The 117,027-nt window shown below is 38.2% G+C and overlaps 3 protein-coding genes across 3 annotated transcripts; 2 read left to right on the top strand and 1 right to left on the bottom strand.

Moving 5' to 3' along the window:
* Positions 1 to 6,838: 6,838 nt before the first annotated feature.
* Positions 6,839 to 7,329, top strand: SMIM15 (small integral membrane protein 15). The gene has a single exon (XM_071425368.1). It carries the CDS (start codon positions 6,839 to 6,841, stop codon positions 7,061 to 7,063), a length of 225 nt encoding a protein of 74 aa, XP_071281469.1. The 3' UTR covers positions 7,064 to 7,329.
* Positions 7,330 to 9,352: 2,023 nt separating this feature from the next.
* NDUFAF2 (NADH:ubiquinone oxidoreductase complex assembly factor 2) lies at positions 9,353 to 66,392 on the bottom strand. Its single transcript, XM_071425367.1, has 4 exons — positions 66,156 to 66,392; positions 32,165 to 32,254; positions 23,029 to 23,069; positions 9,353 to 9,705 (listed from the first exon to the last, which is right to left on the bottom strand). Exons 1-4 carry the CDS (start codon positions 66,280 to 66,282, stop codon positions 9,448 to 9,450), a joined length of 516 nt encoding a protein of 171 aa, XP_071281468.1. The 5' UTR covers positions 66,283 to 66,392; the 3' UTR covers positions 9,353 to 9,447.
* Positions 66,393 to 66,474: 82 nt separating this feature from the next.
* ERCC8 (ERCC excision repair 8, CSA ubiquitin ligase complex subunit) lies at positions 66,475 to 96,182 on the top strand. Its single transcript, XM_071425365.1, has 12 exons — positions 66,475 to 66,628; positions 68,570 to 68,665; positions 68,816 to 68,917; positions 77,441 to 77,564; positions 79,128 to 79,209; positions 79,872 to 79,940; positions 82,362 to 82,428; positions 83,768 to 83,871; positions 84,910 to 85,034; positions 87,480 to 87,677; positions 94,065 to 94,151; positions 95,820 to 96,182. The coding sequence occupies exons 1-12, from the start codon at positions 66,552 to 66,554 to the stop codon at positions 95,886 to 95,888; spliced, it is 1,200 nt and encodes a 399-aa protein (XP_071281466.1). The 5' UTR covers positions 66,475 to 66,551; the 3' UTR covers positions 95,889 to 96,182.
* The last annotated feature ends 20,845 nt before the right edge of the window (positions 96,183 to 117,027 follow it).

Consider the following 117,027-nt stretch of genomic DNA (forward strand, 5'->3'; position numbering starts at 1 on the left):
CTGACAACAGCTTCTTGCCATCTAAGATAGAGCAGGAAGCAGCCAGCAATGCTGGCTGCCTTTCAGATCTGTGATTCATGCATACACTACTCTTCCAAAGTAAATTAATTTTGAAATGGGCCCTCATTATCAATACTGAAGATTTATACAGTGTCTTTCAGCAGCAGAGAGATCACAATACTTTATAAAAAGTTCAAACTTTATAAACACACATAAGCAAAAAAAAAAAAAAAAAAAAGAAAAGATTCTGCCATGTTCAGATGGAAAATGACAGCTGTAAAACATACAGGAAAAAAAAATTACCATAAGGTCTATTTGCCCAAAAAGGAATAAAGAATTAGCGTGCCTTACTATTACAGAAGTCCTGACTAATTTAAAGTATGTCCTATGATAGAGTCTCCAAATTCACTTTTACACTGGAATACCTGGTGCCCTGAAAAAAGGAAATCAAAACCACTGGAGGTGTGAAAAGGAATTTTGTTGAGGAAAATGTATTATTTGAAGTTGAATTTAACAAAGCCACGAGAAGAGCTGTGAGATGTACTCTATGTAATGAACACTTCAAAGTACTGAAACAATAAACAGTACAATTATTATTACTGAAGTATCAGGAACTCATTCTTAGGAAATACACAGATCATGATGATTCAAGAAAAGAGGTTGTTGCAGACACTACCCTGGGACATTTTTTCAACCCTAGTTAGGGACAGTGTGACCTGCAGAAAGCAGCTGTAACACTCAGTGAATCAATATTGTTACTTCTTACTGCTCTTGGAAAGAAACGATGAAAACAGTAACTGTGTTCGGCTTTCCCGTGATGAAATGTGGTGGTTACACGGAAGTGTGGCCTCTTGTTCTCAGTTCTCAGAACCTCCTTCTCTAGTTCTCAGAACATACAAAGGACTTATGTACACTCCAGGTGTTTTACCTTAGAGTGTACATCAATCAAGTTAAAACAGGATGTCATTTAAGACTTAAATGTCAATTTCTCTTCTCAATTTTGTCTTGTCTGCTGAAGAAGCCACAAAAATTAACTCAGTTGTACACAGTTTTGAGATGTCTAGCTGCACACTAGAAATACCAACATCTATAAACAGGAATAGGGTAAAAACACAAATATAAGAAGTTTTAGAAGTGAAACCCTACTCCCTGAACTTGAAAAAATTGTATTTAAAACCCTTACTTGCACATAGCTTTATAACAGACATAAATTGCTTGTTAAACTCACGCTTCTACAAAATGAAGGAAAACCTGAATCCTAGAAGTTCAACTAATAATCATGCTAACACTGCTTCTTTTATTCTAGAGCCTCAAAGTATTTTAAGAAGGTGAATAAATATTAGTACCTACTATACGTGGAGTTGATTCACTGGAAGATACACTGTTTGGTTTGTGTTTCCTGCACTTCAGTTTGGCATTTCACTGAGGTGTTTAATCCTTAGTCCTTAGGGCCCTCCATTGTCTGTGAGCATAAGCAGGCAGCTTCAGAGAATGACTTGCATTGTGGAGGGCCTGAATTACTGTTCAGACCTACCAATCTTTCTCCAGCGCTTTTCAACTTTGCTGAAATGGAGATGAGACTTTTGTAGAAGTGGCTAAAATTTTCCAAATCAGCCCAGACCTAATGTCACAGCTGCTGTATTTTCCTGTATTCCCATTTCTTATCCTCCCTGCTACACTAAACTACCTCTAGGAAAAGATCCAAGGATTTATAAAGCTGTATCGATAATGATTTTTTTCCCTCTTCTTCCCTTTAATATAAACCACAATTCAAGAAATCAGTTAATACCTGCATCAGTCATGACCATAACAGAACACAGAAATGATCCAGGAGATGAAAAGGTCCCTACCATTTGAACAGCTCCTTTTTCTATCTTGGATAATTCTTTTTCCATTTTGAACTACAGTAACACCTACAACAGGAACAAATGAAGGCTAAAGTAAGGCATGATACACTTGAGTTCTTCAGTTATATTTTTCATTACAACAGTAGTAAAAACAATGCCATTACATAAATAAGCCCACCTAGAGCACAGAAGCATTTGATCATTCTTTAATCAAATATTAGGGAAATGTACTTCTATGTTCTGTTACCCTCTTAAGATAAAAAAGCATGCAGCATATTAATCTTTGGGTCATGCATCGTCCCAACATGTCCTGTCCTTGAATATATATAGAACAATTTATAAGGGTTGTTTGAAGTTAATTTAGTACAGCAGCAGTATTAATCATGATTTTCACCATTTTCATCTTGGATACTCAGACCTAACTGTTGGGAATGATAGCCAAACTACAAATATTTGGGGTTGATCATGCAATTTACAGAATAAAGATAGACTGCAAACCCACTTCAACGTGAAACACCAAAGTTCTTAAAGATTTATAGCAGAAAAAGAAACCTTAATCCCCAGTGCTGCAAAGGAGTTTTGTTGGCTTAAGTACAATTGTAAAAAACAGAATGTTTATTGGCTGGCACATACTGTGAATATCATACATGGTCAAAAAACTGCCAATAAAGCTTTCACAGCTTCGCTATTCAACAGGCTGGAGGAAAAAATAAACAGTCTTTTTACTTTACAAAACTCCTAAAAAACCCTACCATTGTGCAGTGGTACAAGAATTCCAATTAGCTCTTCTAGAAACAGATATCAGCAAGTGGACTAAGCCATTCCCAGCACATTAGTAAGTACACATAAGGATTACTGGAGAATTCATGCTCTGTGTAGGAAAAAAACTAGCTTTAAGGAACTAGTTTATCCTCAGACTGTACAAGTGAAAGAAGAGTACAAATGAGAGAAGGGTAGCTAGAGGTTACATTGAGGGAAATTTTTAGCAGCTTCCTTATACAGAAAGATTCTGGACTACTGATACATGTCAACACATCTGAGTGAAATGAATACATTTACTCAAAGCTTGTACTTGAAGCTTGTACATGAAGTGTATGGGTACTTCACCACATATAACTAAATACTTCACAGACCCTTCACTCGCTGCTGGTGTGAGAAAGGCTTTGCTTTCATGTAAGTAACTCTCCCATTTTCTATGCCTGTACTGCATTCCCAGCATTGTATCTTATTTTATTATTTCTGGATTTTTGGAGCGCTGTTTCCGTTTCCCTGCCCACTCCCTCATTGTGATCTTTGATCAGTGGATCCTTCCCCAAGAGATACAGAATTAATGACTGTCTTAAAATACACACAGGCACATACATACCTATAAATAACAGAACAGGGTCCTGTAAAGGAATTCTAGATTAGATGTAAAAGAAAGTGCAGATTTGCAAAGTAGCAATTCAGTGGCAAAACTACGGTTAACATGAAACATGCTTAATGTGGTCTTCAAAAGTTCCCTAATGGTGTACTAAGGGTTGTGAAGTTTTGTGCCAGTTGTACTTAATTCTGAAATTTCTGTTCTCTCTTTGACTACCTAAGGTACAACAGCTGATGAATTCACAAAACCAAAATAAGTATCCTGATCTACCACGGCCTCATGGTTGAATTATTCTGAATTTGGTAAAGTGCAAGCCACAAATGAAGCCTCCTCATCTGATAGTATTCCCATAGTACCTCCTCATTCCTATTAAAGATGCACTGCAGCTTTCAGTCAAGGTGGTAGTCTGGGCTGGTTTTCACAGATCTTAAAAGAAGCAAAATTTTTATGTACAAGACTTCTACTACTTTGCCCATATAACCGGTGAATAGCTTCACAAACTGTTAGGAGAAGAAGGACAGCAGGAAAAGTAATTAAGTAAGATCTGTTTTCTAGGAAAAGTGAATTAAGAATACCTGCCTTTCTTTTCTTCCCTGCCACAATAAATCAGGTACTTCTCCTTTTTAAGGCAATAAGGAACAGAAAATATTGAAAGGCAGACAGATCAGGCAATTTTTATTATGCAAAAGACTGGAACGAGAAATTAATTTTGCAGTGGTTATATTAAAAAGCTTGTATATAGCTGCTGACTAAGTCAGTGCTTATTTTGGAAGATATATCTAAATTTGACATTCAGACATCAGAAATGTAACTGTGTCCCCTCTAGCCAAATACGCAGTTTTACCAGAAATAGGATACACTTACGTAATACCCACCTACTTTTAACTTAGCTATACAGCCTGCAAAACTTTCTTCTTATGATACCATTAGATACAACATCTCAGAAACAGAACCAAAGATCCAATAAATTTATATTGTTATATTCTGCCAAGATTTACAAACTACAGACCAAACAGGGACCCATAACTTTTCTAGGAGTTTTAATGCTCACATAAATGGCTGAGTAACCCAAGTACAGAGATACATGCACAGATAGCTCCCAAAGATCTTGGTGTCCTTGGGAGTCCTGGACTGAAAGTAAGCAAACATTATTTCAATTTACAAAAAGGGCATGAGGGAAGATCCAGGAAGACCTGTTGGTACAATCTCATTACCTGGGAAAAATATGGAGAAGATCACACTGGCTGCAGTTGAAAGGCACTTGAAGAATAATGCAATCATCAGGCAGAGTCAACAAAGTTTCACAGAAGGAGAAGGTTACTGTTTGACAAGGTTACTGGCCTAGTGGTTGAAGGGAAGGACACGGATGCAGTTTTCCTAGATTTAGGAAGGATTAAGAATTCTTAAGTTTGGATTAAGCCCTTCTGATGCTGTCCCTGACAGCATCCTCCTGAACATGCTGTCCAGCACTGGGTTCATGATGTGCTGGGTGAAGCCCTGGCTGAAGTGCAGAGCTCAGCAGGGTGCAGTCACTGGGGCTGTATCTGGCAGGTAACCAGCCACCAGCAGTGTTCCTCAGGGTGCAGTTCTTAACAGCGTGCTGCTGCTTTTGGTCAGCCCTGAAGCTGCCAGGCAGTTGTACAGATAATAGTTGTACCTTTCAAAAGAACTATCCTATCCTATCCTATCCTATCCTATCCTATCCTATCCTATCCTATCCTATCCTATCCTATCCTATCCTATCTTGTCCCGTCCCGTCCCGTCCTCAAAAGATACTACAAGAGGCTGAACACAACAGACATATTTTTAATAAAAACACACAAATAATGCAATTTTCTGCATAGCAAAAAATTGCATTTGACATACTGAAACTGAAGCAATCTAGATTATTAGTCAGGTGTCTTGTCAATAACTCTTTAGCAAAACATGTTTTTATTTGGCTGTTTTCTTCCCTTGAAATAATATAAATATTCATGTAAAGAAAAGATATATAGAAGCAGATTGCTGTGGTGGCATTTGCTGGTATTGTACAGATAACTGATCCTGAATTGCTCGATATAATTAGAGATTTTGCAAGATCCTCTCATGTATTAATGTAATATCCTAACCTACACTTTTCCTTGCACTGGAAATATAATGAAGATGTTATTCACATGTGCGTGTCTGTGCAAGGGGAGAAGGCTTGGTGCAACATACAAAGGCAAAACATGATTTTTTTTTAAATTTATTTTTCAGTATGAGCATATGGAAGGTTCAGAATACACGGCGATCAGCTGACTATTCTGGCTGAGGTCAGTCCAGTGGGGAGCAGCGCAATAGCCAGCGGCTCCTGCACGGCCATGTGTCCCCGAACAGGGCCACGCTGCGCCCACCCGAGCGGCTCAGCAGTCCCAAAAGGCCCGGGACACACAGCTGGCATCGTGCCGAGGCACCGGCCAGGCACCCGCGGGCTGCTCCCGATCGCTCCCCGCGCCGAGCGGCCCCAGCACGGGCGAGCGCACGGAGACACCCCGGGGCTCCCGGCTCCGGTGCGAGCCGCGTCCCCGCTTCCAGAGGCCATCCCACCACGCGAACGGCCCATCCGGGTACCTCGGGAACTCCTTGTCCCGGCTCACAGCTTTCGCTGCCGTTCCCGGCGCGGTCCCCGGCGGGCGGGGCCGCTCCAGCCCCGCGGCGGGCGGGCTCTGCTGGGGCGGGGCGGGCGCCTCCTTCCTGTTTCCGCTCGGGATCCCGGAGCGCGGCAGGGCCGCGGTACCGCGGGGCAGCGGCGGGCGGCCCCGGCAGCGCGGCTTGGGCGGGCGGCGGGACATCGCCGTCCCCTCACGGCGCCGTGTGTTCTCTCCGCAGGGAGCTCGGCTCGCCCTTCGCCGCTCGGCAGGCCCGGAGGTGCCCGGGGCCGCAGGTGAGGCGGTGCCGGCCGCGGCGGGGCGGGAGGCTCACAGAGGCGGTCGGGGCCGGGGCCGGCAGCGCTGCGGGGGTTTTGGGTGCCCCACGGCCGCCAGTTCAGTACCCAAAGCACTGCCGGGGCTCCCCCGCCTCCCTGGTGAAACCTGCAGAGAGAAACCAACCGGGCTGGCTTTCCTTCACTTCCAGGAAGGAAGGTTCACAAACCGCACTCTTTCTCTATTTAGCAATACATTCTTGGTAGCGTTTGCAGCTCTGTTGGATTAAATACTAATTATTCTATAAACGCTGAACTTTAACATAGGGTCAGTGCTTTGTATTACACTTTCACATAGTATGCACTGCTTTAACTTCTAGCAAAAATGATCTTGCTCTTTAATAGTGAACAAGGACAACTTATGGTACTTAGTATCGTAGAATCGGTAGGGTTGGAGGGGACCTCTGGGATCATCCAGTCCAACCCCATTGTGAAGGCAGGGTCGCCTAGAGCAGGTGACGCAGGAACCTGTCGACCTCAGCTTTGCGTATCTCCAGAAGGAGACCTCATGACTTCCCTGGGTTGCCTATTTCCGTGATCAGCCACCCTCAATGTAAAGTTGTTCTTTCCCATGTGAAGGTGGAACTTCTTGTGTTTTGTTCTTTTGTATGTGTGCTTTTATTTTGCTGAGTACTAAGATTTTTTTTTTATATTCTACAGGGTTTCCTCAGTAGGAGAACAGAAAAGATGTTCGATATTAAGGCTTGGGCCGAGTACATTGTGGAGTGGGCTGCCAAGGACCCCTACGGCTTTCTCACCACCGTGATCTTGGCTCTGACGCCGCTGTTTGTCATCAGCGCAGCGCTGTCATGGAAGCTTGCAAAAATGATTGAGGCCCGGGAACGAGAGGTGAAGAAGAAACAGAAACGCCAGGAGAACATTGCAAAGGCCAAACGAACAAAGAAGGATTAAATGGGCAAAAATGGCCTTCCTTGTGCAAATAATCCACTTTTAAAATGAAATACTTGTACATTTTGTGTTGCAACTGTCCTTTGATACTTGATCCTGTTATTTCTTGAAGTATGAAATTTAATACTTCCAGTGTAATTTTTTCCTGCTGATTTGTGTTAAAATTTGCCCAAGTGACACTTGTTAGAGTAATTAAATTTACTACTTGTATTCTAGTGCAGGTTGCTTTTCTAAATTTGCATGTTAAATTAAAAAAATAACTTCTTGGATGGCTTTGGAGGTAATTTTTTTTCCTCTTAGCTGAGCTATGACTTAACAAGTGTCTTAAAATTATCAAGTTTAGGGGAAAATTGAATAATAAACTGGATTACAGAAATGCAATTTTTGGCATACCTTGAGCAGGGCTGTAGAGACAAGCTACCTGTAGCATTAGATAGCAGACATGACTGATTTCATTTAAGGTCACTGCATATGGCTGCGTGTGCCCATAGTGGCTGCTGCTGTGTCTTTGATGGTGCTGCTTGTCTGCAGAAATAATCTACCTTAGCTTTTCCTTTTTCCTGAACTACAAGCCATCAACAGACTTTAACTTCAGCCCAAGTTCTAGGAAACTGATTGCTTGTTCTTAGTAGCTTCATTTCTCTTAAGGCACTCATGTTCTATAAAATACAGTACTGTTGTTTGATCTTCCCTAACAATCACCTGAATGCTCCACCTGTAACTAATTTGGTTTTGCCTTCATGAATTCTTTTTGCCTCAAAGAATAGCCATAAGTTGGGTGAGACCAAAGACCCAGGTGGCCTAGTGTTCTGCTATAGCAGATGGCTGCGCAAGGGTGTTGCATGAGCTGGTGACAGTAACCACCTATCTGGCTACCTTTCATCTAAGACTTGAGTTTAGGTAGGATTTTTGTTCTCACGGCCCTTGAAAAACTCTGCTGCCTTACAGGTTGCAAGATGCTGACATAATCAAAAAAGTCAGATTTGTGTTGTAAATACATCAAAATGATTTAACCTTATTTCCAATTAATCTCTTCTTAATAGACTTGATCAATTTTTCAAAGCCTAATTTTTTAATAATAGTCTGTGGTGGCCTCTACATAGTCTAGTTCAGAAGAGCTTGTAGCAGTCATTAAGATTTTGCATTTTGCATCAGCACAGAGTTGTGCATTCTAGCAGCTACTCTTTGATCAGTTTTAAAAATAAAACCTTAAAATAATACCATTGTTCAAATGAAGAGACCTATAGAGCTGGCTGACACCAAGGGGGATCAGAAGTGGGGAGTCTAACTGAAATTACTTTTAAGTAAATTTGAAGTTGATCCCCTTTCAATTTTGTTGGTGAAAGCAAGCATTATTAAAATATGACATTTGGGCATTTTTTAAGTATGTGAGATTAAGTCTCCATGTTTTGTATGAAGTGTTGTCAAATATGTATGTCTTCTACCTTTGATACCTACATAGCTTGAAACACAGGGAGGAAAACTGATGAGGGATACACTCCATAAATAAATTTGATACTTTTTGAAAAAAAATTGTGTGGTCTTCATTTTTATTTTAAGTTCTCAAACATCATCTCTAAGCAAATAATCTGCACATTTTATGTATCTAAACTATGGCCAAAATGATCTCATCATCTAGGGAAGTCCATGGATAGACAAGGAATAAAAACTATTTTTTTTTTTTTAATATTTATGACAGTCCCTTGTCTCAGACCTAGTGTTATTTTCCAGCAGCTTTATCAAGTACTTCTAGCTTCTATTATAGCAGTTATATTTATTTTAACTGGTTTTACCCTGCACAAATTGCTGTCTGCAAATCAAACACTCAAATATGTTGACTGTTTTAAAATCAAACATTCAAATATGCTGATTGTTTTAAGTTACAAGAAAGTCTCTACAATGAGTACAGTGCATAATCAGTGTAGTGTCATAGTGATTCCTATTAATGAAATCAACTTTTCCGTCTGCTTGCCAGCAGAAAGCATGCTGGCACTGCCAAGGGATTTATTCTGAAGAGATGTCTTGGCCAAGGCTTGGGAAAATGTAGGTGTACAGACAACAATTCTTACATCAAGAACAGTTTTAAAACTAAATTAGTCTTCAAAGAAAAAAGCAATTTAGACTTAAAGAAAATTTAGATAGTCTTTTAAGAATGAATTCAAGAGTAACTGATGAGCAGCAACTGTCAAAACCAAACTTAGTAACACACCGTTTTTCACAAAACCTAAACACCTCAACAACACTTTGTCATGATCAAGCCTATTTGAATAGTTCTGCAAAAGTAACTCAAACTGGTTTAATACTACTTTATTGTACTCTTGTATATAACAGCTGTGTATGTCGTCTCTTAAAATAATAATCCATTAACAGTACCTGTCCATTAAAGCTTATTTATTTTGACTGCTACCACTGCCTGGTGGCATCCAGGCACCTGGCTGGAAGGTATTTGCAGTGCTCGTGGGGTCTTGTGAGGGCTCCTTCTTTCCATAGTAAGGGGCAGATGCGTGGCCTTTAACCTGAGTATGACTTGGTTCAGCAACAAGTCCTTCCTCATACTCCTTGGCCTGAAGCAGCTTATCCTTTTCAGATACATCCTTGACTTTCTGCTTCATTTCTTCTCTATAACTTTCATTCCTAAGAATCTCCTGAAAACACAGTAGAAAGACAATTAGGTCAAAAGCAAATGCAATATACAGTGTTTCAATAAAGCATTTTAAACAGTCGTTTATTTTCTTAATTTTATAACCCACATTTGCAAGTATTAAAGTAAAATAAAATGTGTCAAAATTGTTGGTTTTCCACAACTGCAAATTCAACCCTAACTGTATTGTGTCCACTTTACCATTCTGTTGGAGCAAAAAGAAGAAATTAAGAAATTAAATACATCAACAAATGTGAAAGCACATTAAAACTAATTGCATTTTTTTCTGTGTAGGAGTTGATACTTACAGATATTTGTCATTTGCATCTGTTCCTGTAATTTACTATGCCTGTGGTGTTAGGTTCCTGTGCCTCAGGGCATAGTTTTGGGAGAAACAGATGTGCAACCATTGGGGTCTTGCTTCTGCAAGACTACAAAAGAAATAACTAAAATCACAAAATCACGGATTGGTCAGGTTGGAAGATAGCACAGTGGGTCATTTGGTCCAAGTTCATTAAACCTCCATGCTCCAGCAGGGTCATCCCAGAGCATATGGCACAGGATTGTGTCCAGGTGCTGCTTGATTATTTCCAGTGAGGGAGACTCCTCAACCCCTCTAAGTTAATCTGTTCCAGTGCTCAGTCAACCCCACAGTAACATATTCATATAAAGGTGGAACTTCCTGGGCATAGGTGTCTGCCCATTGCCTCTTGTTCTATTGCTTGGCACCACTGAGCAGAGCCTGAATCCATCCTCCTGACACCCTCCCATCAGACACTGATAGACATTGATCATGTCCTCTCTCAGTTCTCTCTCCTCAGCTTTCCAGGTAGGAGGTGTGCTCCAGTCCCCCAATCAAGTTCATTGCCCTCTGCTAGATCTGCTCCAGCAGTTCCATGTCTCTGTTGTCCTGAGGAGCCCAGAACTGGACACAGCACTCCAAGTGAGGCCTCACCAGGGCTGAGCACAGGGGCAGGATCACCTCCCTCCACCTGCTGGCAATGCTCTTCCCAATGCCCCCCAGGATACCATTGGCCTTCTTGGCCACCAGGACACACTCTGGCTCATGGAAGCTTCTTGGCCACCAGGACCCCCAGGTCCTTCTCCACAGAGCTGCTCCCCAGCAGAGCAGCCCCAGCCTGTGCTGGTGCCTGGGGCTGTTCCCATGTGCAGGACCCTGCACTTGCCCTTACTGAATTTCACAAGGTTCCTCTCTGCCCATCTCTCCAAACTGTCAAGGTCCTCTGAAGGGCTGCACGGCCCTCTGGGGCATCAGCCATTGCTCCCAGCTCAGCAAACTTGCTCAGGAGGCATCTGTCCCTTCACCTGAGTCACTGGTGAGTAACTTAAACAGTCCTGGGGCTGTACTGAACCCTGGGGAACAGCAGCAGTGACTGCATCCAGCCAGAGCCTGGGCCAGTGACTGCATCCAGCCAGGCCAGAGCCTGGGCCAGTGATTACAACCCTCTGGGTTTGGCCATTCAGGCAGTTCTCAATCCACCTCACTGTCCACTCATCCAGTCCACAACTCTTGAGTTTTCCTACAAGGATGCTGTGAGAGACAGTATCAAGAGGTTCCACTGCTCTCCCTTCCACCATCCAGGTAGTTGTTTCATCATAAAAGTCAATCAGGTTGGTCAAGCATGATTTATCTGCAGTGAATCCATGGTGACTGACTATTCCTGATCATCTTCCAGCCATCCATGTGGATAGAGATGGCCTCCAGAATTAAGAAAAGGGCTGAATTCTTTTCTCTATACCAGTACACTCCTCTGTGAAAAAGAGACCATTATATTATTTTAAGAATTTAGGTGCTAAAATACATGGGGTACTGCCAAGAGTGTAAATAGCAACTATGAACACCTAAGAATGCTTAAAAGAAAGTAATGAAAGAAAACTTTATGTAGGGGGTTGACCATGGCTGAATGCCAGATGCCCACCAGAGCTTGTCACTTCCCTCCACAGCTGGATGCGGGGAGAAAATATAGTGAAGAGTTCACAAGTTAAGGACTATAAGATATCATGCACCGAATGCCATCACAAGCATAACAGACTCAATCCTCTTGCAGGATGATGATAAATAAAATTAAATCTTAAAATCACCTCCCCCCTACCCCTCCCTCCTTTCCAGCTTTGTCTCCTCCCCGTAGCAAGTGCAGGGAGACAGGGAATGGGAGTTATGGTCAGCTGGGACCTCCATGGCTGCTGGGCCACAGCTGCCTCACCATGGTCTGCACCAGGGGCTGCAGGGGGACCTCAGCTCTGGTGCCTGGAGCACCTCCTGTCCCTCCTTCTCCCCTGACCTGGGTGTCTGCAGGGCTGTTCCTCACACATATTCTCAGCCTGCACAAAAACTCTACAAAAATGTTTTAAGTCTCTTAAATATGTAATCAGAGAGGCATTACCACCATTTCTGACGGGCCCAGCCTTGACCAGAGGCATGTCCATCCTGCAGCTGGCTGGGACTGTCTCTTCCAGACATGGAGGAAACTTCTGGCAGCTTCTCACAGAAGCCATCCCTGTAGCTGCCCTGCTACCAAAACCTGGCCTATACACCTTATCTTAGAGGTACCATGGAAAGCAACCCCTTTTCTTAGTTCTTAGTTGCTTCTGTATTTAAATTCACAGATACAGAGAGCAGAGGCAGAACCCTTTGCATACAAATAGAAATTGAATGGAAATACACAAGTAATACACAAATGACACAAACTGAGGAGGGATGAAAAATCTGACATGCTCAAATAGAAATATTGCCAAACATTACAAGATCAAATTTTTAACAGTCAGTATAGCAAAACTTCTTTGTGGCATCTCTCAATTCTATTCTTGTTTACCACATGCCTATGTAAATCCACCACAACCTTACTGATTTCCACGGGATTACTCCTATGGTGCTTGTGATATACCCCTACTAAGAAACAAGTAAAGCAAACACCTTTATGATAACTGAAGGCTCCATCATTGTCTCTGGTAAAACCATAGGAAGTGATTTATTAAAATACAAACACAACCTACTTATTATGAACAGCTATTAATTTAAAATCTCTTCAAATGATTACTTCAACATAAAGTTATCTTAATCAGGTAAGAGCAGTGGTAACTAAACACCAAATGCTCCAAGTCCATTTTAAATGTTGATATATAATTTTTCTCTGGTTTTCAGACTCAAATAAGGCTCTTTTAATCAGCTTTCTGTGGACAAAGTATAATTGTGATAGAGTAAAATGAAAAACTGGATCTCAAAAAAACCCATGAGAAATGATTCTTATTACCAATTGCAAAAAAATCCCCAACCTGAGGTGACTTATTCAGAATTTTCTATACAATTTACCAGGATAAATTTTTTCTACTACAAAATGTACATATCCAGTTTTGGCATTAAACTCATGCCACTAACACATACACTGAAATCACTGGGTTCCTGTGCTCAAGGTAAAGAAAATATGAATTAAAAATATTGGGTCAATTGGCAGGTTAGAAAAACTGGGTCAAATACATTCTCACTGAGATTCCACTGCTAACCAATCCTTTACTGTCTGATTTGCTATAAAAAGTAACTGAGAGCTAAAAGTTAGTTTATTTGTGGGTTTTTCTTTTTTTGTTTAAGTTACATTGTCAAGTTCAGAACACTTATATTCTCTCCTTCAAGATAAATCACAGTATTTTATAAGATGGCTATCTTTACTAAAAACTGCCCCCCAGTAAGTTTTCTGCTAAAATATAAGTACACAAACACATAATGTGCTCTGACCATTAAGCAAAGTACAAAATCTTTCTATCCAACCCAGAGAACACATAATCTATCAGATAGCTGCAGTTTTTAAAGGATTAGCTTGTTCTTCCAACACGGTCTTTTTGTACAAATAAATTATATAAGCTCTTTGAACCAGCAATTCTCAGGAAATACATGGCATCTCAAGACTACCAGAAATGTCCTTCACCAGTTTTACTAAAAGAAAATTCTAAGAACTGGGACTATGCTGCAAAACAAAAAACAAAAAGTGCCTTAAGATATCAAGCCACATTTTAAAGCAGTTGAACTCCCTACGTGCAAATGTTCACTTTGAAATGTATCAGCTCCCAGCATACAGAACAGGATACACATGATATGCCAAGAGCTACGTTCAACTACATGTTCCGCAGCTTATTTTTAGGTGGAAAGTAAAACAAGACATTTTATCACTGCAGGTTGTCCAGCTTTGGTGATTATTTTAAGTTGTATGAAGTTTTTAACACTTCTAACGTTTGGAGCTGCACTTTCTCCTTAGGTGGACAGAGTTTTTCTCCTTAGGTGGACAGAGTTTAAGAAAGTGCTGTCTAAGGTTTCCTTGAAGAACATTATTATTAAGGAAATACCAAAGTGGCCCTTTGTGGAGTTTGAGGCAGCTGTTTTTCATCCACAAAACTGCTGACTTCTGCATAATCTGACATCTTAGTATTGGTAACAGCTGCATGATCAAAGAATGAAAGATAGCATGCTCCTAGGAGCAACACAAGCTCAAGACATGTTGCTGTCTTCCAAGGGTGTTTCTGCAAAATGCATTGGGCTGTATTTCCTGCCACCAGCATGAAATTTTCACTTCTGTTGCAAACTATATTTTTTGAAGCTCTGACATAACTCCAGCAACTGAGTTGTATCACAAAGTATCCTCTGTGGTGTGGAAACTGTATTCACCTCCACTCCATACAAGGAGAAAAATCTAGACAAAGAATTTTGGATGCATACCTTACTGTACTGGAAGAGCTGCTTTGTAGGGTAAATATTTGCAATGCAGTGGTTTTTTGCTCTTAAAGACTCCCATATTGTCACTTCTTTCCCCTTCCTGAATAAACAAGTAGCTTTACAGAATGAATAAAATGAGTTGCTTGGAAGGAAGATGTCATGAATACAAAAGAGGGTTCTCTAGACACACTCACTCTTTCAAGTGGAGTCTGGCTCAGTAGTGACCAGTCTTTGCTGAACACTTCTTGCTATTCTTCTCCACAGGCAGATGGTGGTACTGAACCCTTTCTGTCCTGCAGCACCTGCTGAACCCCAAACCCTGAGGAACCAGTTCTCCCCCCTCTCTGTGTGTCCCTCAGCCCTTAAGCTAGTCATAGTCGCATCAGCACCTGCCTCCCACAAAACATATTCCAACTCCTGGGCACAAAGTCTGAACAGAGCTCTAAGGATGCAGGTAAATGCAGATAGGCAGTACCAATGTACAGTCTCTAAGGGCCAGGGTTTAAGGGGTATTTTAACAGCTTGTCACTTTCCAGAAGTTTTTTTAAACACCTAACCCTTTAATTACAAGGGTTTTATTTATTATTAATTTTGAGAAAAATGTTACTTCTTTATTCAGATGCGTTTGTATTTTAATTATATTAGAAATAAATAGTTTCTTTATGTTGTCTTAGAAACTATTTCTACTTCCCAAGTTACCATGAGTTGAAATACTCCTGATTTCTCTTGATTTGCATCTTGTTGGCTAGTTACTATTTGATGCCAGAACTGAGAAACAGCTGGACAGATTTTCTAAACTGTAGACAGTATTCATAGAATACTCACATTTTGTGCCTAGTTTGAATATTTTATGTTTAATCATGAATTAACTTGAACTCAGAACTCTGCCTGTTAAAAATTCATACCTGTAGGTTGACAAAAATTTAAAAAATAACAAATGGGATGAAAAAATTGTTTTGGCAGAGTATTAAAGAAATTGATGTAAGACAATTTAACATGTCAGAATTTTTCTTCTTTATCAAATTAACTGAAACTCAGGCAAAATCCTAGAAGTTAAGCTGAATCACTATTTTTTAGAATATCACCAAACAATTAAACTAAACTACATTTTCCAGTTTGACAAGTTAAGTGGCAAGATGAGATAATTGGCTATTACATCATATTTCAAGAGTACGAGGCAGAGAGACGACCTCATCTTTGGGAAGCACTGAATGTTCTGATCCAGGGCAGGTCTTGATATCTCAGCAACTGAACATGAGCTCAGCTGTACCAGCTTGGGAATGAGAAATAATGTGGTAAATGAAAAGCTGTCACTACATGGCAAAAACAGAGGAGCAGTTTGAAATAGAAAAGCTTATCTGGATTAGCCAAAATAGTTATTTAAATCAAACAGTGACTCAACTGACTGCTAATTTTGTAAAGAACATATACTAAATATCCTTGATCCATCAACAAACAACATTATTCAAATCAATTTAAGATTTGTTTTATGCAGGTTCAGTTTTTGAGCAAATCTCTGATCAGTTACAATATTTAGTTTTACATGCAGAGCTAATACCACATTTACTACCATGCTAAGTCAGTTAAATATTAATCATAACTAGAGAATCTCTGGCATGAACTGACAGTTTGTAGGGCACCACAGTATAACACACTTGTGTTTGGCAAGAACAATTGGCAAGAGGCAAAAGGAAGAGACACCGGACTGTAAAGCATATCACCAACACATGGAGACAGTAGGGGTTTGTGCCTGAATTATTTTTACAGTTCTGCAAAAGTATTTGTCCAGAACTACACATATATTCAAGGTTACAGATGAGAGTTTGTAGAAGCAGCAAAAAACACAAATTAGCCTGGCACCACTGCATTCTAGCCTGAATAAAGGACAACACATAGCTCTGATCTCCACAGAGCAAACAAGGAACTGTAGCTGTGACTCAGTCACAGTTTGGTCCTTGCTTTCCCTAGTCTACAAATGATGTAATTTGTACCAGCCCTTTTCCTGGTACGCTTCCCTTTGCCCTGCACCCCCACTCAGCTGTGCTGTCACTGAATCAGGACACAGAGCCAGTGCTCCATGCACTCCTTCCCACATGGACAGGAGCAGAAAAGCAGCAGCAGCTCTTTCCTCTGCCACATTGGAATCCGCAGCATGGGCAATCTAGAAGCAATGGGACAAACTGGTGCTCCAATACTCCTCTGTGGAGGTTGGGCAAGCAGTTATATTTCAAACTTGAAGAGAAAGTAAAAATGAACAAGAGGTAAAAATCCAAAAGATGATGGCTTCTGCAAATGCTCAATTTTTTTTAATTGACTTCTAAGACTACTCCCTTCTATTTAAGGTCTTCGTAGCTCATTCTTTATATTGTCAAGTTTTATTGCCTGTGGGAACGCAGAACATCACTCCGGGTGTCCAGAGTTACTGAGAGAACCCTTGGGGGTCTTGGAAATCCTGGAATGTTGCCAGGAGCGTCTGGTGGCTTGACTTCAATCCCTCTAGGGATGTGCCACTGTTTGAGGTCATGAGAGTCACTTGGGAGTGAATGGTGCAGGAATGATGTATTTACAGGGCGAAATATAGATTTTAGGGTTTTGGTACAGGGGGGTTATGGAGAAAAGATGGAGGGATCAGGGTGTGTCTTGTCCTTCTTCTTTCTTCTTCTTGTCATCCATTTTCTGTGGTGATGTTGGCACTTGGGGATTGGTCCATGGTGAAGGTGCACTTGCTGATAAGGGTGAAAGGTATTGGGAAATAAAGCTAAATCTGTATGTAGTTTTTAGTATAAAATGTAAAATGTAATATAAGATGTACGTAGTTTTTAGTATAAAAAGACACGACCGCCCCGTGGGTGGTGAGAGTGCCCTTGGCTGCCTTGCAGGTCAGACCTCTGCTGGGCAGAAAGAAAATTCTGTAGATAAGAAATAATAAACAATCTGAAGACTGAAAAACTGAAGAGTCCAGACTCGTCCTTTGAAGCGCGGGCAGCCCCAGAACCACCCTATGCGTGTCTGGGCAGAGACAGACAGCCGACTGGACAATTGCCCTTTTACACCAAATAATAATCCTCTCTGGAATCATGCATAATTTACTATGCAAAACACTATTTAGTGCAACCTAAGTTACTGAATATGGCCCAAATCCTGGTTGTGATTCTGGACAACAATGGTGGGAAATATTTTGCTCAGAGACATGTTTATCCCTGTGCTTTTAAAATATTTTTTCCTTGAACCTGTTAATCATACTACAGCTTTTGGTGGCTTCAGAAGTAAATTATTCATGTGCTAAGCCCTAATCTCTATGTAAGAATGTACAATCTCCATATCAGTGTTCTCATTTTACAACTTCTCAACTGAAGCATCTGAAAGCAGACAGAGGTAAAACTATAACATGCAATCCCAACAGTGTCAAACAAAGCATTTTTTTAAACTGCATTCCATTCTCCTTAAAGAAATGTAAATTCTGTGTGAACTACTCTACATGAATGAACCTGCTTTTGATCTTACCATCTCTCAAATAAGTAATACTTAATATCAAACAAATGGGAAGAGCGGATATATTGTGGGAACTAAATAGAATTTAATTTCAATATAATTATTTGGGTGTTGAGAGGAAGAAACCTTATGCTTATTACAACTCACTGGAGTATGTTTTTTCTGCACTTGACAAGGAGTTTGCCAAAATGGATAATTATGGATACCCTAGAAATAGTTTGAAAGAATACAGTCATCATCACATTAGGTTTTTGTAGCATTTCACCTTCTATCCAACTGTGCAATTCAGAACTCACTGCATTTTATTACTGTGTAACGAGTACATACTGCATGAGAAAAGCTGCTGTTCATTGTGGTTTTCAATTTCAACCTATTTTCAGGATCTTGATGCTAACTGAAGGAACATGCAATTCTACTTTACTTCCCATTAAAAACTAATGTAACACACACATACAGAGCAACAGAGAGGTCTCAGTTCAAACTGAGATTTGTGGCTGTGCAGCCCTGTGTGTGCTACAGAGGAAGCAGCTTCTATATCAACAGGGAAGTGTTATCCAGTACAAAGACCTGTGTACACAAAGATGTGTTACTATGGGTTCACACCTACCACTTTCAGGATACCATGCTGATGGGTTCAGAGATAAACCACATTTCCCTCCAGACCACTTTCTCTTGGCATTGCCATAATTGCAAGTTTCCTCATTAGTTTTCTGACACTGCAATGAAGTCTGTAACTTTATTTCTGTCTCCATTCTAGAGATATGGCCTTAAATAATGCCAGATTTCTCAGATATCCTTGAACTTCAGGACATTGTCAGAAGTAGTGTGTAACTAGAAGATCTGTTATGGGAAAAAATAAAGGTTAGATTTCTAAATATATATCTATATATATATCTAAATATATCTTGTGTAATAGATGGCAGAATTCTTTAAAAGCCTCTGATGCCCTCTGAAATAAGAAAAAAAATCAAATAGAAGTTAGGCACAGAAAGGTCTGAAGAGACGTTTCCTCCTTGTCTTCATGAGCATCTTTTCATGCCTTTCCAAACAAGATGTGAAAAATCCAAAATATAAAGATGCCAGGTTTAAATTTCTGTAGCTGGAAGGAAAAGTGGGGGGTAGGGGAATATGCAAGACAGCACATTTACATTTAATTTGGAAATTTTTGGATGAGCTATACAGAAGGTGGACTATGGCTCAAAGAGTGGAAGGGAATAGCCTCTTAAAGAAATAATTTCTATGGATGGAACATCCTTTCTATAAAACAACTGCTATATTTCAAAATGACTTTTGTTAATAAATTCTAACAACATTAAAGCTGAGCAGGTGAACTAATACACATGTAAAGTGATAAATTATTAAATCTGCTTCCACAAAATAGCATTTGATTAAAATTATTTTAATATTAGTAGCCTTTAAAACATTCTCATTAATTTAAAACTTTAAGGTCCTTAGACAGTGACATATTTCCTATTTGCCAAAACACTTACTACATACATCTAGTTTCCTATAAACATAATAAAGAAATGTATTAGTCAACTTAGTTATTAATAAATATTAATTATTTAATGATAAATAATTATAATTAAATTCTATTTTAACCAGTTTAACTTAGTTAAACTAGTTAAAATATAATATAGAGCTGCACAGGAATCAAGGTAATAATTTTCCTCAGCCAACCATATATGATCATACTCAATACACATATAACAGGACAGATGACAGGATGCTACAGTACTGCAAAAATATTTGTATTCAAGCTCAAATTCTCACTGTTATTAAGAAGTATATATACACATACTGTACACATGCTCAAACAGGACAAAGGTGTAATCCAGAATTCTATATCAAGACAGATTCCCTGATTACCATAGGAACAGAGTATGTTTAAGCAGAACATCACAAACAATATGATCTGCCATAATTCATCAAGTTATCACCCTTATCATAACTAAGCTGAGACTTGGCATATTTCAAGCTGTAAAAAAATCAAAAGGCAACCAACTGTTAACCAGTATCCCAGAAAATTATTTTAAAACCCAAGGCTTCCAGCATTAACGCTCCTTATGTAAGTGGCCAGGTTAGAAATAATGAAGGTGATGAGCAGCATTCATGAATTATGTCTAGCCAGACACAGAAGGCCAAGTAACTTCCTTCAAAAATGGGGAAAAAGGGCTGGGCACAAAGGAGGAAAGAAACCATTAGGGATGTGGTATATTTAACACTGCACAAGATGACTTGGAGTATTCGTCCATAAAAAAAAAAAAAAAAAAACACAAACCAGGAGAGAGAAACTAAAGAGAGAGGTAAAGCAACTTCTTCTGAGCAAAAGTGAAAACTATAATGGAAACAGGCAAACAAACAAAAAAAATCAGGTGTTTGTGGAAAAAAGAACGGCTTGATTACAAAACATTATCAAGTCTCAAGAAAATCACCAGCAGACTTATCTTGATGTCATGACCCAATTATTCTGACCACTGTCGGGGAGGAAAAACTCACATATGTTCTCACTTAAATGACTGGCATGTCCTGATGATTATGAATGACATTTTGTTAGCCTACAGTATTTACCAAACCACTGGTTCCCAACATGGGGTCATCAGTGTGATCAGTAAGATCCAACTGCTTTGTGAAGCTGTAACTCTGCAATATTTTCAATTAAAAATTCATCATGAAACCTGGTAACCTGAGCCAAGAGCTAATAAAAGATAAGACAAATAAAAGAACCCCCATATATATGATTCAAAAGGGGGATGATAGGCTAACAGAAGTGGAACAGAAATTGTAATAAGTTTAACATATGTCATTTGATGTTAGAAAGAAAAAAAATGAAAGGCAAAGGACAGGAAAGAGAGGAAAACCATTCAAAAAAGTATTTTTACAGACTGCAAAGGTAGGAACATAGGCACAGCTCCAGAAACTTACGCTTTAGGATCTTTAGGGCTGTTACAATAAGATGATGACAGCAAAATGTCAATAAAGCAAAAACATAAAATTTGTGGCCTTTACATCCTTTTTCAGAAATAGTCTGGCCTCATGAGAAATACACAAAAGAACAAAGATTTGTTATACAGGATTTCAACATGGAATATGCCACAAATATTCCCTTGCTTCATAGCTGTCAAACAGCAGTTTATCATATCACCTTTACTGTCAAAAGGGGAATATAATGTGGAATAGCAGCCAGTAAGGTTTATGTAGCTAAAACACTAAATCAAATCAGCCCTACAAATAGGGACCAAACAATATGCTATGTGTACTTCTTTCACTATTATAATTATATTAAGATGTAAGGATTTGGAGAAAAGTAGATCATATATAGCACCTCAAACTATACTCCATAATAGAGAAAAACTTAGGCTTTACTATCACATATTAAAAGTATGACTGGACTACTCTTTTCAAAATATTAGGAAGAATTTTTAACATATGTATATTTGAACTACTTTTTCTTACACAGGAAAAAAAACGTTTAGAGATTACTTGAAAAGTTAACTATTTTCAAATTCCTAGTTTATAATTTCTGCTCTGTGATATGGTCAATGCACAGCCCTGCAGGTGAAGTACCTAGCTGCTAAATTATTTCTCAGATCTATTACCCCATGAAACTAAAAATATAAGAAGTCCTGTAACTCTGAACGCACCATTAGTCACAGCAATCTTTCATTCTCCATAAATTGCTTTTTCTGGAAGGTAAAATATTTAGAACACTATTGTTCCACAATTCTCTCACCTGTGGAGACTTCTTGCTCCCTATTTCAAAAATGAACCAACATCTCTAGCACCAGAAGGAGTTTTATTGCAACAAGTCCAGACCCAAGGCTGCCTGTCTTGGAGAAGATTTACCTCAGAGCAACTATCAGAGCAGCCTGGCTCACAGAAATGATAGAACAAAAGACACACAACACTTCCCATCTTCAAACATCACATTAAGTGGTAATTTCAACAATAAAAGTTGTTTGCATACAGTTAGTATAAGCCAGAAGTAATTAAAATTAGGTCTGTCCAAACTTAGATGGAGCAACTGTTGTAGTATCAGTTCCATGGCTCTACATAAGTAACTAGATTGGGGAGGAAAGGGAAAAAAAATTAAAATTAAAAAAAAAAAAACAAAACACATTTACTACTTCCCTGAATAGGTTTAAGGAGAAATTTAACTTAAACTTCTTTCATTCATGGATGTATTATAGTCCTTTCTGTCTCTATAGCCTCAGCAGCAAGTGTGAAAGAGGGGCAGAGAGAATTAGTTGAAAAGCTGTATGTTGTGTAGGAGCTTGTTTCAATGACAAGCTTCCCCAGGTCATCTTAACTCACAGGCAGTCAGGACAACTTTTCACAGGCCAGGATGGTCCAGAAGATCTCAGTGACCAAATGACTGGATATGCCAACATATCTTCAGGGATCTGAACTTGACACAGTTACTCCTGATGCAAGTCAAGTATCTGCCTCCTTGGGTGTAATTTTGAATTTTCTGCAGCAAACTGTGTCTCCTCTCTCATTATTAGCTGGTGCTTAACAACTAATAACAGAAATGCTGGGCAAGTCATGTACCTGTGAGCATGCATCTGCATACACAGATCAGCAGTCAAACTTGTTTCTGAACTCCTTACAAACTCATCAGCATAAAAGACACTAGGGAACATTTCTCTGCTTTCTTTTATGGAAAAAGACATAGCCCCTTGTAGCATTAACACTGTAAAATGCTAGTGGAATTGTTTTTCCTGTTTTGATGACTCCACTGCCAGCTGGGATTGAAACCCACATTTTAGTATCAACTACCATGAAAAATACCTTACATTAATTAAAAAGCCATAGCAGTAATTTAAGAATTTTTTTAATTGAAGAGACTCTTTAATGGTTATGATCATCTTAAAGAGCCTATGTATATCATCTTAAAAGAATTCATACAGAGAATGACTAAAGAATAATGGAGTTTACTTTACTTTTTGCTAAGTGTTAGATATCTAGTCAGTGTGCATTTTCATCAATTAGGCAAGGAACATACTAAATTCTCCCCTGTAAGTGGCAGATTACTGCACAGATGAGTCCACTATAAATTAATTCTGGTAGTTTCATTTCACCAATTGAAAATTGAAAGACATTTCATCTCACCTCAATTGTGGGTGGATCTTCTCTCTTTTTTCTTATCCATGCTGAAAAAAACAATAAAAATCAAATGGATTACTTTAAAGATCATAAACAGTATTAAAACTCAAAATTATTATTAATTTGTAACAGAAAGCAAGTATTTATGAAAAAATTACAATAGAATTCACCACAACCTGGCAAACCTGTAATTTCCCAAAATGTAGGCACAAGATGTTATTTCCTGTTTCAATGCTTGGTCTTCAGAGAAGGGAGAGGTGGGGGATGGTGTCACCGTTATGTGGAGACATTGGGCACAGTTTACATACCACCTTGGCTGTCAAAACAGGGCTTAAAAAGCAGGGCTTATGGCACAGGCTTATTGTTGAGCTTGCAATACAGAGTTGAGGTACACCCTAAGAAAATGACAATCTGATTGATGGAAAGAACAGCCTTAGACCACTTTGGTGAAAAAGGAGTCCTGTACATGCTTCAGATATTCTTTAAGCTGAAAAATTTTTATGTTACTACCAGGTAGAATTCCTTTACAGGAGTGAAAGGTATAGCCCCAGACCTGACTGAGGGACTGCAGAGCCTGGACTGAACACAACATGTGGCTCTGTGGGATTGCTCACTGCCAGGAGGGGCAGGTACTGTGACTGGGGGAAAAATCCACTGGAAAAGACAGCAGAGGAATTGAGGAATGAAAGCAGTGGTGATGAAAGCTGTCCTGTGGCTCAGGTTTTCTGAATGAGATTCATGGATATTTGCCTACACCCATCACTATCACTGCTGTTAGCTGGGACTGTCAGGAGGCAACAATCCAGACACCAAATCACAGACGCTGACAGGTCTCACTTTGTCAATGAATTAAGAGAGAGAGCTCCAACTATTACAGACATTATTTAGAGGAATGACCTGACACCACTTTTTAGAAATACCACTACTGTAGCATTTTTTCATGGCTTTTTAATCTACACATTTGTCTTTTCTGCACATATTTTTCAAATTAATTAGTAGCAGAATGCAAGTAGCCAGTAATGAACAGAATTACAAACATAAGGAAAGCCACTTCCAAGTGCTAAGATGCAGAAAAATGTTATTTCATATGTTTGTTTAGGTAATTAAGATTTTTGTTACTATGCTTAAAATTAGAGCAAAAATAACATTTTGCTATAACACACTCAAGTTCCTGGCCTCACCTGTTACCATCTATAAAATACAGAAATGCTTTAAGAAGTAAATATTCCATATTTTAATTTTCTAATACCATCTGTGCTGTATTTTGAAGGGAACCAGGGAATGATTTAGACAAGCCTAAAACACTAAAACCTGCACAGTCATAACATCATCTCATTTCTGAAAATGCAATTACATAGAAGGTGAAACACTAACACCAGCAGCAGTATGCAACTGGTTTTAGGGAGAATAGGTTCCAATTAACATAAGAACAAAGGGAGATGAAATGGTAGAACAGCTTGGAATTTATCCAGGATGGCAAGGCCAACAGCCTTGGTTAATGGTAAAGTTTAATGGTACAACACCTGCAATACTTTTGTTCTTGTCTATCAGATGCCACTTCCTGAAGATATGTACTTTTAAATGTCTTTCTCAGACCACTTTTCTTAAAAGCAGTCCCTGTCATCTCTTCTCAGCATTCCTAACAAAAAATAGATCCAAATCTATTGTCATTGTGGAGAAGTGACAGAGCTATGAAGAGTTAGCATCACACTTCCTGCAAGTTTTATGTCAGTGGAAAGAAAAACAGCCCAATAATGTAATTCAAAATACAACTAAGTGACTGTCTATTAAAACTATAGAACTATAGAACTTTTTGCATGTACCTGTAGTAGCACTTACAAACATTTAAATTCTACTAGGATTTCAAACTGCAAAATCTGGTAAGATGAAAGACTAAACTGAGACTGTCACTTCTCAGCTGGCAGCCTTGCATACACTCTGTAGCAAAACCAACTATGCTATTGAAGAAAATCTTATCACATAAGCGTTTCCTCCTGAAGGAAGTTACCTTTGTCCATACTCAGCAACAGTTTCAGATTACTGAAATACTTGGCAACATCATTCAGAAAAAAAGTAAAAAGCAGTAGAGATTTCAGATACAGCAAAGTGTGTATACTAGACACTAATCAATAAAAGATACAGCTGGAGAAAGGCAAAAATACTAGTTCAAAATGTCTCATAAAAAGTAAACCATCAAAGCATAAAAGCATAAACCATCAAAGCTTAACAGATTACTTTCAGTGAAATATCATCTTCTACCTTGCCATGCCTTGCTTCTGACCTGTGGAAGGATAGTACCACTGTTTTCAATCCCACAGCTCTCAATATGTAACAATTGCTTTACTTTATTTGAAATTGCCAGTATTTTCTTAAAACACCAGCTGCATTTTAATTTCAGATCATTATGATAACTGATCACTAAAGAAAAAATTTGAAATAAAAATTAAGCTGCAGCCAAAAAGTACTGCTGAAATATAAACAGTACAATAGATTTTCTTTCAAGACCACTTGTGACTTTTAGCAGTTTTTTGACTAATGATTTTCAGATGAACGGAATACTTCTAGCAAATGATTTTATAATTTAATTGTCTACCTCATTTTAAAAGCTGCAAACAAAACAGTGAAGGGTAACACAACCACATATGTCCTGTCAACAAAGTCTGTGAAATAAGGACCACTCTACAATACATTATCATTCATTAACTGAACTCAGTACCAACACTCAAAAGCAAAGAAGCAAACGTTAATTTAGGAAGAGTTTTTGTATCAGACATTCCATAATACAACTGCATCTATTTAAATACATAAATAATGCACACAGTTTTAACACTGTGCTCTTTTTCTTTCCAGATATAACAACACTTGAATACTTGGCTTTATTTGAGCTATTAACCTTTCTGTTTTCTAATAAATGTCAGGGGTACTAATCTTTTTCAGCTTAACGGTACAAAAAACTTGGCACAAATATTGATACTATTTTCTGAATTACTACAAGTAAATTAATTTTAATATCTCTCGTGAACTGCACAAGAAAGTCATTATCAAATGAAAGATTTCTTCACTGCCATGTAGCTGAGGGAGGAATATAGTATGAAAACTTACTAAAATCTTTGTAAATCCATAAGATGAAGTTAGTTAGACTTAACATTATCATACTCCTCTGTGCAAATCCACTTCTCAATTATTCTTCATAAAGCTCAAGAAGAAATATGAGCTTAAAAGCAAAGAAAACATCATCTGATTTCAGTATATTTTAGCACAATGCAGTTTAGCATACACTAGTTTTATCAGTCTTTCAAAAGAAACACATTTTACTAATATTTCACCTGACCACTTAATCTTTGGGGATAAGAATGGGAGGACACTTAATTCTCACCAGTTTTTATGTAGTTGTCTTTGAGACAGGAGAATTTTTAAAAGCCTTTCAAATCCTTGACTTTTAAGTTATCAATAAAATTTTGAGCACCCAACACACGGTTCAAAAAAAGCACCAACACCTCATAACTCAGGTGTAAGAGAAATTCATGGTAGCAAAGGGAGAATGAAGGTGTACAAAAATATAACCAATTTCCTACTGAGTTAGCACTATGTTTAACAAAATTCAAGTAAATAATATGTTGAAGTTTATATATTTTGCATTCTCTTTATATATCTGCATATATCCAGATACAAAATACATATATCTGTGTATACAGTTGAGTAAAGAAAAAGTTCTTGTACTTTTCTTTATGATCTGCATTAAACCTCAGTGAATGCACTTTTAAGTTACTCAACAGCTTTATACTATAATCAAATATTTGTTCATGGAAACAAAGTAGGTAGGTAGGTGCTATATTACATTATATTTGAACAACATATGCACACATACATATACTTAATTAAAAGTTGAGAGTTATAGCTGGGAAAAAGTTTTTCATTACATTCCCATTCCCCAAGCTAACAAAACAAAATGCCTTCGCCATTGTCAGCCAAGATATTTTAAACCTGGCAGAGAAGATAACATGTATGTAACTGAGTGCAACCAAAACATCCCCCCTGCATACCAAAGCTTTGGCAAAATGAATCATTGCCCCCATTTAAAACTGCTGCTTCTAATTTTCTTTGGATGTACTCATGTTAACTCCACCTTTGTCTAAAAGGAATTTTGCAAGTAAGCTGGACATTTCCTACCTTGAGACATTTGCATTCTTTCATCAGCACTCATTTGCATTCTTATTAGTATGCATGAAATTTTCATTGAACTTTAAGTCTCCTACTGGCAGATAACACACTGCAATGGCCATAAAAGTGAACATGCAAATTAAGACTCCCATTAATCACTAAAGGTTACCAAGAAAAAGAAAAGAGAGATTAGGAGTAGATGGCAATAAAATGCTGTATGAAGCACACCTTCTCCTGAATCTCTGTGGTATGTAAAATTTCAGATGTCCCCTCATGAGCACTACTGACATGTCTTGAGGAGGTAAATTACACATACTTAAGTAGGTGAATATTCAGAACTAAAATACAGAAATGTTATCTGTTGTGTGCATCCATACTGCCTAAGGAAAAGTAGGCACTCACACTCTGAAGTAAAATATAAGAGACTTCACTGAAACAAAACCAGGCAATATTTGTATTATTATTGTATACAAATACAATATACATATTCGTATATGGATTGCATTCTAAATTTAAAACTACAGCACAAGAGGAAATACACTTTTGGATTTTTAAAATTAAAATTCAAGGTGTACAAAGAGCAATCACTGAGGATAACACAAGGGATTCTGTTTTAGCTTTACAGAAGCCTTAATAGACACTTCAGAACTTTTAATATTCAGAGGTCTGAGAATGTAGATAATTCAATCCTCCAGAGCACTGAAAACTAACATCTTTCGGATAAAATTTCCAGATGAGTCCTTCAGGAGTAAACCCTTGGCCTTGTATTCACTAAACTCCCAGGATCAGTACACAAACAACCTCTCCAGAGTCAAAGAAACAGCTTGCACAGGTTGAGTCTGTGATCTAGATGATGCTTTATAGCTTTCTACTTGGTCTCCTTTACTTTATTATACATTTAAAACTTGATAAACACAGTACCAGAATCAGTTCCTTATGTTACCAGTCCAAGTTGAATGTCTTAGGTACAGAATGAAATTTAACTTGTCCCCTCTTCCAATTTCTCTACAGCCTGTTCCCACTCCTTACACTAGCCTTTGTCCCTGGTTTCATGTAAGTTCTCCTCAGACAAGTGATGCCTGTAAGTATTTCCAAAGATGGTACTTTCATTAATTTTGGTCATAAGAGGTTTCTTTTTCTAGTCATACAGTCAGCCATACAGTTGTGCAGGGTAACAAAGAAAGGGAAAGGGTGCTGGGATGACTGCTTTTAAATGAGGTGGCCATTTAGAACTGTCTACAAATAAAAAACCCTGAGTCCTGGCAGAACAAAGACAGTACAGGTAAAAGCAGCTCTCTACAGGTCCTAAGAAAAGGAGATAAGGCAACAGACTCTTCAGCACAGTCCTAAAAGTGAAAAGCCTGAGAGGAATAGGAAGGAGAGCCAGCCAAAACTTAAGCAGAGGCCAGGGATGTCAAAGTACATACACAGGGTTTGGAGAGGAGGCACCTGGAGATGTAAGCATGTGCCCAGCAGAGTCCAAGAGCAAAGAGAAAACAAAATAGGAAATATTAAATAAGATTCTAACCTTATATTTATCTTTTACTGTTCAGAGGAAACAGCAAGTATTTTAGAACTCCTTCAGCAAAGTCTCAGGCTATTTGCTGGAATGATCAGCATCCATAATAGCACGAATTATAATGTGAACACCCACAGAAAGAATGTACTGAGATATTTTCAAGCATCTGCACAGAAGTATACACAGTGAAAGTTCAGCCCAGGTCCTGTGGGCCTGGGAAACTTCTTGACCAATGTTAAAGAAGAAAAAATTGGGACAGAAATGTAATGAGCATTTCAGCAAAGTGTCTAAAAATCTTGAATTAAACTTTTCTTACTAGATAACTGGATTCTATAGTTTGAACTACTTTATATAATTCTATAATTTGAACTACTACTACACTTTCCATTCCTTCTCATTTTCAACTAATTCATAATTTCTTTTTTACAGCAGGCAAAAAAGAAATAGTGATAAATGGAAATTCAGAGCATCCTATCCCTTACACCCCACAATATGTAGCCAAGACATAATAGGTCTTTCAACAGCTTCTCTACCCACAGCAGAAGTACCAGTTTTGGCTTGTTAAATTTCTACATCCATAAAACCGTTTGCAAAAGTTAGACTAGATTGGACAAAAAAGTACAGGCTAGCCTTTTTTCCAGAATTCCCATCTTTATCTCTCAGAAGCATACACTACACACCCTTATGGTTAATAAACGCACTGGGGAAAAAAGCATGCATGTATCTCTTCTTTGTAGAGAAATTCAGTAGTGTTGTGGTTGAGGAATGGGACTCCCCAGCTTACTCCTCCCAAAAAAGTTCCCCAAACCACACTGCCAACTGCTTGCTCCCTCTCCCCTCCTCTTCCACCCTTCCCCACTGAGGGTGGCCAGGGAGGAAGATGGGAGGCACAAAAGGGAAAGATCATGGGGTGAGATAACCATTTACTGGAAGCAGCAGTGAGATAAGAAAACAAACATAAATTAATACTCATAATAAAAGCATACAAAAGAGAGGGTAATTTACATGCAAAATGCTCACCAAGGATGATCTCAGATGACCACAGCCATGTTTTTTCCCAATCAGAAGCCACACCTTTTTTCTCAGAAGCCAGAGTCCCCTTCCCCTACTCCCAGCAATGACCTAAAAGTAGTATTGTATAACATCTGGATTCTGGCCACAACCTGTTAGCCACACCCTCTCCTGGTGATTGCAAAAATTAACTCCATCCTTGGCCAAAATCAGGACAAGTACTTAAGAGGAAAAGAGTATTACTCAATCTGCAAACTGCAAATTTTCCTTTCCTCTGTGAATTCCTTGCTGACAAGTGTATTTGTATTTGCTGACAGTATCACAAAGAGAAAACCCCACAGTTACAAAGATGAGGAAGTTAAGCAATAAAATCGTAAACATAGCTCATAACAACAGGACTGGCCAGGTAATAGCTTCTTCTCTAAAACAAATCTGAACAGGATGCCTTGATTTGAAAAGTGTGTCTCAGGTCTGCCAGCTGCAGCTTTTTAGACAAGGCCCATATACCCTTGAGGGCACATGGTATTTGACTTTAAGGTCTTGTCACACACAACATCCCAAAAATCTGCAATTTTCAAGACACCACACTGTCAAATCCCATGGATTTGTGCTAAATTTCTGAAGAGAGATATAGCAGAGGATTTTTAGTGCTACACTGATCCCAATAGCATGAAGCAATGGGTTTGTATAGCAATTTGTTTGAACACTGTAGTCTAACCCCATTTGGGAAAGGATGATTAGCCCACACCCGTCTGAGACAGTCTGACTGTCCGCGTTGTGTTCTTGAATTCCAGACAAGTGCAGACAGAGACTACCAAATTGTCCTGGATGAGAATTCCTTCACAGGAGAGCAGAGTTACCTGAAGCTTCAGATATGCTTCTTGGTGTCTGTGGGGCAGTGTTTGCATGACAGTCACAGAGAACTAAGATGAGCTCTAACTGATAGCTAGAGAACTTCTGGATGAGGAAAACGATCTTCAGAAAGCTGGATGAATAGCATTCATCCATTCAAGCACCAGATGATTTAGTTAGGACAAGCCTATCAGGTTGCTGCTCTCCTTCAGCAGATGGCTCTCTTGGACTGACAAAGAAGCAGAAACAGCTAGAGAAAGACTTGTGGTACTGCAAGACTGTGGGTACTGCAGCAGTAGAAGACAGAAACTGTTGATACCATGGTTTCACCATAGCTGGCAAACACTGCCAATAGCGTTGAAACACTTTCAGAAGCTTTCTGCTCTTAATACTAGCCTCAGTTGATCACAACAAAAATCCTAGGAATTAGTGCAGTGACAATGATAAAAAACAAGGTAAGAATGTTTTCTATTTCTCTCCTAACTCCATTAAGGAATATAATGGGCCTGAAGTTTTCTTTTTGTTCAGTATCATCTCCCTCAGAGAAGAGCATCAAGCACAAAAGAAAGAGAATGAGGTAAAGCAAGTATAATAAGACATTTCCCAAATGTTGTAGACTCAATTCATTTGCAGCTCATTGACAAATTAAACCACAGTAATATCTGTGTATAAGAACAGTTTTTCTTCCACCAATACTTTTAACCTCTTACTAACTCATGCAAACTTCCAGCAAGTAGAATAGTCCATGACAAGGAATTCCAGAGCTAAATTACATACTGCTTAAAATCTGTTTGCTTTAAACCTAACAATTTCACGGAGATGTCTAGGTATTTTACTCTCCCAAAAGCATGTTGAGTAATGGGTAGCCTCTACATAGTATTTCAGGGATTCCTTGCTTATACTATTTCAGGGATTCCTTGCTTATACTGCAGAGTCCTAGATTTTAAGTCACATTTAACCCCACACTTGGCTCAAGTACCTAACAACTTCAAAGACCAACATACACTCCTCTTGTTTTTCTCTAAGAGCTGATCAGCTAATCCTAAGGAAATGCACTAACTTCCTTGAAATGTTCATTACATCCCAAATTTTCAGACAAGAATTTAATCAGTAGCACTTGGACAAGACGGTTACTTATTAACAGGTTCTCCAACTCTCTACTAGACTGCGCAAGGGAGAGTATAGGAAACCAAATACACCATAAAAAAAGCAGCCCCATCAATGGTGACACCAATACGTACATCAACTGACTTACATATTAACACTGCAGTGAAGGAATAATAAGGAAGTTTTGTTTAATGCACTTCATGCTGGTTATTCAATCAGATCCTCCACAGGCATAAATATTTTCACATTTAATAGGAGTAAGTCATCTCCACATAGGCTTTACTTTCATTAAGTACTGACTTCTCAAACAAAATTTATCCTATTTTTAAAGAGGCTTCTTTAAGAATTTATATTGTTATGCAGTTAAATAAAAGCCTGCCTTTCCAAAAATTAAAAAAACAAATGACTTGTTCACATATCAGGCTTTCCATTAAAAATACAGAGCCTACATTCAATGGCAAAATTTTCTTGAAATAAAACCAAAGTATTTACCTTCCCATTCTGCTGGAAAGTCACCAATTTGATACTGATATGCTTCACGATTTACTGCTTCTACAAATCTTCTTTCTGGTATAATCTGCCCTAAAGCAGAAAAAAAAGAATGAAAAATACATACATTTTTATTAAATATTTTCTATATCATCTTATATAGTTATATATAAATATATTATATAAAATATTTAAATATACTTACATATTTTTATACAATAGGTATTTTGTATTATATATTTCTATATAAATTTATAATTGCTGATCACCTTATCATCTTGAAAGAATGTATTTATTCATGTGAGTGCAATGACATACAGGATGAAAATGAAAGATTAAAATACTGAGAAAATTATTACCATCTAGACGTCAATTTGAAATATTATATTTCAGTAACTTCAAGAAAAGCTTCCATGTTCTATTTTGAAGTTACTTGTATTATTGATTATGAAAAACAGGACTCAAAGATCACTGGTTAGGTTTGCAAAGCTATCAGGCCACATCATCTCCAACCACTGGCATCTGCCTTGTGCTTGTGAGACTTTTCACAACTGCCTATAAACTAAATATTTTCTTTGTTAAAAACCAAAAACCAGAAGGTGGGAATCCGACAGGGAACACTCAGTACATTGAAAGGGGAGACAGTGTGGGGAACCTGAGTCTACGTCCCACATTCTGATTCTATTACTGCCAAAGAAGAATTAAAAACTTTGAACTGTAAGGTGATTGAACAGTCAGCAGATTGACTGTCAGATATTATGCTACTTTATGGAGAAAGAGTATTTAAAATTGCTTTTTAAATTAGCAGGTACTGGAAATATATGCAAGGTTCCCATCCCTCATAGGGGAAAAACCCAACAGTACTCCCTAGACTCTTTCTACCAGCTTCTTCTCCTCCTGGGGTGCTGATATGCTGAAATTTGACATTTTGAGGAAATATTAAGTATATCTGCATGAAGTATTTTATTTCATAATGAAGTGATTAATGCAGTTCATTCCTTCAGTATGCTTTCAACAAGTATTTCAACTGAAGTTATTTTAAAACTGATACCAGTTGGGACTTGGAACCATTAGTAGCTAAACTTCACACTATTATTCATAATTAAGTATTTAATAGAATAAAATAAGAACTTTTATATAATGTGAAATTCCTTTTTCAAGATTTTTCTTTAGCTTTATATTTTTTTTAAGCAATGCAACATTTTTATTTTTTCAAGATATGCAATCAGGCAAAGAATATTGTGTAGAATGCCTTCGTCTTCAAAATTAGATATTTTTAATCAATGTTGGAAGTTTTACAATTGATACTTATTTGTTTTATAAGTATACAATTCCTATAAGTTTATGAAATTATAGTTCATACCTAGCTGTAACACAATTTTTTTTCAACAACGCCATGGATAATTTAATTTCTTACACTGTTCATCTACAACAGTGATGAACTGTTGTTCATCAACAAAAAAACAAAAACAAAAACTACAGAATTACTTTCTTCCCATGCAGAAGATTTCCAGAAAAGCTGAAGAGGTATCTAATTAGGGCTGATCCTATACAAGTTTCAGAAAAAAACACTCTTCTCCAATCTTGTAAAGTTACTAGACTTTATTGTAAGAACAGCACCTTTAAAAAAACTGTTCTTAATTTGAGTATTACACTATCTGAATAAAGCACCATCAGAAAGAGTAGTGAAGAACTGTTTTTTTCTAACTGCCACCACAACTTGTGACTGATATTCTTAAACAAAATATTCCAGTTCTTATTCTGTTGCAAGCTTTCATAAAACTCACATAAAAACTCATCCTCCAGATCCCACAGTCAAATCACGCTGTAGAGCCAAACTCAGAAATTATTTCCCAAATGTCTTATTTTGAGTACTGCTGGTGGCTTTTAAGCCTCTCTGCATTTGTGATGCACACACATGACACTAATTAACTTCAACAGTCTGATTTGCCTTATCCCCTAGGATTTTTTTGGCAGACCACCACTGACAAATAATTTACATAGGCTTTTGTAGGCAAGATCACACTGAGGCCTCTTTAGATGTAATTAAAACATTTTACAGTTTACTAAAGTGTTTTTCATACTAAAGATTGACTTTATTGAATGTTCTGCTTCCTATTAATTCATCCCTGTATTGTCAAACAAATACTTGGGTCTTTGCTACACCAATGCAAGAAACTTCACTTGTAAGAGCATACATATGAAACAATTAAAAATAGCACTATCAGAACAGTTTTAACTTTAAAATTAACATCATTTTCACGTGACCACTGGATGTCAGAAACACTGAAGAACCATAAATGCATCAAGTTGGGATTACATACATAACACAATATATACAATTGCATCTTAAAAAAAATAGCAGGTCACTTCAGAAAGAATTTAGCAGATATACAGAACAGTAACAGAATATCAGATACAACATCATTTTACACTGAACGCCAAAGTAGCCAAGATTTGCAGGAGTTTTCAAGCCTGCAAAAGGGCCAAGAAGACTACGTAATTGACAGATGTTTCAGCAAGTGATACAGTATTTACATATGTTACATTTATATATTTTCTCACTTCTCATATTTTCTCAAAACCTTTCAGTCCCAAACTATTGAAAAACCAATGCTTCATGACTGAAGTGAATTTGTATAAAAGTCCCAAAACAAAAGTGTTTAGCAGAAGTTTGTGGCCTGCTGGCATAAGAAGGCGATAGTCAAATCCAGCAAAGGAAATACTCAGTGAAACATAAAGGGGTAGCCAATGTATAATGAAGCAGTTTCTAAATTTCTACAGCCTTCTCTATACATTAAGGAGACCAGAAACCAGGTTATATTTTCACAAAAAATCCCATGGTTAACAGCAGATAAGCACAGATGTTTTAAAATTAATATTTTAATTTTTCAGTAACTTCTAAGGAAGAGTCTTTCTATGGCAAAATATCCCAGTTAATCCATGGCAGTCATTAAATATTATATATGTGTATTTACATTTAGAAAAAGCCTTGAAGAAAATTGAAGAACCTTTCAAATGAAAATAATGAATCCCAAAATTGTGGTGTTCTATGAACAAATTATTACTATTCTGACATCAATTTTGGGGGAAAAAATGTATACACACTAAAGATCTTCAGGAGTCCTAGCTTGATTTTCGCTGTTTACAAAAACATTATTTGAAAAAGATTTCCTGTTAACCCTCAAACAAGTCTGTACAATGTGTACAGCTAAACAAACTATGGCACACATAATGAGTGAGAGCAGAAATGGGACCAGGAACAGGGAACTGGATGTTTCTGGTACCTGAACTGAGCTACCTGAACAAGAGCCCCTGCCAGATATAAAATATTGGCATGTTTTGCAGTCTGCAAATTGAAATAGGATCTCCCTCTCACACACTACTATGTGATAGTAACAATTCACATTCAAAATGAATGAACATCAGATGTTCATGAGAACTCAGAACCAGGACTCTTTTGGCTTGCTGATTTCAACAACTGCATGCTAAGAGTCCATGGAAGAAACACTCCACTAAGATGTTGGGGTTTTTTTAATGCACGGACTGAACTTGCAGCATTTGTGAGTTTAAGGCAAATGATTTTGCACAGCATCACTCTAAACTTCATGAAACATGCATTTCATGTTTATTACAATTTAATTTCATTACATTACAATTTAATCTCTTCAAATTACAGAGCACTTCAGTAAAAAGCATACCTTTTTACTGAAGTGCTCTGCAATTTGAAGAGATTAAATTGTACTTCATTCACTAACAGCCTACTATTGTCAGCAGCCCAACATAAACTTCACTTACTCAAAACAAAGGTTTCTAAATTTTTTTCAGCAGTATCCTACAACACTCAAGTAACAGGTCACCCATTTATTTTCTGTTTGGTGACCACCAAATAAACTGTAGTTTTTGCTAAATGTGAAGTAGTACTTAAATTACCAAAGCACCTGAACTATGAGCAGTTCTTAATACCAAGCAAAGGAAGAACTACTTCTCTGAAAGTAACAAATGCATCTATAGGCTGCAGGCGCAGCCCATCAGTATGAGAACAGGATCAAGAGTTTTCATCTCCACTGAAGAACGGAAAAAAATTTGTTATAAAAGACAACCCTTTTAAAGGTGAGTATTAGTTTGTGAAAGCCACTATCTTTTCTTTGCATAGATTTTTATCTGAGAGAGTCTGTTCACTGATGACTGTGTTTGTGTTACCTCATAATCATATTTCCAGTGTTTCTGCAATAATTATCTTTACTTTAGGAGAGATATAATTATTTTAAAATAATACCTTTTTCCCAAAGAATTATGGGGTTTTCCAAATTTAGACTGCTGTGAGGTTAATTAACTTTTGCTTAGTGACAAATTAATAACTTCCAACAGTTCATTATATTAATTCATACAATAAATACAGTATCCTGAAATACAAAAAAATGAAGTATTTGAATTTAACATCTATCACTTACAGATGTAGTTACATTTTCCCCAATAAATAACACACTTGAAATCATATAAAATGCTTTATGCTTTATAAAATCATAACAGAAATACATTTGAACTTTTAAAAGCCAGCAAGGCCACAGATGTTCAATGGTTCCGATTTCCATTAACATGAAATGAACCAGATCAGCGAATTCCAGTTTTACAGCAATGCAGGATCAAGCAACTCAGCAAGTCCACAAGAGCTGTAAACACCAGACACTCACAGTCAAGAATTGTGTTTCAATTTTGCTACTTATATTTACATTTTAACAGCAATACATTTGGCTTTCCAGAGTTGCCTGCAAGTACTAATTTCTTTCCAAAATAAGACACATTTCCTCAGACTTCTGAAAATTTGAAGCCAGGGAAATTTGGGAGCATGTACTGTCAAAGAAAAAGGCTGACATACACTACAAAAATCACACTCCCTTTTCACTTCCCAAGAGGATTGCCAGCTGACAAAGTCAGTAACTTCCTCTGGGATCAGTGCCCATGGAGTTCATGTATGTTCACACAAATCTTGTGTTTTGAAAACCTGCTGTATCTTAGACTGTGGCATTTAAAATAAGTAATATTTGTTCGAGAAACAATTTCCTTCAAGGGACAGAAAAATCCTTCTGCTAAATATCCACTGCCATTGTAGCCCCTGGGCTCTCTTAATCTGGGTGGAGGATGCAGCACCACCAGAGCTGCTCCCTGCTCACTGGAAAGCCTTGTCTTCCTCATCTGTGAAGCCCATGTCTTTAAAAAGAAGCACTGTGTTGTAAATGAGACTACAATAAGCCTACTAGAATTACACAACATTACATTCTTTTGGGAACACAAGTGCAAATGATACTAATACAAATGACAGTTCCTTGGAAAGCTGATGGGAAGCTCAGTGCTCTGTCACAGAGAAGCTTTCTTCCAACCGTTCTTTTGGTTTCTTTTGGTCCATCAGATTCAAGAAATGCTTTTCTACCAATTACTGTCAAAATGTGAATAAATCCAAGAATGAGGTGGTTAATTTATTCTATAAATGTATGGAAAATGGCTTAAAATGGGAACTTAGCATGTATAAAGGGAATTTAGCAGGTAGATAGAAAGTGCACAATAACTTGTACTTGTATAAATAAAAACATAAGGCAGGGAGATAAAAAGGCAGTGATACAGGGGAGAGAAACGGGTAAATGACAGGAAGAGTATGAATTGTAAATAAAATTAAAAGGAACTCACAGCTGTGAAGAACATCCATTCTGCAATATGACCCAACACAGCAGTGTTACGGACTGGTTTGGATGATTCATTACATTTCCATTAGAAATGAATTTTCAATGAATCTTTTGCAAAAACTCATTTACCATCTCCAGAATACTTTTTTACTTTTTCCAGAATAAACAGAACTATTACAACTAGCTGCACATACATTCTCAGGGTACTAATGCTACTTTTGGGGGTCAATATATTTTAATGAATTTTACAAAAGGATTACAAGTGTGAGATATGCAAAGAAAATTCAGTCTTATACAAGGTCTGAACACAATTACAGCTAATATTGTACTGCACTTGAAGGATTAAAGAATATTGGTACTTCTGTTTTACTGTGTTTGCTTTTCATTGTGGAGGTTAGGGAAGAATACACCTGTTTCAGCCACAGATGTTCAATGGTTCCAATTTCCATTCTGATTTCCATTCTGATTTCCAGTCAACCCAATAGTGAAACTTCTGAAGAAAAGTTAGCTAATGTCCTTGAGATGTATTACCCACTTCATGTATATGCATATCCTACAAACATTTAAAGAGCCTTAAACGTTATTCTTTTTTCTACAAAATGGCATTTTTAATTTACATAGAAATAAAAAATGTTTAGTTTATTTGGTTAGGGTTCTAAATTAAACAAGTATTTCAAAGGTTTTAAAACTTTTTAAAACAATGTTAAACAGCACATACTAGTAAGCAATATTTTAGTTGATTAATAGCAATATAAAATCATTTACCATTCAACAGGTTGTTGTTTTGGTGGTTTTTTATTACCCTCTAGCTTTACATTGTTAGGTTACTTTAAAAGCTCTCTTCAAAAGTTTGTTTCTTTAAGCTGGCCTTTGTGCACGAACCCATTAGTTAAGGTACTTTCCTGCAACACTGATCTGGAGGAAAAAAACCACATAGTTTAGCTGATTTTGGTGAGCTCAGAGTGGCGTAGGTGGTGAAGAAATAAAAAAAGCCTTCACATACTCAGGAATTGCAGCAATACTTGATCTGCTTTCAAACCTAATCTGAGCAGAAAAAAAAACTTAAAGTGCAACAGCTGACAACAAGGACTAACCATAAGTTGAAGCTTTTTACAACTGAGTCAACCCATTATTTTATTTTATTCTTCTACTCAACTCTCAGACTTTGTGTGGTCTCTTCTCAAGTTAGAATGAGCAAATGCATACACAAAAAGCAACACAGAGTTGAGAGTTCTAATTCCACAGTCCCAGCTTAACTAAATTGTAGACTAAACAGAAAAAACTGTGGTTTATGTGCTTTTACAGAGTGTAAGTAGGTACCTAATCATCAAGTACTTCAATACCTATTTGAACACTCATTGATTTACGAGTATTGCACCAGGGGCAACTATTGTAATAGCTGTCTATAAGTTGTGAAAGCCTGATGCCAGAGAAAGAAAAAAATGACCACTTTTGGATGGTGACCTTTAGAATTGTATAGCTTGTAATAACTGTAATACAAATGTTTGACTCGCAGAGTTTACAGCCACCAAAACCACAAACTGTGATACTTATAAACTCTATAACCAAATTTCATTTCTTTATACATTAAAGACTAGAAGATACCTAGTAGTACGACCTACTACTGGAAGTAAAATTAAAAACAGTTACTCTATTATGCTTTATCAATTTAATCTCTAAAATGCAAACTCTTAGAAAAAAAGATACTTACAGAGATTTTCATTATTGCAAAGTTGCCAAATTAACCTAATTAGCATTCTAACTCATTTTTTGGTGTGAGCAGCTAAGATATGTGATCCCTATGTGTTTGTATTAAGATGTCACACAAGCACTTTAATTCTTAAGTATCAAAAACACATGACTTGCATCTCACCCTACTAAACTCTGCATTGTCCAGCTGTGGAGAATTCCCTTTTTATATTCTGCAACAATTGAGTGCCTCCTTTGCAGTTAAGGAAGACCTTTTGATCTTCCTTAACTGCAAAGGATGGCACCAATGCAGACTACAAACTATGAGGAAAAGGCTTCTGGACACAGCTTGGTGTGTGTAGCTGCGTTAACAGCTACAGGCAGAAATCTCTAACATCAAGATTTTAGTAATCAACTCAACACTGAACTTCTCCACAGTTTCAAGATGCACAGATATTCAGAAACAAAGTTGTCAATGGATTGACAACAATGATCGTTTTACTGCTTTACTGCTTCTATTAAAAAAGAAGATACTTCAGAAATATTTGACCTTTTCCTTCTCCTGCCCTCTTTATTCCATAAAAAACAGAAAGGGATAGAAATATACAAAATACTGTAACCAAAGAAGCTAACATTTGTTATATTCTATCATAGTATTTGTCTCAATAGCATTTCTTACTAATTGTTTTGATAACATGAATTTGGTTTTTGTAACTGGATTTTTTTTTTTGTAAATGATGAACATAATGAGACTTGTTACACAGACAAATAAACCCAAATCTTACACATTCTCTCCTATCTGTGTATGTGTATGAATGAGAGGGAACATGCCACAGATAAAATGAGATTTTTCACCCCTAAAAAGATAATCTATTTTAGTATATTTCAATACTGTTCATTTTCTATCCTGGCAATTTATTATACAATCAAATCACATGTGTGATAAGTCTTCTGCAATTATCAGTAAGAGTCTTTCAGTTTAAGGACACTTCTGATTTATATGCATTTTACATACTGTACAGATGACTGCATGTATATTTAAAGATCAAAATTCAAATATCTTTAGTTCAAATCAGTTAAACTGAAAAATCTTTCCTGGCTCCCTGTATTTCTCTTTAATGGTATAGGACCTTATTACAAGCAATTTGTTACTATAGGACTGAGGAAAAAATGCTAGCCTCACAAGTTTTGTCATTTTCCCCCCACTTCCCCTGCAGGCTGCTATTGTTGATGGCCTTTATGGAAATATAAATTCAATCAGCAGCTGCAAATTTCATGAGACGTCCATCTTCATGCTGAATTTCTAACTGAGTGTCAAAACAATCTGTGGATTTCTCCCTGATGAAACACACTTTGAATTGTAAATTTCCGCAATTTTCCCATGTTAGAATTTGAGCTGCACTAAAATAGAGCCAGCCCAGATATAGTGCCTGCCAGATTGAGACAAGTAATTTTCCCCTTCATTATCTCAACTCTGACATTGAAAGGGTTAAAAATAACCCATAAAAAATTATCTGTTTTTTATTTTACATAAAAAATTAATTCCATTATTCTTTTTAGAAGAAAAATAGAAAGGCCTTCAAAACACTCCAAATATTCTCAAATCAGTTCTTTGAACTTGCTATGCATTTTACAGTATTTTGAAGAGATAAACTGCCAGCAAGTAGCTGCAATAGAACCTAAAGAATTTCCTGTGGTGCCAAAATAGTTCATAGAGATAGTTTGTTTCTTCTAAGTCCCAGTTTACATTAAATGTTGATGGAAAACAGAAAATAGATGCATAAATTACAAAAATCAAAACTTTAGTGGAGTTTTGTACTGTTTACTGTATTCTGAACACAATAAAACAAAATAGTTTCTCATTCAATTACTGTTTCTTGTAGTAGCTTAGGAGGCACATGTAGCTTCCCAAGTATATTATAGCAGTTCAAATATTTTGCTTTAGATAAAGATTTGTTTCTCTCTTCTGTAGGCATTGACATGAAATCTATAAAACAGTACCGCTTAACCAATTTGCAAGCAAACTAATTAGTCTGTTTATTATATAGAAAGGAATTAAGAAATATTCACAGAGAGAAATTCACTATTAATGATGATTCATCTATTCATGTAGTTGAGAACTAACTGACTTTCTGTTTATTTTCTTCTCTCTGGGATAAATATTGTGGTGGGATGGGTGAAGGGCTTACTGAACTGCACTTCACCATCACTGAAAAGAATGACACTGTATTGGATGTTTCTGTACAAATACACATTCTAAAACACAAGACTGTCTTTCAGTATAGAGAAAATTCAAATGGGTATCTTCTTCTGTATATACCAAACTTTCAGTTCACTATCAGAATGAGGAAAAAACCTAAAAGTGAGCTACAGAGTAATTCCATTGCAAAAGACTTTCAATGTACTACAGTTTTATCACTTTATCATTTCTACTTCTTTTATCACAACATCATTTCTTCAGCTGAGTCATTCCTCATTCCCTGCCCCCTCCTTCAGTTACCTGCCCTGCATTCTGGTTTATGTGAACTGGAATGGCAAGAGAGTTGATCACAATTCTAAACCCTCAAAACTGATCTACACACTTTCCCTGACTGGTTTCTTAAACTTGAGTATAATTCACTGATTTAAAAACCAGTAAGTATGCAAGAGCCCTAGTCCAAGTCAAAAATAAGGTTAGTCTCCAAAAAATACCCAAGGAAAGAATGCTGGTATGCAGCGGGAGAAGGACTTGCACTAGTTAGGTGAAATCTTATGCTCTGGCAAACAGGTAGGTCAGAGGGACATGCTGCTCAGAGGAAAATTACTGGGCTTCCTACACTTACTAAACTGACCCTTATAAACCTGCTATTCTTAGAATGTTTCCTACTCAGCATGACAAAAACACCCCTCAACTTTGCTGAAAATGTTATTTTGACAGAACTCTGATTTGGTTTCATTGAGTTAAAACATCCAGATCAAATAATCTTGATACTTTCACATTTAGCTGTCATACACTTACTAGCTTTAACAGCAAAACAAGGACACACACCAATCTCTCCTCTAATACAAGTAATTTTATATAGTGATGCAGGTGTTCTGTCCCACATGGTTTCCAGTCACAAGTTTTAGCTATAAATTCTGCTTATAAACCAAACAATAAATAGTTTCCAAAGCAGGCACATGCAGTGGTTAAAACTGAATTATTTGGAGGATAGCCAGTTGATTCACCATAGGCATAAAATACACACCCTTTCTGAGAACATGAACTCTCATATGTTCTACGTGGCCTTCACAGTTTATGGCACTTTGACAAGGAAGCAGGGATGTGACACAGTGCACTGCAACAGTGGCCAGCTGTTCAGTGCCATTAACTTGTACCTAAATGCTCTCAGAAAAAGCCTGTGGAAAAGCATTTGGACACCAGCAAGAAGAGAAAAAAGAAATATTACAGTTGTTCCCATTGAGAGAGAAGGAAACACAATCACAGTACTTCCATCAGCTGATGAATCCCTAGTGAAAAATTGTCATATTAACCCAGTAAAGTCCCAGAGAAATGAAAAAGTGAATGGAAATGTCATCTTATCCCTCAGGCAAAACCTGATTCATTTCTAGAATTCTATAAGCATTGCTTAGATAATGGCATCTATAATAACACTGCATCATCCCTAATATACACAATGTTTATCTTTTAAAAGAAAAAATCGCTAATATCCAGCCTCCCAAAAAAAATTCTCAGTATAATAGAAATCTGTATGCAGGTTTCCAGAAATGCTTGTGTTCCAGACCTTTGAACCATTAGCAAAACTGTAAGAATAATCATGTTGCTCAGTGATCTCTAGTATCACTATTTATGATAGCCTCAAAAGCCTCATCTGGAGTGATGCCATGCTAATTAATGCGTAATCAAGCAAACGTTATCCTTTTTCTGTTATTCTATACATTAAGTGTAATTTTCAAATGTTTTCCATCAATGAGATGATCAACAAAAAGAATTTTGAATCATCAGAAGATCCTAAAGAGGCTGTGCACACAATATAAGACTTCTCTAAAGCTTGATGTAAAAGGAAAAATATAATCACTAAACAATTTCTAGGTATCTGCCATCAAATCCTAGCCTTCTATGTTCATTAATATTTACAGCTGCATTCCTAGTCCCCACTAAAACTAGCACAAGTTTTTATATTTTTCTTTCACTTATAGAAAAATTTGCTCAAACTGCTTTGTTATTTGCTTATTTTCTCTTGACAAGGGGAAAAAACCCAACTAACCAACTACCATCAAAAAACTGTTTCACAGTTGTTTCCTATGATATTGCATCTCCTCTATGAAAACTTCCCTCCCACAAAGGCATGAGTCTTACAGAACTTAGCAGTCAACAATGCAGACAGAGACGCTAAAGTCTCTCTAAGTTTAATTCCTCTTGTAATGTGCATCACAAATAGCAGGTTCATAGTACTGTCCTACACAGAAAGTATCAAAAGGAGGGCACTGCAAAGGAAAACAGAAGTGTGGACTTCTTTATATGGATTCTCCCATCCAGGGCTTTCTACACCTTTGAAATAAAAAGGAGGCAAGCATAGGGGATCCACCTTTTTTTCTGAAGGCAAACAGTGGAAGTCCTGTCTATGATACAGGATATTATCCACCAGACTAATCCCTATACATCCATCAGGCAAGTTGTCGTCTAACAATTTTTTTCACCATTTTATTTTCTTTAGCACCTATGAAGAATCTATTAGTTACACTATCTAAACACTTATTATACTGAAGAAACGACCAATCACTTTCCTTTTAGTCCACTATTTTGTTGTTTTTTCAGATGCAGACATGTTAGGTCTTTATTATACTTTAAAAAATATTCTAATGAATAATAGTTCTGTTGTCCACGTTAAATATATTTTGCACTCTGTCGTCCATTTGACGACAAGCTGCAGGTTCTTTTTCTCTACATAGAATTAAGTACTGTGTTTCAGTCTTCATTCATCTTCAGTAATTTTTTACTCATCACATTTACACAGATCTTCAGATGCATCCAATAGCATCTTTTCTTTTGAGCCAGCTCTGTCACTTTTTATACCTTTTGGCCAACTTCCTTATGCTGTATGTTTTCCTAATTAGGAATTTCATAATTTTTTTAGTCAGCTCAATCTTCCTTCTAGTCTTCTCTTTTCTCTCAAGTTTAGATGATCTAATTGAAATAATTTCATTTAGTCCAACTAGATAAAGTGGGTAGACATATATACTTACAGATCCAAATCCAGAGTCAATGCATTCTTGAACTTCATTGCACAGAAATAGCTCAGTAGTTTACAGAAACACCTTAGAACCTCTGCATCTGTGCCTGTTCACTTAAAAATGCATCAGAACCCCATCATCCCAATGTCAGTCCAAGAGTTTGCCATCTTATTCATGCAGACTATCCACTCTTGCCCAGAAATTACCTCCTATAAACTGTTTCAATTTCACAACCAGTTATGAGGTCTTCTATTACATATGATTTCATATGTAATAGAATGATGAAAACATCATTATTTTAAAACACTAAATAGATGATGAAAACATCATTATTTTAAAACACTAATACTTTAAAGTATTAAATAGTGATGATGTTACCTCCTGTGTGAACATCACAGTAACATAAAAGTTTCAGTCTGCCAATAACTCTTAAAAAATAAATCTGAATGCCTTTTGAAAAGACTCAAAATAAAGCAATACTGAGTAAATTACAAATTGCCATCTGAGAACACAAAAATTTCCAAATTCACAGAAATATTACCTTCATCATCTGCAAGGTCTTTCAGCATGACAGAAGGCAAACTACAGAACACGCCTTGGGAAACAACCCTGAGAAAAAGAGGCATGTGCAGATATGCCAGAGATATGCCAGCTACAGAGGAGCTAGGTAGTCAAAAGGGGTAAAATGTTATTGCTACTTGTGAATTGTAACTAAAATTATGCACAGTGGTTGCTATACTTTTCACAGCTTGAGGGTGTGAGGGGGTGTGGAGAGCTCTGTGGACAGTTGGCTAGCTGAGAAAGGTCACATCGACATAATACCATTGGTTAAGTTAGAAGGAGACAAGTCTAGGATTCAGCAGTCAGTGTCCAACCACTAACAAGGACATTGCACCCTTGGTGCAACAACTGGATAGAGGAGAGGATCTTCTGCCAAAAATATGAGGATAGTTTCAGCAGAATAACCATAAGAATGTAGGAGTAGTAACAAAATAACCATAAGAATATAGAAGTAGGCGTGGTTGGCTGATAAGTAATTGACCAATAATGAGCTCAGCTTTGCAATATGTATAAGCTTCATTAACACCAATATAAATATGTGTCAACTATCAATAAAGTTTGAGACTTGCTGATCACTCATATTGAGTGCCGCATTTCTTCCGCCAATTTCCCACAAGGGGGAGGTAGGTGAAAAAGAGAGAATGAATATTAGTGAATACTGTGTACATATCATAATTTGTGTGGCCCCTGTAGGGCCATAGAACTGACAGAAAAAAACCTCGCAATTTGAGATAGGTCAGTTTTAAATATAAAATCACTTCTTTCTGAATCAAAACTGTACCAAGAGTTACCTTAGTATAAATAAAACTTTAAAAGCCCAAAAAATGGATTATGCTGTCAGTTTTAGAAATTATAATGTGCTTCAGAGATTAAACGTTCTCCACAATTGAACAGACAGAATTTCTTATTGTTTGTTAACTGGACCAGTACTTAAAATATAGTTCAAATTAAACTGAAAGACACTGCCTTCTAAGAAGAGGTGCATAATCCCAAAAATAACGAGTGCTGCAGAGATTGAGCTGACATCATATCACATTTTACGTTTATGCAATACTTAAACTAAATGTTAAAAACTAATAAACAGTGGTTTAATTTGAGGGAAAACACCCATATGTCATAGTGGTAGTTGTCATCAATAAACGGTATTTTGTGTCTGTGTTTAGGAGGAGTCTGTAAGATTTAGCAATTTTGTATCTGGTAGTTATTTGATGTTATTTCTTGACTGTTGCTGCTCTGCTTGTTAGTAACTTTTTCATTTGTATGTATTCATATTCTTTCCTTATTGGTGGAATTGGTTGAACCAATTGGATTGGAAAAGGAGGGATTGGTTGAACCTATAAATGGAGGCAACATATTCTGGAGGGTTCACCTTTAGTGTCAAACCAAGACAGCAGAGGAAAAAAAAGAACAAAACACTGCAGCATGATACTCCTCTAACTCTCAAATGCTGATACATTTCTGCTCACTTTCCCCCTCTGAACTGTTTTACTTCCAAAATCAGTTATAAATGGACCGAATCACAAATATCAATCGCCATCCAACATTAATAAAGCTCCCACCAACGAGTGCTTTTAAAACTTTTCAGTCCTTTTAATTCCATTTGTTTTTTAACTATATTCATTATGAAGAAAATTTCTGATTTGATCCAACCCTTTTCCGCCTCTCACCTTATTGTCAATGCTTATTTACTTGGCCTTTCACGACATTTCCTCTATAAAGTCTGTCAACAATACTGCTTTCAAAAAAAAAAAAAAAAACCCCAAAAAAACCAGCACCACACCCTTTCTCACTATAGCTGCATTTTCTCTCTATGCTACTTCATTGGCTTCCTGCTTTTTCTGTTTCATCACCAAGATGAGCTAGAAAAGCTCCAATGTACTACTGCATTTACAGCAATTGTTCTAACAGTTACTCTCAGAAATACATAACTAATAATTATCCTGCAGTACTTACAGAGCAAGTGAAATGCCTCATGGCACTGCCTTCCTTCATCCCTGCTTGCCTTCCTGTATTTCACCTCTGGAGACACTGCAATCTTTGCAACACTAACACCCTTCAGACAAGTATTTGTTGTACAGATACCACAACATAAATCAAATCACTTTTACTATTTCTTTCTGATTCAAATTACTGTTAAGCACCCTCCACAGTTCTGCTGAAAATTCCTATCAATGTTCACCCATCTTATACACAGAAACAAATTCTTCTCCACTAAGAGTTTAGTCCTGCCTCCTTCTGTCTCGTCTCTCTCACTGGCTTCTCCAAATACATGTATAACTTTCCTGTAAAAAATTGCATTTCTAAACCAGGTCTTATTATTCTCCCCTTCCACATATTCATGATGAATGCCATCATTCTCCTCCTTCCTTTCTGGTACTCAGGATTTCTCTCTAATGTATAGGTTCTTTCTGCATAGGGTATTTTCTGTGTGATCTTCCTGATTTTCCATGCTGCTAAATCTGCCATTCAGACAACAACTACAAGATAACTTTCCCATGTCAAGGCATATGCATCCCACTCTACTCAGGAATTTGTACACTGCTACAAAGATTGGTTATCTAGTCAGGAACTGTGGGAACTCAGTTGTGTCTTTAGACCCTCTACAAGGTTTCTATTTTTCACTTGGACTACAGAGTACTTTGTTTTCAAACTCCTTTGCAAGGAGGAGTCTCCTTTGTACCTTTCTCCTCTTTCTATTGCCTGAGACATGCAGACTCCAATCACACATGGGTCTGTATCAATCAAGCAAAATTTATTTTCTGTTTCTATCTACTAAATGGAAGAACTCCATGAATATCCACAAAGTAATTTCAAAGTTTTCTTTTACCTTCTATTTGACGTGAAGGATAAAATTTCTGCCATGAGGGGGTTGTAGTTTTGCTAAGAAGGATAGCTATTACTATCCATATTTACCTACAGTATCTCTTAGGCATCAACTTTAAATACCTTGAATAAAGGCTATCCTTCCATCTCAATGACCAAGCAGGTAATAGAGATGCAAGACATTGCTGTGGCTCACATGCAAAATAAAAATCTGAAAATAAATTTAAACAACACAGATGGGAAAAACAGTGCTGCAATATACAGGAAGATAAAAGAAAAGCAGATATGGCTCTTGTTCTTTTCTCAGCAGCACAGAAAATTTTGAAGTAGTTCTACAGCAGATCTTTTCCTGCTATAAGATCAAAAATTTGAAATAACTGTATATAAACAAATACATTTCACCAGCAGCAACTGAACTTCATTATTCTTCCAATTTATTTCTTTTTATTCTAGTTCCAGAAGAAGGTGCTAAGGTGCTTCTTTTCAAGGCTTTTGGATTTTTTTTCTGTTTGGTAGAATATGGAAGATAGAAAACAGGCACCTACAGGTAATGAATTTGCAGTAAGGAGGAAGTTAAATATTTGAGATTTTCTAACTTACTTTTTTGTTTGATTTTTTTTTAAAACACCTGAAGGGAGAAAGAGACAGTAAGGGAGGCTGACAGAAAAATGAAAATGAATCATTACTGCTATTGCATTACATTGAGCAATGTCAGTGTATGAGTCAAGATGCCTATAATCCACTTAGTAGCCTTGTGCTGGTTTTGGCTGGAGTAAAGGCAATTTTCTTCACAGTGACTGGCATGGGGCTGTGTTTCAGATCTGTGCTGAATACAGGGTTGATAATACAGAGATGTTTTTGTTATTGCTGAGCAGAGCTCACACAGAGCCAAGGCCTTTTCTGCTTCTTGTACTGCCGTTGTGGTGAGGGGACTGGGGATGCATGGGAGGCTGGGAGGAGACACAGCCAGGACAGGTGACCCCAGCTGAGCAAAGGGATATTCCAGACAAGGTGACATCACACTCATTATAGAAAGCAGGGGCAAAAAGGAGTAAGGGGGGGGGGGGCATTTGGAGTGACAGCACTTATCTTCCTCAGTACCCATCACACTGCTATCCTGAGATGGCTGATTTTCTTCTATATATGGCTTTCGCTTTCCCTGTTGAACAGTCTTTATCTCACCCCTCAAGTTTTCCAGCTTTTACCCTTTCAACTCTTACCACGATCCTGCTGGTGAGGGAGGAAGCAAGCGCTGCATGGGACTTGGTGCCTAGCTGGGGTTAAACCACAAGCATCTATAAATTCACACTTGCAGAACACATGATCTAGCATCAGTGATTTTATCATTAAGTAGTGCCTATTTTATCTAATATATCTATTACACCTGAAGAGCCAAAAAAGCTAGATGCTGAAGTCAGACCTGATCTCAGGACATGTTTGCCAACAGAAGAAAAAGAACCAAAACCAATTTTACAGAACAGCAGGTAAAATTTATTTCCTTCCCTCACCCATCTATAAAGAAGTCCCACATTTGCACTTTCCACATTTGAACAGGACACAGCACCACACCAAGTCTGTCTTTGGTTTCCACTGTGCTACTATAACAGATTATCAATTTCTTCTCTTCTAGCTCATGCGGTTTATTTCCACTTAATTGCCCATTTACATTTAGGTCGTTGTAGTCCTCCCTCATGTTATGCCACACCTTGGTACTAGAGAATGATTTCCTTCATGTGCTCTACATCAGGATAATACAGCTATAGGGACTCAAGAACACTTGAGAAGGAACACAGTCCCTTCCAGCTAAAAAGAGGGACAGAGTCTGCAAGATAATGTATTTTAATCCCCAGTTCCTTTGTTTTGATTAACAGAAGTAATGTAACTTTGTACTGGCATGTCCATTACAACCCATTTTAAAGAGTACCAGCCATTCTGTAAACAGGCACCACAAACCAGATTACTGTATGCATTCAGTTTGCATGCTAAGTATATGGATGTTGGTAAACAGTCTGAAACTAAGTTTATATCTAAACTTCTTGCTGTTTTAGACCTTTGAGGACAATTCAAATGAACTTTTTCAAGATGCAGAAGTCTTTGGAAACATTTCAAAGCACAAAAAGCATTCAACATAACAGTTTTTCCAGCACAACAGATTCATAAATTTTAGCAAGGAATGGCTAATACACAAATGCTTGAAAGCCAGTTTCCATCTTCACCCATCACCTCATTCCTTCTTCTTATCCAAAAGAATGGCAAGGTGGGAACTACAGAAAGTGCACCTCTACTTTCCTACAGTTCTTCATGGTAAAGTCCAGGAACAATAGCAGTAAGATTTTCATAGCAGTAGCACCTCCCCCCCCCATCCCCCATGAAAACTTATACCATCTTTTAGATTGGACAGCCAGCAGAACAGAATCTGAGATATCTCCACTTTCCCTTGGGTAGAACAAGATGAGTGTTTGCCCCTACTTTGTCACTCCCCCAGAACCACACTGGTTGTGATAAGGTGACTGACTCCCTCTCATGGCCAACTAAACAATACTTATACCCTAATCAATCCAGTGGTAAAATTCAACACAGTCTTTTTTGGGTCGTGAGATAGTAAATCATACTAAAAGACCTGATGTCTTATGTACTTCAATAACTTACAAATGTATTTCTACAAGATAGTTTGATGACTACCCTTCATGCTAAAGGTACAAGTTCAGAGATACAGTCATAATTTGTAAAAAACAGATAGTAAGAGACAGTGCCAAGCTGTCACTCAGGAGACAGGTTAGGATGTGTAACTAGCTGAAGCCCTCTTTCCTTTTTAGACGCAACTGTAAATGGCTGCAAGGTGCTTGGGTGCCACAAACCTATTTCTTTACTTCAACAGTCTGCTCACCAGCTGCTTCAATATTATTAAAGCAAATCTAATATACAACAACTAACTTGTGACTTATAGAACAAGCATATTTTTTGCTGGTTTTCTGGTACATTGAAACTGTTTTGGTAGGCAGGTATACTTAAGCATTCAAGGCCTCTAACTCTTGATTTGGATCAGCCAACTTTCTTTTACTGAGGGGAAGATGTGAACAACCAAAGGACATGGAAGAATCAGGCTTATGGACTGTACTGAACTGTCTTGTTGCACAGAAGCAAGAGTGCAGCAGAAATCAGTTAACTGATTAATTACTCCAGAAACCAATTAATTACACCTCTTTGAGAATACCTATAGTCTGTTTCAGAGGATAGAGTTAGTCACATTTGGAAATACCATGCCTGTTGAAATAGTCTAAAATCTAACATGCCCTGCAGGAGACTGTGCTTTCCTAACTCCTCCCTGCTCTCAGAGGAAAGTCCTGGTGTGGAATGGACAAGGATCTCCTCAGAAGCATTACCTTACTATTGTACAGGATCTGCTCAGACCACACAAACCTTTTAGTAGACATTCCATTGGCAAAAAGTTTCTATAAAGCTTGTTAAAATACTCAATTTTATTTCTTCTCTTACAACAGGGTAAAATGGCTTCTTCCAAAACTGAAAAACAGTTTAGTATACCTGCCAAAACCTTCTGATCATAGCAACAAATCACAGTAACCTTCCTATTTCAGCAAAAGTTACCTTCTTTCTCATACAAGAGATTTGTTTTAATCTAAGACAAAACAAAACTCAAAATCTCATTAGTAATCCAATAGAAACACTATGGAGCAAGCTACATAAGGAGGCATGTGTTCCCCTGGCAGTCTTCTAGGTTCCTCCACCCAGAGTCACCAGTCTCCCACCCCACTTTAGCTCAAAGGTTACACCCTCTTTCTTTGTCCCATCTTCTTTACTCAGGGAACCACAAGCTCAACTTTTTCAACTGAATTAAACTAGCTCAGCAACAGTTCTCATGAATGCTACTTTCAGCTTGAAGAAAAGAAGATAAAGGATGAATGAGATCGCTCCCTTTCATCAATGACAAACTCATGTTAATCAACAGAGTCAACCTCATTTCACCTTCAGGTTCACAACAGACTCTGGCTCCAGTTCTTTGGACTTTTTCCCACGCTATTACATATCTGGGTCAGACACAAATCCAGAGCAGCCCATTTTCCAGCTCTGGCTCAGAAACTGCTTACACAGCATGTTTTTTCAATCTGAGATGATGAAAATGTCACAAAACCAGATGATTTCATAAACTACCTGTCATCTCCCACTTAATCATTTCAAGAACAACCTGGGAAGTTTTGGTACATTATGCGGAACCAATGTCATTGCTTATGGATACTGATTCTTGGTTCTTAAATCAGGGATAGACTAAGCAAAATTTCTCCCTGAAATTAGAAAATATCCAGATAGAAATATCACGTGCATTTTAATAGCATAGAAAAATGTCTCCTTTTTGATCTGAAGAAACTCTTACAGAGGTACAGTTATTACACTGAGTAGTAAAAGAAAAATCCCAAACAGATAATAATCACAATTTATTTCTAAAACTACACTTTTGATTATTTTATAATCATTACATAGGTTTAATTTAGATTTTTGTTTTGTATAAGACAACAGTGGCAAAGTTCTATTGCTATTACGAATGGGAACTAAGGAAAACAATACCAGTATTTGCAAATCTCCACAGATAGGTAAAAATGTAGCCTTTGACTCTTTAGAATTACTAGAATCACCTGGATTAGTAGTTCAACTAGCATTTCAAACTAGAGGAACCACAGAAAGTATCCAACTGGGATTGATCTCATTTCTGGATTCGTTTTAGCTCTTTACACAGCTTGTGCCATGAACCAGACAAAGTAACTCCTCTTGCTGAAAAAAAATCAGCACACTAGGTTAGACAGTCAACAGACTTAGCACAAGGCTGCACAAACACTTGTAATGAATATTACAAAGCAGACATGAGCAGCCAGAGGGAGGAACAGGACCACTGTTTTTTGTCAAAAATACTAGACTCTACTACCTCTCAGATAGAGATTTACTTTATCAAACAAACAAATACGGATAGTAATTTTACTATAGCCAAGTAGTTTTGCAGAAAATTGAAGTTTAATTAGTAAATTAGATGTTTAATTTTTTGGGCAATTTTAGAGTTCGGTGTTTCTATCATTTTGCCTAGACCAAGTATTTACAGTTTAAACACCAGAACACACTATGCATTAAATGAGCCATTTAAATACAGAACTCTCTCAATACATATTTTGCAAAAATGGCAAAAAGTGGCGTTCTGGAAGATAAAAGACATTCTGTCATTGACTTCCAAAGAATAAGTTTTGTCTCATTTCTTATGGAAAACAATTCAAAGTCTGTATTTTAAAAACCCTATGTAGTAAAAGATAAAACATAAAGATGATTGTGACCATAATCAAGCCATCATATATTAACAAACATTTCCTAACTGACTAAAAATAGGAAACAATACATGATAACTGCTTATGAAAGTTGTGTCACTATATCTGAAACATTCATAATTCCACAATTAGAGATTGTTGGCACCATACCAAACTTTTTTTTACATTTCTGGAGGACCAGTCCATCTAAAGCTTTAGTTGTTTCAATACTGTGATGACTACACTAACCAGCACTGTAGCTAACATAAAGGGAAAAGCCACCACCTCTTAAAGTACAAGTATATAAGGTTAAGGTCTGATGGCTAATCATCAACTCTCGCAGTTTTCAGGCATATTTAAACAGGTTTTTCTTTTCCTTTGCAGTCTCCTGGTACTCTTGCTCTGCCTGAACCTTTCACAATTTTCACACAGCAATGAAGCTCTAGTGCATGAAGGAGGCTTATCTGTTTTTTAGTTTCTTTTAACACAAAATGAAGGCTTGTTGAAAGGAGAACAAGGAAAGCTGCTAGATACAAAAAAGTCAACTTAACACTGAACTTGCTGTGCCTGGTTGGCCTTGAGCTTGTCTGAAAAAGTAGCAGCCAGCACCACTTGGAGTGAGAGTGCAGGACCACCAAGTAGACAACACCTAGCATCTTTAATTGCAAGGTCTTTTAGAATTGCCTAAGGTTTTGGAGGTATTATGTCCTCCCCATCCCACATAACTGCTACTGTTAGTAACTGTTCTTCTTTAGAAATTAAATCATTCCTGATGTCTGGCCATGGGAGCAAGTGTTCTTTTAGTACCCTGTTATCTGGATGCATCTGCTCCAGATAACAGCCACCAGTCTGGAAAACACAGATCTTGACATTCTGAGTGCCTGGGAACTTTATTTCCACCCTCCTCAATTCCTAATCAGTAGGTCTGCTTTACAGGAGAAAGAGCAGAAGGAGCCAGCAGTCTCCTTCAAGTATCAATTTATTGTACTGAAGACGCTGAATTAAAAGACACAACTTCTAATTCCTCTCTTATGCACTGTACATTCTGAGAAACAGTATCAATATTCAGCTGATTTAAGTTTAAATATGCAGCAATAAATTTACTTACCAAACTCCATGACCAACCTTTATACAAATCAGATATGAACTATACTCCGGGATTAATTCTCCCCTGATTCAGGCAGAACCTTCACCTTGACTGCTATCAGTCCTTGGGGAGCACATTATAATCCAGAGAGCAAAACATGATATCAAAGACCTCAATTTGTTTACCTGAATTTCTTCATTACATTGTGTGTCTTTCTATTACAACTGCTAAGTTGGGGTACTCTTGGCCATAATGAGTCACTGGTAAATAAATAAATAAATAAATAAATAAATAAATAAATAAATAAATAGGATTTGTGTGGCCAGGTTCTGTTAGTGGAGGGGATGCTTCTTCCCTGAGAAGCTGTGAGAAGCTCCCCCATGTCTGACACAGGCAAGACCAGACAGCTCCAGCACAGACCCACCACTGGACAAGGGCAAGCCCATCAGCAGCCCTAGTGGCACCTCTGGTATAACACACTCCACAAAATTCACAGAATGACTAGGTTGGAAGAGACCTTCAAGATCATCAAGTCCAACCCATGCTCTGACACCTTAGCTAAACCACAGCACTCAATGCCACATCCAATCTTTTTTTAAACAGATCCAGGGATGGTGGATCCACCACCTCCCCAGGCAAACCATTCCAGTATTTTATCACCCTTTCCATGAAAAACTTTTTCCTAACATCCAACCTATATTTCCCTGGGTGCAGCTTGAAACTGTGTCCTCTGGTTCTGTCAGTTGCTGCCTGGTGAAAGAGACCAACCCCCACCTGACTGCAGCCACCTTTCAGGGAGTTGCAGAGAGTGATAAGGTCACCCCTGAGTCTCCTTTTCTCCAGGCTAAACACCCTCAGCTCCCTCAGTCGTTCCTCACAGGGTTTGTGTTCCAAGCCCCTCACCAGCCTCGTTGCCTCCTCTGGACCTGCTCAGGTGTCTCAAGGTCCTTCCCAAACTGAGGGCCCAGAACTGGACACAGCACTCAGGGTGCTGCCTCACCAGTGCCGAGTACAGGGAAGGGTGACCTCCCTGCTCCTGCTGGCCACACTGTTCCTGACACAGGCCAGGATGCCACTGGCCTGTATGGCCACCAGGGCACACTGCTGGCTCATGTTCAGCCAGCTGTTGAGCAGTACCCCCAGGTCCCTTTCTGCCTGGGCACTGTCCAGCCACACCATCCCCAGCCTGTAACGTTACTGGGGGTTATTGTGGCCAAAATGCAGGACTCAGCATTTGGACTTGTTAAACCTCATCCTGTTGGACTCTGCCCATCCATTCAATCATTCCAGGTCTCTCTGCAGAGCCCTCCCACCTTCCAACAGATCGACACACGATCCCAGCTCAGTGTCATCTGCAAATTCACTAATGAAAGCCTCAATCCCCTCATCCATGTCATCAATAAAGATATTGAACAGGACTGGCCCCAGCACAGACCCCTGAGGGACACCCCAGTGAGCAGCCCCCAGCTGGATGCAGCACCATTCACCACCACCCTCTGGGCCCGGCCATCCAGCCAGTTCCTAACCCAGCACAGAGTGCTCCTGTCCAAGCCCTGGGCTGCAGCTTTTCCAGGAGTGTGCTGTGGGAGACAGTGCCAAGGCCTTGCTGAAGTCCAGGTACACAACATCCACAGCCTTTCCTGCATCCACCAGGCAGTCACCTGGTCATAAAAGGAGTTCAGGTTGGTCAAACACGACCTGCCCCCCTAAACCTGTGCTGGCTGGGTCTGACACCCTGGCCATCCTGTGAGTGCTGTGTGCTGACACTCAGTATAAACTGCTCCATAACCTTACCTGGTACAATCTGGCTAACTGGCCTATAATTGCCAGGATCCTCCTTCCCACCCTTTTTTATGAATGGCAGTCACACTGGCCAGCTTCCAGTCCCCTGGAACCTCATCAGTGAGCCAGGAGTGCTGGTAAATGATGGAGAGTGGCTTTGCAAGCTCATCTGCCAGCCCCCTCATCTCCTGGGATGGATTCCATCTGGGCCCATGGATTTATGAACATCCAAGGGGCTCAGAAGTTCTCTGACTGCCTCTCCTGGATAACAGGGGGACCATTCTGCTCCCTGATACCATCAATAAAATAGTTACTGCACAGATGAAATTGCAACCAGAGAAGAATGAGAATGTGTGAGAGGTAAAACTCTGCAGACAACAAAGTAAAGCGAAGAACAAGGATAAGAAGATGTTCTAGATGTGAAAACAGAGATTTCCCTGTAGCCCAAACTTATTCAGATATGAGTCTTTTGAGGGTCTTCTTGTGGTCAATTGGGAACATCCCATTCCTCAAAATTCACTTTTATGATCCCAGATCCTCTGATGAATCTTCTTTCCTTGAGAGTATCTCAAATATGTGGTCAGGTCATGATGCACTTCTCTTATCATTCTTTACTCCAGCACTCTATCTGTTCTCAAAACTAAGACATCAACTAGTACATATTAATCACTAGTATAAATTAACATTGAAGCATTAGGTGTCACAAGACTTATTAGTCACAACAGGGAGTTAGCACAAGGCCACACTGACCTCTGGTATTTGTACTAAGCACTGTGTGGTACAAAACTAAGCACTAATGACAGGTCATTCACTACTGGGTGAGAGTTAAAAGAAATTTACAGCATCTTTCCCCACTGCTGCACAGACTTCTACTTGAAGAAATATCACTTGTTCAGTAACATCTGTAGTGGATGTTCTGTTCAGTGGACCTCCTGCTACATATTGCTATGTACCTTTCCATTCCATCTTTCTGTTTGTAGCTAGCTGCACTAACTTTTCTTCATCCTGGAGTTTGATATCCCTCTAACAGACAGAAAATATCAATCAGTACATGTGCTTAATCATTCCAAAGCTAGTGACATTTTCAATTCCTACTGCACTGACCAATGCCTGCAGAAGTCTGCCAGAATCCACCCTTTCTTTGACCTCTTCTAAAAATTTCATACTGACTGCAATTCCTGCTGATGGTGTCTCCAGTTCATCCAGTGTAAAGAGGCTAGTCAAATCACTCCTTCACTTCAAGAAGGATGAAATAACATCTTTTTTTGTACACAGATTGCTATAAACAAGAGACATTTAGAATTTAAGATCTCGCTTCCTTATCTCATCACTTCCACTCCCTCAATCTGTCACATTCATTTCTCAATGTTCTTCCCTTCTGAACAACCCCTGTGCCCAGAGCCCGAGTAGGAAACTGACTCTACCTTTTCCTCAAAGCAAAGCAGTTCTTGTATCGGCAAACCTGATATTAAAGCCACTGGTGACAGAAACTTTGTTATTTTAAAGATTTATAAAGAGCACAATAAACTTATTGCACAAAGCAGAAGTCAGACCTAATTCTTTACCACCTTTTCTATTCTTCAGGAGAACCTTAAAAGGTTACAGTGGCCCATAGGGTAGCATGCCAACATTACTCAGCTATTTTTAATCTCATGTTTTCTCAACTGCAATATTTCATTAAGCTCTTTGTCATTTTATCTTTTTTAAAATTACACCACTGGTGGGTAGCCCCAGCACTTTCATTTAAATGCTTAATTTTGTTTGCACTCTTATTTAACAGTAACAAACAATTCCTAAAAAAAGATACACCAAATTAGGTACCAGCAAAAATGGACACCACAAATTTTCACATCCAAATCACAAGTAACAAAGCATGTATACAGTATTTAAAACCTTGTTTACCCAAATTCATGTAAATAATGTGCTGAAATTAATTATACACACACATAATAGGAAAAAAGCTCCCTGTACCTGCTACTGACTACTTGCACTCTCTTCTGTAAAATCTGTTCTTTCATTTCTCAATGTGATTTCAAACCCTAAAACTTTAAACATAGGTGATTTGTTCTTTTTATGCATATTAATGATGGATTGTTTTCCTCCTTTAGAACCAGAAAAGTAACTTGAATTCTCCTTGTATTTCAGAATAATGAAACTAAAAGGCATGGAAGTTAGTCAGAAAGCAGGCATGATGATTTACCAACGGTCCCGATTGATCTAATGATCCTGTTTGCAACACACTCAGCCCTATTACTCTCAGCTCTACAGGTGTTGGTTGTTCAATCACCATGATTAATATACTGTTAAGATTTTTCTACCGATTGAAAACATCTATATTTCTAGCACTACACCATCTTTTTCTCTCTATACACCATAGAAGAGAGTTACTAATACATGAAAATTTAAATTTTTTTTAACTATCTGATTTTTTGGCAACTGAAGAAACCTATAAAAAAGATACCCTCTCAAGTACCTCTTCATACACCTCTACTGAAAGAATCAAAACAGCTTTTCAAGCTAAATACACAATAATTAACTTACAAGTGTACAGCATATGAATCTTAATAGCAGCATGCAGAATTCAAAAAAATCAGCATCTCAGTTTAATACCAATATACATGCTGAAGATCAAACCTGGCTGTAGCAATAGCCAGATAATATGCAAGTTATTACCTGTCCACATGACTACTTATTGCTATTCCTGGTTTTTCAAGTCAGAGAGATTAATACCATGCCCCTTGCCAGTTTGCTTCTGGCAACTAAAAGAAAAACATACGGAACAGATTATCATGAGTGCTCTCATATGGCACATCCAGGAAAACGAGGAGATCAGGTCCAGCTAGCATGAGTTTAGGAAAGGCAGGTCTTGCTTGACAAGCCTGATCTCCTTTTATGACCAGGTGAGCTGCTTAGTGGATGAGAGAAAGGCTGTGGATGTGACCTACTCAGACTTCAGTAAAGCCTTCAACATGGTGTCTCATGGCAATCTTCTGAAAATGCTGGCACTGTTGCTTGGGCAGATGCACTTATCTCCCTAAAAACTGTCTGGATAGCTGAGCCCAGGGAGTGGTGGTGAATGGAGTTCAGCCCAGGGAACGGTGGTGAATCCAGCTGGTGGCTGGTCACCAGCAGAGTTCCCCAGGGCTCTGTATTGGGGCCAGCCCTGTTCAATTTCCTTACTGATGATCTCAATTGAGGGGATTGAATACGCTGTCAGTGAGTTAGCAGATCCCAAGTTGGTGGGAGCATTTTCTCTTCGAGGGATCTGGGCAGGCTGGACCACGGGCTGAGGCCAATGGTGTGAGGTTCAACAAGGCCCAGTGCTGGGTTCTGCCGTTGGGTCACAACAGCCCCAGGCAGCTCCACAGGCTGGGGCAGAATGGCTGGAAAGGACCTGGGGGTGCTGGTGAGAGCAGCTGAACATAAGCCAGGCTGTGCCCAGGTGGCCAAGAAGGCCAATGGCATCCTGGCCTGGATCAGCAATGCTGTGGCCAGCAGGGCCAGGGCAGGGATTGTCCCCCTGTGCTGGGCACTGCTGAGGCCTCACCTCCAGTGCTGGGTCCAGCTCTGGGCCCTCACTGCAGGAAAGGCACTGAGGGGCTGGAGAGAGTCCAGAGAAGGGCAATGGAGCTGGGGCAGGGGCTGGAGCACAAGTGCTGTGAGGAGCAGCTGAGGGAGCTGGGGGTGTTTATCCTGGAGAAGAGGAGGCTCAGGGGTGACCTTATCGCTCCACGACTGCCTGGCAGAAGGGTGTAGCCAGTGTAATGACACCACTAGAGGAAACAGCCCCAAGTTGCACCAGGGGAGGTTGAGGATGGACGACAGGAAGAATTTCTCCATGGAAAGTGCTGTTAAACATTGGAATGGCCTGTCCAGGGAAAGAGGTCATGTCACCATCCCTGAAACTTTACACAAAACCACTGGACGCGGCAGTTACTGCCATGGTTTAGTTGACATGGTGGTGTTTGGTCATAGGTTATAAAAGTCTTTTACTGTACCTCTTTAAAAGTTTTAAAAGTCTTTTTCATACCTTTATGATTCTATATCCACAAAGAAAGATGGGTTTTTCAAATATTAATGCTTTCATAATCTGCAATGAGCTCTCCAAAGTGTAATTGCTTTGCTACATAATGAATCACCCAGATTGAAAAACTCTTTTGTCATTCCAGAATTACTGCCCTAGAAATTAGCAGTCAGCAGTGCAAGTTTTACTTCTTTACAAACACACATACACGCAATTATTTTAGAACTCTGTTTGTGCATTCTAAAATCTCTCCATAAAGGAATACTCAAGACAGCTGTCAGTACTTGCTGCTCTGTTTTTGAAACAATGTTGCCACCACCTGGACAAACCTCTAACTGACAGGCATTGCTGTGGTGAGTCTGTACATGGAAAGAAAAAACAAACAAACTCTCACTTTCTCCATAGAATTATTTCCATAACCAAGATAATTAAATAGTCTAAAATTTGTTTTTCTACTCATTAATGAATATTCAAATTCTGTGTTTCATTAGTATTTTAACATTAGACATGTAAAACTAAAATTTATTAGGTTTCCACCAACATTTGAAAAGCTAACTTGAGAAACTACTTTTTATGTTCAGTAATATGATGTAGAATTATCTGCAGTTCTCAATAATCAGCTTACAAATGCTTCATACAATCACGACAGTTTCTGTCTCTTCCTCAGACTTCATTCCTGTTAGCGAGGAAACTAACATTCAGACTCAGAAGAAAACCATAGCTTTTATCTCTGAAGATATGCTTTGGAGATTTGTTGCTTCTTCCAGTCTCTGCCATTCATCATAAAGCATTACAGGAAAGTTTCAGTCTAGCCTTCAATAAAAAGCTGTATTTTATAAAAGATTCTGAAAGAAAGTAGAAATTCTACTCTAAACTCCTGATGCAAAGGAAGGTGACAGGCCACTACCTAAAACAGAAAACAAGGAGCAACTAAAACTATCATGGAGGATTCCTTTAGTCTCAACAGAACCTTAAATCTTTCTAACTTTCATTAAAAATGTACATACCTCTACTGAAGACTGGATTCAATCAGATATAGGACAATTTATACATATATATAATGCAACTGAATACTTAGTGCTTTTCCTTATATAGGTTCTTAATTATTTACACATTTTTGGTTTGTTGAGAATTTACTGCACAAGATACAGGCTTATGCAAATGTGAGTGGGCACTTCACATGAAGAAAATGTTTCCCACAGAAGTCAGCGCTTGTATTCAATTATTAGCAACAAAATTTACCACTGAAACTTGGTAATGCCCACATGTATTTCTCAATGGTACTTGATAAGACTACTGAGAAACTTTAGCTCATAGCATCAGAAGCTTAGGCCACATATGGCCCCTAATTCAGAGCTTATGCAACACATAAAAACCTATGGAAAACAGAATGCTTCCTGCTTTTTCCAGCAATTCTGGTAAGCTGATAGTCCAAATCAAAACAAACTTGAGTCTGCTGCTCCCACAAAGAGAACTTTTAACACTCCTACATCATCTATGAAATAAGCTGACTTCTTGACGATAACCCACTGTTCTTATAAAATTTGCATATGGTGGTACTTTACAGTGCTCATTTTAACTCTTAATAATTACAATACATGAGTGCAAATGAATATATTTAAAATGTGCAAATATAACCTGCTCAGCCTTTTGATGAAAAAATCATATACCAGATCTTGATGAAAAAATCATACCAGCCCCTTATCTTCCTGCATTTTTAAACTAAAATGGTTATTAAGAGTCTTTATAAATTATTTTCAATGGAAAATAGAATCAGCTATTTCCAGCAAGACATATTTGGTTGTAATAAATGCATAAATTGTATGAGGAATTTGTTTTTCAATTAAAAATATATGAACACTCTACGTCCCACTCCATGTTCTACTGCAAGAACAATTAATCATGTACCAAAGCTATGGCAATGGCCTGGCAGTATGTTATAAAAGAAAAACAAATTACTTACACTGATAAGTCTAGTCTGTTTAGTGAAGTACTTGTCCAAGATACTGAAATGAGTCATTGATCACTACTACTCAGTCATCTATTCCTATCTTTTATTATAACCAACTGAAGAGTCATCTCAGAGTTAATGAGTTATGCTGGATGTTCCTCTCATGACAAGCTTGGTATAGTTGGATTTTATCACTGTCATCACTTTAGGATCATCTTGTAAAAACCCACCACTTACAGAATGTCATTAAATACAGAACCATCTTTACATTCACATAAGCTCATCTTACTATGTCAAGATGATAGGTTCTTCCCCATTTGAAAAAAAAAAGTTCTTGACAAACAGTAAACAGTGTACCTTGTCTCAAGTTTCATGCTTTCAGGAAATTAACTACTCTAATTTTGAATTCTCCCATATTCCTGTTGGCAGTAAGGTTACTTTTTTAGGATCTTTTCCCTCTATACTGGCACTCAAATTTTTCTTAACTCTTTTTCTATTTCTAACCATTATTTTCTTTACTGAATCTAATGACTTCTTACTCTTACAGTCTAGGGACTTTGAACATCCACTTTCTCTCTTTCAAGAGAAATAAGACAACCAGACTGAAACAGCATTACTTTACATCATTCTTCCCCTCTACTTCTGAAGGCCAATCCTTTCTATATTCACCCCAGAGAAATACAATACTCTTGCAAACTCATATATTTTTGCTATTACTCATTAAAACATTTTTAACGAAGGCAAAACACATGTTAAATCAGTACTTGCACATCATTGACACTTCTTTAATCTCCACAATTATTCCCTTCATCCCAACAAAACCTATTCAAGTTGCTGGCTCATCTAAGAACCTAATTACTCACAGACAGGCAAAATCAGGAACTTGAGGTAACTTTCCAATGATGACAGAGGTAAAGGTGGTCTCAGGGTAAAGTTGCTACACCTTGAGTTTGACCTGGACATCCAAGACCTTAGGATATTGGTGAGACTACATCTACTGTAGGAACTTGAACCAAAGCAAGAGTAGTTTTGTTAATCCTGTGCTGCCTTTATTTACCACATGCTGACTTGGATTTCAAAGTAGTTTTTTGAGTGCATAACTTGCTTTTTTTAAAGAAGACCCTCATTCGTAAAACATTTCAAAAAATAACAGCGTATTAGGTGCTGTGGCAATGTGAAAGCCATACTTGCAGCATATACCTAAAAATTTTGTACCCCTTTGACATCTCCGAAGTCTATATTGCAGATATTCAGTCCTGGAAAACAGACTAAATTTCAGAAGCAAACTCTCTTAATCACAGATGATGGAGGTATAAGGAAACACAACATCAACCACTTAGGAAACTCAACATCAACTACTTGTATACATTGACCTGCTCCTACTGTCCCCTACTACAGACAAGGACTCAGGTTCCAAAAGTGTTTTGGACCCTGAACTCAATGTAGAAGAGCAGAATTCACAACAGACAGAAAGAAAACATTAATTCTTTGCATCACACTGTCTACTATTTCTGTTCCAAAACCCTGCCAAAGACCAGGGCAGGCCAAAAGAAAGGTGTCAGATGGCTTTTGATCAAAGCAGGAGGTGGCACAGACACTACCTACACTATTTACTCTCACCTCCAGCTTAAGGTGGGATGTTGGTCTGAAACAAAGCCCAGCCTGTCCTGATAGACCTACCCAGTCTAAGTGAAGAGAGAGAAAGCAAGACCTGCCTGGTTTGCAAACTCTGCAATATATTGGATCAAAATCCAGTACAGTACAAAGTGATCAAGCACATCAGGCCTGGCACTGTAATAGACCTGCTCAGTCCTCCCTAAATCCATAGGGCAGAGAGCAAAGCACACTGCAGACACACTGCAGTGACCTTGCAGTGAAACCTGCACACAACAGCTCACTGGTCTCATCTACAACTCGTTTTCTTTCTAGTGTTGTTCCTATCCTGCACTGGTCTCTATATGGTTAGGACACTGGGTGAGCTATGAATTATATATGCATTCATATATATGAATTATATAATGTACTACAAATAATGCTGCCCAACACTTGAAAAGAGAGCATTGCTTTCTTAGCACTTTTTAATTCCTAGTTTCTTATAAAAAGAAACCGTCAGAAATTTTTGGTGTATATTTTAATTCTACTTTCTATAGACCTTCCTCAATCTCTATTACCTTTGCAATCCATATCCTTAAACTCCTTCACAAAGTTATTAAAGCCCACAAATACCAGGTGTGACGCTGTTTGTAGAGCACAGGATGCTGCTCAAAAATGTTGTGAGAGGCAGTTGGTTACCACCACCCACGGCAGTGGTTGCAATCATCTGTAATCACTTCACTAGTGTCAGAATGATTTTTCTCCTCAGCCACAAGCCTGAGGGAGAACTGGCATACTCTCCTGATCTGGAATAGATGAAACCTCTTATCTTTTCTATACTGGCACCACAAGGATGGCCATTCACAGAAGTAAAGGCATAAATTACAGTGGAAATGAGTCACCAGTGTGAGGGGAAATACAATCTCCTACACCCAAGTAACCCCAAACAACAAAGGTCAGGGAGCACTATATCTTAAAACAATAATGAACATTCACAAGGCAGTCCATTTTGTAGGGAAAATGGATGACAGTCTGTCATTTCAACTGGAAATGGAGGAAGAAAATGGGTATCCAAATTAAGAGGTCACAGAAATGAAATTTGTAGTAGCACAATACTTTGTTACATGCTGTGCTACAGAAAAAGCAACATTTGAACACTTTCCTTAAAAACAAAAATCACAGCAATTTCTTCTTTGTTAGCAGAAGGCATGCTTATTTCTTTCAGAATTCTGTCATTCTACTGATGCTGAATGCTTAAGATTTTTTAGAACAAGCTAAAGCAAGTGACAAATATACAGAACGAGTGACAAATATACAGAAAAAAAATCAGAATTTTCTGTAGTAAAAAGTAGTATTTTCACAAAATCACAGCAGTGTTACTTCCCATACAAACTCTCCTATTCTCTATTTACATACAGAATAAGGGCATCCAAACTCCTGGAACACGGGCAGAAACCTAGAAAAGTATTTTCTACAGGAGTGGGATAAATGTACATGTAAGAATTAATTTCACAGAATTACATAACCAGTTAAGTTGGAAAAGATATCTGAGATCACCATGCACAACTTAAGACCAAACACCACCATGTCAACTAAACCCTAGTACTAAGTGCCATGTCCAGTGGTTTTGTGAAGAATTTCAGGGATGGTGACACCACCTCTTCCCTGGACAGGCCGTCTCAATATTTAACAGCCCTTTCCATGGAGAAATTCTTCCTGTTGGCCATCATGAACCTGCACTGGTGCAATTTGAGGGAATTTCTTCTGGTTATGTCACGGGTTGCCTAAGACAGGCCAACTCCTGGCTACACCCTTCTGTCAGGCAGTGGTAGAGAGTGATAAGGTCTCCCCTGAGCCTCCTTTTCTCCAGGATAAACACCCCCAGCTCCCTCAGCTGCTCCTCACAGGAGGAGGTTGTGCTCCAGACCCCGCCCCTGCTCTACTGCCCACCTCTGGACTCTAGCTTTTAAAAGCTTATGCAGAAGCGCTCCGAATTACCAAGAAGAGCAAATAATTGCTGCCTACCTACCTAGTACAGGCTGCGCTCTGAAACCCTCCAGTGAGTGGCTTTATGGTTTTTCTGGCATTAGAGCACCAGAAACCCGCACGTGTTTCCCGAAGCGCGGCACTTTCCTTCCCGCTACTGTTCAGCCGCTATAATTTTTTATCAGCCGCCGTCCAGCCGCCCCGCCGGCTGCGGACAGCGGCGGGTGGGTGAGGGGCCGCTCAGGGGCGCAGCGCACGGCTCCCCGCGGACCCGCCAGCCGCCGCCGCCCCGGTGCGTACCTGCGCGGCTCTCGTACTTGGGCACCCGGTAGTACTTGTTGCCAAACTGGTCGGTGCCCACCAGCTCCTTGGCAGGCCCCACGAGCCGCAACCGCAGAGCGCGGAGAGCCTGCCAGGCGCGGCTCATGCCGGGATCCCGACGGGAAGGCCGCGGCACCACCGCCCACGGACACCGGGACACGGGAACACGGAGGGCGCGCTGCGTCCCGCCCCCGCCGCCTCGCGCCCGCCGCTGCGCAGCGCCGCCCCGCCCCGCGCGGCCGATCCCGCCTATGGGCGCCGGGCGCGCCAGCAACGCCGCTGGCCATTGGCGCGGGCCAGCCCGCCCCGAGCCAATCCCGGCCGCGCCCGCCACAAGATGGCGGCGCGGCGCAGAGCGGGTCGGGCGCTCCCGCCATGTTGGGGCTCATGGCTGCTCGCCAGGCCGGGCTGGACGACCCCGCGCGGCTGCGCCGGGCCGAGCGCACCCGGAGGTAGCGGGGCCGGGGCGGGTGTCCCTGCGCGGGGAGGCCCCGGAGCGGCAGCTCCTGGCTCCGCCCTGCCGCGGAGCCTCGCTTGGCCCGGCCCGCAGTGGGGCGGCCCGGGGCGGGGTGAGGGGCTGCGCTGCAGCAGCCCCCGTGTGCGCGGCGGCCGGGGCGGGGGAGCTGCCGCCGTGGGTCGGCAGGCCTGGTGTTTGTGTACGGTGTGCTCAGCCCTGGGCGGAGTGTGCACAGCGCAGTAAGCTGTGCCTCGCTCCCCGCACCGCGGAGTTACCGCCCGTGCGGTCGGCGCGGCTCCTCCAGGGGCTCGAACTGCGTGCGGCTGTGCTCCGCTTGGAACAAACACATGTTTGTGCCCTCCTCTGCTCGTCCTTCCTTTTCCCAAACCCGGCCTTTTGGCAGGTTGAAGAAGAATCAGGTGTAGGGGGTTTCTTAGCAGTTTTTGGGGGAAGTGGTGGCAGCATACACGGATTTGTTAATATTCGTGCTAGAGATTATAATGTAAGATTTTTTCAATACCGGAGAATCTACTTTGCAGATGTATTTCAAGATAAATCAAATAAAGCCTATCTTAGTTTAGTTCCACAACTTCTGCGTTTATGGTGGCGATTTATGGATTTATGACGCTGTATCATTGTAAAAAAGTATTTAAAATTGAAATTAATTTTGGTAGCTCAGGAAGCTTGTTTCTGGGTGCATTTTGACAACATAGTCATGTCCCTCTGTGCCCTCAGCCCGCATGTAGCATTCAGTGTTAAGAACAGTAACCCACCGGACGAACTTAACCTTTCTTGGACAATTGTCTGCGTAGCATTTCCCTTCCTGAACTTTTTTATTTTGACTTAAAAAAAAAAAAAAAAGGTAGTCTTAAATGGATTTTATTTATAGCTGCATTTTGAAGTCATATATTTCAACACATTTCCACAGGGGGATTTCTAGCTTCCTGAAATTCCATCTGGAACTCAAAGGTTTTAAATTGGGTGTCTTGTATATGTCAGAATTCTTATTTTAGGTGAATTCTTGCATAACTATGTTTCACATAGTTTAAGAGAGCTTAAATGATTTGCTGCTTTTATAGCATGTCTACAGACATGATGATGGGGGCCTGCCTGTAGCAGCCTAAGGTTCTCACATCAGGATTTTTTGCCCCTTGAGCTGAAGCTGAGTAGGGGCACTCTGCCTCACAGCTTTTCACTTACTTACCTAGTTATATTTTTGTTGTGGTGGTGTTGAGCTTTGCTAAATGGTGCTGTAGAAGGCTCTGATTGTGTTGCAAGGTTAAATTTTCTATCAGGTAGTATGACTTAATGAAGCAGAATATCTCTTTTTTGACTATGCAATATTAACATATTCAAAAATACAAGCTAAGAATTGCAGGTCAGAAAATATTGTCATGGAAGCTTCATCATTGGGGGTTGCCTAGTTTTTATTTAGTATTTCAGAAAATGTTGCATACAAACTTCATTTCATTAAAGGAAATACTCTAAACTTGGTAAACTAAATTACTTTGTCCACTAGGTGTCCGTAGTTTCAAGCAGGATGAAGCCTGAAAGGATGCTACATGATGAAGCTTGAAAGTAGCCAGTATGCGTGGTGATTACAAGCTTCTTAATGTTTCTTTGTGTTAGTGTTTTCAAATTACATTCCAGGTTTTGTTTAATATGTTGACCAAAAATGCAGTTCTGCCTTTTTTTTGAGCCCGTTTTTTGTACTTATTTCTCTCTTACCTTCCAAACAACAAAGTATTTTTTTCTGCCAACTTCACAAGACTTATTTCTATCTCTGTATTGTGTAGTTTTGCAAAAATTGGCAAGAATAAATTAAATGCATTGAAGGAGCATGAAATTAGGTTCAGCTGTTCAGAGCTACATAATAACATTTTTTTTCCTAATAACATGTTTTTCATCTCTCTTTCTTCCTTTTTGTTGTGGGTAGGGTTTTAAGTTTGGAATTAAATAAAGATAGAGATGTGGAAAGAATACACGGAAGCGGTATCAACACCCTTGATATTGAGCCTGTTGAGGGAAGATAGTAAGTATATACTTTGGTTGGTAGAAATGTCCATAAGTAATTCATTGTGTTTGGGTACTATGGATTTGTTGTCTTGTTGAACACGTTCATTATATTGAGCATATTGCAATTATAAGTGTTTTAACTTCTGTGCTTCATTAACACTTTCAGCATGTTATCTGGTGGATCAGATGGCGTTATTGTACTTTATGACCTTGAAAACTTGAGCAGGAAGCCAAGTTACACATGTAAGGCACTTTTTTCAGTTGGAAGGTAAGTACTCTGAAAGTCTTTTAAAAGTACAAGTAGTTCTTGTGTGGCTAGAATTAAACTTGCAAATTAATGGCTGTTTTTATTTTTAGGATAAAAAGACTGTAGAAAATACTGCTAGAAATCTTTGAAGGCTAGTAGCAGGAGCTAATTGTTTTATTCTTGATTTGTCTACTCTAATAGTTCCAATATATATACAGTGACTCTGGTATTGTTTGAGCAAATCTCTAGCAATTTCAGAAGTTAAAATGAAGGATATCAGTTGTACTCACATGGAAACTAAAGTTAGACAGTCTTACATTGCTGTAGAGACCACAAAAAGAAGGCAGACCTGGGTATTCTAACCCCATATTTTAACTCTAGAAAAAGAAGACAGGGAAAAAAAAAAGAAACCCAGACCTTCCTCTAACGCATAATTTCTGACCTGTGAGTTTTCTTAATGTTTTGAAATTTGATGCCTCTAAGCCAGCAACTGAGAAAGAACTTTTGGTACTGCTGTAGAAATACTCCCTGTATTCCTCAAATATATATAATACATATATTTGAGTAAATGCACTTTTAAGCAGGATTATTATGCAATTATTTGCAGAATCCTTTTCATCTGTTTGGAGAAAAATCTAACACCTATTTGCAGTTCTTTGTTTTATTCCCCCTCTCTCTCTTTCCTGCTTTACTAGTTCATCAGGTGTTCAGCAGGTACAGAAGTGATTTGTACAAAACTTCTTAAGAACATGTTCGAATGGAGACAGGTGTGCTACTGAAAAAATGGGATGTATTTTTCCAAAGAACAGGGTACTACCATGCTATGTGCAATCTTTATACAGAGCCTAAGCCTTTATTGATTTGTCAGGCTGTCCCTGCAGGCAGTACAAATTTTTCCATTACAGACATTAAGTCTTCTAGCAAAAGCTGTTTTTTCCTTTATTTGGATAAAGGCTTGTCTAGTAGGTTAGAACTTCACCTAAGACTCACAGTAAGAGATATTTTATTTCATAATAGATTGGTAGCTGCATTTTCCCCTTATTTTTTCCCAGTCTACAAATTATTTGAGGTCTAAGAGTCAGAGGCTTCATGAGTCAGCTATACAAGAACAGAACAGATTTGTAACAATAAAAGGCCTGAACAATATCTTGAATCATAGGAAAGAAAAAGGCTAACAGAACATAGCTAACAGAACAAGTCCTGATCGCTGGGCTTCTTGCACAAAATTATTTTAAATTGTGGTTAAGGACATATAATGACTGTACATCTCTAAATTTCAAAACTGAGATGAAGTCTGAAACAGATGCAGCAAATTGAAGAAATTCATGCTAAGAAGGCACAATGTAAAAGCTATCAAATCTGTGTTAAAATCAGGCTATCATTAACTTCAGTTAGGTCAGTAGAAATAATCCATCCTTGAAGATTCTGTTTAGGAGTATGGTTAGTTGGTTATCTGTTTCTTGAGTAGGTGTTAATTTGCATAGCTGGGTCTTTTATTTCTTACCACTCAAGGCATGAATTTTGTTAGTAGAATTCGATTTTGTGTGGCACTGCTCTAAATAACAGGCTTATGATTATTATTCTTAAATAATCTTAGTAGATTTCTTTCCTCAATTATTTGTTTGTGGTATTCATTAAGCTTCCTAGTATGTTTTAAATACTTGCTAACTAATTAGCTACTGTTTATATATATCTTCAGATATTTTGAATATTTTTCAGAGTTCTGACTTAATATATGAATTTATACTGCAGAAGCACCTTCCTCTGACTGTCTAGCTCCTATCTTTGAGGGATATAGTGCTGATGTTGTGTGAAAAGTTTCCCTGTTGTCCAAGATTGCAGGGCAGAACACAGGTCTGGTCTCAAAGTTGCTTAAAGAATATCCTGCTAAAGGCCCTTTAAAGCTGCTTCTTAATACCTGAACTGGGCTTCCTGAAGATCCAGTAGTATAGAACAACAAAAGAGGTAATTCCTGGTGGTAGGCTGTGATTTACCCTGTGTTTCAAGTCTGGAATATAGGGCTACTATTGCAAATACAAAAATAAAACTTTTCCTGGGAGTCAGCACAAAGAGCTTTACCTGGTTTCATATGTTTCATGCTGACCTGGGACAAAAACTGGCATTTGAGTGTAAACAAACAATACCATTTCTAGATAATATGCAGATAATGCTTATCTTTAAGGCAGTCTCTACTACTCAAAACATGTCTAGGAAGAATGAATGACAGTGACCTATTATCCATAGAATTATTTGTATTTGTCTTTGGCAGAAAAGGCTGGGATATTTTGAGTAATGGATGAAATTACCTCATATGGAATGAACTGGGAATGATGTACATCCTGAAATGTGAAACTAGGCTGAATGGCATGTAGCCACTACTAAGCTTAGCTAGTTCAAAGGTGGTTCCTGCAGAGCTACTCAAGAGTTTGTTAGTTCATTCCTCAGCCTTGTGGATTATGGGAGAATTGATTGTTCTTGTGCAGAGTTGATTACAGTCCAATGTTGTACACTTCTAGTTACTGTACCCAGATAATTAGTTCCATAGGCTTAAATTTTCCTGCACAGTGCATGGAAATGCTTCTCCAGAAGTAAGCTCACTCTGAGTCGTGCTTGATTTCCTGGCTCTGCAGGTACTGAAGATTTTTTGCTTGCCATGGTTTAACTCCAGGCAGCAACCAAGTTCTGCATAGGTGCTTGCTCATTCCCCTACCAGTGGGATCCAAGGAGAGAATCGGAAGGGTAAAATCTAGAAAACTCCTGTGTTGAGATAGTTTTATAGAGCAAGCAAAAGCTGAAACACAAGCAGACCAAAGAATTAATTCACTTCTTCAGCCATCTCCAGGAAAGCAGAGCCCCATCACGCATAATGGTTACTCGGGAAGACAAATACCATCATTCCAAATGTGTCTCCTCCTCTTTCCTTGTTGCCCCCAGCTTTATATACTGAGCTTGATGTCACATGGTCTGGAATATCCCTTTGGTCAGCTGGGGTCACCTGTCCTGGCTCCTCCCAGGCACTCCCAGTTGCCTCACCAGCATGTCAGTATGAAAAGCAGAAAAGGCCTTGGCTCTCTGTAAGCCCTGCTCAGCAATAACAAAAGCATCCCTATGTACTGACTCTGTTCAGCACAAATCCAAAATGTATCCCATGCTAGGCACTGTGAAAAAAATTGATTCTACTCCAGCCAAAACCAGCACACCTCCTTGAAGAATAGAGGCAAAAAATTTGTTGACTTTTAGCACTGTGCCAGAGTGACAGGCCATTCTAGGATATGCGTCAGGGGTGGAGGAGCAATGCAGAAGTCATTAAACTAAGCTCAAAAGTTGCTCAATATCTCTTGCTTAGTATTGTCAGTGCTGGCTTCAGGCTAACTCTCCTTAAAGGTGTCTTTTTTGCTTTGTAGCAACCCAAGTGAGCAGGAAGTTTTATTACCTCAGATGAAATCAGAACTATAAGATGTCATGTGAAAAGGGAAGATTTCCTCAACCCCTAGTGTTAGATTAGTCTGTCACTGCCCTGGAAAAGCTGAGACCTTTGTGTCCAACCAGCCCCTCAGCACCCTCTTATAGGGACCCTTCACTGAATAGTCCTGCTGGATCAGAGGGTGGTTCAACTGACTTGTTCAGGGACACACACCAACAGCATAAGAGAGACCCCCTCAGCGGGGTTTCCCACTTTATCCAAGTACATTACCCACTGCCAGTGTGTGCAGTGTCCATGAAGGACTCACTCTAACTATGGAATAACATTATTTATTAATGAGAGAAAATTGTGACAGGTTAAGGTTTGAGGCCTGCCAGTGATAGTTTCTGACTGTGAACACATGTTCAGACCAATATACAGACAAGATTTAATCCCTAATAAAATGCATATAGAGTAGGGTTCTTACTAACAGGCATTCCTCTGGGGACGAAGACAGATTGCCTTGTTGGCTGATCCCAAAAGTTACAATGGAATCTTCCCTAACTTTGCAATTTTTGACTTACTTTTGTACTATTTCATTATGTTTATTTGGAGCTTGATGTATTGTACCTTTGTGACTAAATGGTGTAAAATTCTCTCCCTTTGCTCTTAGAGCTACAGTCAATAAAATGCAGAGCACATGCTCAGTGAAGGGTGATCTTACCCTGGAGGTGGGTAATTTGAGGTTAGCTCAGTTGATTAGATCATGGTGCTAGTAATGCCAGGGTTGTGGTTTTGGTTCCTGTATGGGCCATTCACTTAAGAGTTGGATTTGATCATCCTTGTGTCTGCCTTCCAACTGAGAATATTCCGTGATTTTGAACTTTGGGTTGGGGGTCTGTATTAGAATTACAGTTAGATTATAATGAACCAATTTCATCCAAGGAGAGCTATTTCACCGCAGTTGCTGGTTCAAAGGCAAGACATCTACTACTCTCTCCCTTGGGGAACAGGTGATATGTGATTTATCAGATACAAAGTACCCCTCCCTGCAGGGATTTCAATGGTGCCTGGCCATGGTGTCTTGGCTCCACTCCCATTTCATCCCCCTTAGCAGGTGGTTGAGGTTGCAGGCTGTTTTGTATGGGGAATCATTGTGGAATAGCTTTCAGTCATGCTCACCACATTCCATCCAGAAGAAGCAACTGCACTTTACCCTATAATTCCTGTATCATTATAACTTCTGTTAGGATGTGAATATAGCTTCTCAGTTTCCTCCCATTTTACCCCCAGCCATCTTTCCACATAATCCACCCATGACTAGTCACTCAAACTTCACAATATCCAAATAGAGTTTGAGGATGTTTCACACTTTTATACAGTGCAGATCATCTAATATATTTCTAGTGTGTGGTTATCTGGTATTACTGAGGGTAGCCAACAGGCTAATTGTTTCATAAATATCCAAATCTTAACATACAGTATGATTATAACAACAAAAAGCAAAAGAGTTACTATCAACAACATGACAACAGGGTGAAGCACTGGTGAGAATTCTGGTAGCTTTTAGTGACCATCCAAAAAGGGTGTCCCACCACTTAATTCACATACTCCATCATGTGATTTGTTTCTTCCACATCATGATGGACAGTAAACAAAGTCTGTTGTCCATTTTTTTGCATTTGTTTTCAACAAGCAGCTCAGGTCTTCATGCTATAATTTCTTTAGCAGCCTGAGGTTCATACCAATGGGAGTAGGCTGCAATCTTGAATCAGAGTATAATTAGATTCTAATATTTTAACAGGATACAATAGGAGCTGAATAACTTTAATTACATACTTAAATTACATGTTGGCAAAGTTATAGCACAAATATGAGACTGATTACTTGTATCTACAGTAATGTTGTCCAGAAATACAAAATCACAAGAGGGTGTCATAGAAAGCCCATCCTTTACCAATATACACGGTTTCCAAGTTTTCATTAGGATGAATCTCAAAATGAGAAATATTTTGCTCAGTGTCACCACAAATGACTTAGGTTTTGATATTGTTACATTCACAAATGTATCCTTGTTGCCCTCATTCAATGTTGGCATCAGTAGTCTTCCATTTATTTCTGTCTTTTCAGGCCCATGCTCTATATTCCAGAGGATGAGTATAGTTCTGTTGTGGTTTAATCCTAATGCAATGACTGGGTATATATCATATAGTGAAGCATTGTCTATTGTTAACACAAAAGGTGTGGCTGTGCTGCCGATGGAATCATAGGTAAAATTGACTAAGTACCAGCAGAGCTGGAATTCCTTTGAAATTCAGTTGTATTATCCCAAATTACCTCTCAAATTTCAATGAGTAATGGTTTCTTTGTCTTCCCTTGTGATTGTAGCTGTCATCAGTGCATCCATAGTTGAGCTTGCATAGAAGTAAGTGCTAAAGAAACGTTGGTTTGGACTATGCTAAGTGCATCTGTGATCATTGATGGTCTTTTTCATTAACATCCTCCCACTGAAGTAATATATCCATTTGAAACCATTGATTAGTTCTGAAAGCCAAAAGGGAAGATCATAGAGGATGCTTCAGCTTATTTAAGTCACTATTTATTGTGACTAGTTTTGTTCCTTAATAAGTCAGAGTCTTGCTGTTTAGAGTTCCCCATCCTGTTCCCAGGATACCAGTCACATCCTTCCTGGTTTGCCTAGAGGAAGTGAGGTTTGTTTATGCAGCCATTCTGTCCATCATGTGTAAGAGGCTTTCAGGAGCAGTGAGTGAGCTGATTGGATTGTGGAAACTTTATTCTGCATCAACAGTTCAACTTATTTGAGAGACTGTGTTGAGTTAAATAACATTTACTGTTGACCTGTATTCTTGACTGAGGAGGAACCAATGTTATAAGTGTGAGGAGGCAGTTCGATAAACAGCTGAGGCTGAGTTGTTAAAAATGGCACTTCAGCACTTTTGAGTTGAAGGCCCTCTTTCAGTCGAGAGTTTGGGTCTGTTCAAAGACAAATCACAAGTTGGATGGGATATTTTAAAGGTATGCCAACACTCATATTTAGAAGAGCAGGTATGTATGGTTTTCTCCCTTCAGCATAATCCACTTTGACATACAGCTTACAACAGTGTGTAAGACTGTTGTCATGCATTTAGTTATTTTGAATTCAGCATATTGAGATGTCAGCAGCCTATTGAGAAGTTTAATCCCCTTCTGAGGTGAAAGGTGATGATTTTCCTTTGTGATGATCCACTCCTGCCTTTAAAAGGTAGTGTTATGCAGTGCTGCTGTAGACAAATTTAGGCCAGGCATAGGTACACTGAGAAGTGCATACTCTTCTTTATGTGGCAGTATTGAAGATCTGCATCTCTGTTTGCATAATGATACCCCTGCAATACTTACTGCTTGTGGAGGCTATGACATTTGATAGAACAATGCAAAGATAAGAGCTGACGTAATGAAATATCATGGAGCCTTTTCTAGCTGCAGTTTTGCCAGAAGTACTGCATTTAGCTGGGATGGATTTAATTTCCTTTGTCATAGTTTGTATAGTAGTATGCTTCAGACTTGTAACCAGTCTTGATAGCACACTGGTGTTTTAGGGAGTGCTGACCAGTGCTTGGTAGTGTCAAGGCTATCACCATTCCTCACTGCCCCCATAGGGGGTGGACGGTAGGCTATGAGGAAACAGCTGGAAGACTTGACCTACATTGACCAGAGACATACTGATATTCCGTACCGTAAAATGCCATGTGCAGCCATCCAAGCCTATGGTAAGGGGTTACTTTTGCATCACTTCACTGGTTGGGTGTTATAGTAGCTTCTTCAAGCCAGGTCTCATAAGCTCTTGGAGGTCTATAACACACCCAAGATAGCTTAGCTACCCTTGGAGGCCTAGAAATCAGCAGGATGGCTTCTGTTGCAGTGTTGGAAACAAAAAGGTTTAATAAAAGGCAAAATAACAAATAGAGAAAAACCGAGGCAGGTGCAAGAGGTTCTTGCTCTTCTTCACCTCACAATAGTGATTAGCTTCTTTGTTCACTTCTTTTTTTAGTAAATTGCCCAGGTGGGACTTTTTGGCTTCTGTCCAATTAGCTATCCTTAAGTTTGAGATGATGTCCCCTAGGCCTATTAAGTAGCTTTTTCATCTAATCCAGGAGAGAAATTTCTAGGCTTGAGGGAACAAAAGACAGTTTTGTCACTCCATCAACAGGGGGCACATTCCTTCAGTGGGAGGTTTGTTTTGTTTGTTTGTTTTTTCCCTGGGTTCACAGAGTTTGTTTTGATTTGTTCCCTTTCACTTACTAAAATGTATTTTTCTCAATCCACAACTTTTCACACCTTCACCATTTGTATGCCCTCCCTCATCCCACTGCAGAGGGTAGAGTAAGCAAACAGCTAGTTTTGGGTCCCTGAAGCTGGATCCATGTGTATCCAGCTCAGATATGAGTCATCTACCAGGTATTTGAATGACATACATTATTCAGAGCCTGGTCAGTTGAGTCTGTATCTTGGAGCTGTCAAGATTGGCTCTGCTGTCCGTTCTTTCTGCCACAGTTAATTATTAATTGTATTGCAGTCTCTAAATATCCATAGTTCATTTGAAAGTTTCCTGTTGTTCTTCCTCTTTGATTTCTGAATGCAAATATAAATGACTCAGTAATTTAGCTGACTGCTCTCTGGTGACTTTGTCAGACAGGAATTACCAATAACTTTGCAGCTGTAATTATTTGTTAATACTAATGAATTTTTTGAATTGTATGTGTGATTGTATTTTTCAGTGGCTCCATTTCTAAGAAGCATAAATGGTTGGTAGTGTTAAGCCATCACATTTAACATAAGATTTGTAAACATTGCAACTTAAATACTTCAACAGACAGTTTTTATGCTTTATGAGTATCTTGAGATATGCTACAGTTACCATATTTTGAAAAGGTAATGATCTGTAGTTTCTTGAAATGAAGACTCTTCAAAGTAATGAATATTAGTTGAATGAAAATCAAGCCAACAAAAATACAGTTCTTCTTGAAAACCCCAGGACAAATTAAGAAAAATGTTTATGTTTTCAACTTGTCATCAAATGCCAAGACAACCACAAGATGATTATCAAAGCTCTTAACCAGTTGGAATGTTTTCCTTGATTTTAGGAGTCATCCTGATGTACATAAATTCAGTGTGGAGACAGTCCAGTGGTATCCTCATGACACTGGCATGTTTACATCGAGCTCATTTGATAAAACCTTGAAAATATGGGATACAAACACTTTACAAGTAAGAGAGTTTCTACAGATTGCAACCTTCTTTGTGTACATTATTTATTGTGTATCTGAAGTTCTCACAGAGGTGAACAGGACTATGCATCCTGAAGATGAAAAGCAGCTACCTGTTAGAACTGTGGGTGCAGCAGCAGGGTGGTGTGGTCCTGGCATTTGTGTACACCTTGATGTGTACCTGCCCATTTCTGAAGACCTGAATGTCTAAACTGTAGGAGAGCCTGGAACCCTTGGAACAGTTCCTTTCTGCTTTTGCAGTGAACAGGAATACAGCTAGTTGAATTTTTGCTGGGTAAACCTGTCCAGCAACGTCTAGTCTCCTGTTCATTCTTGGGGATTGTTGAGTCTAATGGCAGTGGCTACTTATTTTTAATAACCAGCATCTAATAACCAGTACTTTTTAAGGACTCGTGGTCTTGGCTTACAGGATGCAGATCCAGAATTCTGCTGTTGTAAGCACTATCAACACCATTTCTAAAAATCAGTAGATAATGAGAGAAACCATTAAAACCATGCTAACCAATGTAACTGACATTAATAAGGTAAACAGATTATTTAGAAATTTATGTTGCTTTGATTCAGTAGTCCTGGCATCTTGTGTTGAACTATGAATTCATGGCTGTGGTTTGTCATGTTCCCTATGAACATTTACATTGATTCATAGGATTTGGAATTGACATTGATACAATTTGACTGCATTTTCACACATGGCAAAATATTTTTTTGAAAAGAGGTCTGTCATTCTAGGGACATTATAGGGAAAAAATTAGCTTGTTTGGTTTGGTTTTCTTTCTTTTGCTTTTTTTTTTTTTTTAAGATATAAAGCTATGTTTGCAGTTGCTAAAGGTAAGAAATTAAGTTTCCAGATAGTTACATAGTTTTGTGACCATCTCTTGAAAGACACAGTGTACATATAAAAGTTATTGAATGACCTGTTCTGCCACTAAATGGTGTTTTTGAAAGTACAGACAACTCAGTTTTAAGAGATTTTTCATACACAGTTTTTTAGAATGAGACACAAAAAGCAGTTTACCTGGAAGAAATTGTACTTATTAAAGTAAATATTAAAGTTTATTAAAGTAAATATGTTCCATTGGTTTTAAAGAGTCATGAGGCAGATAATAGTTTTATATGGAACTATTTTATTTTTTTGGGAGTTGAAGATAGTGTGTGGTATTTGTGAATGAAAAGGGTCTTTAAACTTAGTCTGAAGTGCCTTCTTCCTGTTGACTCTATTTCCATATTATAACCTTTTTGTTTACTTACTAGCTTTATTAATTTTTGGTAACTGTAATAATTTCTATTCATGCTTCTCATTTGTCAGTTTTCCTGGTCTGTCTTTTGGGTCATCTCTGAGCTCTGGTGCTGTCCTGCTGTTGGAAACAGGCTTACTCTGTGATGTTTGTGTTATCTGGCTTCTAACCAGGAGAGTTATCATTACTATGTAAATAGTAATATTTGTATTAGTCTTACTTTTAGCTGTTACTTGAAAAATAATGGTGAGCATCTACATTCTGCTAATATATTTGCTTTGTAATTAATTTAATATTTTTATTATCAGCCTGCAGATATATTTCATTTTGAGGGAACAGTCTATAGCCATCATATGTCTCCAATTGCTACAAAGCACTGTTTAATAGCAGGTATGTATCTGTTTTTAAGAAACAGATATATATAGAAATAGATAAGGTTTATAATAATAAGCAAGTAATATTTCAGTTGGGTTTTTTCCCCTACTCTGTCTTATTTTTACATAAATCAAGTCTTGATAAGATGTAAATTTACTAGTACAATAAAATACTGTCCATTAGTTGGATGATGTCAATGAGAGTATCATATTTGTTCTTCTGAAATAATGCATCAATCAGTTCTCCTTACTGATAAAATTCATAGCTGTAATTAGATTCTTTAATTAGATAAGTTATCTTTTAAAGGTTATTAGATCCAAATATAGTAAATTTTGAAAATAGATCTGTTTATTGTTTACATGTATACAATTTAACTATGTTTAGCAAAAAAATATTTGAGGAGATATTTTTAAGTTTCCCAAGTATGATCCTGTTTACTTCCAGTTTCTAAATTTTGTTTGTTACATGGTAAATTTGTTTGGACTAAAATTGTAAATCTATTATTAGAAGCATTAAGCATAAAGCATCTTATTAATAGAAGCCTTGCTCTGACTGAATGAGCAGTTATGCAGCTCGCATTTTTCTTTTTTTTTTTTTTGTCATTGCTAAGATTTTTTTGTTGTTGTTGTTTCAGATGCTGGGAGGTTTTTTAGCTGTCTTTGTTTCTCTTGTTACAGTTGGTACCAAAAGCCCCAAAGTACAGCTCTGTGACTTGAAGTCTGGATCCAGTTCTCACATTCTGCAGGGTACTTTTTAGTCTGAAACATAAATGTTAAACAATAACTACTTTGAGTAAAAACAAGTCCTGTAAAGAAACACTGTATACAATGTATTCTTTGTCAGTAACAGGACTAATTTATTTGTAGCCGGTTGCGAAAGTTACACAGTGGCAAGAGGTTCTTCTGGGTGTTTTTCTAGAGCTACTGAATTGCAGAATACAAACATTAATCAATGAGCAGTTACTACCGATGTTAGGGCATTTTCATGGTCTAATCAATACTGATTACTATTTATGGTTAAATGTAGTCATTGATTTGGGGGGTTATGGGGTCAACAAGTTGTGTTTTACATGGTCTTTAAAAAAGAAAACCAAGTAAAACAAGAGAAGCTCCCCACCACCCCCCAGAAAAGAAACAAAAAGAAAATTTCATTGCTTTTAAGAAAGTGTCCCATGGAGATGTTTGAATGGGTTTGTTCAGAAGTTTCTCATTTCTGTAGAACAACCTTTCTGTAGAAGGATATTACCAAATCATTTCTATTTTCCTAGTTCAGTTAAATGTAAGGTTTTATTGTTCCATAATTCATTACTTTTGTCACTCAGTGAGAATTTGCCTTTGGTGGCCCTTTTCTAATGTGTACTTTCTGGAGTGTCAGTATATATGCACATGCTCAAGAGAAGGCAATCATGAAGCAAATCTTCATGCTTCAGCTGTAGAGAAACATTAACTCAGACACAGCAATATGCAAATGCAGCTCTATTTCTTCACTGGTCAGCTAAGTTTCAAAGGAGCCTAGGTGATTTTTTTTGTGATGCAGAGCTTAAGCTGTTAAACTTCTATGAACAAGCATCTCATGTTCTGTTCCTAGAACCAAGAGCTCCAGACAGGGCAGTGACCAAAACAGTTCTCTAGATTCTGTTTGGTTTTGTTAGGGCTTCTTAATTTTTACACAAGAGTTAATGCTTTCCAGGAACAAGCTCCATTGTGTCTTTGTACACAGCCTGTAATAGCCTGTTACCTCAAGTGCAATATTGGAGGAATAAGTGAAAGGAGAATATGTTATTAGAGATAATCTTCCTTACGGAACTGAAGCAATCTTGACCATACGTACAGATATTTTCACATAGGCTAACTCTAGCAGCTGAAATGGAGGTATATGCATGGCTGTAGTTTAATTAATGGATCCCAATAAATCTGTCTGCTCTGAGCCTTCTAAGTGTATCCTGTAATGCCTCTATCTTGGAGGTTTTTCTTATTATCCTGGTTATTACAGTGATTTGATTAATTCAGGTAATGGGAAAGCACCTACTAGAAGATGCACCAGGAACAAGGTGGTTCACACCACCTCTAAACTGCATTAGCAAAAATGTATTTTATGATTTAGTTTATTTTTCAGTAATACGTTTCTGTTATGGTGTGAAGCATGATTGCAGTCTTTCCATTTAGGACATCTTATCCTTCCCATTTTCTGTACTTATTTAACATAACTTGCCAAGTTTTAAAGTGTGGGTGTGTGCATGTGTGTGTATAAAAAAACAAAACCAAAAAACATGTACATTCATATATATATACAAAAAGACCTTTCAGATCGTTGAGTCCAGCATTGCCAAATCCACCACTGAATTACATGTCTAAGTGGCACATCTATACATCTTTTGCATATCTTCACGGGTAGCGACTTAACCACTGCCCTGGGCAACCTGTTCCTGCCAGAATTTTATTTGTAAAGTATGGGAATTTTTCCTAACAATCAGTCAAAACCTCCACTGTGCAACTTGAGGCCACTTCCTCTCCTGTTGTATGTTACTTGGGAGACTTACCCCCCACCTGGCTACAGCTTTTTTCAGGTGGTTTTTGAGAGCAGTAAGGTCCCCTCAAACCTCCTTTTCTCCAGACTGAAAACCCTCAGCTCCCTCAGCTTTCCTTGCAGGACCTGTGTTCAACACCCTTCACTAGCTTCATTGATACTTTAATAGTTAAGGGAAAAAAATACCACAAATTCAGGATAAAATTCTTAGAGGATAAAACGAGTAAAGTTGTAATTGTAAGTATGTATGGTAGGTATAGTTTAAATTTAACATTATTAAAGGATTTGAAGAAAAATAAATGGAAAGTTCCTTCCATGTATGAAAATACCAGTGCTGTACAAAAAGCTGTGACTGAGTTGTAATGTGTTTTGCATAGGTAAAACCATCTTTATTATCAAAAATTATACTCATGTAATACTATGTGTATCACTTTCTGCTCACTACAATCCCATTCAGGGAAGAAGAAGAGACAGAAATAACTTCTGTCCCAAAATAATATAGTTTCACAAAATTTAAATTGATGTTACAGTTTGAATTATTATTCTGCCTTGGTGAATCCTATACAACTAAATATTTGCTTTTACTTTCAGTTATTTACACAAAATGGTGTGTATAATAAGCTTTTTCATGTAATTCTTAGGTCACAGACAAGAAGTATTGGCAGTAGCTTGGTCCCCACGTCATGAATATGTTTTGGCAACAGGAAGGTAAGGATGTTGCTGAACTGTTACATGCACTGGAATATTGGTCAGTAAAAATTTTATACATTCTTTAGGCATACTTACTTCAATTCAAATGCACTTCTGGAGTTAATTTTCTTCATTTACTTTTACCTGTTCACAATTTTATAGCTTTTCCCTAGAAAAACAAAACCTGAAGAGCTGTCAACAAGTCATGCTTATTTTATAGCAAGTTTGTACAGAGTTTTGAAATACTACCTGTAACTACTGGTATAGGAAAATAGTAGAATATTAAGGATATACTCACTTCTTACTGTTTATTAGTGTGTACATTGCTAATCCATGTTGTAATAAAGTAAAACATGATTAGCTCAAATTACCATTCTGGTAATGACACTTAACTTATGTCAAAAAGAATAACTTGGGTAGCTTAGCTGATGTAACTTTCCAAGTGACTGTAATTCAGTGAATATGGATTGTATGTTGATATTCCTGGGCTTTTTTTTGTTTTCTGTCCAGATGTTTTTAATGTAAAAAATCCTCTTGGCTATTCTATAATTTTCACATGTTAGCTTTTGATTATTGTGTGACATTTTTCTTCTCACTTTTTAGATGCCATGGTTTTATTTTCTTTTGCAGAGAAGAACAGCTATTTCATAAGTTTAGTGGAATGGCAGTTTTATCAGTTCAGTGAAGTTACCAGATTCTCAAACTTTTGGTTTCTGAACTCAGGCTTCTGAAAGGCTTATCGAAGTTGGAAAATGTTTTAACAGTGTGTTGTTTAGGGATTGCTTTGTTTGTGTTTGTTTGTTTGTGGGGTTTTTGTTGTTTTTGTCTTGTTGTAGCAGATGAAAAATTGTTTGCTTGTAGACAGCTTTTGTACCAGTCATACAATAGATCTGTGATAACAAAACCCCAAATTCTCAGACCACTATTACAGACCGTGCTGGAGTCTGAAGTTACAGTTTAGGCAACAGAAGATTTAGCAAGTTTATTGTCAGGCTATGTGTGTATGCAAGGGTGTTACGTTGTAATCAAAGAGCTAAGTGTATTTTGTTACAGATCATTATTCACTCTTAGGTCCTGATAGTATACCAGCTGGAGTTATTAACACATGAAAATGAAAGTCTGAAGTCTGCCTTAAAATATTTTTAATGGAATTCTGTTGACTTGAGTGTGCCAATGAAAGTCTGAAGTCTGCCTTAAAATATTTTTAATGGAATTCTGTTGACTTGAGTGTGCCCACATGGTGAGTGGTTGAGAACAGTTGCTGGACCAAGGTGAATGCCAGGTGTGTTGACCAAAGACAGCTCCTGAACCGTAGTGCATTCAGTTTCCCTAATTTTAGCAAATCTGTTTTTCTTAGTGCTGATGGTAGAGTAAAATTATGGGATGTGAGGAGAGCTTCTGGATGTCTGAGTACACTTGATCAGTACAATGGAGAAAAGTCCAAAGCATCTTCTGAAGCAGGTAATACAAAATATAACTGGTGGTAATTCATATGTAACTAAAGTAATTCTTATATTTCATTAATGTTTTGAATACTAAGACCAGCAATGGGAGTAGTGATAATCCAGTTGTTACTTAGTACACAACAGAGGCCATTCAGCTTTGTTCAGTTACTTCTGTTATAGAGTCAGTTTTTGTTGTTTGGGACCTTGTTTAGAGAGATTGCCTAAATGATAGCAGTGTATCTATTCTTAATGGCTTTCCTCTAAAATGGAAAATTCTGTTATCTTTTTTGTGAGTGGAAGAATTCATTTATGCTGTGGATTAGCCTTTATGTAAATACAAAATTGATTGAAGTTGAAAAATTATTGAGAGGAAAACTTTCTAAAGAAAGCTAGTACTTGGTCAAAAAAGAAGAAATGCTGTTTAATGAAAACCAAAATTTGATGTATCTCCAAAGATAACTAGTGCCATTTCATACATTCCTTTGAAAAACATGTTGACTTTTTCGATCACAACATCTTTCTTTTCAACTTTATATTTGTCAAACAGGTTCAAGATGATTTTTTGGTTTTCAAATATCAATTGTATAGGCTAGGGTATTTAATTTATTGAAATGTATATGAACTAAACCAATAGCAGGTAATAATTATTTTCTAATAAAATCTTTAAAAAGCAGTCGTATTTCTACCTAGAAGGTATGTCTAAATTAAGTACTGCAGTATAGTACAGAGAGACCTTACCCTGACTGCTTCAGAGCTGGCCAAAAGCTACAGCATGTTGTTGAGGGTGTTGTCCAAATGCCTCTGGAACGCTGACGGGTTGGGGGCATCAACAACTGGATGATAGATTGAACAGAACTGGCCCTTGCACTGCACCCCGAGGAGCACTGCTGGTGGCTGTAAGCAGGCCAGATGCTTTTATAAACAAAAAATTAAATTATTTTTAACTTAATGTTACCATTCAAACAGCACTGCCACTGCTCCACATTGAAGTAAAAATATATGCAAAGTAGTAACTTTTGTCTAGAGACCTGAGACAGCTCTTTTTCCCTGGCAGCAAACACTGCTCACAATGGGAGAGTTAATGGTTTATGCTATACAAATGATGGACTTCACCTGCTAACTGTTGGTACAGATGATCGGATGCGACTCTGGAATAGCTCCACTGGAGAAAACACCTTAGTAAGTTTTCAAGGCACTTCAGATGCATTTTTACTTTCATTTAATTTTAAGAGATTTATAATTTTTGCACTTGGCAGTAGAACTTGGATTTCACTTTCATAAAGGATGTAGCTGCTTAATTTCATCACTAGATCATTTGGTGAACATTGTTTTCTTTCAGACTTCTTTTCTTCTACTTATTGTAAAGAAAAAGAGTATGAAGAACCCTAATCTACTTAAAGAATTAATATGGTAACTCTAAGTTCATGAATTTGAGAGTATAGCTATAAATATTTCATACAGTAATAAAAACTTGAATAAGCCATGACTGTTGGTAGAAAGTTTCGGGGTTTTTTAAACTATTAGTTGCCAATGTACTATCCATAGAGCAGTTGGCCATACCTGAGAGTTTCACTGGCTGCCTGGCTTTCTTGCAAATCTCTTTCTGTTTTTGTGGAATCTCTCCTGTGAAGTTGCATGACAGTATTAAAAATATCTATTCATCCATTCTTCCAGATTTGTGTTGGAATCACACAGCAGCAGGAATGAGGGGTGGGAAATGTGCTAAACCTCTACTGATATTGCAGTCTTTTCAATGGCTTTTGGATTTTTTTGTGGTGAAGGTTCTTGTTTTATTTTTCTGTTCAGTAAAGAAAATAGTTTTCTTTGTTAATTTTGAAAGACGAACAAACTAGGTAAGTCAGTGTCCATGGAATTTTAGTCAGCTGTAATTATGGTCTGTCATTGCTATCAGGAAAGAAATAAATTTTGCTATACCTCAGAAATCTTTTAATTGTGCTGCTTAGTTTCTGAAAAGAGCAAAAATAATTCTGTATAGATATTTAAATAAAAAGATTTCTCTCCATCCTACCCATATTCGCCAGCTTGTTCTCAGCACCTCATACACAAACATCTTCCCGTCTTCAAATCACCACCACCAAAGTAGATAATGCAGTTTGTTCACTCTCCTCTTACCAGCTGGATCACTGGATTTTGGTTTTTCTGTGCCTGTTAGTTCATTTACTTGTTTCATAGGCTATTTTACAGTTTTCTAATCTGGTGTGGAATAGCTTGACCCTGCTTTGCATTTTAAAGTTCAGAGTTGTATTGTCCAGAGTACTGTATTTTCACACACTGCCCAGAGGTATTGTTTAAAATAATTTTAAGACATCAGCAAAGAAATGAATGCATGTACAAGTATTACAAGTTTACACCATAGTCCTTTTATTTCCCTGACTAGCCCACCCTTTTGACCTAAATCTTTCTTTTCTATATCTTTCAAAAAGCATAGAAACAAAGCCATACCTATGATTTTCTTTTAGCAATGTCACTGTTGTGTAAAATATTAGCAAAGCTCTCTGTGTTAATCTTAAATCTCCCCACCTAAAACTGAAGGCCTAGAGTTAAGAAGGAAAACAATTCCAATTGTGAAATCTTTTGACTATAAGCTAAGAAATTTGTGAAGTTCATAGTGTAAATATTCTAACACAATGCATTTTCTTCATGAAAAAATAGTTCAAATTGTAATGCTTTGTTTTAATTAACTTGTTTCGAGGAAGGCTATACTGTTTCCATGAATATATTTCTCTGTCACTTCATAAATATACTTCTGATGTTTGATAGAACCTAATTAGACTGATATAGCCAACTGGAATATTTCCAAACATGTTTGGAAACCTCACTTTCAATCTTTTATGAGATTTTTATCTGTATAAAACTTGTCAACAGCTTGAAACTATGAAACTGTAGTTTGAGACATTAGTACAGGTGTTAATAAGGTGCTTTTATACTATTTTAATTTGCAAGGCTTCCCTTACACCTCACCATTAAGCTCTTAGAAATTTTTCCTATCAAAGCTACCCTGGGAGAAAACAGTCCAGTACTTTTTTGTTGAACTTGTAAATAATTTCATTGTCTCATACCTTTTGTTACTAATACCTTTTGTTACTAATTGTTGCTCTTACTGTTTGGTTTTTTAATGCTATTTCTAGTAAATTGTTCTTATCTCAATCCATGATCTCTGCCTATTGTGTTTTGAACCCAAGGCAGGAGAGCGAGTGTACTGAATTGAAAATACCATTCCTAAACCACAACAGGTGGTAATTCCTAAACCATGTCTAATTTCAGTGAGGGTTTAGGCGCTTGATGCAGATCTGGCATGCAACAGCCTGTTGAAATCCTATTCCTTAGTGTGGAATTGCTAGTTTTTAGGCCTTTCTTTTCGTTCCTTCTTTTCGTTCCTTCTTTTCGTTCCAAATTGATATTAAGAAGAGTAAACTTTATTGAACATAAAAATAATTATCTTGATAGACATCTGTACTTTGAAATATCACGAGATTTATTAACATAACCCAAAATTAATTTTATTGAGTATTAAACATGAAGTAAAATTGACCTTTTAATATAATTTCCTGGGGTTTTACTTAATAGCTGACTGTGTAATCTATGTGATCTTTCATTTTGCAGGTAAACTATGGGAAAGTCTGTAATGAAAGTAGGAAAGGACTCAAATTTACCATCTCTTGTGGCTGTAATCCAGAATTTGCCTTTGTTCCGTATGGAAGTACCATTGCTGTTTATACAGTTTTCACAGGAGAAATGATAACTATGCTTAGAGGGCACTATAGTACTGTCAACTGCTGTGTATTTCAACCTCATTTTCAGGTAAGTAAAATACAAGCAGTATTCCAGACAGGCAGGAATATTTATGCAGATTGACATACCATTTGCACTATAAAAGCATTCACTTTTCAGGGATATGCTTTAATCAAGGATCATAAGAGGGAGTGGCTTACGTGTCATCCAGGAAGAGTTTAGTCAAGCTTTTGGGATGACATTTTCTGGATTAGGTTCCTTCCACTGCTTGTTTTGTCTCACATATGTAACTTCTCAATATACCTTTAGTATTTTTTTTGCCTGTGTAATCATTAATAAAGCACATGTGTGAAGACTTTTGTTTTCTGTAAAATGGAAGAGGTGTTATCTTTCTTAGAGATTAATCACATTAATCACAATAAGAAAGACTGTGAAGTGCATTAGTGCATTCTCAGTGAGTATTGAGAAGGCTCTCTAATACTTTGCTAAGGGGATCTTGCTCAAGTGCCTGTAGTTACACTTTGGATAAAGTGCTGACAACATTGTGAGATTCTTAAATTTATCAGAGAATATTTCAGCTGAGAAATACCATAGCATTACAGGGACTCATGGTACTGACAGATTTTTTTTTTTCTTCTCTGCCTTTTTTTCCTTTTCCTATCCCACTCTGGTGTATTTTTCTCTTGTAATAAAAGACTTAAGGATAACAAAAGTTAATTTGTTATGAGATACTTTAGAACAGATTGTTCATATGGCATGTATTGTGCCAAGAGCAGAATGTATGATAGTATGGATTTTCAGGCCATTACATAGTTGACCCCTGTATTAAGGATCATACTTCATGTCCCAGCTCTGCCTTCTTTTCCTGCTCTTTCTGAGTATCAGCAGAAATACTTGAGGCAGAATGGGTGTGTAGATACCATTTTATGATCTCTCATCATAGAAGTGACTCTGGTAGCTTCTGCTTTGTGTCCAGTAGCTTTGATTGAATCACTGAGACTGTATTACTGAGACAGACTTCACTGAAAATTACGGACACATTATGGACATGAGTAGACCTCAAGCTAATAAACCTTGCTAGATCTGGAAGGCAGTCCTGGTATTAATAGTCAGTGAGATACATTGACTGCAATATTCACATTGTGGCTAAAGCACATCTTTTCCAGAATGTTCTTGAAAAGCTTTTTGTCTTTTCAAGAACAGTTTCCCAACAAAACTTCTAGTGTGTTTATATAAAGCTATCTTTGCTGCTCTTTTTGATAAACTGAAGAGGTGAGGCTAATTAGGTCTCTCTCTGTAAAACATGTTTTACTTGTGGTGTCTCTACCTTAGCATTTGAGATCCATGGTAAAGGATCACTTATGTGTGCATATGCACACAAGAACTACATCAGTCACTGTATCTAGAAGTCTGTGATGTCATCAACTTCATTTGCTTATCTGATGTGACTCCTGATTCTCTTTCAGAAGCACCCTTTTCCAGAGTTCAGTTCTGTACTGTAGAAGTATGACTGGGTTTTCTTTTTTTGTAAATGCTGTGCTTTCAGTTGTATTAAATAGTTAGTCTAAGAAACAACATTGCTATATGTCATGATTTGGCACTGGTTTAATACCAGGCATCCACAAGAGTTGTTTGCTTACCCTCTCGTGCTACAGTTAGGCAGAGGAGAGAGAAAAAAAGAATTAACTAAGAGCTCATGAATTGAGGTAAGGATTGGGAGAAAAACATTCTAAGGGCAAAACAGGCTCAAATTTAAAGGTATAAAGTAAATTTATTATTATCAGAGTCATAGGAGGATAATGAGAAGTAAAATAAGCCTTTAAAACACCTTTTTTCCCCCCTCACCCCCTCATTTCTTCCCAGCGACAGTGCAGGGAGGCAGGGCATGGGGATTTGGTCAGTTCATCACTGGAGGTCACCTTCTGTTCACTCAGGAAGAGGAGGCTTTCCTCTGCCATGCTGTGGGATCCCTCCCATGGGCAAACAGTCTTCCCAAAAACTGGTGTGGTGTGGGTCACTCACCCACAGGGTGCAGTCCTCTAAGGATAGGCTGCTCTACTTTGGAAGCAAGGGCTCTCTGTCTCTGGAAGCAGGGGCCCTTTTTTTCTGGACAGGTCTCCCACTAGATCACAGCTTTCTCTGCATCCACCCACTCCAGCATGAGCATTTTTCCCATGGTGGATCTCTGCATCCCCTGTGGACTTCAAGCATTACAGGGGAACAGCCTGTTTCACCATGGTCCTCACCATGGCTTGCAGAGGAATCTTGGCTCCAGTGCCTGGAGCACCTTCACCCCCTCCTTCTCCACTGACCTTGGTGTCACCATGTTCTTTTCCCTCACATGTTCTCACCTCCTCCTCTTCTCTATCTAGAAGAAAAACTGCTGCTCATAGGTACCATTGCCAACAAGTTCCACAAATTCAGATTCCTGCAGGATCCCACAGTGCTGAGAAGTTGATCTCATCTAGGTTCCATGCTGGGGAGTCGTTCACCATGTTTGTGCCATCAGCCACGTGGCCGGGCCGGCACCACGTGAGCAGTGGTGGCTGCCGCAGGCGGCGCCGGCGCTGTTTGACGCCTCACCTCCTGCGGGGTGCTGGAAGGGGAAGCTGCTGCTGCCCCTGCCCTCCCTGCCCACAGCACAGCTGGCCAGGGGCAGGGGCCAGGCAAGGGGAAGCCATGGGCTGCACCAAGATGGTGGCATCCATGGTGCCTCACTACCCCAGGGAAAAAAAGGTGTGCTGTTTTGATTTTCTTCTTAAATGTCATCACAGAGGCATTACCAACCTCTCTAATTGGGCCCACAGCATATCCATCTTCAGAGCCATCAGAGACTGACTCTGTTGGACATGGTTGAAGCTCCTAGCTGCTTCTCACAGAAGCTACTCCTGTGGCCCTCCCCTGCTACCAATAAACCAGGCCATGCCTAATCCACACATCCTAATCAGGATGTGAACACCAAAGGTAGTGCTACTGTTATTTTCAGTGTTCACACATGTACTTCCAAGTATCTTATCCTATCTTGACACAACTAAATGCATTCATCAGTCTTCATGTATTTCTGATAGAAATTACAATTTTGCCAGTAAAATTTCTTTCCTGAGAATGTAATACTGTTTGTAAAATTTATAGTCACCTCTTCTATTTTACTCTCTCAAGTATTATTAAATCAACATGCTGCAAAGTTATTCCCAACTGTACATTTGTATTTTGTTACTAGTTTTAAGTAAAATCACTTTTGCTTAACAAAACATGCTCTATTGCAAATTCTCTTGAGTGATATTTATATATCTATATTTTAACTCTACAATAACTTAATCATTCAATAATCTTTTCCATTGTCATGTTTAGGATTAAAAAATGTCAGTTCATTCTTGTCTATATTATTCTGCCTTTTTTTTTCTTTCTGCATGGCATATCAGCTCACTTTCAGCTTTGGAATTTTTAAATACATATCAAAACATAATTAAGCAAGCTGCAAGTTTTCCTTGATGGTTCTTCTGTATACATAGCTTACATCTGTGATGTATACAGTGCTGAAATGTGTAGCAGTGGCTTTGTAACCTTCTTGTTACTTGTTAGCACTTAATAGGACTTTATTATTCTGTGTTCATGAGAAACAAGATCTACATCTTTTCTGTAGTTCTGGCCATTTCCATGTAGTATTCTCTGTTGTTGTTAAGTGTTCTTCATATTAACAGTCTTATAAACTTTTCCTGCTGTCTTTAACCCTGGTGACTGATTTGTGTCCGACCCATTCTTAAATCTGGTCCTTAGGTTTTTCTCACTATTTTTTACTGTGTTCAGAATACCTTATTAGTATTGATTGCTGTCAGTCCCTCATGTCCTTCTTGTTCATTAACTCTATTTTAATTGCTGTCTTTGTTTCACTTCATAACTAGAATAGGCTCTAAGAAGAAACTTAAACTTTGCACCAATTATGTATTTGAATTTATATATGAATATGTATTTGAGATGAGAAGTGTCTCATGTTTGCTTGGAACCATATAATCAAACGTGATCACTGATAACCAAGCAGCTAGCTATTTGAAATTCAATTATACTACTCTTTATCTGTTCTTATCCAAATTAATTAGCATGTTTGTGTGAAATACCTTTTATGTTTGAGGTGCAGTACAGAGCTGTCTCCAGAGAGTGGTATGAGCTTTAGTTAATGTGTGTATATATGCCTTTTCTGATCCTAGGAACAGAGCCATAAAATCCACTATATTATTGTTTGCCTGTACTGTTCTTACGTAAATATCTCTATAAAGTTAATAAGATGTTAGACTGCTTGAGTAATAAGAACTGCAGAATTTAGCCCTTTAATAAGAAGCATTAATTTAATAGGAGGTCAGTAATTTCAAGGGTGGTGTGGAAGAGAAAATCTTCATTGTGCAATATCTTAGATGATGTTTACAGTTGGATCTAACATACTAGATACCAGTGTGCCTGCTTAGAATGATTTAAATAAACAAACAAGACCTATGTTTCCCTTTCAGAAAAAGAAATCACATAAATCGTCACGTATGAATAACATGTCATAAAATAGTAGGTGTGCAACAGGAAGCAATTTTTATTTTAAATCATACTGCTGCTCATACTGCTCAAGAATGCTAGTGACATCTGCAAAGGTATTTGGCAAATCCAGTAGTAGGCTATTACATAAAGTTAACTGGAAGTTAAATTAAGTTTCATTTGCAGTCTTTCCATATATTGTACTATAAACATGCATAGAGCATGTTTGTAGTGCAATATATGTGTCTATCTTGTATTATGACATAATTCTACATAGAGGTCACTAGCTCTTCTTTTGACTGACTTATGGTGTGAGTCACCAGTTCAGGTAGTAATAATTAATTTTAAGTATTGCTTAATGCAGTGGATATTAGCTGAAGATCTTGCCATACCAGGATCAGAAAGTGAGACAAGTGGTAAGAAGGATTAAAATGGAAGAATGCAGATGTCACCGTGACGTTGCTCATAAGGAGATATTTTGGCATAGAAAGATCTTTTGAAGTTCTTAGTGATATTCTAGATTCTATCAAAGACAGAAGGCTCAAGTAGAGTACTGCTGACAGAATAAAGTAGAGTTTGACCTATACTTTGGTGTACCATATCTTCTTTTAAGCAAGGTAAGTAGGATGGTTATGTCTCTTAAAATTGCAAACGCTTATCTTGAATGTTCTTTATGCATGAACAACTTCATGCATAGTACCAGCTTTTGAAAAGTATGGCAACATAATTCATGCAGTTCTAATTATATATAAATTATATAGGAGACTTCCTGCAAAGACAGACCTGTGATAATATATTGAGCTTACATTGAATCAACATACTCATAAAGTGCACATATGCAGAGAGTTGCTAGTTTAAGTGTGAAAACCAGCATACGTAAAGTAAGGCTTTCGTTCTTCATACTGTGAGCGTGAATACTACAAAAAAACCCATATGTCTCACTCAGGAAGTTTAAATACATGACAATACTCAAGTGTTGTCAGACATAACATAAAATAAGCAGGAATATAATTCAGTATTGAAGGCATATGAGAATATCTTCATACCTGTTAATTTAAGCATGTCGGAAAATGCAAGTGTTATAGGCGCAAAACTTACTGCAAAGATGGTGTTAGTATTTCTCACCAGCAAAATTTTCTCATCTTAGAGTGACAGAGGAGTCTGTATTTCCTTTAGTACAGAACTACAGAACTGTTCTTTAGTAAGAACAGTAAGAAAATTAAGATATATTTGACCTAGGGCTATTTGATATAAGGACTGTTTGTTGCCATGTGTTGCAGGGCGCCTTGTGCAATGGGATCTCAGTCCTTAGTCATTACTATAACAACTTACAAAAGTTATTTATATTAAAATTAATAAATTAGTCTTTCTGATCCATGCCTTCCCAACAGGGTACAAGCCTCATACTCTACTTTTTTCTTTTCCTTCCCTAGGCATACTGAAACTATATTTGCTTAATACTTGTTTGTTCCATACATATTCTCTTTTCTGATGTGTCTTACTAGATTCTTGATTCTTCTCAGTTTATCCCTGGGTTTTAATTATAAGAGAATATTTATCTTTTTTTTGTTTGTGTGGTTTTTTCAGGTTTTTTACTTGTCCATAAACAATCTCTTAAGGTGCCTAACTGTTAAAATAGGTATCTTTTTGGAAGATTAGAGAGAGGGAAGAAGAAAAATGTATTTAAGCAACACAGTTCATTTTAATGTGGTTTTGCTGTTTTGGTGAGCAATCTGGGAAAAAATGTAAAAACATATTAATTTTGTTTTGGCATATTATTTAAAATACTACTTATCCAGATTTATAATATAAATTAGAAATTTACTATTTGCCTTTATTTTTAAATAATATTCACTACCTTTTTTTCTGCCCAGTATGGTATCTATGTCACTATTCACTAAATTTGTGTGAAAGTAACTTTCACTTGTTTTTTTACAGGAACTTTATAGTGGTAGCAAAGACTGCAATATCCTTGCATGGGTACCAGCTCCACGAGAGCCAGTTCCTGATGATACTTCTGAAAAGGTAGTGAATTTTCGAGTTTGAACTGTACTTTTTTGTGGCTGTTATACTTGGGCAGGTTGTGTGGAAAGTCAATATGAAGTATGTGATTCACTACCAATATTTTTAACAATTTCTAACTAAGAGGAGAATCACCTATTATTTCTCTGCAATCTTTTGATTCTTGTAGGGTTTTGAAAAAACATTTTCTCTTGTAGTCTAGCCAAATCTTTTGGAGGCTGCTACCTTCCTACTTAGTTAAAAGTAGTTCATGTCATTTGACTATGGGTCTTTCAAATTCTTCTTCTTTCATTTCCAAACTGCTTTCTGCAGTTTGTCCTGTTTTGGAATTGTAGAGGTTCTAGATTGTATTTTAAATTGTTAAGAATATACTGTGTATTAATTAGTAAGATTAGGGATACCACACTTCATACACAAATATTTCTGATGTGAATATCAAAGGCCCGGGACAAGACATTCAGGGTGATTGCAGGGAAGATCATATGTAAGACTATTTTCCAGTAGAGTACTTTCTCTCTCTCAGACAAGAAATATTTCAGTGAACAGCCTGAGTGCCAAAAAGTCTATATTTTAAGGAACTGAAACCATTCACAGGATCAGAGTCTGGCAAACTGTACTGATGTTGAAAAATGAGGGTGTATTAATGTTTTGGCCCATAGCATGTGAAAATTCCAGTTTTTAAAATTTCAGCATCATTCCATTTTAGATGGAGAAATTATAAGAAACATAAAATTGTTGTAACATTTGCTTTTTGTAAGCTTTTGTATTTCAAAACTATCCTTCACTTAAGCAGAGAAGAAAAATACAGTTCCAAAGGTCTGATACCCTAAACCCAAATTGTGTGGACCTGAAACTAACATTTTTGCTGTGATAATTTTGATGTGAAGAAATTGGATTTTTCTTAGTCTGAAAAACAAACACCCACAGCAACAACATTATTTACTTAGCTCTGATTAGAATTGCTCCTTTAAATTTGACACAGTGGCAGTATGTAATATATGCCATTGTTTTGAAATCTGTTAAGCTACAGCTGCTGTTTGCAAATGCTGTAGATGAGATTTCTCTGTATGAAGCTATTTTGCTGCCCACAGGCCATTAATTCATGTTTTGTCTCAGGTGCTAGAATAGGCATTTGAGTGCTTTTATGACCAGAATCTGAACCCAGAATAGAAGTAAACAAGAAAAATAATTTACCCTAAGTCACTGTGATTCACTGCACTGCATAGCTACAAACCCTTTAGTTGGACCCTAGTGGGGTTGAGGTGAGAAATATTTCTTGGATGTGGATAGTGGCCAGGGCTGCCTCTATCTATGAAACTGAATGTTAAGTTATGATGGGCTGAGGATATTGTGATCTAAATTAAAGCAGTGGCACACAATAAACACCCTTACAACATTTGTTACATTTTGTACCAAATATTTGTAATACTTCCAGTCAGTCCTCCAGATATTTTATGCTGAAATTGAAATTAAATACAGTACTATTTCTTTTCATAATTTATTATGTCTCAAATCAGCAGAATTTCTAAAAAGGTAGTTTAAAATAATCCAGTACTGATGAAAGAATAGTTTGTCTACATGTAGTCATTTAAAAAGTGCATTTAGCTTTGCCCTTATTTGATTGTAGTATTTTTAATTAAGCAAAACACTGAGAATTTTTATTTTCCCTAGTTTCTGCCTCAACAACATGTAAATCCAGCATATGAAGATGCATGGAGCAGCAGCGATGATGAAGGCTGAATTTAAATTATGAGCTGATATAAAATTGACATTCAGGCACTGCATTCACAGGCTTTTACAGAATTGGACATTGTTGGATTTCTCACAACTGGATTTTAGGTACAGTTCTGTTAGAGCAAGGTCTTTCAGAAATAAGTTTCCACTGTTCTCTGTGTTTCTTTGTCACTGTAAAGTTAAATCCAAAGGATTACTTTTTCATACTTCCTGACTTTTGTACTTGTACATTGGCATTTTTATTCAGTGTTGAACAGCTGATAAAGAAAAAATAAAAGCCCTTGGGACCAGTCAAAATTACATTGCTTCTGTTATCTTTAGTACATGAGGAGAAAATACATTCATTTCCAAGACACATGATACAGAGGATTTTCCATGAAAGAGGGGTAGCTCAGAAATACTTCCAACTTACTTTTATCAGTGTCTTGAAGGAGCAGATTGTATCCATTTTCAAGTGCTTATGTGCTGTGGGAGTCAACAGATGTTTGTGCCTGTTGTTCTTGCATTTTCAGTTTTGCATATTTTTCCATAAATGCGGTACTCTCTTCAGAAAGAGGTATAGCAAGAATCCTCTATTCAAGTATTTATATGGTGACCCTATTATCTAATATCTGACTCTGCCCCAGAAAGCTTAGAATAGAAGAATAGAAACTAGTTTAGAGTTTTTGTTGCTCCTGTTAGTAGTTTTTAAGATCGGCCTTCTATGTATGAATCACACATCTTTAGCAAACATGAAGGATTCCTGGACAGAAGCAGGGTTGAGGTACAGTACAAGGCAGTGAATAGGTCACATTTCAAGTTAAAAATATTGAATGTAATCCTTCCAAACTGTTTTTATCTAAAACATTTTGTGGTCCTAATGCCTGCTCTGTTTTGAAAGGGAGGAGTTTTGTGGTGTTATTGTCTCATCTCAGTCGCTAGTTTGTGCTTCAGACATAGTGGAGTGTCTGTCACTACAGAGACTAAAGAACATTTTCAGATTATTTTTTGCTGGTGATGCTTTAAGCATCAGTAAAAACAGGTCCAGTATAAAAGCAACAGCAGGACAAGGTTTGTTGGCAAGGTTCAGTCTTAAGGGTACACTGAGGAAAAGCAAATGAAAACCTGGACTCAATCAGTCCAGTCTGAAATAAACCAAAAACTATACCACATAACTTATAACTGAAGTTAAATGATTTAGCAAAGGATTCATATAGGATTTACTATACCACAACAGTAACTTACTTACAGACCTAACTTACAAATCTAAAGTACTTAGAGAATCTAGGGGAGCAGCATTTCTTGTGCACTTGGTACAGAATATTCACACTTGCATGCACACAAGCACAAAGAGCCTGTACAAGGTGACAAATTCCCCTCAAAGTAGTGAAATACCCACTTCAGATGCCTTTGTGAAGGGTGGAGCCTCAAGGAGTCGGGATCTTCCAAATACAGGAAACTTGGAGTTCTCTGGCTCTGAGAGGCCCCACTCACAGGGGCTTTGCTGGTCACAGCTGCTGCTCCAGAGGGCTCAAAGGGTCCCACTTTGCAGCACTGTTTGTAGGGCTGCAAGATAGGGGCTTTGGTCATAGCAGTGTTCCATCCTGGCCACACTTTGGGTTGGAAACTTTCTTTGAAAGTGAGAGAAGAAAATATATTATTGCACTTGGGTTCTTATTCAGGCAAAAAAGTGTCCAAGGCTGATCCTTAAAACACAGGAGCTCGTTGGACATCACAAATTCCTGGGGACAGTGTTTTTACTGGTAAGTCAAGAGAGGCTCAGTCTGGTTGCTGTTCCTAAGGAGCATTTCTCAGATTACATTGGGAGAGAGATTTGATGCACTATTGTGGAATATATTTTTAGACATCCATTTTTGCCTAAGCTGCACCATGAAGGATTCAGCTCAAGAAGAGGTGGGCTGTGAATTATTTGTCCAAGTATCTTCTTAGCCAGATGCCTTTGGGTTTAGTGTCTCAAACAGTTGAAAATAGAAATTAGTTGCCTTGGGGGCTTCTTGCACCTACTGGCAACTAATATCTTCTTCATAGGAGTCCTTCCAAATCCTCTTCTGATATCAGTTGTTGCTGGTATTATTCTTCTTCTTGACTATTGTCTTCTGCTGGAGGAGAGGTGTTTCTGAAAAGGGAAATGAGAAACACTTGACTCTCCTGTGGCCAAGAATCCAGACACATTCTACAACCCAGCACCTGCAAGCCTTCTATATAATGGCAGTTGCTGACATGCAGTGTTTAGTTTCCAAGTTTTACAACCTCTTGGTACTAGCCAGCATCTCAAACACCAATTTCTGTGAAAATTCTGCTTTGAGGAATGACATTTTTGCTATTATTTTCTTTACTAGTTCTTTCTGTAGTTGTGTTTTTTATTTAAGCTTTTTTTTAGAAAAAAATTGTATTTTATATCTTCTGCATTCCTATGGCAGCTGTACTTAATTACTGAGTGTTGGTGTCTTCAGAATGAAAAATTTTAAAGAGCAGTAAAGGTATACTGTGTATGATTTTTCACTGCCAAGAACTAGGTATTAAGCCAACAGTATCAGTTGCAACTGCCATATCTTTCTTGTGTGTAAGTTAAATGTTAAAATTAAATCTGAGTTTTCCCCTTTGTTTATGCCTTTCCGCTTATATGCTTATGTCATGTATTTTAATAGTATCAAAATTCTTTCAGAACCCAAAGTGGAACAAGTAGAGTGGTATAGACTTAATCACACTTTCCATCCTTACCCATCGGTCAGGTAAAAATGAGACATCTAAAAATCCAGTCAGGTGTCAAAATGGGTGCTCTGTTCATACTGAAATAAAATTATTCACTTGAGAGTCAACTAGCTCATAGCTAGATTCTTGCTGTTAAGAACAGTAAAAGTTAAGAGTTTAAGGAGAGAGCTTAGGCTGCAATGAACTGCATCTTATCTCACTAGTGGTACTGGGATTTAGTCATACATATCAGAGAACATAGCGAATCTAATCTTAGATTCTAGAGAATTTAATCTCTTCAGGCTGTTCTGGGAATTGAATATTGCTTAGAAGACTTTCTTTGTCTGCCAAGGCAGAGATTTTTATTTGAACTTGATACAGTAAGTGTCAAAAGATAGAGAAGAATTTATTTGTTCTTACAAGAGATCAAAGAGTTTTCTTTTCCTTCTAGCCGAAGGAAACAATGAAGCTGGAGTCAGACTGAGCTAGTCCAACTGAAGAAATACAAAGAGCCTAAGACAAGTCTCCTTCAGCTTAAGTGGAAGTGAGTTCTGTGGAGGCAGTAAGATAGAACTCTGATAATTTATGCCTAGGTTATGATGCTCAAGTACCTGATATTAAGACCGCCAAGAAAAACCCTGTTCTTTTTTTGTTCCTGTACACAGATCTGGAAGAAAGCATTAGCACATGAGAATTTCTATATAACTATCTCTCCAGTAGAGGGAATAACAAGTTAACACCATATTCTTACCTCTCTTTGCCCCTTTTTTCTGTGCCTGGTGTACTAGCTCTTGCACACAGACTGACAAATCTTGAAACTTAGGGATTTGTTTGCCACCTTTTTTGCATTCATTGGGTTTCTTGTCAGGCCAGACTTCTCACAAGACACCTGTTTTTTTGTTTTTTTTTAATTAAGAATGATTTCCTCTGTCAGCTTAGGATCCAAAATTTAAGAACCCCATCATAGTAAACCTGAAAAAAAATCTCAGACTTGCCAACATCAATAAGATTGATTGTTATGTTTTTCTTCCCTTTTTTTTAATACTTGTATTATAGTTCTTATCCTGCCTTGAATGTATGCATGCACATATATCTATGCACAGAAGATATAAAAGTACTTGAAATACCACTGCTTTGGCACCACTGGAAGATAGTTCTTGGTTTTGGTCCTACCTCATTTTTACATGGAGGCAAGGGTCTGTTTCACATAGTTGAGAATTGTAGGCTCTTTAGTGCACATGGGCCTGGCATCTGCCATAGTGAATGGGTAAACTTACTGCTGGCTTAGTACACACCAAGTTTGCAATACCTAGTCACATTATGGGCGTATCAGTTAAACAACAACATCTGTACAAATAGAGGTTTTTTTAGCATGGTTAAAGTAGTCCTTAAAGAAAGAGTTTGAGTATTGGCTTTTAAGTGCTATGGTTATGCAGCTATTCTCACACTTAGCCACCAAGATGTGTGCTGAGGTTTTATGTCTTGAAAGCAGTATATTAGTTTCAGTGGTCAGCAGTTAGTGGTTATAATACCCAACTAAACAAAAGTATGTAAAACATATCAGTAAAGTCCTTTTGTGTGGTTAAGACTGAGTTATGAAATGGTCATGTCTTCTTCCATCCTCCACCATTTTTGGTTTGTTTTAGTCTATTTTATAAAAATAATGGGAATGGAGGATAAAAAGGGATGACTGAGTGGCCAGGAATTCAGGCAGGTGCATAACTACCCCCACATCTTCATCCCTTCTAATCATGTCTGTGTGTGTAGTCAGCCTTACCCACCAGCCCACAGGCTCTGCCCAGATGACAACTAACCAATGTCATCCGACATGCCGGCAACCCTTAACCACGCCCAGTCCTGCCAAATTCCACTGAGCCCAAAAGACTGGAAAAAAAAATATTTGGGGCTATTAAGGAGCATTTTTTTACACATGAAAGAATATTTTAATTGCATAGGCATACAGCATTGTTCCTAATTTTCATTTTATCACCATTTGCCTTCCAACTAAGTTAGAAAAAAAACAATGTATTTTTAGTGACATGTTTTAGCTTTGTGCTAAGGAGTCTTTCAGACACTCACTAAGATCTGTACACTGGGAACATTGCAAATCCACCCTTTTCTTACAGCTGTGAGGCAGAGATACATCTGCAGTCCTAAACAAGTTTTGTAATAAATTTCCTCATGCCAAAATTGAGATTATAATCAGCAGTTTAAATTGGTCCAACCAGTTATTTTTACAGCCATATGTAATCTAAAGTAACATGTTTAAGCAAGAACTGGGTGATGTATTCAGCAACAAAAATGATATGTGTATGCCTTTGTTTAATACAAAATGGATTAATGTGGGAGGGAGAGAAGAGGGGATCATTAAAAGATTTTTTTGCTGTTCTCTTCACATTTGGAAAATACTGAGTGTTGTCCCTTTCTATTGTTTCTAATTGCAAGGCATTTATTGAATATACTACTTTACATTAACTAAAGGTCTTAGCTCCCAACATAATTATTAAAACTTTCTAAGAAAATTTTGAATCATATTTTTAGAAAAGTTATCTCAAAATACATATCATTATAAATTAAGAAATATTATTTTGCTGGATATCAGTGACAAGAATTAACTTAAACTGGGTAGACAGCCAGTTCCATTTGTATATAGAATTTAAAGCTGATTCTTAATCTTCTGTGTTAGTAGTCCAGGATGGCCTCTAAAAGAAATATAGTTATTAATGCCTGCCTGCAGTATTTTAATTTTATCCACACAAATATATCTTGGTCTGTGTGATGGATCTTTAACACGTCATTGTCATTTTAAGAAAGGGGGCAACTCCTGTGAAGAAAACAGAGCAACAAGAGAAAAAAAGATAATCCTTTTGTTGGGCTTAGGGCACATCTGTTCTCTAGGCAGCCGCTTGACACAGAGCTGTGGAGTTCAGCAGATGTGAGCAGCCCCACCGTGCGCTGATCCACCTGCCTGGGGGCGCTGCATTGGTTCACCTCGACGGATGGGGCTTTGTTGATAGGCTTCTTTCCTATTTTCTGTAGGTACACTGTGTCAAAGGACACAATGAACGTGGCTGTTTGGGGAGCCCGTGTTTGCTGTGATAAAAGATATACCAGAGAGTAGGTGTTTGTTAAGAATATCAAGTTCTCATGTTTTGTGGCAGTTAGAAGGGAGTGTCTTGTGTTGCTCAACAGTTAATTACTGTTGCTATCACCTCCCACACTGTTCTGTAACACCACAGGAAATCAGCTGAGGATTATTCTCATGCTAGCAAAGATTAAAAAAAAAGTGTTTGGGGACTTTATAAAATAATAGATTTTCCCCATCAGTAGTTCTTCCAGGTGGAATATATGGCCCAGAGAATATGTTTTTGTACCTGAATTATGCAGTATGGCCTCTGAGAGTTGAAGTTAAGCTAAGTATTCAAACAGTCGGATGTTCAGTGGTTTTGAACTGTCACTACTGCAACAGGAGCCTTAGACTGAGTGGTTCTCCTACACATCTGTGGGAAATGGTCACATTTGGCATGTGTTTGGAATGTATTGCATGTTCTCAGGTTAGTGCACAAATTGTTTCCCAAGAAAAAAAGCAGTCTAGTTTTAGAGTTGCATGGAACTTCGACATCTGAATACTATTCATCATTATTTATAAAGTAAGTTTCCAGAACACTTAATTGTTTTGCAGACAGCTAATATACCTGAGGGCCTAAATGAATGTTTGAAATAGCTGCTTCATCCTGTTCTGCCACTCTGGTTAACTATTGAAGTTTAGGTTGACTAATGAAGTATATCAAAGTAATTTAAATAACACTCTACAATGAGCTGCTGTATTTAATGTAGATACCTGTGATGATTACTGAACCTTGTAGTATAAGAATTATACTGCTGCTTAGCAGAATTCCCCTGTGTTGGACTGTAGGTTTCACTACTTAAGGAGGCTTGCTTTGTGTGGCCTAAACATGTAAAAGATCTTACTGGTACATCTCATATCAGTAAGAAGGTTAATTATATAATCTGGTGGCCTTGAAAACTGTGCTAGCAAAGTTTTTTTCCTGCCAGAAAGAGGAAAAATTATGCAAGCCAAAAGGTAGTAGCTCAAGCACTAAGTGTGACAGGCACAAGAAAAATAAGAGTGTCATGGCTTAATCTCAGACAGTGACTAAGCACCACACCACTGGTTGCTCACTAGCCCCAATCCCAGAAGGACGGAGGGAGGCAGATAATGGAAGGGTAAAAGTAAGAAAACACATGGGTTGAGATTAGAATTGTCTAATAATTGAAATAAAATATAATTACAATTGTAGTTACAAATTGTAATTAAAAGGAAAAAGAAAAAACAACATACATCAAAAAAAAAAAAAAAAACCACCCGCAACAACAAAAGAACAACCAAACAAAGAAAAAACCAAACCACAAAGAGATAGAAATAAAATTCAAGAAAGACGATTGAAGCTAATAAAAACAAGTGCTAACACCTGACCAGTGCCCCTCCCTACTCTTCACTTTCCCTCAGCTTTATATGCTGAACATGATGCCATATGGTATGGAATATCCCTTTGGTCAGTTGTGGGCAGCTGTCCTAGTTGTGTCCCCTCCCAGCTACTTTTGTGCCCCCAGCCTCCTTGCTGGTGGGACACAATGAGGAGCTGGTGGGACACAACAGAGTGTGAGCACTGCTCAGCAACAGCTAAAACATCCCTGTGTTACCAACACTGCAGAGCAAATCCAAAACATAGCTCCATGACAGATACTGTGGGGAAAATTAACTCTACCCCAGACAAAATGAACACATACATACAAGGAACAAAGGAGCCACTCTAGTTCACAGATGAAAAGGTAGAACTCTACTTGTGCCACAAGATACACAGGGCTTGCGAATTCAACAATCCTCCGTGGTACAGTGGTGCATCACCAGGGCTAATGCTCACTTCTGTGTTGCACTGATCTTCCAGACCTGAAGGTGAAAGTCCTGCTTCATGTGGACCAGGTCATGGGAGCTGTAAAAGCAATGCTTTTCACATTGCTCCATCTTCCCTCTATCTCCGTTGCTTTATCAAGGGTAAATTAAATACAGGTCCTTCATGGTTCCTAGCTCCTGTCTCCTCTCTCCCCAGCAGGCTGTTAAGAATCTTTTCTATTAATTTGCCTCTCCTTTCTCTGCTGCATACAGCCATGCCCACACAGCTCTCCAAGCCAGGACATAATCCTCGCCTCTCTGTACACCAAAGTCCTCAGTCCTTTTTACATCCATTGTAATTCATCAAGCTCGTCTTAAAATTGGTAGTTCTGTTTGCTTTTGGAGTATTACCCAGCCTATCTGGGCAGTCCTTAGGCGTGTCCTCCCCTTTCTTCTCAGTTTCCATTTGGTTACCTGCTTAGGTGCATACAGAGGTTTGGTAATTCAAATAGCGTTTTGAGCAGAAGAACATGAGAACTTTGATCTGAAAGACCTTTGACTCTGTTAGAGTAGAAATGTACCACAGAGTAAGGAAAATGGGAGGGAGATTTCATTAGCTTTTTTATAACTTGGTATTAACATGTACATGCAGTTTCTAGAATCACACTGGCTGCTTGTCAACTCACTTGGACCTGGTACAATATTTTTCTATGAGCTAGCAGCTCATTGGTTTTTACACGTGGAGCATTTATTCATTAAAGTCAGTCAAAAATGTTGTCTTGAAAACTTGGCATTTTAATTTTTTTTCATTTTATAATTGATCTGTGTTCATTATTCTCCTCTGTCACCTGCAGCTTCTTAAAGTCTTGCAGTCATATACAAAAGTGATTATATAAATCAAGGTCTAGTTTGTCTGAAGAGACATAGTTAAATAAAAGTACAGTTGAGCTATTACAGAAATCTTTCTAAATAATCATCACTTCTACCAACTGCTATATTAAAGTATTTCTCAGTTTTATAATAATTTTTGCAATGTAAACCAACTGTCAGCTTTGTTATTCATGCTCATTTGTAGATGATCATTCTTTTTTTACCCAAATTAATATTACTGCCTTTCACATCAGGATTTGTTAAATGCAAATCCAATTTGTCAAATTTAAATCTAGTTTCACTAGTTCAAACTGAATTAATTTCTCTTAAAATGTTCTCATTGCCTTGTCTCTTGTCACTATATCCAAGACAAAAGATTTGATGGTACTGAGCTGCAAGGCCTGCTCCATGCAGAATTGAGATTTTACTTTATAAGATGATTCTGCATTGTGCTTTCAGCAGCATCCCATTATTGTAGTGTCCCAGGCTAGTGTTAACCCAGAAAATGGACAACTGACCATAGCTGGCAAACATTAGACCTTGCTTCTTTTGCATGATCATATCACCCACTCATCTTCGTTTCTGGTATCCTAAAGCTTTAACCCCTTCAGTTGTCATACCACTGAATACTATTAGCAGAGGTACATTAAACATATGAATGATTTCATAAAGGATGTAAACCTTAATCTAACACTAACAGAAAAGCAGAAAAGCATTTTATTGCACCCAGAGATTATAAATATTATAAATTGTATTATAAATTATTATAAATTGTTATGGGATAATTAGCCAAGAAATAAAGGGGCTATCTAAGTAGCATTGCTTTACAGTGCCTTGACAGAGACACCTAGCTTTGGTAAAAGCTATTGTCAAAAATGTCTTGAGGAAAGTAAGAGTTCTTCCAAACCTCATAAAATCTGAGCTCATGCTACACAAACCAGAGAAGATTTCCTTGATTAGACTCTGCAGAAATCTGCCAGTAAGTGGTTACTCTATATTACTCCAAATCCACCAAATGTTATTCCAGACAGAGCTGTCACCTATTCAAGAAGACAAAGGTATTACCAGAGATGACAAAATCAGGAACAGCCAGCCCTGTTTACCACTCTGCCATCTCTGTCTGCCTGCAGTTTTTGAACCACAGTGTTTACAGTTTTTGAACCTCTCAGGGCTGTTAAAGACAGTACAGTTGGGTACAGGGATGTCCTTGGCAACTGGGTGATAGAGTTCAAAATTATTAAAATTTACTTTGCATCACCTCTCCTCAAGTGGCAAGAAAGTGACCTCTGCTGCAAAATTGGATTGCTTCTTTGCTCTTCATGAATGAAAACCCTCTTATGTCTTGTTAGATTCTTTAAAATAAAATGCAGCATAATGAAAGGAATTTGTAGGGAGACTCTTCCACTACATCTTCTCTAGTTGCTTCTTTCCTTCTTTTCTGTTTTATCTATTTCCGTTTTTATATTACTTAGACTGTTCTCCTCCCCACCTTTCTTTGTAGCCTGTTTGAAAAAATAAGGTGTTTTCTTAGAAACTCTAATCTAAAAACCTTTTAACTGTTAAAGATTAACCAGTAAAGCATCTGTGAAAAAGCACGCACTTCCCTGACGTTTGACTCCATCCTGCCACGGTGAGAAACTCCGCTATTGTAATGCTTCAATAGCTTGTTCACACTTACCAGATTGACATGAAAGCAGGCTAATGTCATGCCACATAATGTCGGGAGCCTCAAAATCCCCTAACCGTTAAGGGGTTTAGGACCTGTCTTTCAGTGGCACAATCAATTGATGATTTTGATTGCAATTAAGTCTTCTACGGAGTTTTCCGAGAGTGGTTTGTGCTCTTTCAGAGTGGAACAGAGTTGCATGAGTGCCTGTGCACAGAGGGAGAGGGATGAATACAGCAAATCAGTCCTAGGTAGAGGACACAAAAAGGGCTTTTTAGTAGCTGGTATTTGGTTGACCCTGCTGGATGTCAGGTGCCCAGCAGAACTGCTCTGGCACTACTCTCCACAACTGAACAAGAGAGAGAAAATAAAAGGCTCATCAGTTGAGATAGGGATGGGGAAGGGATCACTTACAGGACACAAAACAGAGCGAACTTTGGGATATAAATTGAATGTATTACTAAAAACATCAGAGCTGTATAATGAGAAAATTAAAAACACCTTCCCCTACTCCTTCCTTCTTCCCAGCTCTGTCTCATTCCCCATAATAATGCAGGGAGACAGGGAGTGGGAGTTATAGTCAGTTCATCACACATTGTTCCTGTCATTGCTCAGGGAAAAGAGGCTTTCCCCTGCTCCACCATGGGGTGTCCTCCATGGGAGACAGTTCTCCAGCACAACTTCTTCCCACAGGCTACAGTTCTTCACCAACTGCTTCAGTGTGGATCCCTTTCCATAGGGTGCAGTCCTTCAAGAAAAGCCTGCTGCAGTGTGGGTCCCCCACAGGGTCACAAGTCCTACCAGGACCCTGCTCCAGCATGGGCTCCTCTCTCCATGGGTGGGCAGGTCCCTGCCAGCACCTGCTTCAGCCCAGGCCTCCCACAGGGTCACAGCCTTGTCTCAGGCATCCACCTGCTCTGGCCTGGGTCTCCTCCAGGGGCTGCAGGTGGATCTCTGCATCCCCTGGGACCTCCATGGCTGCAGGGACACAGCTGCCTCACCATGGTTGGCACCCAGGGGAACCTCAGCTCTGGTGCCTGGAGCACCTCCTGCACTGACCTTGCTGTCTCTGGAGCTGTTCCTCTCTCCTGTTCTCACTCTGCTCTTCTCTGCATGTATTAACATCTGTGCAACAACTTCCTGTTCCTTCTTGGTTTGGCTGTGGCCAGCAGTGGATCCATCTTGGAGCCAGCTGGGATTGAATCTGTGGAAGCTTCCTGCAGCTTCTCATAGAAGCCACTCCCGCTACCAGAACCTGGATTCACAAACCCTATACAATGATGTACTGTATAGCTGGAAAAGCAAAGCTTTAGAATTATTATTTTAAATCGCATGGTATTACTTCAGAAAAGAAAAGTCAATGCCCTGGCGTTGATCGGTGTTTTCCAAAAGGTATCCACACATGTTGAATTTGGGGGCCAAATGTGGTTCAAATTTTCAAAACTTTACAACTTTTTCTGAATTTACAGGATTAACAGATATTTTGACCTTTCCTGTATACAAGTTGGTGAAAAGCAGTTTCCAATGTCATTGAGAAGTTTCCACTTGGCATTTTGCATAGTCCTCTTTTAGTGATATTAAAATATTTATTTATATCTCATAATAAAGTCATGGTAGAAACCATTTCACAATTTAGATTGAATTAGACTAGACTGCTAAATTTCTGGGTTTTTTTAGGAATTTCAGTAAAATTTTAAGTTGCTATTTGATTTTTGCCTTAAAAATAGAAGTAATTACTTTTGTTGTATTCTAATTTGTGATCTGGAAGCTTCTGAATCCCCTAGCAGAGACATAGACCAGATATTCAAGAACAAGAAGTAATCGAACTGATAATCAAAAAGAGAGTGGGAGAAAGGGAATGTTGTTTTTTTCTCATTTATGTATTTTTAATTTTTGTTGTTGTCATTGTTGTGGTTGTTGTAACATTAACTTCTATATTTATGTAGGGTAACTTCCTTCAGTATTCTCTGCAATTTGCAGAATCTTAGACCAGAGGATTAGGGAGCATGTCCTGACAAAGGCCATTAATTCCTGTATGGCTTAATATATCAAAGTATTGCCACCAAAAAAAAAAAAAAACAGAAGTGCTCGGGTGTAACTTCTTCTCCTCATCTTCAGTATCTGACAGAGAGACAAGCTGCCTTAAGAATGAAAAGAGTGACTAGAAAGTAACAGTAAGTAGCAGTCCTTTTATTTTGGTTACAATTACATTATATCTACCAAGAAGCATTTCTGCTGCTTTCAAGAACATGAAATATCTCTGAAAATCTTGACCTAAGTTTTGAATTTCCATTTTGTTCTCTTACTGCATCTCTCAATAGAAAAGGTGAGCACAACAAATATAATAAATAGAATACCTCAATTGCAGTAACTCTCTCTATGAAACAATAGTTGTCAGGAAGGGAAACAATTAAAGAGAAGGCTTCAAAATATTAGAATCACAGAAATTACAAGTAGTGTCATGTATTAGTTTTCTGCTTTAGTTTAAGAGAAATTTTTAACTTCTAGAAGCACTGAATTTTTCCTATGCTTTGTCTAGAAATCATTGTTTTTGAGTTTGTAGGTGTCACATGCACAGAGAAAACAGTACCTCAGGTGCAGAACTGGTCTATGAATGCAGGACTTGCAAACTGCCCTGAAGATTTAGCCCCCAAAATGTTTCCATATGGAAAACATCAGACTATGTGTTATTCCATAACAGTCCATAGAATGATGCAGAGGTAACAATCAAGGAAGTGCAGCTTTTTTGGAAATATAGAGATTTTAAAATAAGATTCAATTGCAAACAGTTGCATTATGCTCATCCAATCTCTGTTTGAATGTTCTTAAAGCCCATTGCTTTGCCTGTGGCTACTCTAGAGTGGGTGTAAAGGCATGTCAAAGTGGGTGGAGGTATGGAAACAAGCACCCTTAAAAGGATTTCACCAGAAGAAATTCTTTGTTGTGAGGCTGCTGAGGTACTGGAACATGTTGCCCAGAGAAGTTCTGGATGCCCCATCCCTGGTAGTGTCAAGATCATGTTGGATGGAGCTCTGAGAAACCTGGTCTAGTGGGAGCTGTCCTGCACATGACAGGGGCGTTGGAGCTAGATGAGCTTTATGGTCTCTCCAAACCCAAACCACTCTATGATTTTTTTTTCTCAGCTCCCACCCTCACCTAAAAGTGAAGTAATTCTCTGCCATTTGATATGAAGCCATATTCCCACTTTCACATTTTACTTTATATCTATTTAACCATAGTAAAGAAGGAGTAGGAGGTGAGAAATAAATACAGCACTACTATGAAGCACACTGTAAGACATAATGGTGCCTTGTGCAGGTGCTTAACATGTTCCCAGATGCAGCTGTGAAAAATGCCAGAAGTCTGCCTGGGAAAAGGTTCTCAGCATCAATACAGGCCTGAGATATATGCCCTGATGCATTTTAAGTCTCTTGCTGACAAGTAGAATTGCTCAGCTAGAATAGAGAGATAGTGGTCTTTTTTTTTTTTTTGGGAGAAACCATTTGGTTTCCGAGACTGTATGTTTCACTAGGTTGGTTGGTGGGTTTTCTTTTTCCAATACTGGATTTAGGCTCCAGATTCTCCAAGGCAGAATGTCTTTTTCTAGGCAGGTATCTATTGATATATTTAAGCCTAGAGCCTCACTGTTTGATAACTCTGCTTCCCTCATTTAAACAGATTAAGTAGCATTTTTATAATTGTAAAATTCATTGTTCTGAAATGTTCCAAGTGTCATTTATGGCAAGTAGAATGGAATAAAGGAACTTCAAGTACTTGGTAAAAAAAACAGACTACTTAGGCCATCTCTGCAAGCATGTCACATCTCTACCTGCTAGTAGTGTCTGCTTAAAAGATATTCTTGTAGCTGTCTGGAAGATCAAGGATAATAATGGCAATGTAAATGAATCTGTGTTGGCCTGCAAAGGTGTATGCAGGGTTTTTTGCTTGAGCCGATAATAAAGTTAGGCCAGTAAAATCCCCAAAGTGGATTGATGCACAGGCAAATAACAGCTTGGGCAACTTTTGATAACCTCATGGGACCTGCTCCTCTCCAGTCACCTCTCCTCCTGATATAGTGCTTATTAAGTACAGCTCAGCTTTGTCAGGCTAGTCTGACTGAAGAGAGTTTACTCTCTTGTAAGTCCTTGAGGAAAGCTTTAGTTCTTTGCTCTGGGTTTATTGTTGCTTGGTTACAGACACTTGAGCTGGGAAGTGTAAAAGGAGTTCAGATATGTTTATGTGAACTCTTATGACATGCATAGGTAAATGTATGTCCTTTAGAAGGAGAACATTAATCACAATAGGAAGGCAGATGGGGATGTGCTGGCTGCATTGTGCTGGATCAATTTTTTCCTGTGAAAATATCAGATTTGATTGTAAAGGTTAAAGAAAAGAGGGATGCAACAAGAAATGGAGGAATAAAAGTTTCTGTAACACTGCCTTCTACCCCATGGAGGAAAAGATAGTGAGGTGTATGCATGGCTGCGTCAGCTAGTCAGGAGTGTGTAGACAGGATCAGTATATTTTGTTTAGAGGAGGCTAGAGGTAGTTTTATGTAAGCGAATGTTGAGTACATCTTAGCTATTTGAGCATGTGGTTTTATTTTCCCTTTGTTTTGTTGAGGTCTTAAAACTCTCTGCTACCCTTTGGAGAATGTTCAAAAGGCTCTAAAGAGAGAAGATGCAAGAAAGGACATTCTTGATGCCTATTTCCATGGCATGACCTTGTTGCCAAAGAGGAAGGAGAAGATCATGGGCAGAACAGAGCATGAAAGAGCTTTTCTCTGGGTAACAACAGTGTGAAGTGAAATCTTTGTCATCTCCTCCATCCAGAGTTTTGTTCTACTCATTTTCTATATTTGCTTCAGCTTATTACTTGAAGGGATTGAAGACTGTAACTTGTCCTAGCAAAAAAATCTCTCTAAGATGCTTCAGGTAAGTCCTTATAAGATCTTACCAGGCAGTTTATCTAACTGTTCTGATCAGTGTCTTCCTCAGTCCAAAGAGAAACATGAATGCCTTTCCCACTGAGGGAAAGTGCTCTCTCACTCTCCAGATTAAAACAGATCTATGACTCCTCCAGCATTTTCTTCATGACTGCCACTGCTACGTTGCAGCACACCTGCCATCTGAACATGCACTGGAAGATGGTGAGTTTTTGTGACTTTTTGAGTGTTGGTGACTCTTAATAAGTTGTGGATGTAACTGCAGGCTTGCACAGTGCATACTGTCATGAAGGAAAGCCATTGGGTGTCCACATTTCTGCATCATAAGAAAAGATATCCATTATGCCTTTTGCATCACTTCTAGAAAAACAAATACATGAGTGGAGAATTTTTTTGTTTGTTTGTTTTGTTTTGTTGGGGCTTGTTTGTTGGTTTTACTTTGTTGTTTATTCTTTCTACCTAATTTCAAAAGCCTAATTTAAAATGCCTGATCTGTGGTAGTCATACACATATGGGACACCACAGAAGTGTCATTAACTATGAAAAATAACAAAGATTTCCATTTGATTGATGAGTAATTAGCTTATGCAACTTCTTTTTCAGGAATCGTCTGACAGGCATGTTGCCAATGAAGATGCTCAGTTTCAATACCGACCTGTTTGTGTGTGGAACCCAGCTATGACAAGACAGTACAAACTATATGTTACACAATTAAAAAATTGTTGAAATTCCCAGTCTATTCTTCTTAGCATTTTCTCCAAAAATTAAACTAAATTACCATGTTCTTACACTTGATAAACTAGTCACTTCTAAATTTATTGGAACAATAATTTAGAAAGAGGCAGTGCTTATTTTAATCCATTTGAAAAATATCTTGCCTATGGCTCTTTTTCTGAGTGTCTTGAACAGCATGTCTGTCTCACAACTATTTTCCCATGGTTTTTCCTTTCCTTGCGTATTAGTAGCTATATCTTCAGTTTCAAAGTAACTTCTTAATCTCTGGCCTGTTTACCAAGCATAGGCGACAAAATTGTCATGGGGAGAATGGGAACAAAAACAACCTGATTTGTCTAAAATCACATGGGGAGTCCTACCAGGCATAAGTGTACCATATTCCCAGAAATGTGTTGAATACCTCTTTCCCTTGATTATCCATTTATTTACTTTTATTTTCCTGCTTTTCTTCCCAATCCCATCTGCAGAATGCTTTTATAAAAATAAATAAATGAAAATCCATTAAAGGATTAGGTTTCCACGATGTATTGTTAGGTGCATGTAATGTGATCAAGAATCAATTTTAGAAAGTAACTTCTTGGTATGATTTTACTGTAGTTTTGCATTCCTTGAGTAATGTTGTATCTGTCAGGGCAGAATGGACCATGGATTTGTTCTAATTAATCATAAAGCTCCCTTTTCTAATCTTTCATTTTTCTTCATATCTCAGAGACTGGCAGAGAAAGGGAAGAAAAACTGCTTCACTGTTAGGAAGGTTATGCAATTTAGTGGCTTTTATGGGAGTCCTTGTGGACACTGGCATAAGAAATATGAGAAGGGACAGGAAAAAAAAGTAGATGGTTGGCTTTTGAACAGGGAGAGGTGAGCTTTCAATGGCTTCCTCCAAAGTTTTTTAGATTTCTCTTTCTCAATGTGACACTCAGTTGCCTTACAAGTTATGTCCTGAGCCTTGTTGGTCTGAGTGTGAAACAAGCAAAATAACTCAAGGGTTTTGATTTGATGGTTAGTTCTCATTCCTTCACCCAGGTGTACCATCTTTGTAACGTATTCTCACAACAAAATGTCTGCAATCTGGCAAAATTAGTAGAAGCTTTTGCATGGACACTGAACATAGCAGAGAGAGAGCTCTTTGTCAGCATCCCTGTCCCTCCAGTTCAAGGAACATGGCAGCCCATGAACTCCTAGAGTGCGATGATTCGCTAATGAAGAAATAGGAAAATTATATGAAAGAGAGCTGTTTATACATCTGTGTCACCACATGCTGCTGGGATAAAGAGTCTGTCTCTTTCAGGTTCAAAGTGCAAACCAGCAGGTACTCAAGCCTACACCGAAGGTCTTATTTTTCTTACCCTTGCAGATGTTGTGCAGCACATGGCATGTGGAGGTGTCACAGACAGCTACATCTTCATTAGCACCAAAGAGTTTCCACAGGCTATATTGGTTTATCTTTGTTTGCCTCATTAACTTAGTTGTTTCTAAAAGCCCAAAACAAACTTTTAATCAGGTAAAATCCTTGTTGATTGTTCTGATTCAGAAATGGTGTAACATGTACTAGTAGCTTATTGTTATTGATCTTCCTACTGCTCTAAGCCCTTCTGGTGGATTGCACCACAGCATGCACCTGTCAGCTTGGCCAACAATAGCCTAACCAGCACTGTGCAGGTGTTCTGCAAAGTTAACATTCACTTCTTTTTTGACCTTTGGTGTGTTTTTTTTTTTCTTAATGATACATGTTAGAATCCTTTTGTAGTCATGGAGTTCCTAGTCTCTAAAAGGGGCTTATATTTCTAGACATGTTTATGCACCCAGTTCAAGGGTAAGGCTGTGATTAATTACAGCATGCTGTTCTTGCACAGGAACAGCAAACAGGTCCCATAGCCCTCCAGCATCCTACAAAGATTGACACTTCCTTTAGCTTTGTCTGTGTGAGTTCCTACAGGATAAAACTTTTACTCCCATCAGTGTTAGTAATGCATACAGGTAAAATTTGACTTACGAAAGATTTAAAACAGTTGGTAGATAGCATCTGAATTAGAATTCTCAGCTGTGCAAAGCTGAAAGATGTAGGCTCCAGAACAGCCACTGTCTGGCTCTTTTTTCCAGACACAGTTTTCAGACATGGGGCAGACTAAAATGAAAAACCTGCTGATGGAAGGTTATGATTTTTGGGAACAGGCTGGCCAGGTGTACCTTGGTTTTCTCATTATGCTCAGTCAAGCTTCTTTGGCTGACTGCAATGCACTTTTTGTGGGTGATTTAATTTTCCTTCCTGGTATAGATTGAGTTGCAATCAGCCTGCATTCAAGCAATACACTCTGAGGAGGTGAGTCACTACCAGTATTCATTTAAGAAGCCCAGTGTGTATATAATAAAGTGCATTATATAATATGTGTTTGCATGCATTCTAAGTTTATTTGTAGATACGGTATATTCTACATGTGTTGTGTTCACGAAGAAAGTTTAAAATATACACGTGTAGTAGAATATATATATTACATATGTATATTATAGATGTATAACACCATGACACTGCTTCTATTAAACATCCCCTTTAATGACATTTATCATACAATTAGGATTATTTCTTATACTTTTGCAGCAGTCATTATTCACCCTACTTTTGTGGCACCTTCTTCCTTCACTCCTGCCTAGCATCAATCTCAGAGGCAAAACAGCTTTCTATGGACATAATGGTTTTAATATTGTTACTTGAGATAGGTGGGTTTACATGGAAAATTCTCTATCTGAATAGCTTTGTCATATTTGCAAGAGTTCATCAAATTCACTATTGTTCAAATGTCTAAACTGGAACCCAACATGCAGGTCAATACGTAGCTATTGAAACAGGCAGACGCGACAGTAGTGGAGTACGCTGCGGTGTGTTTGTGGTGCCAAGAAGCCATGCAAACCCAGCAGTGACTACTCACTTCTGTACAGTCACCTGCAATGACTGTGTCCCCAGATGGAGGGGGAAACCTCCCTGCAAAACTCAGCTCATCCAGAGAGATATGAGCAGGACTGAGTCATCTTCTCACCGTGTCCCACAGAAAAGTTGATGATACATGTCTGAGGAAGAATTCCTTTGTGGTGTGGAAACTGCTCCTGGAAAGTCACTACCAGCATTACACAAGGGGCCATTCATGGTGTTCTGGAGGAGACCTGGGCAGAAAAATTATCAGAAAGCCTCAGCTAAATGAAAGGCACTATTCTGGCTCAGAGGATTAAGAGAAGAAGCAATATTTTCTGCAACAAGCAGTAAGAAAAGTCTAAAAATAACTCCAACTGGAAAATGAGAAGAGGCACAGAGGGCCCTTTTTTGCCAATCCAGCTGCTCAACACAGTGCTGTGATGGCTGTGGGAGACTGGCCACATGAGACAGAACCTGCCTCGGACAGGTTTGGCAGTTGTGACTCAGAGCACCAGTACAAGTGCACAGGCAAACCAGGTACTCTCCAGAAAAGCAAAGCTTGCAAACAAAATCTGGGTTACCCTGTCATCTCTCTTCAAGATTGGTGTGCAGATATCTGTTGGTGTTCTTGGGATGACTACCTTGGACTGTGTCAGTAAAAGCAGCTAACACTGTTGCTGGAGTAGGGAGTGGTTCCTGTGGTTCTCCTGCTGATCAGCTGTTCAAGGCTTCAAATACACCCCTAGCAAGCACTTGTCTCTAAAAGACTCTTAAAGCATATAAGCTACTTGGATTCTAGTAAGATAAAAAAAAATAAGGTAAAGCACTGGCTATCACTATTCATGGCAAGCACAGTTCTTCATTCATCATACACTAGTAGTTGTGTCTTTAGCATCTTGTAAAGTCTATTGGGCTGTCTCCAGAATCTATGTTTATCTCCTGTCCTATTCTTGGATGGGGCATGTAGTGAACTTAACAGATTACTTAAATTTACAGTAAATATCATGTGCAGCTCTCACATGCTAAGAACTGAGAAAACCTGTCTGCGACTAGCTCCTCTTTTACAATGTAAATGTCTCTATCTCTCAGCTTTCTTTGTGTGTGTAGGGCACAGCTGTCTCCTTCATGCTGCCTTTTTCCTGATGCATGTTAATGATTTACCTGCCCTGAACAGGTCAACCATTATTTCTGTCCTCTCCCAACACTCACAAACTTGCTTGATGGTTCAAATTACCTTTGCTCCTGAAGTGCATGGAAAGCAAGCATTCTTACTGTCTTTATGGGCTCCAAAGAAAGAAAAGTTGTTGATGCTAACAGTGTTGGCATCAAATATGTTAGAGCTGTTAGTTTGCATCTGGTTGTTATTTTTTGGCTTGCTTTTCTTTTTTGCATGAATGACAACAGCTGTGTATTTTTGAAGCCTATGGGTAACCTACTTTTTATCACTATGCACCCCAGTGTCACATTTTTTCTTAGCCAAGGCAGCCCTATCAGGCATGGCAAAACAGATTTTGCAACACAGGAGGAGTATTAGTTGCTGGCTAAGCCACATCCCTCTGGACAAAGTCAAGACTTACCCTTGAGGCTTCCAAGAACTCTGTCTGAGGAGGGATGTGGTGTTTCCTAAAGTTTGTTTTTTGTTTTTCTTGCCCAATATTTTAGACAAAAAAAATGGGTTTGAACCAAGAAATAAAAAATGGTTCTAACTGCTGAATGCTGAAGGGAAAAGGGGATGATTTAATTTTGTTATGTGATTGTTCCCCTCCTAGGTGAGACATACAGTATTGCTCAATGGTTTATCATATTTTGACATATCCCTTTTGGCCAAACCCAATGATCTTATTAAGACGCTCTTTCAAAAGCCCAGGGATTTCATAATCTGTCATAATCCTAACAATTCCAATAGAAGCATGAAGCAAATCCGAAAGGACAAGATTGTCTTCCTACTCCCCACCCTAATCAATCACTCAGTGTTATGGAGCTTCTGCAGGATCTCTTTAACAAACTGTTTTCCACATCCTGCCATCTATTTGTCAGCTTCTCATAATGTTTCCACACTTTTAACAAGCATTCTGTGCTGGTTCTGCCTCTTGTTATCACAAACTTCAGGTTTGAGCTTTGAGCTTCTTGTTGATCTCCAACCCAGAAACTCTTTATGCATCTTTGCATTGACATTGACCATGCATTCATTTCACAGCATTAGCTCACAGACCCTTCATCTTCTGCATTTCTGTACATCTCAAATGAGTTTGCCTCTTTTCTTCAAGTTGCCTTCATATCCTCTCCCTACTCATTGTTTTTGCAGTCCTGTGACTCAAGCAATCATCTCCATGCCAACCATCTCAAAAAGCTATAATTTCTAGCCTTTTGTGGACTAAAATGATAGACCAAATAAAATGGAGCACCTGTTTACACACTAGAAATTCCCGGTTACCT

Source organism: Agelaius tricolor, unplaced genomic scaffold (assembly GCF_023055355.1).
Source record: "Agelaius tricolor isolate 1412-34295 unplaced genomic scaffold, bAgeTri1.0.p SCAF_4, whole genome shotgun sequence".
Classification (NCBI taxonomy): Eukaryota; Metazoa; Chordata; class Aves; order Passeriformes; family Icteridae; genus Agelaius; species Agelaius tricolor.

What these genes read in the sequence shown, in the direction of transcription:
- NDUFAF2 (XM_071425367.1), bottom strand. Translation starts at nt 66,282, where the DNA reads ATGAGCCGCGCCTGGCAGGCTCTCCGCGCTCTGCGGTTGCGGCTCGTG. An exon ending in CAAGTACGAGAGCCGCGCAG is followed by an intron (nt 32,255 to 66,155) that starts GTACGCACCGGG and finishes TTTCTGCTTTAG; the next exon opens with GGCAGATTATACCAGAAAGA. An exon ending in AAGATCCACCCACAATTGAG is followed by an intron (nt 9,706 to 23,028) that starts GTGAGATGAAAT and finishes CTGTGTTTTCAG; the next exon opens with GAGATTCTTAGGAATGAAAG.
- ERCC8 (XM_071425365.1), top strand. Translation starts at nt 66,552, where the DNA reads ATGTTGGGGCTCATGGCTGCTCGCCAGGCCGGGCTGGACGACCCCGCG. An exon ending in CAAAGCATCTTCTGAAGCAG is followed by an intron (nt 83,872 to 84,909) that starts GTAATACAAAAT and finishes TTTCCCTGGCAG; the next exon opens with CAAACACTGCTCACAATGGG. An exon ending in CCACTGGAGAAAACACCTTA is followed by an intron (nt 85,035 to 87,479) that starts GTAAGTTTTCAA and finishes TTCATTTTGCAG; the next exon opens with GTAAACTATGGGAAAGTCTG.
- SMIM15 (XM_071425368.1), top strand. Translation starts at nt 6,839, where the DNA reads ATGTTCGATATTAAGGCTTGGGCCGAGTACATTGTGGAGTGGGCTGCC.